Source organism: Lytechinus variegatus, chromosome 7, assembly GCF_018143015.1.
Source record: "Lytechinus variegatus isolate NC3 chromosome 7, Lvar_3.0, whole genome shotgun sequence".
NCBI classification, from domain to species: Eukaryota; Metazoa; Echinodermata; class Echinoidea; order Temnopleuroida; family Toxopneustidae; genus Lytechinus; species Lytechinus variegatus.
This window is the reverse complement of record NC_054746.1, coordinates 26,725,710-26,842,294: the sequence shown is the minus strand read 5'-3', so window position 1 is coordinate 26,842,294 and position 116,585 is coordinate 26,725,710. Positions and strand designations below refer to the sequence as shown.

At 35.9% G+C, this 116,585-nt stretch overlaps 5 protein-coding genes and 1 non-coding gene across 10 annotated transcripts; 3 read left to right on the top strand and 3 right to left on the bottom strand.

The window, feature by feature from the left end:
- The first annotated feature begins 12,346 nt into the window (after positions 1-12,346).
- Positions 12,347-27,257, top strand: LOC121418088 (slit homolog 3 protein-like). The gene is made up of 5 exons (XM_041611793.1): positions 12,347-12,600; positions 13,443-13,466; positions 13,651-14,200; positions 25,779-25,963; positions 26,606-27,257. Exons 1-5 carry the CDS (start codon positions 12,347-12,349, stop codon positions 27,255-27,257), a joined length of 1,665 nt encoding a protein of 554 aa, XP_041467727.1.
- Positions 27,258-38,282: 11,025 nt separating this feature from the next.
- Positions 38,283-40,205, top strand: LOC121418086 (phospholipase A2 inhibitor-like). The gene is made up of 2 exons (XM_041611792.1): positions 38,283-38,898; positions 39,373-40,205. Exons 1-2 carry the CDS (start codon positions 38,283-38,285, stop codon positions 40,203-40,205), a joined length of 1,449 nt encoding a protein of 482 aa, XP_041467726.1.
- An 18,281-nt stretch (positions 40,206-58,486) lies between these two features.
- Positions 58,487-58,575, bottom strand: TRNAY-GUA. Its single transcript is given in 2 exon segments — positions 58,487-58,522; positions 58,539-58,575. It is a non-coding gene; the product is annotated as a tRNA-Tyr (tRNA).
- Positions 58,576-68,495: 9,920 nt separating this feature from the next.
- LOC121418880 (thioredoxin-related transmembrane protein 1-like) lies at positions 68,496-93,955 on the bottom strand. The gene is made up of 6 exons (XM_041613070.1): positions 93,734-93,955; positions 84,702-84,863; positions 83,646-83,774; positions 81,740-81,785; positions 79,610-79,711; positions 68,496-70,977 (listed from the first exon to the last, which is right to left on the bottom strand). The coding sequence occupies exons 1-6, from the start codon at positions 93,871-93,873 to the stop codon at positions 70,750-70,752; spliced, it is 807 nt and encodes a 268-aa protein (XP_041469004.1). The 5' UTR covers positions 93,874-93,955; the 3' UTR covers positions 68,496-70,749.
- A 3,384-nt stretch (positions 93,956-97,339) lies between these two features.
- On the bottom strand, positions 97,340-107,959 carry LOC121418877 (leukocyte elastase inhibitor A-like). Of its 3 annotated transcripts, none has more exons than XM_041613066.1 (2): positions 107,857-107,959; positions 97,340-98,840 (listed from the first exon to the last, which is right to left on the bottom strand). In XM_041613066.1, the coding sequence occupies exon 2, from the start codon at positions 98,821-98,823 to the stop codon at positions 97,642-97,644; it is 1,182 nt and encodes a 393-aa protein (XP_041469000.1). In that variant the 5' UTR covers positions 98,824-98,840; positions 107,857-107,959; the 3' UTR covers positions 97,340-97,641. The 3 variants fall into 3 exon arrangements, with proteins under 3 accessions (XP_041469000.1, XP_041468999.1, XP_041468998.1); XM_041613065.1 differs by lacking the exon at positions 107,857-107,959 and adding an exon at positions 101,091-101,295; XM_041613064.1 differs by lacking the exon at positions 107,857-107,959 and adding an exon at positions 100,038-100,185.
- LOC121418878 (leukocyte elastase inhibitor-like) lies at positions 107,413-112,687 on the top strand. 3 transcript variants are annotated; one of them, XM_041613067.1, is made up of 2 exons: positions 107,413-107,717; positions 110,012-112,687. In XM_041613067.1, exons 1-2 carry the CDS (start codon positions 107,704-107,706, stop codon positions 111,207-111,209), a joined length of 1,212 nt encoding a protein of 403 aa, XP_041469001.1. In that variant the 5' UTR covers positions 107,413-107,703; the 3' UTR covers positions 111,210-112,687. The 3 variants fall into 3 exon arrangements, with proteins under 3 accessions (XP_041469001.1, XP_041469002.1, XP_041469003.1); XM_041613068.1 differs by having other exon boundaries at positions 107,416-107,713; XM_041613069.1 differs by lacking the exon at positions 107,413-107,717 and adding an exon at positions 108,071-108,176.
- The last annotated feature ends 3,898 nt before the right edge of the window (positions 112,688-116,585 follow it).

The window sequence follows — 116,585 nt, the reverse complement described above, 5'->3', positions numbered from 1 at the left end:
TCTTCATGGGAAACTGCAAACAATACTTGTGCCAGGTTCCTTTTTGATCAGGCCAGAACATAATTAGAAATATCTGCCAGCGCTCGCAGTAAATGTATTACATATACGCACCTGTTCGGGACCAAAAACATTGCTCAAAATGTTCAATTTTCAGGACAGAATACATGAAATTTCTAAACATTTCCGCTCGCAATTCGCGATCGCATTACTTGATTATATATCTATGTTTTTATTTTATAAGAACAGTAAAAAATCCAATTGCGTTCCCCGCACCTTTGAGGAGAGAATTCAGTACCCCCACTCAATTTCAGCAATCCAGTGGTCGAAAAGAGTTCAAAAAACAGGTTGATGATCTCGATTAGAACTGAGAATTCCTGTCTAAAAGTAACTGCAGACAGTTTATTGACGGCATGCAAATAATTCCACAGAAGATTTGTATTCCAATCATGCCAATTGGAAATAAACTATGCTCTATGACATAAAATCTTGTGTGAAACTTTTAGTTCTCTTCAAATATGATGAAGAATCTGCCAGCTTATATTTATTATAAATGTCCACTATTCTTGAAGATTCTAAGATTGTGTTTAAAAAGTTCATTTTCCTTCTTTCAAGAGTAGTTGAATTCTAGTTCTCCTGGAGCCGCCTATGAGTCTGATGCCATGCAGGGTTTAACGGCTTTTGGCTTTGGTACATCTTTACATTGATGGGTCAAAGACATATACTGACACTTTAACCTGCGTTTTAAATGAAAAAGCATCCTCTGGTTAAAAAGGGGGTAAGAGTAAGAAAAGGTGTATGCTTATTGAAGTAACGGCTCATACATTATGGACAGATGATGTGATAAAGGTAATTTAACTTTGGAGATAAAGAAACTAAAAAAGTAGCACTTTATGCAGACGATATGACAGTTTTTGCTCACGATGTGAAATCAGTTGATAGACTATAAAAGTGCTTTTTGCAGACTTTCTGGACTAAAGAGTAATAATAACAAAAGTAAAATACTAACTTCAAGTTCATGTTAACATGATAAGCCATAAATATTATAATATCTCCTTCGGTAAAATAGTTGGTTTTCTTTGGTTTTAGGAGTATTTTTTTACCCTTGAAAGCGAGCTAAAAAATTTTGACATTCATAAGAGCAGAAATCTCACCAATCCACTAATGCGAACGTTGGCATGGACATATAAAGAAACCTTAAAGGTTGAGTACAACCCCACAAAATTGTTGATTTGAATCGATAGAGAAAAATGAAACAAGCACAACGCTGAAAATGTCATCAAAATCGAATGTACAATAAGAAAGTTATGATATTTATAAGTTTCGCTTATTTTTCACAAAGCAGTTTTATGCACGACAACTCTGTGGTATGCAAATGAGAGAGCCGATGATGTCCCTCACTCACTATTTATCATTTTTAATTGTTTGAATAATACAATATTTCAATTTTTCAGAAATGAAAAATAAGGACCAACTGGACTTAACCATAAACTGTTAAAATAATGGCAATTCCACATGTCCAGGGAGGAATACAATTTTGTTTCACTAAAAGGAGAAAATTAGAATTTTTCATATTTCAAAATAATAGAAATAGGGAGTGGGTTACGTCATCAGTCTGCTCATCTGCATACCGAGCAGGATGTGCATATTAATCAAGTGAAACTTTGAAATGTCATAACGTTCTTATTTTGTATTCAATTTTGATGAAATTTACATCGTCATTTACTGTACGGATTTTCCTCCTTTTATTCACGTCAACTTTTTGTTGGGGTGGACTTATATTTTTGGAAAGATTCAACTATTGAAGGCGTAAATCTATTCTTTAGAACAAAGTCCTTTATCGAGCATCCATTCCTGTTCCTAAATGGATTTATGAATCATTGGATGAATTAACTTTTGATTTCTTATGGAAAAGAAAGAAATACAAGATTAATAGGAATACACTGTATTCATACTATAAGGGGGAGGGAGGATAAAAGATTCTAAATTTTCCTGTGCATGTGAAATCGAATTATTGTGAATTCAGTTTTTTTTTTAAATAAAGATGAAGATGGAATGGAAACAGTAGTCTAATCTTCTCATTAAAAATTTGGATGGAGATTTGATATGTTGTATAACTATATACCAGGTTTATTAAAAGTATCAGCTTTCCAGTTTTACATGGACTTATTTAGGAGAGTAGGTAAAATGTAAAACATACGATATAGAATCGTCCTGAAACAAGGGGCGTCAAATTTATTTTCGACCGTGGGAGGGCGGGCATCTTATTCATATTTCGCGTTAATTCTTTAGTTAGATAAACATCAGTTTCATGATGACAAAAGTTATTTAATTTTCAAAAGTTTAGATTGAGATTCGTGCTCGCAAGGATGCCCTTTTGATAGTAATTAGGGCTATATTGATTTGACAATAAAAGCAAGCTTTACAAGTTAACATTTGAAAATTTGTCTTAACCGCTCGCTCGCTATACCCCCCCCCCTTGCGGAAAGACAAACCCTAAATGTATATCTTATAGGGTTGGCTGAATATAATCACGTTGATTAAAATCGTGATTTAAATCGCGATATAAAATAAAATCACTATAATTTTTTTTAAAAAATCATTGATTTTTATTTAAATCACTCCAATTGAAACATGTATACAAATTATTGATTTTTCTTTGTGTGTAGCAGTTTACGTTTTGTATTAAAAAAAAGAAAGATTCTATTAATTTATATCATCAGAACATGAATAAATCCTTCATATCTACTCAATGCAATTGCAATCCAGTCATTAATAAAACCAGGTTAATCTTGCAAAACCACAGATGTACGTTTGAATCACTATGATTTTTTTAAACAAAAATTTACATCACTTACATTGGAACATGTAAAAAAAAAATTTTTGGCGTAACTAAAGTAAAATACTAAAGTATTATTTTTTACACACAATATTTTTTTTAAAGATGTTGGTAGTTCTTTCTTATTTTGATCATTCACATGAACTACTTTTGCCATGTCAAATGGATGATGAATATTTGTCAATAGATTTTGCATTGTTAATCTTTTTTGCATTGATAATCCGTTATCAAACATCTGATACTTTCAACAAGGAAAGAAATATCAATGCAGTTAAAGCAGTGGCGGACCGTGACCCGGAGGAGACACAACATGGGGGGGGGGGGCACAGCATTGTTCATAGACAATGCAGTGCCCCCCATGCTTTGTCTCCTCCGGTTCACGGTCCGGTACTGAGTTAAAGGACAAGTCCACCTAAAAAAGTTGATTTGGAAAAAGGGGGAAAATCAAATAAGCAAAACACTGAAAATTTCATCAAGATCGGGTGTAAAATAAGAAAGTTATGACATTTTAAAGTTTCGCTTAATTTCACGAAACAGTTATTATGTACAGCCTGGTCGGTATGCAAATTGGCAGACTAATGACGTCTGCCACTCACTATTTCTTTTGTATTTTATCATATGAAATATTCTAATTTTCTCCTCCTTGTCAAGTGAAACAAAAGTTTTATTTCTCCCTGAACATGTGGAATTACCATTATTTTTAGTTTATGGTTTAGTTAAGTTGATCCTTATTGTCAAATCTGTAAAAAATGACATATTGTAATATTCAAACAATAAAAACAAAAGAAATAGTGAGTGATGGACATCATCGATTCTCTCATTTACATATCGCTGAGTTGTGCATTTAACTGTTTTGTGAAAAATAAGCTAAAATTAAAAAGGTCATAACTTTCTTATTTTACATCCGATTTCGATGAAATTTGGAGCGTTATCTTTTTTAAAATTATCTCTATCGAATCAATTTAGCAATTTTCTAGGGTGGACTTGACCTTTAAAGTCACAATATGTAACTTCTTTTAAGTCACTGTTGGCTCATTTCATTCTCAGTTGCAGTGCAACAAATCTAAACAGAAATTTTGCATCTGCATCAATTCATGGAGAGCTTCGTAAATATTCAATTTGCTAACTGAATTTAATGCTACATATAAGCATTTCAAATAAGTAGCAATCAGTATCAGTTAGAAGCTGTGTCAGATTGAAAAAAATACTTCGTTTGTAATACACATGAAGCTTTGCTGCAGTTTTTTATCCTTTGAGAGAAAAGTATTCAATCTCAATATGTTTTTGCTTCTTCTTTATGTATCACCAGTGGCGTTCCGTGGGTCACGGCATGGGGGGGGGGGGCACCAGCAAAAATTTAGAGCCGCGCTCAGTTTCCAGGTATCCTGACCTAAGATATTTTAAAGACATGCAGTGCCAATAAACGGATATGTATCTCACTGATTAAATAATGCGAGCGCGAAGCGCGAGCTGAAAATGTTTGATATTCAGAGCTAAAGAGGAACATTATGAGCAAATTTTTGGAATTACGATACGTATACTGTTTCGCTAAACAAACAATGCGACCGCGAAGCGCGAGCTAAATGATTTGTATATATTGACCAGGGAAATTTTAAGGACTATATTTTAGAATCCATTAAGAGTATACATATCTCACCATAGTCATCTCATGCTAGTGCCACCCTTTGCTGATTTTTTTAGACTTACATCTAAACACAGTCATGAAGCACCTTTTGAAGTCATTGTTATCATGATTATCATACGCATCTTACTAATCAAATACTGCAAGCGCGAAGCGCGAGCTGAAAATTTAGAAAATCCAGACCTTAAAGAGGGGCACTCTAAGGCTTGTTTGTAGGAATTCCCTAAGACTGTACGTATTTCACTAACCAAATGATGCAAGCGCGAATCGCGAGCTGAATTTTTTGTATATATGACCCCATCATGGATATTTTAAGGACTATATTTTTTAAGGAATCCATTAAGAATATACATATCTCTCCTTGGTCATCTAATAGTGCCATCCTTTGCTGATTTTCTTAGAATTACATCTAAACACAGTCATGAAGCACTTTTTGAAGTCATTGTAATCATGATCATCATACGCATCTCACTAATCAAATACTGCAAGCACGAAGCGCAAGCTGAAAATTTAGGAAATTTGGACCAGGGGGGCGTTTCATGAAAGGACTTGTCGGACGTTTTATCCGACAAGTCCCATTTTATCCGACAGTTACCATAGGAACAGTGCCTCTAAGCCAATCAAAATCGTGGAAAGATGTCAGATCTCTGACAACTTGTCGGATGAAAATATTGATGAAACGCTCCCCTGATTAGGGGCATTCTAAGGCTTGTTTGTTAGAATTCACTCAGACCCTACGTATATCACTAACCAAGTGATGCAAGCGTGAAGCGCGACCTGAAAATTTTTTGACATTCAGAAGAGCAGAAATCTCACCAATCCACTAATGCGAACGTTGGCATGGACAGGAAATGATTTATATTAAGACCTTAAAATAAGGCAATCACTTAAGTCATGAAAAAGAAGAATATGTCACTACATAAAAACAATAATAACTCGAATTGCGGGAAATATATTTGTTGTATATTGACTTGAAAACAGGATGTTTTAGTACAACAAGATTATACATCTCGTTAGACAGTCTACGCGAGCACCAGGAACAATGAAGACACAATGTTAGTAGCAAATCATGTTCATAAAGTTATGAAAAAAATGCTTCTTATGTAATTTTATATAACATAATATAATATAACATTATAATGAACAATAATTTCTTCTTTCCCCACTACGTTTCTTTTCCCTTTTCCCTCTTTTTCTCCTTTTCCCCGATTTTTTGCCAGCCGATGGGGGGGGGGGGCACGTGCCCCCCTTATTTACGCCACTATGTATTACACATACCTTTCTGTAAATAAATTGCTGTTAAATTGCCACAAAAAAAAACAAATCACAATAACCGTACACCCTAAATGACTAAAAAATACATGATCTTCATTCCTTGGCCTGAAAATACAATTTTTTTCTTTCTTTTTGAGAATTTGAATCTCTGAGTCATGGATTTCTTCCAAATAAACTGATCCTCATTTATGTTAAGAGCTTTGAATATGTGAACACCAACTTTACTGCATTCCCTGTACCAAGACAGTTCCTCAACTGGGATTGAACCAGTCAGTAGGAGCTCTCTACATTACGTACACCCGAGTATACAGACACAGCAGACAAGTCAGCTTGACTGGATTTAATTATGAAATAGATTGTTAAAAACAATTTTAGTAGTGAATTGTATGATTTTAACATCGATGTCAGTCAGGGTTACATTTTTGATGTTTGTGCTTTGTTAAAAAATAATTGTTAAAAAAAAATTAAGAAAAACAATCTGATTTAAATCAAATAAATCCTTTTTGTTACTAAAAAAAAATTCGCCAATCCTGAAATCTTATCAAAATCAGAAATCATTTGAAAAAGGCGTTACTCAACTTAATTGATACAAAACACACTTCGACTTCACGCAGATCTTTTTACCAAATTTACCATTTTGATATATAAGTGCCCCATTTGGGCTTCCCCCCCACCTCAAACGAAAGTACGTACTACTGTACCACCCCTGCCATCCCATCCTCATAACAGCATCGGTGTTTCTACACCCCCCCCTCACCACGCATGCCCTTTCGGTTTTCCCTACTTCGTCACATATTTTTTCAGTTTTCGGATCAACGGTCGAACCTTCGGAATAAAGAACCTTATTTCATTTTCGGACCAACGAACTTTCGGAATGATGAACCTTCGGAAAATGTCTCAAATGTTCTGATTAAACAACCCTTTTTTTCGTTAACGGATTAACGAGCATCGAGGTTTTGGCAATTTACGTGATTCGGAATTGCGAGCCTTCGGAATTACGGACGGTATGCCCTAAGTACATCGTACGGAGGTCGTGGGGAAAACATGCGATATCCCCACGGAGATCGTACTTTGCACATTATGTTAGTACTGGAAAGCACACAATGTCCCATAGTGTGTGCCTCAGTGTGTTCACAGTTTGGAACACAATGGGAAATCGCCCCTACACTGTTAGTCGTAAGCATTTCAAACCACATTTTCACGATACACATTATCACCTAATTAACTATGACGTTGAACAAGCTGTAAACAGGCACGATGTTATGGTGTCCACACTGTTGAATTTGAGCATTAACAATGCAAATGGAATTTTCTCGTGGTCCATCTGTGAACACACTATGATCACACTATGTGACACTGGGCCTTTTTACACATGAATCCTGAATGATATAATAATGATGATTGTAATTCGTCCATAATATGGAAGCATGAGACCGTCAAAAACACGGATATACGTCGTGTCGTAATTCAATTACGTAGTGTAGTAATTCGAATTACTACACGACGTAAATAATTACGTAGTGTAGTAATTCGAATTACTACACGACGCAATTCCGAATTACTGCCCAACGATTTAATGTCATGACGTTAAATGAATTATTGTCGCTACATCAAATAATTAAGGTCGTGTAGTAATTCGAATTACTACACGACGTAAATAATTACGTAGTGTAGTAATTCCAATTACTACACTACCTAAAGAATTACGTCGTGTAGTAAATAATTACTACACGACGTAATTCCGAATTATTGCTCAACGATTTAACGTCATGACGTTAATGAATTAGTGTAGTGACGTTAAATCAACCAATGAGACCGTTCGTTATATGAGCGCAATGCGAAGAGCTGAGACTACAGAGTATTGTACAGGAACGTACCGGCAGGAAGTTAGTTGGATGTTCGATATTCGATATTCAAACTGTGAAGTTGGTTTGATATTTAGGTTCGATCTTCAAGCGCCTGTGAAGCTGGACCAATATTTTTTTTTGGTCTGAAATCTCAATTTTGTTTCCGTTCGCGCTTCGCGCTCGCAACAATTGTATAGTTGTATACCCATCCTGTTCATGATTACAAAAAGTGCTTAGAATGTCCAGATATCATCCCCGGATATCAAAGCTTTTCGGCTCGTGAGATATCATCTTTATGGACCAATTAATGCAAACTGCTAGTCCTTAACAAGTCCCTTTTCAAGTCAGTAGAGACTACATGTATATTTGAAATTAAATTAGCTTGCGCTCCACGCTCTGTTTAAAAAAAAATTGTGTGTCACCCTCCCCCTGGCCCAAAAATTTATTCTCCTCCTAGGTTAAAAACCCTGGTGCCGTCATTGCCACGGATCCGATCCGCATAGCACTGCCCCCCAAAAAATGTTCTACAACCGAGAACAATAGGAAATGATAAAAGGAAAAAAAGATGAAAGATACGTCATTTTATGCATACCATGTCAAAATCAAATATCAGAGTTAAAGGTGTTTTTTTTCTCGCTGGCCCGAGACTTATCATTAAGCAAATTTTTGCTGCATGCGCCATTGTTCTTATCACCCATTGAACTTCACCCTAATGCTCGGGGCACAATCATAAAATATCCTGTTCATACTATGACCCCTCCGTTCTCCCTTCTCTTTCTCTCCCGTTCCCCCTCCTTTTCTTTCCTATCTCCCCCTTTCGCTTCTCTCTCTCTCTCTCTCTCCTATTATGTATTCTCTCTTTCCTTGTTTTTTTTTTTTACTCTATCCACTGGCGGCACCAAGAGATTAGTCAGGACTGTGGTTCCCCATGCTTGAAATATTCCGTTTTGTCAATTTTAGCCCCCTATTAATGTACATGCGCCGGGTAACCGAGTCAAGTTGTACAAGTTAGGATAGGTGGTTACCCCGGAAAGGCCGTCGGGATATTCCTGGGGGCCCCTTGGAAAAAAAATGCGATAAATAGCCCTTTATTCCTTTAATTTTGTTAATTTGAGCCCCCTAAATGTGCATGCACCGGGTCAAACTAGTGTTTATATGGTTGCCCGAGTCGAGTTTTACAAGTAAGGATACGTGTTACCCCGGCTAGGCCGTCGGGGTATCCCTTGGGGCCCTTGAAAAAAATTCTTGCCCTTTTATTCACTGATGTTTGTCCCCGAAATGTCCTCGTACTTGGGCAAGCCAGTGTTGTTATGGTTGCCCGAGACGTGGTGCACCTGTTAAACCCCTTAGCTTTCAAACCCCCGGAATATTTGAATATCGAATATTGGTCCAGCTTCACAGGCGTTTGAATATCGAACCTGAATATCAAACCAACTTCAGTTTGAATATCGAATTATCGAACATCCAACTATCTTCCTGCCGGCACGTTCCTGTACAATACTCTGTAGTCTCAGCTCTTCGCATTGCGCTCATATAACGAACGGTCTCATTGGTTGATTTAACGTCACTACACTAATTCATTTAGCGTCATGACGTTAAATCGTTGAGCAGTAATTCGGAATTACGTCGTGTAGTAATTATTTACTACACGACGTAATTCTTTAGGTAGTGTAGTAATTGGAATTACTACACTACATAATTATTTACGTCGTGTAGTAATTCGAATTACTACACGACCTTAATTATTTGATGTAGCGACACTAATTCATTTAACGTCATGACATTAAATCGTTGGGCAGTAATTCGGAATTGCGTCGTGTAGTAATTCGAATTACTACACTACGTAATTATTTACGTCGTGTAGTAATTCGAATTGCTACACGACGTAGTTATTTACGTCGTGTAGTAAATTGAATTACGACACGACGTAGATCCGTGTTTTTGACGGTCTCCTGCTTCCATACTTTAAATCACCGGACCTTTCACACGGAAAAATCGTACCGTAGATTGAATGAAACTTAACTGGGATTCACTACCAGAATAGAATTTGAAATTGGGATTGTTCGTGATTAGCATTCGTGATTCTAGTTTGGTTTAACACATGCTATAAATTCGTCATTATAGCCCTATTTTACACTGGAATCATCATTCAAATTACGATTTTTTTACCGAGTGAAAAGGCGGTTACACTGTAAAAACTGACACCAATTGGTGTTAATAGAAGACCACACCCTGAAGTGTTAAAATAACACCCTAGAGATTGAACATAACACCAAAGAGTGTAAATGCAATAGGTGTAAAACTAACACCACCAATTTAACACCGGTGTAAAATAACTGGTGTGGTCCTCTATGTACACCGGTTAACACCACATTTTTTGCTGTGTAGTGGTCTTTCCAGCATGCCCATACTTGTGCGAAGTATTTTCTATATACCTATCCACTTCATTTGGTAATTCTATGAACAATGGGTTTCTTTTCCTAAGAACAAAACTGTTGAGAAAAAGTATGGGCCTTTTCACACGTAAATCCTTGTAATGATTCACTCGTGAATCATCATTGTAATCGTGTCTGTGATGAGCGTTCATGATTCTAATCATGTTCTAATTTGGTTTCACCCGTAATAAAATTTGTCATTAGCCTTATTTTTCACAGGAATCATCATTCAATTTTTTTCACCGTGTGAAAGGGCGGTAAGTCATACTCGTTTCTCAGCTTCGCGTGCCACATCTTTGGTATATCTTTTGTAAAAATTACTCAAAAGAACAAAACTGGTACAATTCCATTAAAACAAAAATTTAAAATATCGGTCTAAAGAGTAATTCAAGAATGTAATTAATTTTGAATGATTTTGTCTCTGATTAAGTAATACCTTTTTAATGGACATCCTTTTTTTTCATCTAGTTACACTCTATAAGAGCTAAATTAGCACTTCATTTTTTAGAGTGCACTTGCCTAGATTCATCTTTAAATTAATCTTTCAGGCCAGAGGCGGATCCATAATTTTCCAAGGCGGGGGGGGGGGGTGGGGGGAGGGTGAAAAGAAACACTAACAAGTCCCCAAAGGTATTGACTCCCAATTAATGGCGATTTAGTTCAGAACTAATTTGACAAGCCCCCGCCTTAATTGCGCATACAAGACATCATTTCCCTAATTAATATTTGTTATATCTCTCAAGGGGGGTGGGAGGCAAGGACCGGTTGTGCCCCTACCTGGACCCGCCACTGTTGAGGAAATTGCAATGATGTATCTGTATGTAGCTTATCTTGGCTCAATAACTTCCATTGTGCGCTTTTATAGGGTCTGAAACCTTATCCCCCTAGACTAGTAGTTCATTAAAAATTGATAAAAGCTTTATGTTCAGGCACGGCACTACAGCAAAGGCGGCCTCCACTTTGATTTTTTAATTAGTGAAAAACATATAAGAAAGAGGAAAAACAGAAGAAAATGAGAAGAAAAGGAAGAATGAGCGTTATTCTTTGATCGTGCCACTCTTGAAAACCTCTATATCTAATTGGAAATTTTCCCGGCATCAACCTATTTTATGCCTAAATCTTTTCCCATTAAATAAAATCATCCAATTTTACTGAGCTTATACCTCAGTCACATTCCCCCTACGGCGAGTCGAAAACAGCCTCTTATTTTTTTTTGTACCAGCTACGTATGTGGTTTGATTAAAAATGAATAAAACTGCTGTTTTTGACGCGCCTAACGCCCCCTCCCGATTAAGGAAAATGTGACTGAAGTATTAATTTGTTGTACAAAGTACCTTCTCCGCCATCTATTTCAACTGGTCATTCCATGGATAAGTACAGATCGCGGTATTGCAAGTCGACAACTAGGTCTGTGTTGTCGCGAGAAGAATATCTGAAGATGAAGTCCTGTACTCTTTGTTGGATGTTTCCAGGGCGCATTTTCGGGATTTTTTGTCTACTTACTTTTTCGTTTTTAATGGACCATTTTGTGGTATGTATACCCACTTGCCCTGATAAATGCACGTGCCCGGCCCGCTCGGTCATCTGCTCCAGCAGGTTGTTGACTTCAGTACCATCTTCCAATGTTTCAAGTGATATTGACAAGTTCATCTTAGATAATAATAAGATCAGCATCATTGAGGATGACATATTCTCCTCATTTTCGTATCTTCGCCGATTGAGTCTTGGCTACAATACAATTTCTAGTTTGGAACCACTAGCTTTTCAGGGACTTCACCGCCTATATGATCTCATTCTCAGGAATAATCGTATTGTTGATATATCAGCCTTACGTAATCTACCGAATCTTTTTCTCCTCGACCTCGAATCAAACTTCATACGTAATCTTGAACCAGAGGATTTTCACGACGTCGCCAATGTCAAACCATTGGTTCTTAAGTTATCTTTCAACTTCATTACAAAGTTATCTCCATTGTCACCACCTATGACTTGTCTCAAAGTCTTATCTAACTGCTTGATAAACTTCGACCTTCATGAAATTGTTCATGTAAATGAATTAAATGAGATAAATCTAAGTAATAACAAAATTACTTACCTACCTGACCTCAGTGGATTGATTTCGCTCAAAGTTCTTATCCTCTCTGGAAACCCAATTCAGGCGATATTCCCTTCTACAACCGTTCCTCAAAGTTTGTACTTAGTAGACATAAGATATGCCAATCTTTCGGCTGTCCCAGAATCATGGGTCAGCAAGAATAGCAGCATCACTCAATTGTTTCTTGACGGAAATTATTTGAAAACTACACCCAATATGGTACAGAATGAAAACGTAAATATCCAAATTCTGTCCTTGAATGCAAACCCTCTTCAAGAAGAACAGGACTCTCTTCAAATCTCAGATGCTCGTGTGAGTAACACATTCACACTGGACTTGTGTTTGATGCCTAATCTTCAAAGATTGTATCTGATCAACTATAAGATAGAAGAACTCCACATTTCTGATAATTGCATTAACGACAGTAGGATAAATGATGATCATGATAATCCACACAGTCTCAGGATTTTGTACCTCGATCAGAACTCTATTATAGATATTACGTTTCTTAGGAAACTCCCTCGTTTAGAGATTTTGTCTTTGTCTCATAACAAAGTTCAGACTGTAGATTGGGAACGCTCTGATCAACACAACAGACTTCGACATATTTCACTGTCTCATAACCAACTTCAAATTCTTGAGAATTTCACGAGACTTGATGTCCTTAGACATTTAAATGTATCTTACAACCAGATTCGGATGGTCAAGAAGGAAGCATTTCAGGGTTCGACTGATTTGATGCAGTTGGATATGCGAGGCAATTATCTGATGACTATCCCTGACTTGTCGAATTTACCTAGAATTATTTATCTTGATCTCAGTGAAAATTTCTTGGAATGTATCCGAAAACAAGATTTGAATAATCTAACCAACTTATCGTATTTTAGTGTAGCATATAATTTCATCAGCAATGTTTCGATTTCAAATTCTGAATATTTTATCAAGTTAAACTTGCAAAATAATTTTCTAACCTCTTTGAATGAAATCGGAAAACCAAAATATTTGAATATTGATGGTAATATGATTTCTAATTTTCGTTTCCGGTTTGGTGATGAACTACCGCCTATTCCAGAGGGAGAAGTTTCACGCAGCAGACCGACGAATATGAGCATTCCCTTGACAACTGAAATATTTCATTGTTCCAACAATCGCATTTTATCTTTGGAAAGAAGCTCGATTTGCTTCAATGCAAGTTATGAGCAATGTGACTTTGCATGTCATCTAAATTATGTGTACCTCGATTGGAACATGATACGATATATTTCCGCCGATGTTTTCAATCCTTGTAGAATTTTCATTTTGTCACTTGAAGGGAATCCGATTCACCAGCTACCAAGTGAGTATTTCACCAATCTGACTAATCTTTATTTATCTCACTCAAATCTATTGACTCTATCATATTCATTGACGGTAAAAAGTACATCTCTTCTAGTGTTGTCAATGAACAACATCCCGATGTTCAGGAACTTATCTGACAACATCAGCTTTGATTTATCTACGTTATCTTTTCTGTTCCTTAGTGAAAACGGTATGATCGATTTTCCTAAGATAACAGCCCCTGATCTTGATAGTCTGGATCTTAGTAAGAATGAAATCAAATTTTTAACACAAGAAGTGTTTGAAGGTATTCCAAGGATCCGCTGTATTGATTTGAGTAGCAATCACATTAAGAGTATCACTGCTGACACTTTTGTGACTAGCATTTACATCAGAGAGCTTAATTTGGAAAACAATCAGATTCATCACATCAGTGAGTCTGCGTTCATCAACCAAAGGGGTGGATTCATTCTACGACTTGGAAACAACCATCTCGTATCGATTCTACCAAGTAGTCTACCTGTTCTCTCGCGGACCGTCTACCTTGATCCAAACCCATGGAACTGTGACTGCGAATCAACATCGATTAAAAGATGGCTCTTGCTATCAGGTGTCAATCTGTATCAGTGTATGAACCCATTGTATTTGAAGAATATGAGTCTTGTGAGTCTGAATGAGACAGGTTTGTGTCACGATGAGTATGGTGACTTCAAGTCTACGGTGACCCAAACCAGTCTTAGTATGTCTAGTGGAGTAAATAGAATTCTTTGTAGCTACCGTCTAAAATCATCCTGGGCATTATTACTATCTTCATACTTGTCTCTGTCAGAATTATCATAATTGTCTATAATGAGTGTGTTTGTTACGTACTGTCAATGCAAATCGCTTTGAAAATAAAGGCTATATACATATATTTAGTACGCTTATCCTTTGAATATAAAACAAATAACTTATCATTGACAAAACGCAAATATGTTTGGTCCACTGACTATATTGACTGAGTATGCAGTTGACAATTCGCAACTTTCCACCAGACCGATGCTTAAACTCATCAAAAGATGTTTATGAACAAAACAGTAAGCATCTTCGAACAGGCAATTCGTCAGCTAATCGACATCAAATATCAATGAGTTTTTGTTCAGCGACGTACGGAGATTTCAGGTTACACGGGCCAACCCATTCACAATTTTTATATTTGATATTGCTGATTGACAAAAATGAATGGATATGATTGACAATCTAACACTGACTCTAGGGAGGATACCTACTGAACTTCCTCTTTTCCAAATTGGAAAGATAAATCACTAGTTGGAAATATTTTTTTACTAGTGGAAGAATTAAGGCCGTTTTCCTCTCTCAAGTGATGAATTTGATCCTGTTAGGTTTAGTCTTCATAAATGCCGATTTATTTTTAAAATGAGCCGGTCGAGGTACGCTTTTCTGGTCAGATATGGAATCTTATTATTATTACTAGTAGTAGTAGTAACAGTAGTAGTAATAGTAGTAGCAGCAGAAGTAATAAGTGTTAACAATACCAGCCAGCTGGTTATGATCCGCATATAAACACATCTCCTGGTTCTCCACTATATATATATATATATATATATATATATATATATATATATATACATTAATATCTTTTAGATATTCAGATCTAAAAAAGACATTACAAGCAAATTTTTATAATCATCATACGTACCTGTCTCGCTAAACAAACAATGCGAGCGCCAAGCGCGAGCTGAAATTTTCGTATTGACCCCAAACAGAGACATTTTAAGGACAATATTTTAAGGAATCCATACATATATCATCATGGTTATCTAATGCGAGTGCCAAGCGCTTGCTGATTTTGCTAGAATTACATCTAAACACACGAAACACCTTTTGTAGTAATTGTAATCCGGATTATCATACTCATCTCACTAATCAAATAGTGCGAGTGCAAAGCGCGAGCTGAAAATTTAGGAAATTTTGACCCGAATAGGATCATTCAAATGCTTGTTTGTAGGAATTCACTAGACCATGCGTATTTCACTAACCGAAAAATGCAAGCGCGAAGCGCGAGCTGAAATTTTTTTATATTCAGATTAGAAAAAGGAACATTTTAAGGACTGATTTTAAGAATTCACGAAGAACAGACATTTATCATCAATTCACGAATGCGAACGTAAGCATGGAAGGAAATGTTTTATATTAAGACCTTAAAATGGGGCAATAACTTTAAGAAGTCATGATAAAGGAGCATATGTCACTACATAAAACAATAATAACTCGAAGTGCGAGGACATTTTTGGTGTATACTGACTTGAAAACGGGAGGTTTTGTACAACAGGATTATATATCTCGTTAGACAGACAATGCAAGCACCAAGAACAATGAAGACATAGGCCCTTAGCAAATAATGTTTAATAAAGTTATGAAAAACTGTTTCTTATGTAATATAACATAACATAACTATGATGAACAATTATTGCTTCTTTCCTGCTACGTTTCTCCTTTTCCCCGTTTTTTGGGACAGCCGATGGTAGTTACGCCACTGGGTGTAGTGGGGGGGATGGGTGGTATTGCATGAACTTGGTACAATAACTCCAAAAGTTTTAATGTAAAAGTACGATGTAATGGTTTACTCTTTATGTTGTAAACGTATAGTGATTATCAAACTCTCTTTATCATATTATTTAATCATCATTATTGCTATTATTCATTTTACATGACTCTATTTGAATCAAAAGTCATTATGCCTCCTTCGCAATTTTCTTTGAAATAAACAATAAGGTGGGAGTTTATGTTTACACACACTCACATTATGTACAAGGGTATATGTATAATTATATACACTCATACACACACACACGGGCATATATTAAGATAGGGCTTTGAGAAACTTGCCAGAAACAAAGTTCTGTAATCAAACGAAAAAGGGACAGGAGAAAGAGAAAAATAGATAAATAAGTAAATAATGAGTAATGAGTAAATAATAAGTAAATAATTATTTTTTCAATAACATGTCAAAATCTACAAGATAAAATTTTCAATTTTAAAAAGTTAACATTTCCGTTCCCTGGATTCACTCGCACACAAACGCACCCGCACACACACACTCACCCATACGATGGAACGCTGTAAAAACTTGCAATAGATGGCGCCGGTAGCATGGTAGGTAGTCACACCACTGCAAACCTCTGCTTGGTATCCCCTCTTCAAATTGTTTTTACTCACTCATGCGTGAATGAGAAATAAGTAAGAAATTTTAGCTAAAAGAGGAGATTCTAAACCTTATAATGGTAGGTTATTTGTCTAATTCATTTGTTATTAAGTTATGATGAATCATCGATAAATCTCGATTTCTTTTTTGTGGGACGCACTATGTTTATAAATCGTGAAACAGATGAAAATAAGAGAATAATACATGTGATCTCTCATTAAATATATATGTATGTGTATATATATATATATATATATATATATATATATATATATGTATATATACATATATGTGTGTTGGGTGCAGAAACGGACCGTGACCCGGAGGAGACAAAGCATTGGGGGGCGCCTGTGAACAATGCTGTGCCCCCTCAATGTTTTGTCTCCTCCGGGTCACGGTCCGCCACTGGTTGTGTGTGTGTGTGAGGGTGTGTTCGATGATGTGTGTGGAGGTGCCGTGGCCGAGTGGTCTAAGGCGCCTGGCTATATACTTGGAAAGTCCGGAGTTCGATCCCTGGCCGCGGCACCTATGCCCGTGAGCAATGCATTCAATCTACAATGTAGTCGATTTGACATTTTCCGAACCTAGAAAAGTTTTTTCCGATGAAGTTTTTTTTCTTGATTCGTGTTCATATGGGGTCCTAGAACAAATTCAGCTTGGTTGCCCAAAGTTGCCGTTTGGGCAATTTTGCTAATTTGCATAAATCTAAAATGGCCGCCAGATGCCATCTTCAAAACCTAACTTTTGAACCCCTGTCCACAAAATGATGAGTAATGACTCGTTTTAGGGGTTTAGAGATGTGTAGAACCGTTTTCTGTAATCAATTTTGCAATATAAGGTCATCCTCAGGTCAAATCCAAGATGGCCGCCATATGCCATCTTGAAAAATTGACCTTTGTTCCCCTTGCCCAAAAATGACGAGTAATACCTCTATTTAGGGGTTTTGGGGTGTGCAGAATCTCTTTCTGCTTTCTATTTTGCAATATAATGTCATCTTCAGGTCAAATCCAAGATGGCCGCCATATGACGCCATCTTGTAATATCAATTGTTGAACCCTTTGCCCCAGAATCATGAATAATAACTCTATTCATGAGTCACTTGGTATGTTGATTCAATTCATGCAGTTATTTTGCACAAAGGATAATCTTCAGATCAAATCCAAGATGGCCGCCAACCGCCATCTTGAAAAATTACTGTCCGAGGCTTATAAGTGTTAGAACTAATAAAGGGATTTCAGTAAGAATACTCATTTCTTTTATTAATTCTCAAGTTCAAGGTCAAGGTGAAGTTACATCTTAGATGTCAGATTTCAACATTAATTGCTCAACTTAGAATGAATCCTCTTTAGGTATTAGGGCTATGATCCATTTCGAGTGTATTTTTATTTTTTCAAGGCCCATCCATACCTTTGTACTGAAGAGGATTTTAGGTCCTTATTTGAATTTGAAGGTGTTTTATCAATATCTTTTTCTAAATGAATGTGTCCAGTGATTGGTAGGCATCAATTCGCCTTAAAACACGATGGTGTAGCGCTAGGCCTTACATTTTCGAGAGTGACTATAGAGCTCCACTCTAGAGTGGCAGTCTCTAGAGCAAATTTTTACAGATGAAGGAGGATGGCGCTGAGACACGTTTATATAGAGATGCTGTGCGAGCCTTCCCCCTCGGACTTTTGGTCTGCCAATAAGCATTCCGATTTTTTTCTGACGTCTTGACCCCTGTACTTAGTAGCTCTCCATAGAATATGGCGACTATCATCTACACCTTCATAAGTGTGTCTATGCCGGCAAGTTTTGTCATGTTCGCAGGTGTCTTTATAACGGAGGTGTGATCTACCGATGGGGTGAGACCAATCACACAGCTCACCTTACCTTGGCGAATCCAAGAAGGGATTCGCGAAGGTTTCATGCGGCAAACATGCCCCAACCACTTGAGGTGCCTTTGACTAAGGAGCGAGAATAAGCTTTTGATGCCAGCACGTGCGCTAAAGGGCCTCTGTATTTTTCACTTTGTCCTGCCGTTTAACGTGCATGATACATCCGAGGCAGCTGACATGGAAGGTGTTTAGCCACTTTTCTTGGTCGGCGTACGTTTTCCAGGACTTACTTCCGTGCAGGAGCTTGGCCATGACTGTGACAGATTTTACAATCCTGATGCTTATATGCTTGTCCTGTGCAAGGGGGCAAGAGACATATAGTCGGTCCAAGGTAGGTGCGGAGTTCACCACAACCAGACGAGTGTGTGCTGTTGATATACATATCTGGAGGACAGTCGGTGTCTTGAGTCTATCAAGATTTTTGACTGTCTCAAACCCCTTACATGCACAGGACAGACAGTTGTTATATATGACTAGGTCTTGTACTCCCACTTCTTGAGAGGGGCGACATCGTTTCCGTAAAACATTTCACGAATGAGAACAATCCTGACCGTGGAACAGTCTTGGGGGAGCCTATCTTCTGCAGGATGCTAAAGAGTGCACTCCTGCTTACCAAGTCAATGGCTCTTGTCAGGAGGAAAAATCCAATAATAATTATAAAGGAAGTTAATAAGTTAACATTTTTTTTGAAAAAAAATACGGAGAAATCACTTTTTAATTGAAATAATACTTTAAAGTCATCTCACTGGAAAAGTATGGTTGCACAGAAATAAAAAAGGATCAAAACCCCCGAAATCATAGCCCAAACCTTGGTTAATGACGAAATCTATCAACCATCTGACCATCTTCGACATGACTTGACCTCGAACTAAAAATGGAGTGATTAAAAGAAATAAATCGTTCTCACTGCCGAAATCCCCTTACATGAACTCCAATACATAACAACAACCTTATTAGGGAGAGCACTTCTTCAAGGTTCAATAGTCTCGGAAGTAGTTTTTTTTTCTTAATATGGCGTTTAGTGGTCATGTTGGATTATTTTGACCTGGAGATGATCCTATATTGCAAAATTATTTTCAGAAATGGAATCAACATACCAAATAACTCACGAAAAGAGGGATTATTCATGATTCTGGGACAAAAACTTGAGAATTAAAAGAGGAAATGAGTATTCTTACTGAAATCCCTTTACATTAGTTCTAACACGTATCAGCCTCGGAAAGTAATTTTTCAAGATGGCGGTTGGCGGCCACCTTGGATTTGATATGAAGATTATCCTTTATGCAAAATTACAGCATGAATTGAATCAACATACCAAATGACTCACGAATAGAGTTATTATTCATGATTATGGGGCAAAGGGTTCAAAAGTTGATATTTCAAGATGGCGTCATATGGCGGTCATCTTGGATTTTACCTGAAGATAACATTATATTGCAAAATAGAAAGCAGAAAGAGATTCTGCACACCCCAAAACCCCTAAATAGAGGTATTACTCGTCATTCTGGGGCAAGGGGATCAAAAGTCAATTTTTCAAGATGGCATCTAGCTGGCAGCCATCTTGGATTTGACTTGAAGATGACCTTATATTGCAAAAATGATTACAGAAATCGGTTCTACACATCTCTAAACCCCTAAAACGAGTTATTACTCATCATTTTGTGGACAGGGGTTCAAAAGTTAGGTTTTGAAGATGGCATCTGGCGGCCATTTTTCGATTTATGCAAATTAGCAAAATTGCCCAAACGGCAACCAAGCTGAATTTGTTCTAGGACCCCATAGGAACACGAATCAAGAAAAAAACTTCATCGGAAAGAACATTCTAGGTTGGTGTATTGAGCCTATGAGACTGTCAAATCGACTAATGCTCTTTTATCCTGCTTTGAAATAAATGGAAATGCTGTATGCATTATTGGTAACTAGGTGTGCACTTGTTTAAAAAAAAGGATTTTATATATATATATATGAATATATGTATGAATATATATAATGTTTGTATATATATATATATATTGTAAAGAAATGGATGAAGAGAACAATGGTAGACGTAGCTTAAGTCAAGGTTCCCCAGAGCTATCTACCCTTTGGAAAATTGGTTATGCCGAAAAAATGTCTCTGCCGGGAATCGAACCCGGGCCCCCAGCTTTGAACGCCGGTGCCTTAACCACTAGACCACAGAGACGGGCTAGTGGCCGACCGAGATCCGATTGACCGTCAGAAAGACAGATTTTCGACACTATACCAATTACCTTTGTCGGGTGAAGGTGGCTTTTGAACAATGACAAGCCGTCATATACATGTATAGCTTCACACATTTATTTATATATATATATATGTGGGTGTGTGTGTGTGTGTGAGGGTGTGTTTGTATTTTTCCTCCTGTTAATATGTTGAAGGTTTTGCTTATGTAAGTTGCAAACCTGTTGAAACATATCGAAAAGGTATACAATGTACAACATGTCACACATGGGCCGTGCACATTGCTTGTGTAGATGTCAATAGGAATGACCACGATAATCCTTCAAATGAGTTCTCAAACTGAGAATGTCCAAAATTTTTATTTTTATACTTGCCTCAGTAATGAAACAAGTTCACAAATTCCTGAATGATAATTAAGCGACAATCATTCAGAATTTCATCACCTCTTTTCAACTAATACAGCTCTCTTGAACTTACATTAACTGACGATACCCCTGAACATGAATAATGGTTCTACCACAGAACTTGTCTGTAAGAGCATTTAGTTCAATAGGCCAATGTGTTCTGCTCACTAAAATGAACTATTTAGGCATGTCTCCCAAAGTAATAGATTGATGTAGGGATTATTTAAGATCGCAAGAGCAGTATGTTAGTTTAAATGGAGTTAAGTCTCAAATAAAACCAAGTGTGGAATTCCACAAGGATCAATAATTGGTCCGACATTGTTTGCTTTTTATGTCAATGATTTTCCCCAATTCTGTGCAACATTCTCAGGTATAGTTTTATGCAGATGACACGTGTTTATACTATAGGAATACAAATCCTGAACATGATCAACGTTCACTCAATGAAGACTTAAAAAATAAGTTTCACAGTGGCTGGCCTCTAACAAGCTTAAATTAAATGTAAGTGTGAATATATGGTAATTTGTTCCTAACAGAAATTTACAAAAAGTTGCATCCTACTATGAATATTACTTAAATTCTGCAAATCATTCCAAGTGTTTGCTCATGCAAACATCTCGGTATGATTATTGACGAAAACATTGATTGGAATTTGCACGTTCAGTCTGTTTGAAGAAAAGTGGCCTTGGATTCGAAACTTTATTTCACAACAGCAGGCAACCTTATTTTATGAATTAATGATTCAGTGTTATTTCGATCAGTGTGATAGTGTATACAGTAATTCAAGTGTAACTCTTCTAGGTAAGCTACATATGTTATAAAATAGGGCTGTAAGGTCAGTCTTGAAACTCAAGCCTCGTTCTTCCACTAACTAATCATTCATAATACTCAAGTTAGATAATGATAACAACAAAGTTTAGAAAAGGGGAGGCAATAATAATGCATAAAATACATCGATCTAATGCACCACGATATCTTTTAAACAGATTTCAAATTCAGAGAAGTAATTATAATACCAGAAAAATTTTGACATTCCAATTGTACAAAAACAAATCTATGCTAAGGAGCCTTTCGTTCACTTAAAACTAGCGCGACCCATTGAACAGGGGCGCGTCGTGGTCTAGTGGTTCTGACTCTCGTCTTTCAAACAGAGGGTGGTAGATTCGAATCATATAGACGTGGCGTGTTCTCCTTCAGCAAGAATTTATCCACACTGTGCTGCACTTAACCCAGGTGAGGTAAGTGGGTACCGGCAGGAAATGATTCCTCAAAAGCTGTGTGCTCCTGAATGGGTAGCCTAGCTTAGCCGGGTAATAATAATAGCAGGGCCCGCTGGGAGAACAGTTTGCGACACTGAAGTGGCTATACCCTGTTGAAAGTATACCGTTATTATGATCATTATTATTACATTTTTCGAACTATCCTGCAGGCTACTGAAATCTAGTGAGTGCGCGTTTTGTGTGTTGTGTGTGGATGAGGGTGTGTGTGCTTCCCCCTTTTTACTTCCATTCATTAAACCGTATCTCTATTTATCCACAAATTGTGCATTTCCCTTTTGATTTGATTTATTTGATCTGTATCGACCCAAGTATGTATGAGGATTCTAAATGTCTTTTTGTACTTTTGTTTTATGTTTTAAATATTGTTGTGTTTGTCCTCATGACTCCATACTGTCTGCTTCCATATCTGCAATTAATTCATTTCTAACTTATATATCTATTTTTTTCTGTAAAATTTCATATTTTTGTGATTTAAATGTCTATGATTTTATGACGTTTTACTTTTTTCATTCACAATCCTTTTTACTTTCTATTTTACGTTTTATGCATATTTCATGTTTTAAAGGGAAAGTTCACCCCGGCAAAAATAGTAGGAAAGGTAATAAAAAATAATGCCGAAGGTTTGAGGAAAAACTATCAAACAATAAAAGGGTAAATATAATTTTAATTATTTGATTTGCGACGTCACATACGAACAGCTTTCTTATATATTGTTTGGTGAAAAATCAATGAAATGTCACTTTCTCTGAAAAAATGAAAACGGTTTTTACTGTACCTTCAGTATATCAATAGACAGATATTTTCACACCCCTTCTTTAAAAGAAAACAAAACTCATCACGAACAATAAAAATCTTGAAATGTATGCATCTTATATCACATAACATTTAGAATTCTCATAACTTTCTTAATCTTTAATAAATTCTTCTTAAACCGACATCAATATTTTTTATTATTTTTCTCCAGGGTAAACTTCCACTTTAATTCATATTCTATGTTTAGATGCTGTTATATTAAATGACCTTTTGTTTCAATGTAATTTTGATGCACGGACCTATCGCCTATCGAGAAACACCCTTTGCAGAATAGGTCATGGCATGTTTAAATAAATAAATGAAATATATATATATATATATACATACATATACATATATACATATAAATATATATTTGTATGTATATATATATATTTGTATATTCATAATAACCATCAATATTTTTATTATTCTTTATACACATTTCTATCACAAAATATTTAATTAAAATGATTACTAAAGCTATTTTACATGAAATTTATCACACTTTCTCACACACAAACATCCACAAAATTATGGAAAACGTAATTTTCGTATACCAGTGAAGGTAAAATGGTCCCCCACGTATGAATACCCCCGTCTACGCCAGCGATGAACATCGTAACTAACATCAGAAGTACCTCATGCGGGCCTTACACAAACAATAATCAATCAACGCAAATTGATTTTCTTCTGAAAGTTATGAGGTTTTAAGATTATTTCTTACTGACAAGTGATTTATCACTGAATATCTTTTTATCCATTTACAGGCCCGGATTTGTATTTTACGTAAACGTTAAATGTGGAGATGCTAATCTTAGCTTATCTTGGCTCAACCATCTGAGATACACTGAAAATGAATTAGTGTAATAAAGAGGATAAAAAGCAAAAGAGAGAGGGGGAAAACGAAAGCTATAAGAAGCCTGTGTCATGTGTAACTCTTGAATACGCCTATAAATTCGATTGAAAATGAAATGACGTCACTTTATCTTGGTATTTCGATCATCCTCTATAAAAAAAAAAAGAAAACACACCCACAAAAAAAGCTAGCTCCTTCCCTAGTTCCCGGCCCTAGTTATATCTGATTTTTTCCACCAATTATCATCGTGCAATTTTACAGTGCTTAAGGCCATACTATACAAAATCGTAAGGATAGTACTCACTTCTCCGCGCAACTTTTCCATTCGGCCATTCAATGGGCTCTGTACTGTTACTGGACACATATATCTGCGCTGTCCAAAGAGGATTGATCTCAGGATGAAGCTTTGTACTCTTTACTGGCAATCAGGGCGCTTTAGTGATTTATTTTTACTTCTTACGTTTTCTGTTTTATCTGATCATTCAGTTGTAAGCATTGTTACTTGCCCCGATGAATGTTCATGCTCGGCCCGTTATGTAATCTGCTACAGCAGGTTGTTGACTTCAGTACCAACTGTCAATGTTTCAAGGGATATTGATAAGTTCATCTTAGATAATAATAAGATCAGTATTATTGAGGATGGCACATTCTCCTCATTTTCGTACCTTCGCCTATTGAGTCTTGGCTACAATACAATTTCTAGTTTGGAACCATTTGCCTTTAAGGGACTTCACCGTCTATATGATCTCAGTCTCAGGAACAATCGTCTTGTTGACATATCAGCCTTACGTAATCTACCGAATCTTTTCCTCCTCCACCTCGAATCAAACTTCATACGTAATCTTGAACCAGTGGATTTTCAAGACGTCGCCCATGTCAAACCATTAATGCTTGAGTTATCTTTCAATTTTATTACAAAGTTATCTCCATCGTTGCCACCTATAACTAATCTCAAAGCCACATCTAACTGCTTGATAAACTTCAACCTTCATGAAAATGTTCATGCACATGAATTAAGTGATATAAATTTAAGTAATAACAAAATTCGTTTCCTACCTGACCTCAGTGGACTGATTTCGCTTAAAAGGCTTATCCTTACGGGAAACCCAATTCAGGCGTTATTCGCTTCTACTACCGTTCCTCAAAGTTTGTACTTAGTAGACATAAGATATGCCAATCTTTCGGCTGTCCCAGAATCATGGGTAAGCAAGAAAAGCAGCATCACTGATTTGCTTCTTGACGGAAATCATATAAAGAATATCTTTTATAATGAAAGCACTATCATACGTAAACTTTCCTTGATTGAGAATTTTCGCCAAGAAGAAAAGGCGACCCCAGTGAGCCATGCATTTATATTCATTATCCATTCGCGTATTATGCCTAACCTTCAAACATTGTATCTAATCAACAATACGATCGAAGAACTTCACATTTATAATAATTGCATTAACGACAGTAGGATGAATGATGATCATGATAATCTCATGTTTTTGTACCTCGATCAGAACTTCATTAGAGATATTACGTTTCTTAGGAAACTCCCTCGTTTAGAGATTTTGTCTTTATCTCATAACAAAATTCAGACTGTAGATTGGGGACGCTCTGATCAACACAACAGACTTCGATACTTTTCACTGTCTCATAACCAACTTCAAATTCTTGAGAATTTCACGAGACTTGATGTCCTTAGACATTTGAATGTATCTTACAACCAGATTCGGATGGTCAAGAAAGAAGCATTTCAGGGTTCGACTAATTTGACGCATTTGGATATCCGAGGCAACTACCTGATGATGATCCCTGACTTGTCGAGTTTTCCTAGATTGTTTTATCTGGATCTTAGTGGAAACCTCTTGGAACGTATCAGAAAAGAAGATCTAAATAATTTGACCAACTTGTGGTATTTCAGTGTAGCCAATAATTCAATCACCAATGTTTCGATTTCAAGTTCAAAATATTTTTCAAAGTTAAACTTGCAAAACAATCTTCTAACATCATTGAATGAAATCGGAAAACCAAAATATTTGAATATCGATGGTAATATGATTTCTAACTTTCGTTTCCGATTTGGTGATGAACTACCGCGTATTTCAGAGGCAGAACTTTCACGCAGCAGACAGACGAATATGAGCATTCCCTTGACAACTGAAACATTTCATTGTTCCAACAATCGCATTTTATCGCTGGAAGGAGCCTCGATGTGCTTCAATGCAAGTTATGAGCAATGTGACTTTGCATGTCATCTAAATTATGTGTACCTCGATTGGAACATGATACGATATATTTCCGCCGATGTGTTCAATCCTTGTAGACTTATTATTTTGTCACTTGAAGGCAATCCGATTCACCAGCTACCAAGTGAGTATTTCACCAATCTGGCCAATCTTTATTTATCTCACTCAAATCTATTGACTCTATCATATTCATTGACGGTAAAAAGTACATCTCTTCTGGTGTTGTCAATGACCAACATCCCGATGTTCAGGAACCTATTTGACAACATCAGCTTTGATTTATCTACGTTATTTGTTCTGTTCCTTAGTGATAATGGTATAATCGATTTTCCTAAAATAACAGCACCTGAACTTGAAAGTCTGGATCTTAGTAAGAATGAAATCAAGTTTTTAACACAAGAAGTGTTTGAAGGTATTCCAAGGATCCGCTATATTGATTTGAGTAGCAATCACATTAAGAGTATCACTGCTGACACTTTTGTGACTAGTATTTACATCAGAGAGCTTAATTTGGAAAACAATCAGATTCATCACATCAGTGAGTCTGCGTTCATCAACCAAAGGGGTGGATTCATTCTACGACTTGGAAACAACCATCTCGTATCGATTCTACCAAGTAGTCTACCTGTTCTCTCGCGGACCGTCTACCTTGATCCCAACCCATGGAACTGTGTCTGCGAATCAACATCGATTAAAAGATGGCTCTTGCTCTCAGGTGTCAATCTGTATCAATGTATGAACCCATCATATTTGAGGAATATGAGTCTTGTGAGTCTGGATGAGACAGATTTGTGTTCCGATGAGTATGGTGACTTCAAGTCTACAGAGACCCAAACCAGTCTTAATGTGCCTAGTGGAGTAAATAGAATTCTTTATCGCTACTGTCTAAAATTTACCTGGGCACTTCATGTACTATTATCGTCGTACTTGTCTCTGGCAGAATTATCATATTGTCTATAATGAGTGTGTTTGTTATGTACTGTCAATGCAAATCGCTTTGAAAATAAAGGCTATATACATATATTTAGTACGCTTATCCTTTGAATATAAAACAAAATACTTATCATTGACAAAACGCAAATATGTTTGGTCCACTGACTATATTGACTGAGTATGCAGTTGTCAATTCGCAACTTTCCACCAGACCGATGCTTAAACTCATCAAAAGATGTTTATGAACAAAACAGTATGCATCTTCGAACAGACAATTCGTCAGCTAATCGACATCAAATATCAATGAGTTTTCGTTCAGCGACGTACGGGGATTTCAGGTTACACAGGCCAACCCATTCACAATTTTTATATTTGATATTGTTGATTGACAAAAATGAATGGATATGATTGACAATCTAACACTGACTCTAGGGAGGATACCTACTGAACTTCCTCTTTTCCAAATTGGAAATATTTTTTTACTAGTGGAAGAATTAAGGCCGTTTTCCTCTCTCAATTGATGAATTTGATCCTGTTAGGTTTAGTCTTCACAAATGCCGATTTATTTCTAAAATGAGCCGGTCGAGGTACGCTTTTCTGGTCAGATATGGAATCTTATTATTATTACTAGTAGTAGTAGTAACAGTAGTAGTAATAGTAGTAGCAGCAGAAGTAATAAGTGTTAACAATACCAGCCAGCTGGTTATGATCCGCATATAAACACATCTCCTGGTTCTCCACTATATATATATATTTTTATATATATATATATATATATATTTTTTAATATCTTTTAGATATTCAGACCTAAAAATGACATTACAAGCAAATTTTTATAATCATGATACGTACCTGTCTCGCTAAACAAGCAATGCGAGCGCCAAGCGCGAGCTGAAATTTTCGTATTGACCCCAAACAGGGACATTTTAAGGATTATATTTGAAGGAATCCATACATATATCATCATGGTCATCTAATGCGAGTGCCAAGCGCTTGCTGATTTTGCTAGAATTACATCTAAACACACGAAACACTTTTTGTAGTAATTGTAATCCTGATTATCATACTCATCTCACTAATCAAATAGTGCGAGTGCAAAGCGCGAGCTGAAAATTTAGGAAATTTGACCTGAATAGGATCATTCAAAGGCTTGTTTGTAGGAATTCACTAGACCATGCGTATTTCACTAACCGAATAATGCAAGCGCGAAGCGCGAGCTGAAATTTTTTTATATTCAGATTCGAAAAAGGAATATTTTAAGGACTGATTTTAAGAATTCACGAAGAACAGACATTTATCATCAATTCACGAATGCGAATGTAAGCATGGAAGGAAATGTTTTATATTGAGACCTTAAAATGGGGCAATAACTTTAAGAAGTCATGATAAAGGAGCATATGTCACTACATAAAACAATAATTACTCGAAGTGCGAGGAAATGTTTGGTGTATATTGACTTGAAAACGGGAGGTTTTAGTACAACAGGATTATATATCTCGTTAGACAGACAATGCAAGCACCAGGAACAATGAATACATAGGCCCTGAGAAAATAATGTTTCATAAAGTTATGAAAAACTGTTTCTTATGTAATATAACATAACATAATTATGATGAACAATTATTTCTTCTTTCCTGCTATGTTTCTCCTTTTCCCCGTTTTTTGGACAGCCGATGGTATTTACGCCACTGGGTGTAGTGGGGGGGGATGGGTGGTATTGCATGAACTTGGTACAATAACTCCAAAAGTTTTAATGTAAAGGTACGATGTAATGGTTTACTCTTTATGTTGTAAACGTATAGTGATTATCAAACTCTCTTTATCATATTATTTAATCATCATTATTGCTATTATTCATTTTACATGACTCTATTTGAATCAAAAGTCATTATGCCTCCTTCGCAATTTACTTTGAAATAAACAATAAGGTGGGAGTTTATGTTTACACACACTCACATTATGTACAAGGGCATATGTATAATTATATACACTCATACACACACACAAACACGGGTATATATTAAGATAGGGCTTTGAGAAACTTGCCAGAAACAAAGTTCTGTAATCAAACGAAAAAGGGACAGGAGAAAGAGAAAAATAGATAAATAAGTAAATAATGAGTAATGAGTAAATAATAAGTAAATAATTATGATTGTTCTTTTTTTCAATAACATGTCAAAATCTACAAGATAAAATTTTCAATTTTAAAAGTCAACATTTCCGTTCCCTGGATTCACTCGCACACAAACGCACCCGCACACACACACTCACCCATACGATGGAACGCTGTAAAAACTTGCAATAGATGGCGCCGGTAGCATGGTAGGTAGTCACACCACTGCAAACCTCTGCTTGGTATCCCCTCTTCAAATTGTTTTACTCAATCATGCGTGAATGAGAAATAGGTAAGAAATTTCAGATAAAAGAGGAGATTCTAAGCCTTACAATGGTAGGTTATTTGTCTAATTCATTTGTTATTCAGTTATGATGAATCATCGATAAATCTCGATTTCTTTTTTGTGGGACGCACTATTATGTTTATAAATCGTGAAACAGATGAAAATGAGAAAATAATACATGCGATCTCTCATTAAATATATATGTATGTATGTATATATATATATATATATATACATACATATATATGTAAATATATATATATATATGTGTGTGTGTGTAAAGTTATACATGTACAACAGCTTTTGGCAACTCTTTTTTATTTAAATATTGTAAAGAAATGGATGAAGAGAACAATGGTAGGCGTAGCTTGAATCAAGGTTCCCCAGAGCTATCTACCCTTTGGAAAAATTGGTGATGCCGAAAAATGTCTCTGCCGGGAATCGAACCCGGGCCCCCAGCTTTGAATCGAAAATCTGTCTATCTGACGGTCAATCGGATCGGGCTCGCCCTAGCTACTAACCGTCTCTGTGGTCTAGTGGTTAAGGCACCAGCGTTCAAAGCTGGGGGCCCGGGTTCGATTCCCGGCAGAGACATTTTTTCGGCATCACCAATTTTCCCAAAGGGTAGATAGCTCTGGGGAACCTTGATTTAAGCTACGCCTACCATTGTTCTCTTCATCCATTTCTTTAAAATATTTAAATAAAAAAGAGTTGCCAAAAGCTGTTGTACATGTAAAGCTTTACACATTTGTATTTCTTCTCCCATACGTGTACTGTATCAAAGCAATAGCTTCGATCCAGCTGAGGCATGGCGGCTTGTCATTGTTCAAAACTCACCTTCACCCGACAAAGGAAAATATAATTGGTATAGTGTCGAAAATCTGTCTATCTGACGGTCAATCGGATCTGGCTCGCCCTAAACACTAACCCGTCTCTGTGGTCTAGTGTTTGAGGCACTGGCGTTCAAAGCTGGGGGCCCAGGTTCGATTCCCGGCAGAGACATTTTTTCCGCATCACCAATTTTTCCAAAGGGTAGATAGCTCTGGGGAACCTTGATTTAAGCTACGCCTACCATTGTTCTCTTCATCCATTTCTTTACAATATATATATATATATATATACACACAACAAAAAAAGTAAGTCCCCCCTAAATCAAATTGCTGTAACTTTTGAACGGAATTATTTTGAGATATGATATTTCGAAGGTGGTTTTCTACACTCATTAGGCAACTCCTGGAGAAATATGAGATTGATCAGTTGAGTCATGCATGAGTAATCAAAGATTGAATTGAAAATGACCATTTTTGTAAGTCACAAGAGTCGTGTTTCAGATTGTGCAAATACAAAGTTGGACAAAAACCTGATTTTAGGTGAATTTTATGGTGTTATACTGTTTTACTATCCATCATTTAGTCACTCCACACACAAATTTGATATCGTATGTTCATGGTTGAGTGAGCACATTGTATTGCAGGGGCTGCGGAAGCGGGGGAGGTGGGGGGGGGGGGGTTCAGCTCCCCACTTTTTTCAAAAAGCATGTGCAAAAATGTAAAAATTACCAAACGATTGTGATTTCTTGCATGGTCAGCCCCCATCCCCCACTTTTGGCTCAGTCCCCCCCCCCCACTTTGAAACCCTTTCCGCGGCCCCTGTATTGTGACGTATCATCATAGGGGTTAATGGTGTTATCCTATACAACTTATTAGATCATTTTAAAATTTGAAAATGTTGGTGGCTCCCCCGATTATAGGCCCCTCCCCATTTTAAAATTCTGGATCCACCACTGATTTGCCCATAAATTCAACTGATCATGAGAAATTAAGCCGTATAAAGAGTATTCATTCCTAAGTTTTCGAATGTGCTCGCTCAACCATGAAAAATATGTTTAAAGTTCGGAAAGTGTGTGGTGATAGAAATGATGGATGATAAAAAAACATTTGAAACCGAATTCGCCCTCAATATTCACTTTATTACCCTTTAAAATGAGTCTGTGACATTGAAAATACCAATTTTCCCACTTTGATGCGTGCTCACTCAGCCATGAATGAACATATCGATTTCATTTTTGCACAGAATTCTGCCCATAGGGTGATGAACATTACTGCCAAATTACATTGCTAAAGACAGCCTTGAAAAAAAGTTCCACCATATTGAATAAGGGGTTACTTATTCTTAAACGTATGCACCCATAATGTACACAAGTCTATGAGAGAAGAAGTCAAATTTTCACAAATATGAAATGAAAGTTTGTTTCATGGACTGTTTTTGTTACTTCTGCCAAAAGTTATTTCATGAAACTTCGCACATGTCGCACACCGGGCCCCCAGCTTTGAACGCCGGTGCCTTAACCACTAGACCACAGAGACGGGTTAGTGGTTAGGGCGAGCCAGATCCGATTGACCGTCAGATAGACAGATTTTCGACACTATACCAATTATATTTTTCTTTGTCGGGTGAAGGTGAGTTTTGAACTATGACAAGCCGCCATGCCTCAGCTGGATCAAAGCTATTGCTTTGATACAGTACACGTATGGGAGAAGAAATACAAATGTGTAAAGCTTTACATGTACAACAGCTTTTGGCAACTCTTTTTTTATTTAAATATTGTAAAGAAATGGATGAAGAGAACAATGGTTGTTGTACATGTAATGAATGTTGTACATGGATGAAGAGAACAAAGCTGTTGTACATGTAAAGCTTTACACACACACACACACACACACACACATATATATATATATATATATATGTGTGTGTGTGTGTGTGTGTAAGAGTGTGTTTGTATTTTTCCTCCTGTTAATATGTTGAAGGTTTTGCTTATGTAAGTTGCAAACCTGTTGAAACATATCAAAAAGGTATACAATGTACAAAATGTCACACATGGGCCGTGCAGACTGCTTGTTTAGATGTCAATAGGAATGACCACGATAATCCTTCAAATGAGTTCTCAAACTGAGAATGTCCAAATTTATATCTTATACTTGCCTCAGTACTGAAACAAGTTCACAAATTCCTGAATGATGATTAAGCGACAATCACTCAGAATTTCATCACCTCTTTTCTCTCTTGAACTTAACTGACGATAATCCTAAACATGAATAATGGTTCTACCACAGAGCTTGTCTGTAAGAGCAGTTGGTTCAATAGACCAATGTGTTCTGCTCACTAAAATGAACTATTTAGGCATGTCTCCCAAAGAAATAGATTGATGTAGGGATTATTTAAGATCGCAAGAGCAGTATGTTAGTTTAAATGGAGTTAAGTCTCAAATAAAACCAAGTGTGGAATTCCACAAGGATCAATAATTGGTCCGACATTGTTTGCTTTTTATGTCAATGATTTTCCCCAATTCTGTGCAACATTCTCAGGTATAGTTTTATGCACATCACACGTGTTTTTACCATAGGGATGCAAATCCTGAACATGATCAACGTTCACTCAATGAAGACATAAAAAATAAGTTTCACAGTGGCTGGCCTCTAACAAGCTTAAATTAAATGTATAAGTGTGAATATATGGTAATTTGTTCCTAACAGAAATAAAAAAGAAGGTTGCATCCTACTATGAATATCACTTCAAGTCTGCAAGCGTTTACTCATTGCAAATATCTCGGTATGATTATTGACGAAAACATTGATTGGAATTTGCACGTTCAGTCTGTTTGAAGAAAAGTGGCCTTGGATTCGAAACTTTATTTCACAACAGCAGGCAACCTTATTTTATAAACACTGATAAATTAACGATTCAGTATTATTTCGATTAGCGTGATAGTGTAAACAGTAATTCACGCGTAACTCTTCTAGGTAAGCTACATATGTTATAAAATAGGGCTCTAAGGTCAGTCTTGAAACTCAAGCCTCGTTCTTCCACTATCTAATCATTCATAATACACAAGTTAGATAATGTAACAACAAAGTTTAGAAAAAGGGAGGCAATAATAATGCATGAAATACATCGATCTAATGCACCACGATATCTTTTAAACAGATTTCAAATTCAGAAAAGTAGTTATAATACTAGAAGAAACTTTGACATTCCAATTGTAAAAAAAAAACAAATCTTTGCTAAGGAGCCTTTCGTTCACTTAAAATTTGCGCGACCCATTGAACGGGCGCGTCGTGGTCTAGTAGTTCTGACTCTCGTCTTTCAAACAGAGGGTGGTGGATTCGAATCCTAGACGTGGCGTGTTTTCCTTCAGCAAGAAATTTATCCACACTGTGCTGCACTTAACCCAGTTGAGGTAAGTAAGTACCGACAGGAAATGGTTCTTTAAAAGCTGTGTGCACCTGAATGGGTAGCCTAGCTTAGCCGGGTAATAATAATAGCAGGGCCCGCTGGGAGAACAGTTTTCGAAACTGAAGTGGCTACCCTGGGGAAAATATACCGTTATTATGATCATTATTATTAGATTTTTCGAACTATCCTGCAGGCTACTGAAATCTAGCGTGTGCGCGTTTTGTGTGTTGTGTGTGGGTGAGGGTGTGTGTGCTTCCCCCTTTTTACTTCCATTCATAATCCTTTTTACTTTCTATTTTACGTTTTATGCATATTTCATATTTTAAAGGGAAAGTTCACCCTGACAAAAAAAGTAGGAAAGGTAATAAAAATAATGCCGAAGGTTTGAGGAAAACCTATCAAACAATTAAAGGGTAAATAGATTTTTAATTATTTGATTTGCTACGTCACGTACGAACAGCTTTCTTATATATTGTATGGTGAAAAATAAATGAAATGTCACTTTCTCTGAAAAAATGAAAACGGTTTTTACTGTACCTTCAGTATATCAATAGACAGATATTTTCACACCCCTTTAAAAGAAAACAAAACTCATCACGAACAATAAAAATCTTGAAACGTATGCATCTTATATCACATAACATTTAGAATTCATATAACTTTCTTAATCTTTAATGAATTCTTCTCAAACCTACATCAATATTTTTTATTTTTTTCTCCAGGGTAAACTTCCACTTTAATTCATATTCTATGTTTAGATGCTGTTATATTAAATGACCTTTTGTTTCAATGTAATATATATATATATATATATATATATATATATATATAATTAATATATAAATATAAAGAATGAAGGAGATAACGTACTCGATAAAAACAAAATATCATGGGCCAAAGCAGACGAGTTAAAGATAACAAAATAACACGATCTGCCTCATGGATTATCTCGTGTGTCTTTTAATCACTTTGCTTTCAGCAATAAACAGGGCATCCAGTAATAAACAAACTTCCTTGCACATTTTTCATGGCAGTAATCTTTTGTTTGATTAATGACAATGAGTAAAGATGATCATAAGAGAAATGTCATTTGTCGGATGTCTAGTTATCATCTTGGTCATGACAGTCCTGCTAAACATGATCTAGAATAACTAGTATTCCTTATTTTACTAAATAAACAAATAAACAGCCAAATAGCTAAAAAAATATCAATTACAATTATAGTAATAGGGGTAAAATAAAAAAAGCTCAACATTATATTTCTTATCCACGTGCAGATATGCGGACACTAAAATGATAAGCACACTCTGTTTAAAATTACCGACAATGAACACGCTGAGGGTCGAGTTAGGCTTGTTCTGTGATCTTAGACCATAAATTAATCTTATCCATGGATTGATTCAATCTGCCTTCGTGAATTAAGGCATGTCTATATATTGGATGATTCTACCTTCTTTGAAAAGCGCAAAGTACTCTGAAAAAATTAGTGAAATAGTTCACTCTTTAAGGAGTGAATATTGAGTGAAAATAACCGGATATCACTGAGGCCATCCAAAATTTGCACTTTCATTCCAAAATCATTCATTTACTAATTCGCTCCTTAGAGACTGAAAATTTTCACCTTTCCTTTGCAAAGTAGGGGTTGAGGACATGGCCAGCAGGGAAAAGGGTCAGTGTATGTGTATAGGTAATTTCTTATTAATTCGTTTGAACAGTGTTAATGTGTTATGAAAGCAATTGCTCTGAAAGGGAGTGATTAAGCGACACTTTCTTAAATCTGTAATGAAATATTTTGAACTTATCTCCTTTGCAAACACATAATTATTATAAGGAAATGTACTTGGTGAAACTCTGAATAACGATCCTTAAATGTATATGACGACGCAAGACAGTTGTTATTACTTAAAACTTGCAAGTTGTAAATGCATATAAGATGATTGACTCTGAATAAAAGTCCAATTTTGATCATGTTTGTCATTGCTGTACGTTATGATTATTACTGCTATTATTATTGATTGATTTTAACTAGCATTCATTGCTTTATTACTGTATAATTTTGCTTCTTTCCCCACAGAAACCTGGGGGGATGATTGTACACACCATCCCCCCCACCTAAAATTCTGGGGGGATGCATCCCCCCATCCCCCCGCTATCTACGCCCCTGATTTCACGGACATTTCAACTCGCTACAGTGACTCGATTGTTATTCATCGTGCTTCAACATCAGTTTCATCATCGCCACCATTGTGAATTTTCGCCAACCAACTTGGATCTTATTTGGATTATACTGGACTATCATAACTGTGAACTACAACCCTGAATTGTACATCGGATACTTCAAGAGATTGTTGTAAGATATTTTGTTTTAATTTTGTTGGCTAATATACTTGTATTTCCTGTATTAAAAGAAAGGGAAATCAAATTTCATATTATTTAATTGTTATTTGTTGCAGTATATCGTAACATTTTCACGACTGTTTCAGAAACGGATTTTTTTTTAATTCTCTTTTTTTTGTCACGTCATGGGCACTGACGAAGAGTGTGACTTTACCTTTCATTTTTGAGAGCTATGCTCCTTTTAAAATCTATGATTTCATTTCTACGGCATTTACTATACCTTTTATGATATACATATATATATATATATATGTATATATATATATATATATTTATATATTTATATATATATATATATATATATTCGTATATTCATAATCACCATCAATATTTTTTATTCTTTATACCCATTTCTATCACCAAATATTTAATTAAAATGATTAGCAAAGCTATTTTACATGTAATTTATCACACTTTCTCACACACAAACATCCACAAAATTATGGAAAACGTAATTTTCGTATGCCAGCGAAGGTAAAATGATCCCCCACGTATGAATACCCCCGTCAACGCCAGTGGTGAACATCGTAACTAACACCTGAAGTACCTCATGCGGACCTTACTCAAACAATAATCAATTAAAGCAAATTCATTTTCTTCTGAAAGTTATGAGGTTTTAAGATTATTTCTTACTGACAAGTGATTTATCACTCAATATCTTTTTATCCATTTACAGGCCCGGATATGTATTTTATGTAAATGTTAAATGTGGAGATGCTAATGTTAGCTTATCTTGGCTCAACCATCTGAGATACACTGAAAATGAATTAGTGTAATAAAGAGGAGAAAAGGCAAAAGAGAGAGGAAAATAAAAAAAGAAAGCTATAAAAAAGCCTGTGTCATGTGTAACTCTTGAATACGCCTAAAAATTCGATTGAAAAGGAAGTGACGTCACCTTATCTAGGTATTTCGATCATCCTCTATAAAAAAAAGAAAAGAAATCACACCCACAAAAACCCCAGTTAGCTCCTACCCTAGTTCCTGGCCCTAGTTATATCTGATTTTTTCCACCAATTATCATCGTGCAATTTTACAAAATCGAAGGATAGCACTCACTTCTCCGCGCAACATTTCCATTCGGTCATTCAATGTGCTCTATACTGTTACTCGGCACATATATCTGCGCTGTCGAAAGAGGAATGATCTCAGGATGAAGCCTTGTACTCTTTACTGGCAATCAGGGCGCTTTGGTGCTTTATTTTTACTTCTTACTTTTTCTGTTTTATCGGACCATTCAGTTGTAAGCATTGCTACTTGCCCCGATGAATGTTCATGCTCGGCCCGTTCTGTAATCTGCTACAGCAGGTTGTTGACTTCAGTACCAACTGCCAATGTTTCAAGGGATATTGACAAGTTCATCTTAGATAATAATAAGATCAGTATTATTGAGGATGGCACATTCTCCTCATTTTCGTATCTTCGCCGATTGAGTCTTGGCTACAATACAATTTCTAGTTTGGAACCACTTGCCTTTCAAGGACTTCGCCGTCTATATGATCTCAGTCTCAGGAATAATCGACTTGTTGACATATCAGCCATACATAATCTACCGAATCTTTTTCACCTCCACCTCGAATCAAACTTCATACGTAATCTTGGCCCAGGTGATTTTCACGACGTTGCCAATGTCAAACCACTGAGTCTTAAGTTATCTTTCAACTTTATTACAAAGTTATCTCCATTGTCACCACCTATAACTTATCTCAAAGCAACATCTAACTGCTTGATAAACTTCGACCTTCATGAAAATGTTCATGCACATGAATTAAGTAATATAAATTTAAGTAATAACAAAATTCGTTTCCTACCTGACCTCAGTGGACTGATTTCGCTTAAAATACTTATCCTTACAGGAAACCCCATTCGGGCGATATTTCCTTCTACTATCGTTCCTCAAGGTTTGCTCTTCGTAGACATAAGATATGCCAATCTTTCGGCTGTCCCAGAATCATGGGTTAGCAAGAACAGCAGCATCACTCAATTGTTTCTCGACGGAAATTATTTGAAAACTACACCCAATATGGTACAGAATGAAAACGGAAATATACAAATTCTGACCTTGAATGCAAACCCTCTTCAAGAAGAACAGGACTCTCTTCAAATCTTAGATGCTCGTGTGAGTAACACATTCACACTGGACTTGTGTATGATGCCTAATCTTCAAAGATTGTTTCTGATCAACTATAAGATCGAAGAAGTTCACATTTCTGATAATTGCATTAACGATAGTAGGATGAATGATGATCATCCACACAGTCTCAGGTTTTTGTACCTGGATCGGAACTCTATTGGAGATGTTACGTTTCTTAGGAAACTCCCTCGTTTAGAGAGATTGTCTTTGTCTCATAACAAAGTTCAGACTGTAGATTGGGGACACTCTGATCAACACAACAGACTTCAATACATTTCACTGTCTCGTAACCAACTTCAAATTCTTGAGAATTTTACGCAGCTTGATGTCCTTAGCCATATAAATGTATCTTACAACCAGATTCGGATGGTCAAGAAATACGCATTTCAGGGTTCGACTAATTTGACGCATTTGGATATCCGAGGCAACTACTTGATGATGATCCCTGACTTGTCGAGTTTTCCTAGACTGTTTTATCTGGATCTTAGTGGAAACCTCTTGGAACGTATCAGAAAAGAAGATTTGAATAATTTGACAAACTTGTGGTATTTCAGCGTGGCCAATAATTCCATCACCAATGTTTCGATTTCAAGCTCAAAATATTTTTTAAAGTTAAACTTGCAAAACAATTTTCTAACATCATTGAATGAAATCGGAGAACCACGTTATTTGAATATCGATGGTAATATGATTTCTAATTTTCGTTTCCGATTTGGTGAGGAACTACCGCATATTTCAGACGCCGAACTTTCACGCAGCATATTGACGAATATGAGCCTCCCTTTGACAACTGAAACATTTCATTGTTCCAACAATCGCATTTTATCTTTGGAAAGAACCTCGATTTGCTTCAATGCAAGTATTGAGCAATGTGACTTTACATGTTATCTAAATTATGTGTTCCTCGATTGGAATATGATACGATATATTTCCGCCGATGTGTTCAATCCTTGTAGACTTATTATTTTGTCACTTGAAGGCAATCCGATTCACCAGCTACCAAGTGAGTATTTCACCAATCTAGCTTATCTTCATTTATCCCACTCAAATCCGATGACTCTATCGTATTCATTGACGGTGAAAAGTACATCTCTTCTAGTGTTGTCAATGACCAACATCCCGATGTTTCATAAGTTCTCTGAAAATATCACCTTTGATTTACCTACGTTAGATATTCTGTTCCTTAGTGATAATGGTATAATCAATTTACCTAAAATAACAGCCCCTGACCTTGATAGTCTGGTTCTTAGTAATAATGAAATCAAGTTTCTAATACAGGAGGTGTTCCAAGGTATTCCAAGGATCCGCTATATTGATTTGAGTAGCAATCACATTAGAAGTATCCCTCCTGACACTTTTGCAAGTAGTATTTACATCGGAGAGCTTAATTTGGAAAACAATCAGATACATCACATCAGTGAGTCTGCGTTCATCAACCAAAGGGGTGGATTCATTCTACGACTTGGAAACAACCATCTCGTATCGATTCTACCAAGTAGTCTACCTGTTCTCTCGCGGACCGTCTACCTTGATCCAAATCCATGGAACTGTGACTGCGAATCAACATCGATTAAAAGATGGCTCTTGCTATCAGGTGTCAATCTGTATCAGTGTATGAACCCATTGTATTTGAGGAATATGAGTCTTGTGAGTCTGAATGAGACAGATTTGTGTCACGATGAGTATGGTGACTTCAAGTCTACAGTGACCCAAACCAGTCTTAGTATGTCTAGTGGAGTAAATAGAATTCTGTGTAGCTATTGTCTAAAATTAACATGGGCACTACTTTTATCTTCATACTTGTATCTGTGAGAATTATGAAATTGTCTATAATTCGCGTATATATATATATATATATAAATCAAAGAGTTCTGTTTTGGCGTCATAATGTAGAAACAAAGAAGACTTAATAGAAACGCCGTGAGGAGAAATAATCTTCCATGTCTCCTCACGGCGTTTCTATTAAGTCTTCTTTTGTTTATATATATATATATATATATTTATATACGTGATATTCACAATTGATTTAGTCAATTCCATGGAAATAAAATCGTAGATTTTATAAGAGCGTAGCTCTCAGATATGAAGGGTAAAGCTCATGACCAAGCGAAATAAAGCCATGTAAAAGGAAAACAACTATTATTTTTTTTCAAAGCAAAGTACTCAGCCTGCAAGCGGTAAATATGCATGGAACTTGTAATTTATGCAATATACATAGAGAGAGTTGTCAATTTGATAAGTAAAAATTTACTTCTACCTGTGGTTTGGGGCTTTAAAATTACTTGAAGCTTGTCTACTCATTCACATTATACACGTCCTTTGAAGATCTGAACTAAATAACATTGTTTCATCATATTTCCTGTACAGCTTTCAAGTTTGCGATTTTTGTTTGACGTAATTGTAACTTTAATTTATTTTTACAATGATTTTTTTTTTATAAGTTAAGTTTACCTGTCATCATTTACTAAGGTAACGATCCCGTCGGAAATAAGCAATCTAAATTTTGATTGGCTATCCTGTCAATGTAGTTTGATTATTCATATACTTAATTGTTCTCCTTATGTTCTACACTTGAATAAAATCAACAAATCAATGCTTGAGATATTTCTTTTTAAGAATTATAAACAAAGAGGGAGTGCGCTGTTTAAAAATCCTGAATGTTCAGTTTTACCTATGTCATTGTATGTTGTAGGAATATATTTACCAATTGGTACTTCCAAGTACTATATAATTAACCACGTGAATGAGAATAATTGTACAGAGTATCCATGTGGTTGGTCGAATCTTTACATTATTATACCCCCGCCAAACCATCTAAGTTTGAAGGGGCCATTAAAATCAGCGTACAGTCAGTCGGTCGGTCCATTGCAAATCTTGCGCTTCGTACTCCCTCTTTTCTTGCATGCGGTTCAAACTACTTCATCAAATTTCAACCAATTCTTATGGAATTCGGCCCCCACATTGGTTTTGAGGTAAAGATGTACGAGATACATTTTTTGTGTTAGATATTGTGTTGCCATGGAAAAATGTATTATGCGGCAAAAATTAAGGGAAAAATTGCGTTTCGAATTACTTCCTCAGTTCGTAACCCCTTTTCATGAAATTTGGAACGCACATTGGTCTTGAGGTAAAACTGTGCAATACTTATTTTTTGCATGTATACAAAATCGTGTTGCCATGGAAACCGCATAGCATAACCAAAACCGTGAAAAACTCATTGCAGATCAAAATACCTCATCAGTTAATGGCTTGTGCATGCTCATGAGAGTTGGCACCAACATTGGTCTTTGGGTAAAAACATGCAATTCCCATTTCCTAATGTTCTTGAAATCGTGTTGCCATGGTAACAGCATGTTATTGCCCCAAAACCCAGGAAAATTATTTCCCCAGTTTGTGTACCATTACTGTCGAAAGTTGACAAAAACATTAATCTTGGGTAAAGTGTCGAAAGTTGAGAAAAACATTCATCTTGGGTAAAGATCGGCATGCAATATCATTTTTCCTAGTGTGTTTGAAACGGCGCTGTCATGGTAACGGCATATAGGGCGCGGGTATCAATCCCCTTCAGTAATATTTCTAGTTTCCGCAAGATTTACGTAGCTTCCGATGGTTTGATACCTACGGAATCTACCCACTTTTCACAGAAAAAAAGTGGAACACCGTCTGGCGCGATTCAATATAGCAGCAGAGCTGACTTTGAAAACGACTATAAAATAATTATTCACAAAATACACCATTCACATAATGATACAACAGTACGTTCATTAACAATACATGATATATGACCTTGATCATGCAACCTCAGACTTGTCAGTGATACTTGATTACCCCTATTCACATTTTATAAACTATATCTATAACTTTGAAAGTTATGAAAGCAATCTAATAATTACATCCAAAATGGCCAAAGTTTAATGACCTTAAATGACCTTTGATTTTGGTCATGAAACTCACATGAGAGGTTCAGTTACACTTGATTATTCATATGTTCAAGATTTATGAAGTAGATCCATACACTTTCAGAGTTATGATGGTTATTCAATACCCCAACATGGCCAAAGTCCATATTGGCCTTGGTCATGTGACCTGAAACTCGCACAGGATGTTCCGTGATACTTGATTACCCCTATGTTCACATTTTATAAACTATATCTATAACTTTGAAAGTTATGACAGCAATCTAATAATTACCTCCAAAATGGCCACAGTTTAATGACCGCAAATGACCTTTGATTTTGGTCATAAAACTCACATGATAGGTTCAGTTACACTTGATTACTCATGTCCAAGTTTCATGAATCAGATCCATAAACTTTAAAAGTTATGATGGTAATTTAACAAATACCCCCTACTTGGCCAAAGTTCATTGAATTTAAATGACCTTTGACCTTGATCATGTGACTTGAAATTCAGGCAGGATGTTCAGTAATACTTAATTAATCTTATGTCCAAATTTTCATGAACTAGGTCCATATATTCTAAGTTATGCTATCATTTCAAATACTTAATCTTCGGTAAAGATTTGATGTTGACGCCAGGGGCGTCGATCAATTTTTCAGATTGGGGGGCAAAATCATGAACCAACGTTCCAAAGGCGCTCGATCACACAAAAGGAACAAACTCATCCACCCACACACACACCCACACACACACACACATATATATATATATATATGACTCATGAGAAAGAGACACATATCTCACCAACAAATTAATGCGAGCGCGAAGCGCGAGCTTAAATTATTTAGTATACTGACGTGAAAACAGGAAAAAGGTCCCTGTTTAGGACTGTTCGTAGTAATTACTCATGAGGAGGATAGATACATGTATCTCACTACACAGATAATGCGAGTGCCGAGCTGAAATTTCCTTATATTCTGACCTGAAAGATTGATATTCTGAGTATCTAAAAGAACAGTAGATGCGAGCGCGAAGCGCGAGCTGAAAATTTTGATATTTTGATCTGAAAAAAAAGTCAGTTTAATGGACGTTTTTGATAAAGAACAAGATATATGTCCAACAAAAGATTATTAAAAATCGAAGCGGGAGTTCTATTGAGGTTTAGAACTGTAAACGGGACATTCTATTCACCTATTTAATCATGAAATGTATGGGATTTTGCTACATAAATGATACGAGCACGTAGCTCAAGCTGAAATTTTTTATATTCCAATCTAAAAAGCGGACATTTTGAGCACAATCTTAAATAAAGAACGAGTTGGTATCTCAATCTCGCTTGCTGATTTCTGTGTAACATTACAATCTTATCTTATTTTCACACATCAGCAGAATTATTGCGGGGGGGGATAAAACGATACGTTTGCCCCCCCCCCGTATCGACGCATCTCGTTGACGCCGCCGCCGCCATCGGAAAAACGTCGCTTATAGTCTCATACCAAACACAATTATGCGGATAATATCCGCATAATTTGGTTGTAAAATCGGAGCAGGACCAGAGTTATCCGCATTATTTCGATGCTGCAATTATCCGCAAAAAAGCAGCATCGGGACCAGATTTTGGCTTTGTGAACGCATTTCCAAAGTAATGCGGATAATTGCCAAGGTGCGGTCACAAAAGGTCACCCTTTTCCAACACAACCCCATCGGAGGGAGCGTGTGCAGTTGTCATGACAATTATCTGCCTTTTTCAGGTCGCGCGCTCGTAAAAAAATAGTGTGGATTATTTTCGGAGTTTGTGAATGCAATTTTTATTGAATTATCCGCATTACCATTATACCGGATTATTTTTGGAGTTTGTGAATGCAATTTTCATTAAATTATCCGCATTACTCTTAGGCGGATAATTGGAGGATGGGTTTGTGAAAGGGGTATCACTGTGCTTCGCAGGAGAGACAAAAACTTATCATTGGTTAAGATCTGAATGTTCATACCCAAAACATGGTCAAAGTTCATTGAGCCTATTTATTTTATTTATTTATTTATTTTGCTTTATTTATTTTATACTGCAGGGTAGGCCTGTTCAGTTCTTAAAACTGCTTTACAAAGGCGCCCTGCAGTTTAAAATACATGTCAAGATAAATATAAAATATATCATCAAAAAACATTCAACGTCAAAAATACAAAAATACAAACTATTTAACATCAGAAACAATTAACATCAAAAAATTTAGAGTGGGAAGTGACAATCTAAACATACAAGTACATAGCATTGTAAATCAATGGAATATTATTTCGCTCTTCATCAATTCGTATGAAAGGCTTTGCATAATTTTTTAAAAACTAACAAGGAGGTACACGTACAGGCTTGTAAATTTGAAGGAAGTGCATTAAATAATTTGGGTCCGAAATATGCGAAAGATTTTCTTTTATATTCAGTTCTAGCTTTGGGAAGCTGAAGGGGGCATCGCAAAGAAAACCGTGTCCTGTATTTCACGGGCCGTTTACATACTAAAGGTTTTAAATAATTTGGAACTAAATTGTTCATTATTTTATATACAAAAACACAATACTGATATTTTATACGCTGATCTACTGATTGCCACTTCAGTGACTGCAACAGAGATATTTGTGATGTATTATAATCTTTTTTCAAAAGCATCCTGGCACATTTATTTTGAAGTTTTTGTATCTTATCTAAATGTATTTTTGCACTGCTTCCCCAAGATGTACTACAGTAATCAATGTAAGGTAAAATCATAGAAAAGTACAGCTTCTTCATGATATCCAAGGACAGTAAATGCTTAATCCGCCTTACACAACCTATTGCTCGAGATATTTTACAAACGATATTAGTAATATGTTCACACCAAGTCAAGCCCGGATCGAGCATGACACCTAAGTATTTAATCTTTTTTACATTTTCTAATTGTATGTTCCTGAATTTCACTGGCAAATGAGCACCCCTCAACTTTTTCTTTTGACCAAATACCATGGCTTTTGTTTTTTGCGGGTGTAAATGCATATTATTTAAGTCTAACCATTTACATATTGAATCAAAATCATCTTGCAAATACTTTTGTACCTGCTTAATTGATTCACCGTGATTAAAAATGGCGGTATCATCAGCAATAAAGAGACATTTTAGAATGTACATGCAATTTCAAATTACACATGTCATTTATAAAAATACAAAATATCAATGGACCCAATATAGATCCTTGTGGAACACCTGATTTTATCTTTAAAAATTCACTGCGACAATTGTTAATCATTACAAATTGCCTTCTGTCTGTTAAATACGATTCCATCCAGTTGTATTCATTGCCAGTAATACCATAGTACTTAAGTTTTGCAAGTATAAAATTGTGAGGAATAACATCAAAAGCTTTGCGTAGGTCCAAGAAAATACCACCAGTAACATGTTTTCGGTCCATTTTATCATACAAAAAGTCTGTAATCTCAGTTAGACAAGTGGCAGTGGAATAAGACGGTCTGAAGCCAGACTGACAATTTGCAAGTAGATCATTTACATTTAAGTACTTATACAATTGATCATGTACTGCTCTCTCTAGTATTTTGGACAGGACTGGAAGCACAGATATTGGTCTATAATTGTCAATATCAAAAGATCCTCCCTTATGTACAGGAGTAATTCTTGCTGTCTTAAAATCTTCTGGAAATAACACTAGTTTGCAAAGTTGCATTAAATAAATGGGTTAAAGGTCCAGCTATACTCTCTGCTGCCAGCTTAAGAAACTTAGGGTAAATACCATCTACTCCGACCGCTTTCGAACAATCAATATGTAATAGCTCTTTCAAAACATACTCCTTTTTGATTGCACAAAATTTAAATTCACAATCTGGAATAAAAAGAGTTTGTAAATTGTTTAATAAATCTTTCGAGAAATTATTCGAAGGGGCTTGCAACCTCGAGCCGACTTCATTAAAGGCTTTGTTTAGAACGTGAGCTATTTCATTGTTAGGTATTTGACCATCATCAATTGTTAACTTAACATCATGACTCGTGGTTTTATTTTTCTTAGGTAGAAGCTTCGATAAAATGTTCCAGTTCTTTTTTATGTCATTTCCGCAGTCCTTAAATTTGTCCTGATAATACTTCTTTTTCAAATTTTTAATCAAGTTATTAGCTCTGTTACGGGAAGACTGAAATTTATTCCACCAAAGAATTAATCTTGTTTTTCTAAATTGCTTTCGATAATAATCCCTTTCGCGTGCTAACACCAAATAATCATCATTTATCCAAGGTACCCCTCTTTGTTTTTGCCGCACTGATATCACGGGGGCATGCCAGTCACAAATGTCTAGGAGTGCGTTTTTAAAGGAGTGCCACAATTTTTCAACATCAGTCCCACAGGAATAAAACTCATGCCAATCAACTTTCCTTACATCATCTTTAAATTTCTCACTGTCAAAGTACTTGAAAGAACGACATTTAGTTATTTTGGGAGAAAGGGGTTGATGTTTCCCTTTAATTGCAGTAAAAATCACAGAGTGATCACTAAGTCCAGCTGACTGCACTCCTGATTTAATAATATTGTCAACAAGTGAATCAGAAATACATACCAAATCGATTACTGACTGGCTATGTGGTGAAATTCTAGTGGGTTCAGATATAACCTGTGTCATTTGCATTGTAGTAAGGAGACTGGAAACTTTTCTAGAAAGATTATTTACGGTTTGCATATTACAATTAAAATCACCAAGAAGGATGACATTGTTTGTAACTGTATACAATTTCTCGAGATTACTTTCAAGACTGTCAAAAAAATCTAAATGATTATCGGGTTTTCTATACAATATACCAATAAATAATGAGCTACTATTTCTACGTTGCAACTCCAACCAAATTATTTCTAAGGCAACAGATTCAAGATCCAATCTTCTTATATATGATAAATTTTCTGTTATAAAACATCCCACTCCACCTCCATGAGTACATCTATCCCTCCTCTCAAACTTATAACCTTTAACAGAAATCAAGCTATCAGAATGTTCTTTTGTTAACCATGTTTCTGACACACCTAGTAGATCATAAGGGTTATTATTCAGCAAACATTGTAAATCAGCAACTTTATTAACAATGCTTCTGACATTAAGATGAGCTAATTTAATACCTTTAATACCTTTTAGAGCAAAATCATTAGTTTCGGTTGACATATCATCATTTGCGTCGACAGAAATATTATTACAGTTATACATGACTTCAGTAGATACATCAGGATCATTCCAAAAAGGTAATACACTTTGCAGAATGCATTTCGGGCACTGCCAATTTTCAAACAGTTCGTCTGAATCATAGGTCTCTCTTGAGACCCCGCCACAAACTATATGCACCCACTGTGAACATACAGTGCATAACAAAGCCTTTTGATTTATTTTACAGATTTATTACAAATTGAACATGGGTATTTAATCATTGAAACTTATGTTGAAATTAGGTTCATATTTTACTTCCACCACTCTAAGCAATTTATATACATTTAACATTTTAATAATCAAATATATAGCAAAGCGAATATGTGCAAAATAGCAACAGCAACAATAACAATAAAATGTAAATTGACACATTTCAAAACAAGTGAAAAGTATTACGCGTAAGTTATGAATGTAATTTTATACAAATATACAATAGAATAATAACCAGGTACTAGTAAATAACCTTATTAAAAACAAATCGTACATTTAATAGTGCAATTTAAAAGCAAATGGTAAACAGGAACGCCTGTGTGCTCAAGCAGACCAAGTTTTACAGTTAAGTGAATTTGATTGAGATTGTTGTCTCATTCTTTCAATTGATCAAGTTTTCCGAGGTCCTTTACACTTGAAAGAGCAACTCTTTTCCCACTCTTATTTATCGCTGTTATCCTTCCGTCTTGAGTCCAGACTTTGTGGACTTGCGGGAGGTTTCCCTTCTTCACTTGCCAGAACAGCTGAGATCGCTTTCGTATTAGATTTTCATTGATGTAAATTGAAAGGCCTTTCAGCTTAGCCCTAGATGCATATACAGCCTCTCTTGCCCTGTAGTTGGAAAATTTGATGATGATATTCCGGGGCTTACGTGGCTCCTTCTGCTTGTTCTCAAGCGCAGCATGGCTGGAAAGGCGGTGAGAACGATCGATGTCCTCTTGTTTCACTGTAACACCCAGATTCCTCTGGCACACCTCTATGATCTTGGCATCAGTATCTTCGTTTGCAGATTCAGCAATACCACTGAAAATCAGGCAATTGCGGCGTGAATACTGCTCCGCCTCATCAGCTGCAGCTTCTAGCGACTCGACTCTGTTTTTTAGACGACCAACTTCCTCCTGAAGATTTGCATTCTCGAATAAGATGGACTCAACATGATCAGAAACTGCTGATTCAATTTCCTTCACAAGAACAGATTTTATGGAGCTGACTAGGTTCTTTGCGAACGATTCTTCTAGAAGAATAACTTGCAGAGCTTTTTTGATAGCCACCTCCAACCCTTCTTCTACGCCTGGTACCTCATACGCAGCAGACCCTTCTTCGCCTCCGTCATCACTGAATCGAGAGTTTGTTGACCTCGTCGGGGATCGGGAACGCGCACTAGATCTTTGCTCATGATGCTTGCGCGTTGGCGAGGCTTGCATAGCTCCGGCAGGCGTGGCGTCATGGTTTCGCCCCGGGCCGCTCGGGCCTTTTGTAGCAGCAACCTCGTTGTATCCCTTCGCAGCTGATTTGCTTTTCATTGTGAGTTTCTCGATCAGAAGACGTTAATTTGAAACAATAAAATCAGTATAATGAGATAGTCATACCTTGCTCCAAAGGGTCCAGCGTAGTCAGCAGTATTGGTAGACTGATGTGGATTATTCCATATAGTATGGTCCAAAGTGCAAAAGGTTACATTTTTCCAAAATATTGAGCACAACAGTCTAAATTCCTGGAGGAGCTACAAAGCGCGTCCTTTCGCGCCCGCGTCCACCATCATCGAGCCTAATTGACCTTTGACCTTGATCATGTGATCTGAAACCCGTGAAAGATGATATTATAAGTGATACTTGATTACCCTAAAGCCAATTTTAATGAACTAAGTGCTGATGACATTTCAATAACCTAACCTTGGTTAAAGGACAAGTCAACCCCAATAAAAACTTGATTGGAATAAAAAGAGTAAAATTCAACAAGCATAACACTGAAAATTCCATCAAAATCGGATGTGAAATAAGAAAGTTATGGCATTTTACAGTTTCGCTTCATTTCACAAAACAGTAACTATATGCACATCTCGGTCGGTATGCAAATGAGTAACTGATGACATCACTCACTCACTATTTCTTTTGTATTTAATTATATGTAATATGAGATATTTTTATTTTCTCGTCATTGTCATGTGAAATGAAATTTCATTCCTCACTGAACACGTGGAATTCCATTAATTTTTTTGTGCTTCAGGCAAGGAGGTCCTAATCGTCAAATTCGTAAAAATTGAAATATTGTATAATTCAAACAATAACAAACAAAAGAAATAGTTAGTTAGTGACATCAGCGACTCTCTCATTTGATTTGGATGTAACCGGCTCGTTCATGTAACTATTTTGTTAAAAAAAGCGAAACTTTGAAATGTCAAAACTTTCTTATTTTACATCCGATTTTGATGAAATTTTCGGCATTGTGCTTGTCTGATTTTTTTCTATTGATTCAAATCAACATTTTTCTGAGGTGGACTTGACCTTTAAGATTTAAATGCGGACGCCGCCGTCGTTAGAAAAGCGGCTCCTGTATAACCTCGCTCTACTATGCAGGCGAGACAGAAATGAGAAACAAAAGAAAAGTTTCACTGCAAGAAGAATTAGGGGGTTTGGCAGGAGAAAAAATAACAAGCAAAAAGAGAGAAAAAGAGGTAACGTTCACAAATCTCCGTTATTTTTAGTTTCTTTCTTTCTTTCTTCCTCCATTCCTTGATTCCTTCCTTCCTCTGTTTTCTTTGTTTTTTTGCTTATCAACCTGATTTCCAGGGGGTGGTACCGATGGTAAATGATATACGCAGCACCTCCTATTCCCAAGTCCATGGGCAGATGGGGGTGGCTTTGAATTCTGCCCCTAATTTTTTCAATAAACGGGTACTACACGTAAATATTGCCATCTGTTTAAGCTTTTTTTCTAGCAAGGTTTCAAAACCATTTCGTCGTCTATGGAGGATTAGGATGATTTTGGTAGGCCTATATAATTTGAATTCTGCCCCTAATTTTTTCAAAAAACGGGTACTACACGTAAACATTGCCATCTGCTTAAGCTTTTTTTTTCTAGCAAGGTTTCAAAACCATTTCGTCGTCTATGGAGGATTAGGATGATTTTGGTAGGCCTATGTAATTTTTGCTCAGTGTGACTTTACACAAATTATGGTCATGTGCGTATTATTTTCCATGGATCTTTGAAGTTCACAAATTTTAGAGTCTGGTAAAATGGCAGAATCGAGAGATTTTGGCCTCCATTAAAGAAATAACAACTAAGGTTTAAATTCCCTTTCATCGTCAAAATCTGTTTTAAAAACACATGGCAAATATGAAAAACCTCAAGCTTCCACTTCGGAAAGAAACTGGAATCAAGTTGAATAAAGAGAAATAATGGGACAAATCCAAGCAGTGGCGTGGCTGGATTAAGATCCTAATCCACGTGCGTGCGAGTTGTGGATATAATATTAAATTCAGCCATTTATTTTTTAAATGTTATCTTACTATAATGATTATATTTTGACAGTTCCTGTCAAAGTTTATATTTTTAATCTTTAATTATCTGCACCTGATTTTGATCAAAGTAAATCCATTGTAGGCCCATCTGCAAACGCGTTCGTCACTGTCATCACAAAATTAATTAAGATAGATTACTTTTTCTCCATGGTAATCTTGTAAGTCCTGAACTGGTATACCCTAAATGAATAGAGATTAAATAAATCCTTTATCTGCCATTCCCGTTCTTGAATATCGCAAAGGTTAATGCATTATTCGTGTTACTTAATATTCCTTTAGTAGAATAACCAACTAATCGCAGATTATTTCAAGGATAAGCATATCACATGCACCTAATCTATCAATAATTATTGACACAACAAAGGCTTTCTTTATTTCTTTCTTTCCCTCTTTCATGGTTTATGAAATGTATATATATATGAGTGTATATAGCAGATGACATTTATTACTTAGAAAAGTCAATATGAATGAAGGGCTAAAAAGATATTTTTTTTTACTTAAGTCTTTCTTTCATACTTTTACTTTATCTTCTTCGCCTTCTAACTTTTCCAAATCTCTTTTATCTCCTTTCTTCGTTCTTTCTTTCTTTGCTTTTTCTTTCTTTCTTTCTTTCCTTCATTCTTTCTTTCTTTCCGGCTTACTTTCTTTCTTTCTTTCTTTCTTCTTTTTTTACTACCAATACTACTCCTACTACTACTACTTCTCCTTCTTTTTTGTTCTTCTTCTCCTTTACCCTAAATGCAGTTGTAACTATGGATATCTGTCACAAACCTCCTTGCATAAATCATTTGATTTGATTTTTATGAAAATCCCGATGTTTAATGCATTAGTGAGCACACAATATTCGAAAATTATGCAAATGAGAAGAAAGTTCAAGGCCTTGGCCCCACTCTTTGCCGTATCGAATGGTTAATTTGGTGTGCGCGCCTTTTGGATAGTGAAGCCATGTGCGAAGTTTCATGAAATAACTGTTGGCAGAAGTAACAAACACCGTCCATGAAACAAACCCTCATTTCATATTTGTTAAAATTTTGACTTCCTCTCTCATAGACATGTGTACATTATGGATGCATTATGTTTAAGAATAAGTAACCCCTTATTCAATATGGTGAAACTTTTTCAAGGCTGTCTTTAGCAATGTCATTTGTCAGTAATGTTTATCAACCAACGGGCATAGTTCTGTGCAAAATGAAATCGATTTGTTTATTTATGGATGAGTGAGCACGCATCAAAGTGGGAAAATTGGTACAGTATTTTCAATGTCACAGACTCATTTTAAAGGGTAATAAAGTGAATAAAGTGAATCCAAGCAGTGGCGTGGCTGGATTAAATCCTAATCCACGTGCTTGCGAGTTGTGGATATAATATTAGATTCAGCCATTTCTTTTTTAAATGTCATCTTACTATAATGATTATAATTTGACAGTCCCTGTCAAAGTTTATATTTTTAATCTTTAATTATCTGCACCTGAGTTTAATCAAAGTAAATCCATTATAGGCCCATCTGCAAACTCGTTCGTCACTGTAATCACAAAATTAATTAAGATACATTCCTTTTTCTCCTTCGTAATCTTGTAAGTCCTGAACTGGTATACCCTAAATGACTAATAGAGATTAAATAAATCCTTTATCTGCCATTCCCGTTCTTGAATATCGCAAAGGTTCATGGCATTATTCGTGTTACTTAATTCAGGATGTCAAATTGTGCGGGAGCGGGGAGCACCGCTCCCAGGAAGCAACAGAAGAAATTGAGGAAATTGTGCCTTCATGAGAAAAAATAAAAATGGGAAAAAGGAGAAGAAAAAAAGAAGAGGAAGAGGAAGGAGAGGAAGAGGAAAAGAAAGAAAAGAGGAAGGCAAGAAAGGGGAAGAGGAGGAGGAGGAAAAAAGAAGAAAAGAGAAAACTTAGAAAAAAGTGCCATATTTTCATTCATTTAGTTACATCTAGACTAGCTTGCAAAACGTAGCAGAGTAATTCAGTAATACTGAGCACACTTAATCTGGATTTTTTTATACATATTTTACCTTGCACTTGCACAGTGCCAGTGAGACTTAGAAAAAAGTGCCATATTTTCATTCATTTAGTTACGTCTAGACTAGCTTGCAAAACGTAGCAGAGTAATTCAGTAATACTGAGCACACTTATTCTGGATTTTTTATACATATTTTACCTTGCACTTGCACAGTGCCAGTGAGGTGAGGACAGGTCTGAGTGAGGAAATTGAGTATAGGCGCAAAACAATGTTATTTATCTATCAATTGATACTTGAGATTCTGATATATATATCCGATATTATGTATCATGTAATAATAAGCATAAGCTAGTTTATATGACATGTACAAATGTATCATGTAAGCTAATTTGTGTTTGAAAAGCTGAGATTTATTACATGTATCATCATGAATTTCATTTTTCATATTTTGAAAAAAAGCAGTACACAATACATACGATTACAACTGTACAAAATTGCAAGGTCTATTTAAGCATAAAGCAGTACAGAATAAATACTGTAAGTTTGTATCAGTAAGAAGTCCTAACGTCCAGGCTGGAAATGTGTATTGTACCTCTAGGTCTAAACGACCCAACTCCATCATTAAACTTATAGTTTCTGATTGGGAATGGATCTTTCATCCATTTAGATGCTCAATTATATGCACTACCTGTAACAGTACAAAGCCAAAGTGAGTACTGAAAGTCTATACATAAGTTATCAAGTATTATTGGGGTGACTTTGTAACAGTACAACCATGTGAATATGTAACTCATGTTGTATCTTTCTCCACAATGCGCAAAAATGTAGACATTTCAGAATAATGTTGATTATGAAAAATCAACCACAAGTGTTTTTTTTTACCAGCTGATTGAGGAAACTTTGAGCTTCAAAACTTGCTCCTGAGGAAGAAAAAATAATTTGACGCCCTGTACTTAATATTCCTTTAGTAGAATAACCAACTAATCGCAGATTATTTCAAGGATAAGCATATCACATGCACCTAATCTATCAATAATTATTGACACAAAAAAGGCTTCCTTTATTACTTCGGGATATGATAATATGAATGAGTAAATTGCACACCATCACCTGAGACACTTATCATTAATATTGTAGTTTCTAGAAATTACCATTTAATCAAAGAAAACTTATTATTTCGGATATTTCGTCAATTAAATAGAATAAAAATCAATTTCTTTATTCTTCATTCCTTTCTTTCTTTCTTTCTTTCTTTCTTTCTTTCTTTCCCTCTTTCATGGTTTATAAAATATATGAATGCATATTATAGCAGATGACATTTATTACTTAGAAAAGTCAATATGAATGAAGGGCTAAAAAGAGATTTTTTTTACTTAAGTCTTTCTTTCATAGTTTTTACTTATTCATCTTCTTCGCCTTCTAACTGTTCTAAATCTCTTTTATCCCCTTTCTTCGTTCTTTCTTTCTTTGTTTTTTCTTTCTTTTTTCTTTCTTTCTTTCTTTCTTTCTTTCTTCTTTTTACTACTACTACTACTACTACTACTACTACTACTACTACTACTACTACTACTACTACTACTACTACTACTACTACTACTACTACTACTACTACTACTACTACTACTACTACTGTTACCACTACTACTACTACTACTACTACTACTACTACTACTACTTCTACTACTACCACTTCTCCTTTTTTTCTTGTTTTTCTTCTTCTTCTTTACCCTAAATGCAGTTTGTAACTATGTATACCTGTCACAAACCTCCTTGCATAAATCATTTGATTTTTATGAAAATCCCGATGTTTAATGCATTAGTGAGCACACAATATACGAAAATTATGCAAATGAGAAGAAAGTTCAAGGCCTTGGCCCCACTCTGTGCCGTATCGATTGGTTATTTTGGTGTGCGCGCCTTTTGGATAGTGTTACTCTGAAGCCATGTGCGAAGTTTCATGAAATAACTGTCGGCAGAAGTAACAAAAACCGTCCATGAAACAAACCCCCATTTCATATTTGTTAAAATTTTGACTTCCTCCCTCATAGACATGCGTACATTATAATGCTTTTCAGATTGCATTTCCTTAACCCCATACTATTCTTAACCCCGGACTATCCTTAACCCCATACTATCTTTTTTTTCGATTCACACTGTCTTTCTTAACCCCATACTATCTTTTTTTCGATTCGCACTGTCTTTCTTAACCCCATACTATCTGCTCAACCGTGATTAATGCCTTAACCCCGGACTATCCCTCAGCTCATGAATACTGATGATTTTACCATACAGAGCGTGATTAACGCGCAATTCGACTTCTGTGATTGGTTAATGCTTAGCCCCACTTTCCTTAGCCCTGTTTCGTTTTCACACTGCATCTCTTAACACCGCAATTGTGGTGCTAGCACCACAATAAGCCGGCTAACCCTGCATTTTTTGCAGGGCCAGATAGTACCGTACTATTTACCGTGCTAGCCCACTTTGCTAAAACGTATTGTGAAAACGAAGTGGGCTAAGCTTAACCCCGGGAAATTGGTGGGGCTAAGACCCCCCCCCCCTAATCCCCACCAATTTAGGACAAAAAGTACAGTGTGAAAAGCATATATGGATGCTATGTTTAAAAATAAGTAACCCTGTGGAGCCGTGATATGTGCAAACGCCGGGATATGTGCAAACAATGGTATATGTGCAAAATTTGGGGTCCGACCACTTGAACGAAGGTCCGCGAGGCCGAGGGTCCGCGAGACCGAGGGACCGCAAGACCGAGGGTCCGCGAGACCGAAGGCCCGCGAGACCGACTTTTTTTCCCTTCATCGGTTGCTGCGGTCGAGTGGTTTAAGACGCCTCGTTGCAGTGGCGTAACAGGTGCCTGTTAACGGGGGGGGGGGGGTGCCAAATAATTCCCGGTAACTATATAGAATCAGTGGCGTTGCTAGGATTTCATGACTCATGAGAAAGAGACACATATCTCACCAACAAATTATAATGCGAGCACGCGCCTGCTCACCACCGCCTAGCGGTGGTGCGAAACACGTACTGCGCGCACGAAACGTCTCTGTAGGGGGATGTGGTGCAGGGGGGGGGGTTCTGCTACTTACAGTATAAACTTACGATCAGAGGCGTCGATCCTGGGGGATAGGGGGGGCAAACATATCGTTTTACCCCCCCAATAATTCCGGATGTGTAAAAATAAAATAAGATTGTAATGTTAGACAGAAATCGGCAAGCGAAATTGAGATGCACAACTCGTTCTTTATTCAAAATCGTGCTCAAAATATCCATTTTTCACAGTGGAATATAAAAAATTTCAGCTCGCGTTTCGCGCTCGCATCACTTCTTTAGCAATAAACCCATACTTTTCATGATTAAATAGGTGGCAAAAAGAAGCTGCTGTAAACTGCTTATCTAAAAAAAAAGAAGAGCCAATGGAGTAAATAAGAGAGTCAAAAGGGGCCTAAGCTTTCGATCCTAGCAGAATCTTCTTCGGAGGCAAAATAACAAACATATAAGGTGGAACAACCATAATATAGACCACGGACATACAACAGCAACACTGGAACAAGGAGACAAAAGGGGCATTAGTGAGAAGAGATGACCAATCAGGTTAATGAAGGGGATGAAAGAAAAGGAGTAGGCAGACACAAAGGGAAGTTAGTGGAGTAAGGCCAAAGAAAGACCTCAAGCCAAGAGGGATTAAGATAATGAGGCAGGCAACATCAAACAGGATCTGGAACAAAACAGTGATAGAGGGTATGAGGAAGATATGAAAAACAAGAGAATTAGTGAGAGGTGGGTCAAACAGGTAACAAAGAAAGGCATAATAAGCTTGTGCATAAGAGTGGGGAAAAAAGGGAAAGAGAAGGGAACAACTGATAATGTGCAAAAGACACAAGAATGTATGATAGAGCATGAAACTAACTTAGAGAAGAAAGTAAATGATAAAATAAATCTGTAAAAGTATAAAAGTATATAAATATATTAAAAATGAAAAAATAATATAAATACAACGTAACTGATATTGTAATCCGCTAGGTGTGAGGGGAAAAGCAGAAGACTATAATATAGTAGGAAAAAAAACCCCTGTATATATGGAAGGGAAGCAAATTGCCTAAAAGGGTAAAAGCAAATAAAGAAACTGATGCTATATGAGAGAGGGGGCGTATTGAGAAGAAGAAGAAAAAACAACTAAACATAGTATCCATGAAAAAAAGCAAAATAAATAAGTGGTAAATCTAAGAGGTGAAGGGAGAGAAAATATATATATATTATAATGAATGTTATATCGCCTGAATAAGGGAGGAAAAATAGGAGCTGAGCTATTATGGTTGTTCCACCTTATATGTTTGTCATTTTGCCTCCGAAGAAGATTCTGCTAGGATCGAAAGCTTAGGCCCCTTTTGACTCTCTGATAAAATAGGTGAATAGAATGTCCCATTTTCAGGTAAGCCTAAAAAAAACGCCCCCTTCGATTTGCAATAATATTTGGTTGGATATACATCTTGTTCTTTATCAAAAAGTCCATTAAACTGTCAATTTTTTCAGATCTAAAAATCAAAATTTTCAGCTCGCGCGCTTGCGTCAATTGTTCTTTTAGTTACCCATCTTAATCATTGTTACCAAAATGCTTGGAATATCAAGCTTTCAACCGGCAACCGATGAAGGGAAAAAAAGTCGGTCTCGCGGACCTTCGGCCTCGCGGGCCTTCGGTCTCTCGGACCCTCGGTCTCGCGGACCCTCGGTCTCGCGGACCCTCGGTCTAGCGGACCCTCGGTCTAGCGCGCTGTCACCCAAAATTTCGCCGGGATTTGTGCAAACAACGGAACTTGTGCGAACGCCACGCCGGGAAATGTGCCAATCTGTCAAAATTTATCAACGGCATCTGTGCAAACGTGACGACGGGATATGTGCAAATGAACAATTTTCACGGGAAAAGTACAAACCTCCGGGATATGTGCAAATCACTGCATTTATCCATAAAAAGGCTATTTCTCATGAAATGTTTCATAAAATTACTGTTAAAAATGAGAAACATGCCTGCATAAGGGAAAAGCTACAGTGATATCGGCAATGATACGCTTTTCAGAGAGGCCGGGGGGGGGGGGGGCACCACCCTTAAATGGAAGACCCACTAGCGTTTGGAATAACATGGATGTAGAGTGTAGTCTTTAATGCTCCAGACCCGGTCATTTAATAATTTGAAGATCCTTCTGAACTAATTAGACCCTGTACTAAAACATACATAAGGAGCATAGCCATTCAAAAATAATTAAAAAAAACTGCAACACCTCACCGTCTACCAAATTAAGACCTTGTAGAAATGAATATAGAATGTAAGTCTAATGTAGTCTTTACCCTAAACCTTGTTCTATCAAAAAAAAGAATCAAATTTAATACCTCACCGTCTATTTTTTATGGAATAAGTTGTTGTTGTTTTAGCTTATACGACGCGTGTCATTCAGTAGTGAATATTTGCGCCGAAAAAACACCCCACATCCACCGAGCCGGATTCGAACCAGCGACATAAGGTTAACAGTTGTCAATCATCTACAGTCCTCCGCTCTACCAACTGAGCTATCGGTGGTTACTGGGTTTAAGGTGTAGTCTTTACTCCAGACCGGGTGATTAAACAAATTCAAAATTATTTAAGCCCCGCCATCTTGCACTACTAAGACTCTGTTATAAAGAACGTGTATATAACGTATTCTCAATTCTCCAGACCCGTTTATTCAAACAAATTTTCAAGACCCCACAGTCTCATTCCTGTGAAAAAAGAATGGATATAAAGCGTTGTCTTTTCTCCAAACCTTTGATTAAAGGTCAAGTCCACCTCAGAAAAATGCTGATTTGAATCAATAGAGAAAAATCAGACAAGCGCAATGCTGAAAATTTCATCAAAATCGGATGTAAAATAAGAAAGTTATGACATTTCAAAGTTTCGCTTATTTTCAACAAAATAGTTATATGAACGAGCCAGTTACATCCAAATGAGAGAGTCGATGATGTCACTCACTCACTCACTATTTCTTTTGTTTTTTATTGTTTGAATTATACAATATTTCAATTTTTAAGAATTTGACAATTAGGACCTCCTTGCCTGAAGCACAAAATGTTAAAATAATGGAATTCCACGTGTTTAGGGAGGAATGAAGCTTCATTTTACATGACAATGATGAGAAAATCAAAATATTTCATATTTCATATAATAAAATACAAAAGAAATAGTGAGTGAGTGATGTCATCAACTCACTCATTTGGATGTAACTGGCTCGTTCATATAACTATTTTGTTGAAAATAAGCGAAACTTTAAATGCCATATCTTTCTTATTTTACATCAGATTTTGATGAAATTTTGTTGAATTTTTCTCTTTTTATTCAAATCAATTTTTTGTTGGGGTGGACTTGTCCTTTAAAAAACCTTCAGAATTAAGATCCAAGACTAAGACTCCGTCATAAAGCAAGGGTACATATCGCAGTCTTTACTCCAGACCCGTTTTAAAAAATTATGTTATAATCTTCGAAAATAAGAACCTGTAAGAAAGCATGGATATAAGAGCACAGTCTTTACCCCAGACGCTGTTATTGATAAAAAAAATAGGAGATCTTCAATTTGACGACCCCACCGTCTCAACTCTGTGGGGGAAAAAATGGATATTGAGTGTAGCCTTTACTCCAAACCTGGTGATTAAAAAAAAATTAAATACTAATACCCCATCATCTTCCAAACTAATAGTATATAACAAAGCACGGGGTACCTATAGCATAGCCTTTACTCCATACCCATTTATTTAAAAAACTACACTGTACACACACTGTATAATTACGCTGTAGACCCATGTGCTACATTACAGGGACTTAGTATTGAAGATGACGGGATTGAAGTATCGAAGATTCTTGAATTTTTTTTTTTTCAAATGACTGGGTCTGTAGAGAATAATAACTCTACATGGCAATGGTTTAGAAGATGGTGAGGTCTAAGTTTTAAAGTTTATTTCTCTTTTTAACCACCGGGTTTTGAGTAGAGACTACGCTTAGCTAGTCCAGGTATAGCATTGATCCTGTTGTTTGGAAGAATATATGGCCAAGACTGAGTATCAAAAAGTAGACTAATAACCTTCATCTTGTAGGGTAAGGTCGCATTGGGTCTGGAAAAGGAGACTACCAGCATGGGTCGGCAGAGCAAAATTGATAGGGGGAGGGGAGGGCACAGCGAAAAAGGACACTTCCTCTTTTGAAAAGGGCACTTGAAACAAAAAACTTTTTTCAAAAAACAAAATAGCATATATACCCTAGTACTAGTAGGTTAATGAGCAAAATGATTGAGGGGGGCAAACATGGCGTATAGGGCAAAATTTCTTTAAAGCTGCGAGCGAGCAAGCAAAATTTTGAAACTTTTAATGAAAATAATAGCATTTGTGATAGATTTTGACATAGAGAACACTATCATATTTCACCACTTTTTCTTTCCTTTTCCTTTTCTTCTTTTCTATTTCTTGGTCTTGAAAACTTTTGGGGTCCATGGAACGAGGTCCATTTCTTAGGGGGCAAGTGCCCTCCCTCGGCTCAGATGCCCCTGCAAAAAAGAAAGGACTTTACTTGCAAATACATATACCTTATATTAGCAAATTGGACATTTGAACAAACCAGAGAGAAGGGGCATTTATCGGAATATTCATATGGGGCACTTGATCAAAGGTGAAAATTTACACACTACAGAAGAAGAATTTCACTCTGAAAAGGGACAACTTAACCCTATCTAGGCCGGGGTATTTTTGGAGTTCATATGGCCCTTGAGATCTCAGCCGTCGACCGCGCGATCGCACCGAAAATTGGCACGCATGTTGTCTGTGATATAATCTACAAAATTGTATAGTAATGTATCATGCAAATCGTTATTACGTAATTATGCTAATTCATGCGTAATTAGTATGCGAAATCATACTTTTTCCTCTAACTCAATAAATAAAGGTCCAAATGTTCTATTTTTTGGCATAGAAACCCTTTGTGATGTTCTTAGCAAGTGTACATGAAAAATTGTGATATTAGATCAATTTCTTATGTATTATATTGTTTTTTGCAATTTCTTATGTATTTCTTTGTTTTTGGACTTTTGTTTTTCATTGTTTTTTCAATGAAATTCGTTGGGGACTCTTCTAAAATCATAAACAGCATAAAATACATACATTTAGGCCAGCAAAACTAAAAATAATCATATATTTAAGATTTTTGGTTGAAAACACAATTTACATTGCCTTTGTACACGAAATCACGTTTTTGAGCAATTTTTGGTCTGACATGCACTTACATAACATTGCGTAACTTCGGAACCACGTACCCGGGTGACGCGAAATTGGTCTCAAAAGTTGCGCAAAACTTGAAAGTAAAATGCCAGCGAGCAGCGCGGTCAAAAAATTTTGCGCGGCGAAAATATCGCACGACTCGTTGAGGGGGGGGGGGCCTTCGAGGCCCCCCGGCCTAGATAGGGTTAAAGGTGCGAGAGTAGCATTTTAAAAGGATTTTTGTTATTTAAATATGCACTTTTAGAAGGGAATGCAATTTTTTTAGGGAATACAACTTTTAGGGAATACAATTTTTTTGTACTCCTGAGACGCCCTCGAAATGCACCTCGAGCGGGCTTGTCAGGATAACGTACTAATACAGGGCAGGAGAGGTGGTCTTGCACAATTTCCTGGGAACTTTTCTTTCCTTTCTTTCTTTTACTTTTCAAACTGACATAATTTGAACAAAGAAATTATCATATTTTTGAAAAAAAGAAAAGCATATTTATAAGGCAACAATAGTCAAAACTGACTAGTTTGCCTATTCAAAATAACAACAACAACAACAGGGATAAGAACGCGAAATAAGGAAAACGGGCAATGATAGGGCATGAAAAGAGCGGTTTTAAGGAATGGAAACTTATCTGATACGAGAATGGGCACTTATATTTATATAAAGGTAAAGGGGTACACTTAAACACATAAAACGGGTCTTTCTAAGATGAAAGGGGCAAAATTCTTGGGTTAAAAGGGAAAACTGTCTAGTGCTTCAAAAAGTGGGGGCACTGTGAACCCCCTGCCCCCCCGGATCGCAGCCCCTGCATTCATATCATATGGAACATTCGTTGTAAAATCGAGGAGGTGTATGAATTGCAACCTAAAAATATTGCATTTAGAGAGTAAAGTGCATCGCATTTGTGGGTATATAGTTCAAAATTAATGCCTCTTGTTGGTAAAGTGCGCTAGTATGACATGATTGTGTGGGAAATATTTTTATATACGTTAGTGGGTACATTGTTTTTACACATGTGGCTGATATTACCCAAGCTGGCGTCGGTACATGTTAAAAGAGATAGGAAACAATGCCTTGTTTGAATTTTCATAGATTCCTAAAAATCAATATCAAATGTCATAGTAATCAAGACATTTTGGGTTTATAATTAAATTTTAAAGAAATTCGACAACTTCTGATGAAATCTGGAAATGAAATCAACAGATCAAGTTCAATGTACGTATCAGTAGAAATCATGCTTGCCTCTCCCACCCCTTTAATTAATTGCCCCATGCAGTGTTCGAAACAGTACTAAATGTCCCTTTCAGGTGACACGACATATACTCCTGCGACAATTGGGACAATTAATATCTCAGAAGGCATAGGATTAGTGTTAGGATTGTGATAGACTTTTTGGTTCAGAATATTGTCATGATTACGATTAGGGTGTATTTAGTTTTGGAGGTTACCTTTTATGTTTCGCTTAATGTTTAGATTTTCCATCGGAGCAATTGTCGCCGGAGCAAATGTCCACTAAGCCTGGTCCCCCCCTGCCTCTCTGAAATTGCCGATGACACTAGCTGTAGCTTCTCCCCTATGCAGGCATGTTATTAGTGTAATTTTAACAGTAATAATGAAAAATTTCATGAGAAATATCCTTAATATGGATAAAAACAGTGATTTGCACATATCCCGGAGGTTTGCACTTTTCCCGTGAAAATTGTTCATTTGCACACTTCCGTCGTCACGTTTGCACAGATGCCGTTGAAATTTTTTTTGACAGATTTGCACATTTCCCGGTGAGGCGTTTGCACAAATTCCGTTGTTTGCACAAATCCCGGCGAAATTTTGCACATATACCGTTGTTTGCACATATCCCGGCGTTTGCACATATCACGGCTCCACAAACCCCTTATTCAATATGGTGAAACCTATGGAAGCTTAAAAGTGCCACCGAGATGTTGAAATAATTATCTTGGGAAGTCGATATCTTGATAGCAAAAGATCAGATGACGAGATCCTGGATCTCATCATGTCAACATCTTTTAGAAGAGATGATGAGATGACAAGATCCCGGATCTCATCATGTTGACATCTTTTAGAAGAGATGATAAGATGAAAAGATCCCAGATCTCATCATGTCAACATCTTTTAGAAGAGATGATGAGATGACAAGATCCCGGATCTCATGTCAACATCTTGTAGAAGAGATTATCAGATGACAAGATCTCGGATCTCATCATGTCAACATCTTGTAGAAGAGATGATCAGATGACATGACATGAGTTCCGGGATCTTGCCATCTCATCATCTCTTCTAAAAGATGTTGACATGATGAGATCCGGGATCTTGTCATCTCATCATCTCTTCTACAAGATGTCAACATGATGAGATCTGGGATCTTGTCATCTTATCTTTTGCTATCAAGATGTCGACTTCCCGAGATAATTATCTCAACATCTCGGTGGCACTTTTAAGCTTCCATAGAAACCTTTTTTTAAGGCTATCTCTAGCAATGTCATTTGTCAGTAATGTTTATCAACCTATTGGCAGAATTCTGTGCAAAAATGAAATCGATTTGTTTATTTATGGATGAGTGAGCACGCTTCAAAGTGGGAAAATTGGTATTTTGAATGACACAGACTCATTTTAAAGGGTAAAGTGAATATTGGGGGCAAATTTGGTTTCAAATGTGACTTTAATTGCTGTTGTTTTTATCATCCATCATTTCTATCACCACACACTTTCCGAATGTGATTATACGTCACAGGGGCCGCGGAACGGTTTTTAAAAGTGCAAGTATGTGCAAGTTTTCCGAAATAGATCCTTATACTTTTTAGGACATTAAAAAAGTTAAGATTTCAATTTTGACAACAGCGCCATCGCCCCCGTCATCGAAAGAGGAGCGCCTCTATATCCGCTTTTGCCAATTCGCAGGCAAGAGAAAAAACAAACAAACCTAAATCACTCAAGATTGTTTAAAATGTCACAGTTTTTATAAAATACATACAGATCTATCTCCCCCTATAATCCCATACGACTCCCAGCGATTTATTTCAAATGTATATAAAGATGAAATACATATACATGTAGATCTATTTTCCTCCTATAATCCTACAAGACACAGAGCATTAAGCATATGCACCTTTCCAATTTCCCTTCTGGAATTGATTTAAAACGACTTAAAATCTCATTTCTTCTTAAATTGTCAAAATTGGTTCAAGATTGATTGCTTATTTTCCTATACAAATTCATAGATAACTACTTCAAGACAGTCTTGTATTTAAACAATATCAAAAGATAATTGTTTGAAAAATGAAGATTAATTTTACTGGACTTTTTTTAAACAACCGCAAGTCGCTGTTGTGTTTCTCCTTTCTTTTTTGTGTGTTTTACTAGCATTTTGAATGAATGCTGGATTTATCAGGTTATTCGGTTTTTTCCAGACTTACAAAAGGGAAAAAGAAAAATGACTTTATCACTCGGTTTCAACAAAATCGAGTGAAAATTCTTATTTCCCAATTTATCACGAATATCGTATTACACTGTAAAAAATGAAGTGCTAATTTAGCACTTACGGTTCTCGTATAGTGACTGCGCCACGATTGTTCAATTTATAGTACAAATCTTACTAAAAAATCAGCACTCGTAGTGCAGTCACTGTAGGCACCGTAAGAATGGTAAGTGCTAAATCAGCACTTCATATTTTACAGTGTACGGTACACTATGTGTAAAGTCCTGGAAAGGACAAAAAAAGTGGAGAGAGTGGAAGTAGAGTATCTTTCGGTGTACCGGTAGTCCTTAAAAGGAGTGTAAACCAGAAGAGTGAAAAACCTTGAGAAATGGGCAGGAAGAGTGGCTTGATTAGAATGTGGGTATGACTTGGAAAGGTGGGAAAAGTGAGAGCTGAGAGGCTTGAGTAGATGAGAGAAGCTGGCTCGAGTTGGCAAGTGGAGTTGCAGAGCAAGAAAAGACCTTCTACTCAAGCCTCTCATCCTGCCCACTTCTCAAGATTTTCCACTCTTTTCTGTGTTTTTTTCCGAAAGATAATTTGAAGGACAAGTCCACCCCAACAAAAAGTTAATTCGAAAAAAAGGAGAAAAATCCAACGAGCAAAACACTGAAAATTTCATCAAAATCTGGATGTAAAATAAAGTTATTACATTGTAAAGTTTCGCTTAATTTCACAAAACAGTTATATGCACATCCTATTCGGTATGCAAATTGGCAGACTGATGACGTCACCCACTCACTATTTCTTTTGTATTTTATTATATGAAATATGAAAAATTCTAATTTCCTCTTCCTTGTCAAGTGAAAAAAAGTTTTATTTCTCCCTGAACACGTGGAATTACCATTATTTTAACAGTTTATGGTTAAGTTAAGTTGGTCCTTATTGTCAAATCTGTAAAAATTGAAATATTGTATTATTCAAACAATAAAAAACAAAAGAAATAGTGAGTGATGAACATCATCGACTCTCTCATTTGCATATCACTGAGTTGTGCATTTAACTCTTTTGTGAAAAATAAGCGAAACTTGAAAATGTCATAACTTTCTTATTTTACATCTGATTTCGATGAAATTTGCAGCGTTATGTTTAATTTTTCTCTATCGATTCAAATCAACAATTTTCTGGGGTGGACTTGACCTTTAAGGCCCCCTCACATCTAACCGATTTGCCCGAAATATGCCTTGCGATGGCTGGCGAAATGCATTTTTTGTGTAAAAAATCGCTTTCATTGAAACTGCTCCAGTTCAATAAAAAAATCCAAGAGCATAAGCGTCTTACTCTTAATTCAATGTTTATTTTCATGAAATGTGCTTCTAACAAAAAAATCCTTATAACTGACTAGACACCAAAAATACGTGAATATGGTTTCGAGTTATCATTTCCAAAACTATCATCATAACTAAATGAACTTTTTCTTTTATTGTAAAGCAAAATATATGTTCATCTGAAATGACAAGAAGACCAGACTATACCATGTAGTGTTCAATGACAAATGAAGGTTTTGAAAAGTGGATTTTCTCGCACTACATATCCTATCAATCTAGGAAATTAAACGCAATGTCCATCCTAAAAATGCTCATTCAAAATCCAAGAGTTTGTTGGAATACATACATGTAATTACATACTTAGAAAATGATCAGTTGAGTTTGAATCTCTACTTTTGGCAAGATATTCAACAAATGTTTATTTATCAATCAAAATATGAAATACATTGCTGAACATTAAAAATGTGTGTAAAATTGTGTGTGAAACCAAGGCAGGAATATCAAATTTCCGTATTCTTTTCTAGTACAGTACAAATTCTAAGTTATGGGATGAATATTTTTTTTCATTTTAATGAAACGTGTAGACAGACATCAATAATTCTCTGAACAGTAAACTAAATGAATAGTTATACCCGGGGGTATTTCTTGAAATTTGTCTGGAAATTTATGGAAATGATCTTCAAAATATGTTTCAATAAGACCCTAAAGCTTTTCTAGATGTTTTAAAACAGAGTACACATGATTTAATTTATATCTTGACAGGAAATATGCTTTCCATAACAAAAAATAATAATAATGCATTTTTTTCTTTGTAGCTGATGAAATGATTCAGACTCGTCTTCACCATGGGCAAGGATCCAGGGAGGGGGGTTTGGGGTATTCATTTGTAAAAAATTTGAATTTGTACATCAGACAGCAGCCAGTAAGATAGACTCATCTCCTCATCCCACCTCCCCCCCCCCCCCCCCATCCCAAACAGACAAAAAAAATATCACTGAATCAGCAAGGCATGGCTTCTCATCATTCACAAAGGTATGCACAATGTTGCAAACGGCTATATGAAACTCTTCTTATACCCCTTTCATAAACCCCATTAAAATGAATTAGGCGGCTAATAGCAGCATAATTTGGTCGTAAAATTGGAGGAGGACTGCTATTATCCGCATAATAGCAGCATCGGGACAAGATTTTTATACCCTTTTCATAAACCTATCCTCCAATTAGCCGCCTAAGAGTAATGCGGATAATTCAATAAAAATTGCGTTCATAAACTCCGAAAATATAAGCCGCATTATTTTTACGAGCGCCCGTCCTGAAAAAGGGGGATAATCGCCATGACTACTGGACACGCCCCCTCCGATGCGGTTGTGTTGGAAAAGGGTGACCTTGTGACCGCACCATGGCAATTATCCGCATAATTTGGAAATGCGTTCATAAACTCAAAATCTTGTCCCGATGCTGCTATTATGCGGATAATAGCAGCATCAGAGTAATGCGGATAACTCTTGTCCTCCTCCAATTTTACGACCAAATTATGCTGCTATTAGCCGCCTAATTCATTTTAATGGGGTTTATGAAAGGGGTATTGAGTTTATTACGCATTTCCAAATAATGCGGATAATTGCCATGGTGCGGTCACAAGGTCACCCTTTTCCAACACAACCGCATCGGAGGGGGCGTGTCCAGTTGTCATGGCGATTATCCGCCTTTTTCAGGACGGGCGCTCGTAAAAATAATGCGGCTTATTTTCGGAGTTTATGAACGCAATTTTTGATTCTTATCAACAGACCAAGGTGATGAAGAGTGACAAAACAGGGAAGTGCCACAAGGAGGGGCAAACTCTTTCTGATTTATCAAGTAGTGAAAAAGGCCGGGAAAAAGGAGAGAGAGAATAAAGATAAGAAAGAATAAAGAATGCAAAGAATTAAAAGAGGTCTGATTAGTCTATACCTGTTACACCTCTTATTTCATCAAGCTACCCTGGAACTGCCCCTTGGTGATGTAGTTCCATATGTTATTTTTACGTCAGAACTGAATCCTTGTTGAGTGATTTCTCCTGACATGCCACAAAATATCTCAGAATACTCTGAGTCTGTAGAGAGTGGAGCAAGACTGATTGCGTCTTATTGGGGATTCAAACTTCAATGTTGGTGTTGGAAGCGCAATTTGAATTGCCGTCTCAACTCCAAAACTGACTCAAATCACAATATAGCTCAACATCCAGTGCAGTTCATTCCACAACCAAATGATGTACTGATGTACGAACCGGCCCAATACCATCACCAAAATGTTAACACTGCTCTTGAAATCCTCCTATGAGAGGATTTGTAATAGTTTACATCCAATGCTTTTATTCCATGATTTACAGCACTTAAAAATAGCAAGTTATCATAGCTGTTCCCTTTGGAATCAATCTACCATGTACAACAATAAAGGTATCATCACAAGTACTTTGTTTCATTTCAATTTGTTCATATTTTCCTTCCAAAAAAAGGGGAAGACAATGATCATTCATTATTTCAGATACATGAACATGACTGACAAAATGCTGATAACATATTACTTAAAACTTCTACAGAGCACACCACAGTGCATGTGCATGAGAAAACATGTAAAGACAATTGTAAAATGGTATTGACAACTTGGAAACAGATATATGATCGAACACGCGGTGAGTCCAAACCAGGGAATGAAGAGATGAAAAATGTTCAAATGGGGAAAGAAGATGAAATTAAATGAGAGAAAGAGAAAAAAAGGAAAAGACAAAGAAACAAGAGGTCAGGGGGGATGCGATCATTCTTTCCTCAAATTGGATGAATTCTACAATAGAACACTGAATTTTAAAAGGTAGCTAGACTTGTTAATCATTCGCTTTTTGCAGGATTTTACCACATGTGAAGGTAGAATACTAAACACACACTCTCTGATGCAAACATATCCACCCACATCCTCATATACACATTAGTAGTTTGTCTCCTGTTCTTTCTCCATTCCAAAAGTCCTTTTTCTGGTCTCACCAAATAGCAAAATAATCCCTTTCAAATTTAGAAGCATTATACAAATTTATATACATGATTGAATTAAATTCAGAAAGAATAATGAACTAAGAATTAGAATGAAAAAATTACACTAACTAGTGCTACAATAGGAAATACACATATAAACTACACAATTCCTTTTAACAGGAATAACATTTGCATACTTACAGAACATGTAACCCATCCAAACAATCATATAAAAAAAAATTGCACATATGATGTCAATGAGGGCAATGGAAATAGGTAATATAGGTAAACTTGCTCAAGTTGACTTTTCCTAAGTCGAATATGCGTCAAAATGATTCTTTTCGATCAGATTATGCAAAACATGTGCAATAATAATACAGCAATATAATTCTTTTACGTAAAATTTTTCCCCAGTCAAACCGATTCTGCTGTCCCAAAATATTAGACTTTAATATGTATAGTTACCTGTTATGGAAGTCCCCACTGCTTATATGTACGTATAGGTGCATGATTTTTGAGAATTGCTTATGAAAGAACTTTCAATGAAATATCACAAAACGGAAGAAGCAATACTCATGAAAATTGGCAACAGCAGGGGCGGTGCCGGGGGGGGGGGGGGGGCAGCAGGAGTGACAATTAGCCTATGACTTTCACAAGTACGTGTAGTTAATGAAACAAGAAAAGAACTAGGGGGGGGGTAGAAAAAAGAGGAGGAAAGGGAAATAAAAAGGAGAAAGGAAGGTATAAAAAGACAGGTGTGAGTGAACTATAACATACCTATTATTCAATTGAAGAAAGTCTGATGTCACTTTTAGTCTTTCTATCCCCCCCCCCTCAAAATGAAATGGTGCTGCCCCTGGGCTACAACGTATTTCACTGCAATTCTGTTATTAATATCCACATGCAAACTGCATAAACATGTTCTTGCTCTTCATTTTTATCTACATGAAAATTTTAAGAACCTCTACCAATCTGGGCTTAAAACATTATAAGTATTCCATGAAGGAAAGTTAATCAAACTCTATTAACTTATTGATTAGCAAATGATTAAAGTGATTAGCCATATCAAAAAGCTATTGTGCAGAATATCATTGCAGAAGGTAACTTTAATTCACTGAACAATCAACATGAAGTTGCTATAGTTATATATAACATTACTAATATTGAGTTGATATAAAGCTTTTAAAGCACAGGAAAAAACAACCATTTAAGGCTACAAAGCAAAAAAAAAAGAGTCTACTTAGTTGAAAGAAAAGCAAAAAAAAAAATCACCGCTTCTAGGCAACAATACCTTCCAAAGTTTCATCATAAAAAAAGTTCGATGTTCTAGGGCCCTGAACACAAATCCTAGCAATTGATCAGACATATATGACTGTACATCATCTATCTTACAAATCACCTTTTATGATCACATGCTAACCTTCGTGTTACCAGGCCCTGGAAAGCGAAAAACAAAGCTATAAAAACTGTCTCAAATGGGAGAGATTTCCTTTCAAAATGGAAAAGTTTCTTTTATAGATCAAATTCTCAGTAAAAATCCATAGCTGAGATCAAATGCAAATGTCTACAAATTATTGATGGGCAATGACGCATCATCAGAGCTGTTCTTCCATTTTATGTGCCACCAGGAAACCCATTATTACAAAAATAGTTCATAAATGGATAAAAAATGACACATACATGTACCTGGGGAAAAAATGACTTATGATGTTGTTTCTGACTGTGTATTGTTCTTGTCTAATTTTCTTTTCCGGACTGTCTGATCACCACTACTCTCTTCATCCTTAACTTCATCCTTAACTTCTTCATTATCCTCTTCTTCTTTTTTCCTTTCCTCTGAAATGTCTTCGTGCTGCGATAGTGGGGCTTCTGGAGTTTCTCGCTTTGGGGGTTTCACAGGGCAAAAGAAGTCTGCTATCACCACTAGGATCTAAATATTACATAAAAAATGAGAATATTTGAATCTTTCTATATTTACTTATTTTTTATCTATTTATTTTATTTCTGGCAAAAGGAATACAAGAAATTACAAATTCAAGAAAAGCAAAAGACCCATCGACCGATGGCCAAGGATAGCCAAAAGGACACTAGTTCCAATGAAAGGTTCTCCCATCACCACTTGATAGTTTACAAACTTAAACATGAACATGAATTAAAAGACATGGATTGAAATGTCATCAAAACACATTTAGCTCTGAAACAAACACTGGAGCAATGGAAGCAATGAGGAGCATGTGAAACACATTAGACTCAAGTAAAATCTATTTACAATATAAAATACATAATTATAATTATCTTTTTAATCTGTTATTTACAATGTGAAAAAGAAAAGAAATAGAGTTGAGTGGAAAAGACAGAAATTCAAAAAATTTAGTCAACAAGATGAGTGTGTCATGTATGATACATATGAGGACAAATATCTTGCATTATACGTGTAAACCTTATAGTTGGTGTCATAACAAAAACCATAATTAGGTGGTCTCTCTTTGACAGATCACCTCTTAATTTCGTCAGAATTTTCTTATTATTAGGTGGTCTGTTAGTATCCCTAAATTAGACCCCAAAGTAACCAATCTGGAATAAAATTATTGGAAATGGTTTTTCAACTGATTTGAGTAGGTATGGGTGTCAACATTTACCAAAAAAAAGTAAGGAGGAATGCGGGTTGGGGAAAGTGCTTTTTTTCAGGGTCAAAGGTCAATGACCTTTTCATATGTACTGTATAATGGTATCTCTGAGATGGAAAGGCGCAGGTTGGTGATAATGGTGTCAAAATACACAAATTCTTACCAGAATATCAAATAAAATAAAATTAAGTACCTAGAATGCACATTCACCGATAAAATTCAAGGTCAAAGCCTTTCAAAGGTCAATGACCTTTTTTTACATTATATACCATGCTGTATAATGGTATCTATGAGATGATAAGGTACAGGCTGGCGATCATGGTGTCAAAATGTACAGATTCTTACAAGAAGATAAAATAGAATGAATTCAATTACTTAGAATGAACATTTCACCAATAAAATTCAAGGTCAACGCTTATAAAAGGTCAATGACCTGTTTACATTATATATACCATATTGTATAATGGTATCTCTGAGATGAAAAGGCGCAGGTTGTTGATAATGGTGTCAAAATGCACTGATTCTTACAAGAAGATAAATAGAATGAATTCAAGTACTTAGAATGGACATTCACAATAAAATTCAAGGTCAACGCTTATCAAAGTTCAATGACCTTTTTACATTTTATATATACCATATTGTATAATGGTATCTCTGAGATGGAAAGGCGCAGGTTGGTGATAATGGTGTCAAAATGCACTGATTCTTACCAGAAGATCAAATGAAGAAAAAAAAATAAGTATCTAGAATGTACATTCAACCATAAAATTTAAGGCCAAAGGTCAATTACCTTTTATACATTATATACCATATTATATAATGGTATCTCTGAGATAAAACACCACAGTTTGGTGATCTTGGTGCCAAAATGCAAAGATTAATATTGTACAAGTAGATTAAACAACACCAAAATCAGTATAAAGAATAAAGTTTCAACCTTGAATTCCAAGATCAAATGAAATATTATATATGTCTGTATGACATAAAAATAACAAACATTTAATCTAATTTTATTTGTGATAATGTAAATAAAGATGGCTAATTTGTTATGAAAACATGGATGTTTCATATATTCAGTCCAAAGTAATGAAGGTCATGGAGAATGTATTTAGGGGTCAGAGGTCAATGAACTCTTTCCAAAATATCAGTGGAAATTAAGTAAAAAAAAGTTGATAGGCAAATAACGCTTCTTCATATACTGTGACGCATTGCCAAAAACAATGAACAAAAATAAATGAAATCGAGTATATAATTTGAAATGATATCTATCTTATGTATCAGCATTTAATGCATCATAATATCTAAATCAAGGTGGTTGTGTCTTTTTCTCTCCAGCGATAGTCCACTCACCTCAATGCTATAATACATACTATAAAATGTTAGCTTAATCTTCTGAAAATGGAAAGGATAGGTCTAACTCTTTCCAATCAGCAGAGGGATGACGATGAAGATGAAATGAAGGCCATACTTAGAGCTGCAACTTTTGTCATAGTAAATAGCATGTATCTCAACTTCAACAAAGATGAATTCCCGTATTATTATTAATTACCTCTCATTGCGAGCTGCCAGAATCTCTTGAGATGCTATAATGCTGCAGGACAAAACTTCATATCTGCTCTCTAGCTGCCGTACGTCACCCATGATGCTATTTCTACTAGGTATCAATTTGTACAAGGATCATGTATTTGGTCCAGAACAACTGATTGTTACCATGCACAAATTAGGCATATAATAATAATATTCAAAAGGAGATAATAGCTTACAAGTAGACATCCGTCGACCTAACAAAACTCCTACAGCACCACTTCCAGTTCTTGAGGATCAAGCTGTGCAACGTATCAGTAATATAGATCCTGGTCTGATATCCCTTGACAGAACATAAGGCTTTCATTGAATTGGCCAGATCAAAGTCCTGAAAATCTCAGAAGGTTTTCTAGAGTTTGATTACTCTTTGCCGAAATTGAGAGACTGAACTTCATTTACTATGACCAAAGCTGCAGCTATAATGATTGCCTTATTATAATTCTTCATCATTGTCCCTGGCTATATGAAAATGTTCTTGGATGATGCATGCCATTAGGGTTAGGCCTATCCTTTCCATTTACAGATTAAGTTATAGTTTATAGAATTTTATTGTAGCATTTCAAGGTTTAATAGTGACATATTGCTACAGAGAAATTAGTACCTTGATTTAGATTTATAAAATGCATATCTAAATGCTGCTACTTTAGAAAACTTCACCATTTCAAATTATATCAAACATTATTTTTTTTACACTTTTGGCAATGCATTACTACAAAATATATTAAAAAGTTCTATTTGATCTCAATTTCATCTCGAACCTGTATTATGACATCATCATTGGTCAAGGAATCAACTATTAAATTTCTATTAATTTCCCAAGCAGGTCAGTCTTTTTCCCATCAGAATCACTTTATACCTACATGCCACAATCAAGTCATCGACCTATTTACTTAAATGCCCTGTCATTATTGACAAAGTTGATTGACCTATAACCCCTAAATATATTTTTCATGGCCATTATTTATCCTTATTTCAGAGTAAAATTATTAAACAAGCAAGTTTTCATTACATATAGCTATCTTTCTTTGTACTATTCACAAATAAAATGTGAATATGATGGATTAATTTCTTGGGGGGTTATCTTGCATGGATATATGAATATTTATTATCTTTTGACCTTTGACTTTGGATTTTAAAGGCGAAGGATAATTCTTTATTATTATTTTGTGCCGTTTTATCTTCTTGCGAAAATTGCTGTTTGACACCAAAATCACCTACATGCATTTTATCTCAGAGATACCATTATACGATATATAGCCTATTAAGGTCATTGACCTTTGACCTTCAACTTTATGGATGAATATGCATTCTGGGTACTTCATTTCATTTTTTGTTAAATCTTTCTGTAAGAACCTTTGCGTTTTGACACCAAGATCACTAACCCGCGCATTTTCATCTCAGAGATACCATTCTACCGTATATGGTATATAATGTAAAAAAGGTAATTGACCTTTGAAACGCTTTGACCTTGAATTTCATTGGTGAATGAGCATTGTATGCACTTGATTTTATTTTATCTTCTTGTAAGAATCTGTGCATTTTGACACCAAGATCACCAACCTGCGCCTTTTCATCTCAGAGATACCATTGTACCGTATATGGCACATAATGTAAAAAAGGTCATTGACCTTTGAAAGGCTTTGACCTTGAATTTCATTGGTAAATGAGCATTGTATGCACTTGATTTTATTTTATTTTATCTTCTTGTAAGAATCTGTGCATTTTGACACCAAGATCATCAACCTGCGCCTTTTCATCTCAGAGATACAATTGTACCGTATATGGTACATAATGTAAAAAAAAGTCATTGACCTTTGAAAGGCTTTGACCTTGAAAGTTTTTGTTTAATGTGCATTCTAGGTACTTAATCTTATTTTATTTGATATTCTGGTAAGAATTTGCGTATTTTGACACCATTATCACCAACCTGCGCCTTTCCATCTCAAAGATACCATTATGCAGTATATATGAAAAGGTCATTGACCTTTGACCTTGAAAAAAAGCACTTTCCCCAACCCGTATTCCTCCTAACTTTTTTTTGGTAAATGTTGACACCCATACCTACTCAAATCAGTCAAAAAACCATTTCCAATAATTTTATTCCAGATGGTTACTAATTACGGGATACTATGTCATGAGTATGACAGATCACCTATTATATTCGTCAGAATTTTCTTTATTTTTATTGCCAAAGCTAGTAACCACTTTATCTCAATATCGGGCATATCAATTTTCTTGATTTTCATGTCATGTATGGCAATCATTATGGACATGCGAAACGAAACTTTTCAAGGTTATCAAATCATGATGACGTCATCTAGGCGCCATTTTGTAAAATTAAATGATTGATGATATCATCGCAACTAATCATAAAAAATCATCCATATTTGCATCATATCAAGTTCAGGTGACAAGTCATCAGGACATGTTAACAGAGGTCATGCAAAGGTCACGATGCGCACGTACGCGCGCGTCAAAATTTAAAAATTTTCCAAATCAACCGTGGTCAAGTTTGGGTATGTTTCAGGCCATTTTGAGCATGTCAAGAATTTGCGCGCGCGCGCGCACAGGTATGCGTGCGCATTCTTGCTCCTACCATCGCTATGCCTCTTCGAGTCGTCATTTATTTTATGTCTGTCCATTGTCCATGATCTTCTGATTAATTTGATACCTCATTAAGCCTCTTACGACCAATAATACCGGAATGCGCGTCCATTCAAATTTGCATTGCACGCGCGTGCAAACTCGCAAAATAAGTCATAAGTGGGAAAAAATATGCCTATATAAAATTCACTGTAGCTCTTCAGGGAGTCCGTTGACCCCCAATTTTTCCTCACTCGTCGATAAAGTCAATATCTCATTTGGAAATTGCATAAATACCACAAAATTGCGTAAAAAATAAAAATTACACATTTTCGCAACATACGTCAACGTATTTATGCATATTTGACCGTATCTTCATTATTAGTGGTCTGTTTTCTCTCAAAATTTGATATGATGTAGTCGAAAAAATTCTCTACAAATAACGTGTGAATAATTTTCACTTTTGACCACAGCATCAATGTGTTGTGACCTGTTTAAGTTTTTCCAAATTTTTTCTGGGCCTATTTTTTGAGAATTTTCTTAAGAAAATATTTTATTAATCAATTTTACGGTCTTCCTATAAATTTCAAGCCAACTGGTTTTGCGGTTTTTCACGTAGGACATTTTTGTAATTTTTCCGGAACTTTTTAAGAGGTTATTTTAACATTGTAAAACATAATTTATGTATTTTCTTAGTAAACGCTGCAATATTGAAATGCTGTTGTGTTGAAAAATTTCATTCCGGACATTTTGTGGAAATTTCCGGATTTTTGTTTTATTCACTTTTCACTAAATATAACATTATAACAAATTTTCATATACCTTCTGTAAAATTAAAAATTATGCAATTTACTTAAATACATATTTTCCCGAAATTTTGCGGGAAAATTGCCTGTATTTGAATCTTTCACCTGAATTTTTTCTAGTAAAATCATCAAGAAAGAATTTTCAATTAAAAGTTAGTCATACACAATTAATAAATGGATATTGAAAATTCTTGACGGAAAATATAATGTGAAATGTAGCATTCCCCCCCCCCCAAAAAAAAAAATATTCCTTTCATCTAATACATCACTGATGAGTTTTGAAGTGAATGCTGTGAAATTGTAGCACTGTGAAATTTCTCATTAAAATAATTCAAATTTAGCAAAAGTTTTGAATAAAAATATTTAAGATATTTTAGTTTTCAAAAAGTATCATGAATTTTCACGCATTCTGTGAAATTGATACCCACTGACATTGATTGATACCCACTGACATTGTGAAAATTCTTGCTTGTAATCTTAAAAGAAAAGTTGCTTACTGAGTAAAGAATTTTTAAAAAGATTTTGTATAAAAAACATAAAACTGTCGATTAAAAATTAGCTGCTCTGAAAATGAAGGCTCCTTTCATAGCGCAATTTTGGAAAGCCAATTTCTGAGTTTTTTTATGCATTTTACGTGCTCCAAACTTCATTTCGTATTGCATTATCACCAACATATTTATAACCATCACATTTGTCATCACCACATTACAGAGTGAGTATTCAGCACCGGGATTTAGCAATGGTCAAAATTTACTCCCATGACGTCTATGATCAAGATTGTCTAATAATTTAGTTCATACATTAGCCGACACTTAATGAAATTTCATGACAGACCACCTAATTCGTCCTAATGAAGAATTGAAATCTAGTTATTATTATTATTTTTTATTTTTACGGATTTTCTTGTCGCCAAGTTATCTCAAAATAGACTTGATCAATTTCATTGAATTTCATGTCATTTATAGGATCTGTCATGGACACATCAGAATAAGCTTTTCAAGGTCATCAGGTCATGATGACGTCATCTTGGCACCATTTTGTAAAATCACATTATCAATCATATCTCCATTATCAATTATCAAAAATCAATCAAATCAACATCACATCAACTTCAGGTCAAGGGTCATCAGGTCATGTCATCAAAGGTCACCTGGAGGTCACGATCCGCGCGTACGCGTGCGTCAAAATTTCAAAATGCTCAAAATCACTTTTTGACCAAAGTAGAGTACGTTTCAGGTCATTTTAAGCATTTCAAAATTTTGCGCGTGTAATGCCTTAACGCAACGCAGAAACACTGTTTTTTTACATCTTTGCATTGATAATAAAATTCTGAATGATTTGATACCTTGATCAACCTTCTACGACCATTAATGACGAAATAAACACCCGTTAAAATTTGCAGCACGTGTGCGCGCGAGCTCTCACTATAGACCATATATGGGCAAAAACATGCTTATTGAAAATTTACTGTAGCTCTTTAAATAGTCCATTGACCCCCAATTTTTTTTTCATATATCGATAGAGTATGAGTTGTAGATTTAATTTCATGTCACCAGTGTCCCTCAATTTGATCATGACGTCATCAAAATGGCGCCTAAACTTAAAATTTCATTTTTTCAAAAATGACGTCATCAAATTTATGTAAATTTGGTTGTAACTTCTCAAATATCGATTGTTTTTCGCCCAGATTTAGATATGCAGTAGTTTAGAATGTACTCTTTCTCCTCAGTAGACATGAATTTTCGTTTTGAGAAACGCATCATTGCGTAAAACAGCAATGAAAAGAGGCATGTCATTTTTCCTCATTTTGCGTGTAATCTCTATGGGACATGACTTTTTCTCAAAACTGGATTCGACATTCCTCTATTTCGTGAGCCATATCTCCATTTTTTAGTGTCACTTTTCCCTGAGCTTTCAGTATGATGTAGCTGAGATCCTAAGCTTTCGCAAGTGTGCCCTCCATTTTTTTATCAGATGCCGGGATCATGCCCGTTTTTCACTTGCAAAACTGGAATTGTAATTCTCAAACTTGCTTACGTGTAATCTCTATGGGGAATATCATGGCTCAATAGATAACGCATTTGACTTGCTTTCTCGGGGGCGCAGGTTCGAGTCCTGGGGTAAACAAGATTTTTTTTTTCCATTTTTTTTTTCTTTTTACCACCTCATACATGATCCTTCATGATAATTGAATGGTATAAAAGTTCAAATTTCGCAAGATAAAACAGATTATAATTACTTTTTTTCATATCACATGTATTGTCATACATCAAAGAGACCCTTTTCACAGTGCTTTATCATCTCCCGTCTTTCACAAGTATCCATCCATAATGAACATTCCGTCGTCATCATGAAGATCATATTGATCTGCATGAACATGGTAATAGTGATCATGATGGCGACAATAAAGACAGACCACCTAATTCGTCCGCATGACGAATTAAATTCTAGTTATATTACTAAAAATGAGGCATCAGAAATTCATGGACTATTGTATTAAACACAGGAAAAACAAGGGTCTGTTTCATGAAAGTTGTCAGCACTAACAAGTTGTCTTTCTCTGACAGTTACCATAGTAACAGTCAGAGGCCAGTGTTTCTCATACCTTGGTCACATTTGCTCTAAGGCAGCCATTTTAACATTTTATGTACTCATCAATGATATTATGAAGCATTACTTTGAAAATGATCTAACAGCCCAATGTAAGATTTGAGCATTGTTTGGCATCATGATATAGTCTCAAGACTACAGTTGTGTATCGAGTCTTATCTCAGACTTGATTATTCTGGACACGAGTGTTACGCTCACTCTGTCTTTGGTATTATTCTCTATGTCTTGGTCTCTCTCTGACTCAACACTGAATTTTAGTGCTGCACTGTTCATTCCCTCATACAGTATAGAGAGAGAAAGAGAGAGAGGAAAAAGAAAGAGAGGTAGTGCATTTTAAAGAAAAAAGACTTACCATTCCTAGTACTAAACCAAGCATAACTGTCATCACTGCAAAAAACCCATAAGAGCTCCAAGTGGGAAAGCCATACTCTTCTGTTAGTATTGTATGGGTAACCTAGGATGAACAAACAGCAAAAATTATATCAGAGTTTGGAGAAAATAAAAAAAAACTCTAAAATGTTTGGTGCTTAGTAATTATTTTCATATCAAGGGAGAATATCCTATAAAACTACTAACAATATGCAAGATTTATATATATATATATATATATATATAATATATATATATATATATATATATATATATATATATATATGTATATATAGATATACTTATACATAGCGCTTAATACAATGTTTACTAACAGATGAAAATAAGGAAAAGAACACAACAATTTAATAAACAGAACATGTTTCGAGCTTCATGCCTGATCATCAGCTTTAAATCATAGAACAGAATCACTGGTATTTATACATTTGGGATATCATGGTAATTTCAAGAATGTAGGTATTGAAATTACCACGATATCCAAAATGTATAAATACCAATGCCTCTTTTCCATGATTTTAGACTGATGATGAGGTGTGAACCTCATAACATGTTCTATTGTATATTAAAATGTTATGTTCTTTTCTTTATTTTCATCTTTAATTTGATATTATGTTGTTCTTTTGGAAACAATGTTTACTAAGCGCTGCATGCAATTACCCGGGCTTCAGCATGGATACTCCTATCGGGTGCTCAAGCACTGAAGGGAATTCTTCCGACCGAGTACCCATTTACTACTCCTGGGTAAAGAGTGGCAAAAGCAGATAAACACCTTGCCAAATACCTTATTAGCACTGTGAAAATATGTCCGAAAAGTATAGGGTCATGCTGATAATTTTTTAGTAGTCTCTTACATTCATGATGTTATATAATACAAAGTCAAGAAATTGAAATAATTTTATGGTTCACAGCGATAGAATAATAATGTGAACAGCAAGTAAGGATGAACTAGCAAACCTAAGATTGCGAGAGGGATTGTAAGGAGTTATCAAGCTACAATTGTATTGTGGTGCAGTTCCGTTTAATGAATGAAAATTAAGTAAGAGCAAATTTAAAAATCATGCGATGTACAACAGGTAACCAGTGAAGAGAAACGAGTATAGGGATTACATGATTACTCTTACGGCACATGGTAACTATACGGGCAGCATCATGTTGTAGTTTCCTAAGGAGATCTGAGACTGTGAAAGGTTATATAGTAGAGCATTACAGAAATCAAGACAGGATGTAATGAGTGCTTGTACAATCATCTCAAGACTTAGTGAGATACTTCTGAATGAACCCTAAATTCCGTAGTTGATACTGTATAGATCAACATATACTTGAGACCTGGAGAGTGTTTCATAAAAGGACTTGTCAGACGATTTATCCGACAATTCCTGCTTTATCCGACAGTTACCATAGTAAGAGTGCCTCGATCTCGACCAATCAGAATCAGGGAAAATTTTCAGATCTGACAACTTGTAGGACATAAATGTTTATGGAACGCTCCCCTGATTTGACATAGACATATTAGAATTAAACATAACACCAAGATTTCTATGCATACATCTTTTTTATTGGGATGAATGAGATGTCTCATAATACCTCGTTCCCACTGGCCTGCGATCCTTTACGAACGCTTCAATTTAACGTTTCGTTAACTCATCAGAAATTTTTTTGAACCTTTCAAAAGTTTTCTTAGATGAATACGATTGTTACGACTGATCTGATACGATCTGACTCAATAACTACCGTTACTCCAAAACCAAGACCACCGTTTCAATCGTGCCAGCCCAAATTGTGACAGTGGGAACTACTTAATACCAAATCAAATGCATTTCAGTCATTTTCAGTTTTATGAGGGAAGGGGCACTTGAAGAAATTTGTATTACAGGACATATGGGGGAGGGGGAAGCTGTTCACACGTAAAATCACAAATCTGAACCTTTATAAACAATCCTCAACTCTGACTTTATTCAATGAATTTCAGTCAACTCTTTATCAAATATTCCTCTACGTTTTCTACTTTCAACAACACGACATGAGGGTGAACTTCCACTTTAGTATTGCTTTATTAAGATTAACACAACTTGATCTTCACTATCTGACTTACCCTTACAAGCATTGACATCTTAAAGACCCAAGATAGAATTGACATACTGCAAAACAAAAAGCAATATAGAATAATTAAATTTTCAACAAATACATTTCAAAGCTATGGAATTAGGAAAGAGTACTTTACGACTAAATCAGGTGTGACTTCAAATCATAATCAAATGCCAATGCAAATACAGGTAAAACTTGCATAAGTTAACCTCCCATTAATCATTTTTAAAAACCAGATTATGCAAAACATTTGTAATACATATTTTGTGTCCTTTTTTTAAAGGGGAATCCAACCCAAATAAAAACTTGTTTTTGTCAGGAAAAGAAATATCAGACAAGGTGATAGGTGAAAGTTTGAACAATATTGGACAAACAAAAAGAAAGTTATGAATTTTTAAAAGTTGTAAATATTGGTAATCACTATACCCATGGAGACTTCAAATTGGCGGTATGTGTGATGTCATAGTGATGTAAGGCAAGGACTACTCTTCCACGTACTCTAGTACATATTATGGCTAAAATGTAATTTTTCCCAAAAGTTTTATTTCAAATTATATTTTTCTTTCATGAGGACATAAGACAATATACTACCTGGGCTATATTTAGATTACTGCCCCAGGGGAATTGGTACTTGGGAGAAAACCACAAATCCCTGATAATAAAGTACATGGCCTATGGGGAAGTTGTCCTTGCCCCTTGTCATAATTTACCTACCCAGTTGCCAATTTGAAATCTACATGGTATTAGTGATTTCAATTTTAAAGCAGCTCTAACTTTCTTATTACTTGTCCGATTTCTTTCAAAATTTCACCATTCTGTTTAATTTATTTTTCTCCTTCCCAACACAACATTTTATGGCCAAGGCTGGATTCCCCTTTAATAATAGTTGAACTTTCTGTGGTGCCAGTGGATTTGACAACAAGTAAATACTACTTAACAATTTATCTTATTAATAAGATAAATTGTTAAGTAGTATTTACTTTTGATAACTACACAGAAGCCCATAAGTACATTTGTATGTCATGAGAGCCATGCAATCTGGTATTATAAATTTTGTATTTAGATTTTTTCCCTGCATTTTCTTTCTTTCTAGCATGGGATTTAATTCACTTTACAATTTTTTCCCTCCTTTTTTTAGATGATTTTTTTTGCAATATTCAGATTTCTGACCTGAAACTTAGCTTTTATTGTATCTACTTTTACCACAAAACATCTGTTTAACCTAACAGAATTTGGACTTAGAAAAAGTCTGGGCCCCATAACACAAAGGTTAGCGATCAATCATGAAATGAATTGGCCTATCACGATCATTGTTGCATGCGCATTTTGCACGGAAGACTGACTAGAAACTAATCAGAGTTGCTCTTTCAAATTAGTGATTAATTGCTAACCTTTGTTTTATAGGGCCCAGGAGGCCATTTCATAAAGCTGTTTCTAAGTAATAAGCGACTTTAAAAACGAATGGTGACCTTTCTTGTGGTATATGGTACACATATACATTATAATGTTCATTGTTGATTTTTAGCGCGTAAGAAAGGTTCACCAGTCATTCTTAAAATCAGCTTTATGAAACACCTACTTGGTCTAAAAGGATTGCTGCAACTTAGGCAAATAATTCACTACATGGAAGGTTGATTCTAAAATATGCAAGTTTAATTAAACACATTCCTGACAGATATTTGATGGTTTATTTGGTTTCATTTTGTATGACCAACACAAAGTAGAGATCGATCCCAGTTGAATATGTAGTCTGGTCTGTTAGGGTAAAAAATACCCTGCTTGTGGAAACGTTGGACAAAAGCATGAAATACAAAGGTCTGGAGAAAACTTCATGCTTTTGTCCACCGTGTCCACATAATTTCGCTAACAGACCAGACTAATGTCAGTAAGTAGGATAACAGTTAAATTCTTACGGAATAGAGTTTGGAGACTGCCACCCAGCTACAGGTTCAATTTCCTCATATTTTTTCTCTTCCACAAGACTAATGAGATCATCTTTGGTGCGCGGTCCAAGATATCTTCTGAAAATTCCATCTTTGGAACTGTAATACATCATTAAAATGAAAAAGAGAGTGAAATAGTCATTATGTGTTTTAATAAATAAAACTTCGATATAGGCTAAAACAAATCACTCTGTTAAATTATACTTCACTAAATCAATAATTACATTTATGCAAATCAATGTTCCACAAAACACTTTAAAATTCCACAGCTTTGTTATCATCATTTCTCCAATATTCAATCAAATCTAAACTGTAGAGAGGATATCACGGGTTTAACATGAATCTAGATATACTAGAATAACTTTTACTCGGGTTGGAATAATCTCAAGAGTAAGACATATTCTCATTGCTCCTTTTTCATTGATGCAACAGTGGATTCATCAATTTAAAACAGTGAAATCATGAATAAAACAGTGTGCATAACCATGGCAGCAGGTGTCAATTTTGCTGTGAAAAAGAGGTGCATTGGCATTGGACGTTTTTGAAGAAATACAGTAAATGAAACGTAATTAATACAGGAAATAAACCATGGGTTCAACCTATAGTTTTCAAGACCACCTTTCGAAGCTAAGCGTTTCGTTGCAGACTTTTGAATGTACCTCAATGACTTAGAATTGCATGATTTCTGTAAAGGAAAAGAGTTCCTGTAAATTTTTAATCCCCATGTTGAAAGGGGCATGAAATGAATGTATCCTATTGAACAGGAAATGAGGGAATTAATTTTGAGAAGATTTCCAGGAAACAGTATATTTTCTTCACGTAAGTATATATATTCTTAATGGGATCATATTCATAACACTGCACGAATACCCTATACATGAACAGCCTACTCTGATTTTTCTAAATTCTTTCCTTTTTGACTTGATCTATTTCTTTATAATACTCTTCCCCTCTCATTCTATCTTCTTGCTTTCCGTTTGCTCTTCGCTCCTTCACACTCCCCCCAAGAAATATAAACTTTAATACTGGAAGATTGTTGGCAAGGATGTAACTGCAAAACGTCCACTCAATCCTGGTTCCTCTGTAACATCAACCTCAGCAATGTTGGTGTTAAGTTCTTGACTCCAATCAGACAGCTCCTTCCAAACAGGCATAATGGACTTGCATGCAGGACACCATGGAGCATAACTAGAAAAAAAAAAAAGAAATTTAAGCACATTTAGATTAGAATCACCCAATCAGTTTGGACCAAGAATGTTCTTGCTCTTTTTGTAAGACAGCTTAACAAAGTCTGAGCAACAACTTTTATCAGGAATCCTAGATGTTCATTCTAACACAAATGAAAAGAAAACTGTTATTATGTACAAAACAAGGCAAAAGTGATTTTGTGTCTCACCCACTTATGAATATAACCAAAAACATTGTGATATGCGAGGGCACGCAACAGAATGGTATTGAAACTTCATTGTGAAATGACTGGGATGGAATAACATTTTGTCTTGTCATAAGAGCCTTGCACGTAACCTTTAATGTTGACTTGAAAATGACCTTTGACCTTACCATGTGACCTCCAACTGCAGCATTATATGGAGGTCTCCCAAGTCCATCTACCAGCCAAGTTTGGTTGAAAAGTGACTTACAGTTGCGGAGTTAGGTGTCATAAGAGAGTCTTGCATGTAAACTTTAATGTTGACTTGAAAATGACCTTTGACCTTACCATGTGACCTCCAACTCCAGCATAACATGCAGGTCTCCCAAGTCCATCTACCATCCAAGTTTGGTTGAAAAGCGACTTTCGGTTGCGGAGGTAGGTGTCATAAGAGAGTCTTGCATGTAAACTTTAATATTGGCCTGAAAATGACCTTTGACCTTACCATGTGACCTCTGACTGCCGCATAACATGCAGGTCTCCAAAGTCTATCTACCATCCAAGTTTAGTTCAAAAGCAACTAACGGTTGTGGACTTAGGTCACTTACAGGGGCGGATCCAGGATTTTGAAATAGGGGGGGCGCCAGCGGCGAGGGAGCGAAGCGACCGAGCGGGGGGAGGGTGTGGGAAGGGGGAAACCCCCCTCCCTCGGCAAGGACTTTTTCAAAAAATCATGTCCAAAAGTCGTATTTTGAGAGCACCTTTAGAAGAAAAATGCACACTTAAATCACTGTAACTTCATGAATAAAAGACACATACTGACTCATTTAGGAGCTAGTTTCCAGTCACATACCGTATAAGCGGTCATTCAAAACATACATTTGGCAAAGGCTCTTCACTTGCTTGCATCGTGTGATTGAAACATCAAATTTAAATGATACGAAACTGACACTTGTAATCGATAAGTTCCGAATAATCCATTCTGTTTATTGTCATCTGTGTATTTACATTGTGTGTTTCAAACGAGAATCGTTTAGTCGTATGGCAACATGCATAAAATTTGGTTCTTTTTTCCCCAAAATGCACAGTAAATTGTTACAAACTACAGAAAAAAACGACATCATCTTCTGGTAATCAACCTTTTCCCTCGTATTATTTTCAAATCATCTTCAATAATCCTGACAAATCACGTCAATCGGACGGGTGCGCGGAGGAACACATCAGGGAGGGGGAAATCTGTTTTCCACCAACCTCCTTGGTCAGATGGATTTGGGTTTACGCGCATATCATCGGCAGCGATCGGGGGGGGACGTGTTCTCCCTCAAATATTTCGGGGGTCGTCCCCCCCCCTAGATTTTTAAAACTATTTTTTTTTCGATTTTGCTGGTATTTTTTTTAAAGATATATTGTAATCAGCAAACCTATAGATTATCAAACATTAAAAATGGGGTAAGGGGGGGGGGTTAATGTCACAATTTCTACTTTTTAACAATACACAATCTCGGGACGTTTTTCCCCAGCACGAAAGTATTTTTATTCTCCCCCCACCCCCCCCCCCGTCACATAAAATCTTCGCTCCTTACGCTGACATATAGCTGCCTATACACAGCAAACGCGGAGTGGGGTCGACTGGTGATTGAGAATATACAATTTTGCTCCTTGATAATTCGTTGGAATGATTGCTTCGGCGAAACTTAGTTGGGGCGCCCTGGATAATATGCCTCTGAATCTACCAGAAAGTTTAAAAGTTAGTTTACATTAAATACAAATATGTCTGACCTATACATTTCAGTGAAAACGTACATGACTAAGGCAGAATGATAATGCTGCGCACGTGGCGCCCGATATAGGGCTTCATCTTTGAGTGAAGAATAATCTCGGGGATAGACATTATCATTCGCATCGTTGACACTTTCTCTCGCGATCTGTTACTTACAATTTACATGTATTTGCCATAAAGACGGACAAACGCATGTTACAAAAAACACAAAATTTCGGGAAAAAATGATATCCAATCCAACATCTTCACACTGGTCACTGCACTGCAACTCCCGATTACAAGTGGTGCAACTTTCCAACCAATCGCCTTGCGCGCCCTGGAATTCCGGAATTTACATATTGCAATACAGTATGACAGAGGTGCATTTGTGCGAACACAAAGGCCATGAGCGTAAGTTAAAATATAGTTTTGACTAGATCTAGCCCTTGAAATTGACTACATTGTACCAATCTAGTAAATATAACCATAAAAAAAAAAAAAAAATCTGGCGAAAATAGGGGGGGCGCGCGCCCGGGGCGCCCCCCTCTGGATCCGCCACTGACTTAGGTGTCATAAGAGAGTCTTGCACATAAACCTTAACGACTGACAGTTGTGGAGTTATGTGTCATTATGTCAAGATTATGTCATGTGTCAAGATCTGCGGTGATTTTCTTGCTAATCCAATACATTGCAAACGAACTGGCCTCCTGCGTGCCTGTGTGTGGCAGGCTGCTAGCCAGCCATGTAGGAACAGAGCAGAAATCTCACATGATAAACAGTTTTTCCACCAAAATAATAAAATCGGACAAAAATTTTAATAATTAGGTGGTCTCTCATGAATATGACAGATCACCTATTATAATCGTCAGATTTTAGTTTATTTATTTTTATTGCCAAATTTTGTTCCCACTTATCTCAAAATCGGGCTTGTCAAATTCCTTGATTTTCATGTCATGTATGGACATTATTATGGAATCGCGAAACAAAACTTTTCTAGGTTATCAAATCATGACGTCATCTAGGCGCCATTTTGTAAAATTAAATTATTGATCATATTATCGCAACTAATCATAAAAAATCATCCGTATTTGTATCATATCAAGTTCAGGTGACAGGTCATCAGGACATGTCATCGGAGGTCATGCAAAAGTCACGACGCGCACGTACGCGCGCTTCAAAATTTTGAAATTCCCCAAATCAACCGTGGTCAAGTTTGGGTACTTTTCAGACCATTTCGAGCATGTCAAGAATTTGCGCGCGCACAGGTATGCCCGTTCTTGCACCTACCATCGGTATACATCTCCGAGTCATCATTTATTTTATGTCTGTTCATTGTCCATTATCTTCTGGTTAATTTGATACCTCATTCAGCCTCTTACGACCAATAATACAGGAATGCGCGTCCATTCAAATTTGCATTACACGCGCGTGCAAACTTGCAATATAAGTCGTTAGTGGGCAAGAATATGCCTATATAAGATTCCCTGTAGCTTCTCAGGGAGTCCGTTGACCCCCAATTTTTCCTCACTTTTGGATATAGTCAATATCTCATCTGGAGATTCCGTAACTACGTCAAATTTACGTTAGAAGTGAAAATGACCTATTTTGCAACATACGTCAACGTATTTATGGATATTTGACCGTATCTTTTAAGTTTTTGCAAATTTTTTCTGGACCTAATTTTTGAAGAAAATGCTTTATTAAAGGTCAAGTCCACCTCAGAAAAATGTTGATTTGAATCAATAGAGAAAAATCAAACAAGCACAATGCTGAAGATTTCATCAAAATCGGATGTAAAATAAAGTTATGACATTTCAAATTTCGCTTATTTTTAACAAAATAGTTTTATGAACGAGCCAGTTACATCCAAATGAGAGAGTTGATGATGTCACTCACTATTTCTTTTGTTTTTTTATTGTTTGAATTATACAATATTTCAATTTTTACAAATTTGATGATTGGGACCTCCTTGCCTGAAGCACAAAATGTTAAAATAATGGAATTCCACGTGTTCAGGGAGAAATGAAACTTCATTTCACATGACAATGACAAGAAAATAAAATATTTCATATTTCAAACAATAAAAACAAAAGAAATAGTAAGTGAATGACATCATCGACTCTCTCATTTGGATGTAGCTGGCTCGTTCATGTAACTGTTTTTGTGAAATGAAGCGAAATTTTGAAATGCCATAACTTTTTTATTTTACATCCGATTTTGATGAAATTTTCAGTGTTATGCTTGTTGAATTTTTCTCTTTTTATTCAAATCAAGTTTTTGTTGGGGTGGACTTGTCCTTTAAGCAATTATACGGTCTTCCTCAAAATTTCAAGCCCACTTGCCTTGTGGTTTTTATGTAGGACATTTTTTGTAATTTTGCCGGAACTTTTTAAGGGGTAATTTTAACATTGTAAAACATCATTTATGTATTTTTTGGTAAACGCTGCAATATTGAAACACTATTGGGTTGATAAATTTCATTCCGGACATTTTGCGGAAAATCCTGGATTTTTTTCTATTTGGTTATTTTCACTAAATATAACATATACAAAATTTTCAGATACCTTCTGTGATATCAAAAATTATGCAATTTAGTTAAATACACATTTTCCCGAAATTTTGCGGGAAAATTGCCAGTATTTGAATCTTTCACCTGACTTTTTTTTAGTCAAATCATCAAGAAAGAATTTTCAAGTAAATGATAAAGTTATACACAATTAATAAATGGATATTGAAAATTGTTGACAGAAAATATAATGTAAAATGTTTAGGAATTTGCAGAAATTTGCAAACATTCCCCCCCCCCAAAAAAAAAAAATTCTACTCATTTCTTTTATCAAATACATCACTGATGAGTTTTGAAGTGAATGCTGTGAAATTGTAGCATTGTGAAGTTTCTAATTAAAAATAATTCAAATTTATCAGAAGTTTTGAATAAAGATATTTAAGATATTTTAGTTTGCAAAAAGTATCACCTATGAATTTTCAAGCATTCTGTGAAATTGATACCCAATGACATTGTGAAAATTCTTGCTTGAAATCTTAAAAGAAAAATTGCTGACAGAATAAAGAATTAAAAAAAAATATTTTGCATAAGAAACATGAAACTGTCGATCAAAAATTAGCTGCTCTGAAAATGAAGGCTCCTTTCATAGCGCATTTTTGGAAAGCCAATTTCGGTAAATCGCCCCGTCTCAAATTTTTGAGGAGTTTTTAAGGCATTTTACGTGCTCAACACTTCATTTCGTATATACCGTATTGCATTATCACCAACATATTTATAACCATCACGTTTGTCATCACCACATTAAAGAGTGAGTATTTAACAATGGTCAAAATTTACTCCCTTGATGTCTATGATCAAGATTGTCTAATGATTCATTTCATACATTAGCCGACACTTAATGAAATTTCATGACAGACCACCTAATTCGTCCTCATGACGAATTAAAAATCTAGTTATATTATGGATTCTGAGACTACTGATTTGGAGATGTAATCAGAGGAACAAGTTATTGAGTTTTCATAACTAGATCTAGTTGTTTCAGCTGCAAACTTGTACTGGGATGGGAGAGATGCCTGTGTATGATGCTGCGATGTTTCATCTAATTTTTAAGTTTGATGATGTTTCACTTTGAAATTTTATTCATTTCTAAAACATTTTAGCTCTTTAAGATTTTAAAAACATATTAAAACAAGTGGAGCGCATCTGGCAGTCTCACCTGCATCGCGCAATTCAATATAGCAGCAGTGCTGATTTTGAAAACTACTATGAAATAATTATTCACAAAAAACACCAAACGTATAATGATACAATACTACGTTCAGTGACAATAAATGACATTTGACCTTGATCATGCGACCTTACACTTGTCAGTGATACTTGATTACCCCTATATCCACATTTCATAAAGAATATCTATAAACTTTGAAAGTTATGACAGCAATCTAATTACCTCCAAAATGGCCAAAGTTCAATGACCTTAAATGACCTTTGACTTTATTCATGTGACCTGAAACTCACACAGGATGTTCAATAATACTTGATTACTCTTATGTCTAAGTTTCATAAATCAGATCCATAAACTTTTAAAGTAATGATGGTAATTCAACAAATATCCCCAACTTGGCCAAAGTTTGTTGACCTTAAATGACTTTTGACCTTGAAACTCGCACAGGATTTTCAGTGATACTTAATTACTCTTATGTCCAAGTTTCATGAATCAGATCCATAAACTTTCAAAGTTATGGTGGTAATTCAACAGATACCCCCAACTCGGCCAAAGTTCATTGACCCTAAATGACCTTTGACCTCGGCCATGTGACGTAAAACTCATGCAGGATATTAAGTAATACTTAATTAACTTTATGTCCAAGTTTCATGAACTAGATCCATATATTTTCTAAGTTATGATGACATTTCAAAAACTTAACCTTAGGTTAAGATTTTGATGTTGACTCCCCCAACATGGTCCAAGTTCATTGACCCTAAATGACTTTGACCTTGGTCATGTGACCCTCAGGCAGGATGTTCAGTAATACTTCATTAACCTTATGGCCAAATTTCATGAACTAGGTCCATACACTTTTAAGTTAAGCTGTCATTTCAAAAACTTAACCTTCGGTTAAGATTTGGTGTTGACGCCGCCGCCGTCAGAAAAGCGGCGCCTATAGTCTCACTCTGCTTCGCAGGTGAGACAAAACACAAAATATCATTATGATTCTTGTTAGATTGAATTTTTTTGTTTGCTTAAAGTCTGAACTTTTTTCCTATTACTTACTTTTCTATCCTTCTTTCTTCATCCTTCCTTCTTGCCCTGTTTTGTTCCATCTATCTTTATTTCCTATCTTTCTTTCCTGAACCTTTATCTCTGTTCATTTTTTTATTTTTCCTTCTTTCTCTTACTTTCCTTCTAGTTTTTAAATTTCTTGTTTCTATTTCCTTAATAATTTCTTTCCTGTTTACTTTTCTTTGCTTCCTTCTCCCTTCCTCTCCTTTTTCTTTTAGTTCTTTCTCTCCTATGATTTATTTTTTCAATTTCTCCTTCCTTCATTCTTTCCTCTCTCTTTCATCCTTTCTTTCATTCTTCATTTTTTCCCGTCTAATTCTTTTCCCTTATTTTTTCTTTCCCATAATTCCTCCCTTCCTGTTTTTGTTCTTTCTTTCAAAGAATGAAGGAAACATTTTTTCTTTCCTCCATTCTTTCTTCCCTCCTGCATTTTCTTACTTTTTTTTCTCTCCTTTATTTTTCCTTACACACATTTATTCATCTTCCCTTTCTTTCTTTCTTTCTGTCTATATTTACTTCAAAGAATGACAGAAACTTTTTTCTCTCTTCAATTCTTTCTTTCTTCCTTCTTTTATTCTAACTTTCTTTTAATTTTTTTCCTTTTTTTTTAATCCACTTTCCCCCTCATTCTTTATTTCTTCTTAATTCATCTCTTTTCTTCTGCGTTCACCCTCCCTTTCAATTCTTTATATTTTTGTCTCAAGTCTAACACTGTGTTGCCTCTTTGTTGATCTTATTTTATCAAGACCTGGCTCGATCGATCCCCTCATGTAGTGTGCTTTGTCACGTTTGTCGATTGTCCCATATTTCATTTTGTGAAATTTGGCTACCCTGTTTGCGACTGCTTGCAACTCATTGCGATTATGTGCAACATATATTGTGACGACTGGGCCTAGGGCTAGACCTAATTCTAGGTAAAAAACGCTCGCAAACGATTAGACCAAAAGCTTCAGTCTCTATATTTTGGTTGTTCCGCTGAACTACGTTGGCTCCACTCACCAATACATAGACTGAAGTGCTTGTAGGCCCGTACGTACAGCCAATGTATTAAGTGAACTAACGTTTTACGGGTCGCGATTTAAAACTGTCTTTAAGCGAAACTCACAGTTTCATGGTTTCCATTATCAGGGAAATATAAATAACTTAAGTAATTGCGTACCTTGGACCGGAGTTATTGAAAAAAATCCTCGGGATGATTGAGAAATCTTTCATCTAAGACATTTTCACCTGAGCTGAGGATTTTTCTCGCAAGTTGCCATCTTGAATGACATCATTATCGTTATTAATTTTTTAATGTATCGATATATCAAATGTTGTCTGCTACCTGTGATCGTAGCGGTTTTGCTTGCATATGGACATATGGAGCAGATCGTATAATATCGAAAGCCATATCAATATCACATTTGTAAATTGTTGACGCCCTCTCTGTTCGTTGGTAAATATTTTGGCTGCCATTTTGTTTTGGGGGTGATTCTGGAGACCAAGTCTTCACAAGTAAACATCGGTAAAGTACCATTTTCATACCTTTTCATCTATTTCATTGACATTTAATTATTTATTATACATTCAAGATAGAATATTTGTAGTTTATAAGTCCTTAGACTGTGAATTCGATTGAACTTTGAAGTCTGGACAGTTAATCGGCAAAAGTGATGATGTGATAACACATGCGAGCTCACACAAACTACCGTCGGTGAATGGGGATTATAGTGCAATGACAAAAATGTTAAGGAAATCCCCAGAACATTGCAGAAACGACAGTTATTTTTTTCTTTATTTTTTTTTCAAAACAAGTGCACACCTACTGTGACCTAGTTACCAATAATGCAAATACTGAAATAGCATTTCGATTTCCATCTATGAAAGCAGGATAAAAGAGCATCGTACACTAAATGCCTTGCACACGGGCATAGGACCCGCGGCCGGGGATCGAACTCCGGACTTTCCATGTATATAACCAGGCGCCTTAGAGTCGGACCACTCGGCCACGGCACCTCCACGGTTATTCCTGTCTAGCTGCTCTAGCAAACGATTTGCAGTATATTGCACGGGCAATTGTGAAAGTCTCCTTCACACTGACATGACTTTACATGGTTGGGACTGAAGTGAAATAAAATAAATCTAAGGACAAGGTACGTACAATTTGATGAGCCATTCTCCTTCCAGCGTCCTTGACCAATTCTTGTCTGTAATCTTCACAACATGTAACTTTCCTGATTCTCCAAATCGAAATATAAATATGAGGAATAATATGATCAAAACTTCGCGTTTTGGATACATTTCTCCGGTGTGGTGTGGCACTCCGATGATCGCAAAAAATAAAATATAACAGATATTAGTCTGTAGACTCAGTTCATGCTTAATTGTGTTTCGTGCTGCTGTGCATGAGTGCAATTGATAGATTGCTGACAAGCACAGTGCTACTCTCTGTCTCAATAACGACTGGTTCAAGAGTCAAACACATTTGGGCCCTTGCACTTCCTCATTGACGTACACGTGTAAATCGCTGGCAACCTGATAAAATTGATAGTAAATTCAAAACGAGGGAAGCCAGGGAATTTTTTTGTTGGATAGGTAAACCATCACTGACATATATATTTTGGGTTGGCATTGTTAAAAAGAAAAAAAAAAGGATGGAAGAGGCGGGGGGGGGGGGGGGGGCACAGCCAATAATGTAGTGCCCTGGGAACCATGCAGGGTGACCAGATTTGGACAGGCGAAATACGTACAGGACACTTCGAGATCATAAAATAACCTTCAGGGGCTGCTGTCCATATTCTCAAGTGATACAAGATTTAAACTTTGGGGCCGCTGTCCACTGATTCTCAAGTGATACAAGATTGAAATAAATGGTACTAATAGTTAATAAAATATGAACAGCTGTCATAATTGTTTAATCACTTTATTCATAACCATTAGGGGCTGATCCAGCCTTCACCAACTGAGGGGGGGGATATGGCTGAAATAGCCACATTCTCGCAGGTGCGTAGCCAGGGGGCGATGGGGGCAGTTGCCCCCCCCCAAAAAAAAAAACGAAACGAAACGTTGATCTTCTCTAGCTCTTCACTCACAATTTAATTTGCTTCCGCGCTCCGCCCGGGGAAAATACTAAAATCGCCTTTCCATTTTGTTTATCCCACACCTTTTCTTCCGACTCCGTTTTTCCCCTTCCCGGCTTTGGGAATCGTATATTCTTGTCATGAATTATACATGGGTGTAAAGAGAATGAAAAGTATTTTAAATATTGCATTGACACAAAATGTCGGCTCTTCGATCTGAAGCGGGTAAACATTACCGTCACTTCCCGACTCCCCAAATGATATTTCTTTTGCTTTTCTACAAGTAATTTTTGGCAAAGTATATCTGCTCAAAGGGGGAGGCACTAAATTCGTGCCGTGCTGTATGCAAAAGTATGTACCGGTACGAAATGAAACGTTATCGAAGAATTATTTAGAATTCCTCAATCTTTTCCTACTTTTGGGGCGCTAATAACTTTCGAAAACATTTTTGTTTTACAGCAAGTCAATTGAATTTGAGTCAATAAGTATACTAGAGACACAGGAAACGTCGTCTTCTTTTGATTTAAATTTGATGAACAGGTTTTTTTTTCCGAAGATGAAAGTCATAAATATTCATAATGGGGTCCGAAACCGAGGTGGGAAAAATAATTTCGCTCCCGGGCAGAGTCGTAAGGGATGCGGGACAAGTTTGTAAAATACGTGCTATCTTTTGAAATCCGGGAAGTCCGGTCACCCTGCTGGGAACCATCTTTTTGCAGGGGGTGCTGAAGTAAATTTGACAAGCAAAAAAAGAAGCAACAAAAAAAATCAGAACAAAATGAAGATCATTTTGGTTCCGAGAAATTTATAGAAAAAAGGGTATTTCAATACAAAATATTTATTCATCTATTTATTCATTTTCCACCGTGGGCAGGATGACCCCCTTCAGCCACAGGCTGTTCTTCTGAGGGGTCCGGTGTACACGTTTAAACAAAATACAAACATACAATATACAAATACATATATAAAAGAAAACATAAATCAATCCTATACAAAATAATTTACGACTACAAATGACAACTTATACAATTGAAAACAAACAAATATAGCTCATTTTGGTTACATTTCTCCATTTTTTAACACAACCTTTTTTTAAAATGAAATAGGGCGCAACCGCCAATAAGGTTTTCAAGCTATATAGCAAAGTAAAAAAAGAAAGCAGAGTATAGGCATACTTTAAGGAAACGGGAATGTGAACAAGTTAATATCATTGAATGAGGCATATAAGGAGACGTATAGGTCGTGTTTTAACCCCAATATACTACCCCTGGAATTCAGAGAAAATACTATGCATATCAGGGGCAGCATCACGGAACGAGCCAGGGGACATTTCCCTGGGAATTTAACATTTGCGAAGTAAAATTAAACATTTGTTCCAATCTGCACATTTTCTTCCCTGAAGTTGATTCTCTTATTTTTGGTAGGCCGGGTCTATACGGTATTTTGAATTCTTTCCCCTTCTTTTACCCCCCCCCCAATTGGGCACGTACCCCCTACAGTACAGAGTAGACATTGAGAGGCAGCATTTATCTCTCTCACACGCGAAGTGCTGTTTGAGCTTTAACCTTTCAGAAGCTCTTTGGAGATGGGGAAGTTTTCATACATCTCCAACGAAACTTTGACCATTAGAGAGTTCGGACTTCGTCAGACGATGCAGGGGGGGGGGGGGGGGTAGAAGCATGAATGCTTTTGAACTCAATGCAATTTTTAGAAGAAAAAATCTCATTGTAGGTTTGCAGTACTTTCGTCAAATCTTCATATATTTTGACCAATTCTTAGATCATAATTGATCAGATCAAAGAATCCAATTATAAGAAATTTGTTTTCCATAAACGCGCAACGATCGCAAAGCACTACGGGGAGGGGGGTTGATGACTTTCCTTACTTCCCACGCGAAGAGCGGCGGATTTTTATGATGTTGAGAAAGAAGAAAAATGCCATCAACTGCGTCTTTTTTCAGATAAACAAAAATGTATACAAGAGGAAGATGTAGAATATGAAAGATCATGCTTGTTGACAGATAAAGACAGATGTTGAAATATAATCATCGTGTGACAAAACAAAAATGATCATTTGAATTTATTATGTAATAGATGGTATATTATTCTCGCAATAAACAAGAACAACAATTCCATTAAACATCGAATATAGTACACATATTATATACACTTATCAATAAGATACATTTAAAAAATCATATCAATGTACCACAACCACTCCTACCATGTAGGGTGAGAATCTAAGTCGGACTTTTAAGGGGTGCGAATTTGTCCGAAAAAAATTACAAGCAAGAAAAAAAAGAAGAATATTCATTGCTCAATACGAGGTGAGCATTGGTGTACACCAAATACATTTCCAAATTTTTCATTCCCTTCCCTGGTCCCACCCCTGATTACCATTTATTTCTATGAAAATGACAGTTAAACAAAACTAATACAAAACACCAAGACAGAAATACAACAACAAAAAATACCTGATCGGTCGTGTCAACTTGATTGCTTGCCAGATCAGTGACGGAATGAGCCAAAAATTTCGACGGGGGAAATGCGGCTTATCGGGCAAAATTTATTAAAAGCTGCAAGCGAACGAAGCGAGCAAACAAAATTTTGAAATTTTTATTACAGACATCCAAAGTTGTGATAGATTTTTGACATAATATTTTAAAAAGTAATCATATTCCACCTTCTCTCTTTCATCCTCTTTTCGCTTCTCTTTTTTTTCTTGGTCGTGAAAAATAAGGTAAGGCAGGTGACCCCGAGCTCCCCATCTGTACGCTACTGTGTCAGATGCTTGCTATACATGTACACATGAACAAGAACTGTGTAATATTATGTACATTTTGTATTTTGTTCACCAACAAGTATTTAATATATTTTTACCAGGGCAACGTGAAAGGAACATGAAATCAGTAGGTCTATGTCTGATCCAATCAATTATGACAACATCATACAGGAGTGAGGAGACCGGAGCTACACAAACAATGGAAGACCTAAGACGGGTCCATCATTCGACCCATGAAGATGACTGACTTAGTCAACCTGTGACGAATGATAAACAGGAACGGGTGGTCTGCACGGAACAAGATTGGTTTCTTTGGCTTGGCTGGCATAGAACATCCAAGCATCACCATAACGGCTGTTGCAGCAGCTGCCTCACTCCCTTCTTCATTGACATCGACAAACGCCTTGTGGATGACTGCAGATATATACAAATCTTTATCACCTGCGATGCCTTCGAAGTTGGCCCTGTCTTTATCGAAAGCGTCAGGCATTCCCATTACTTTGAGGGTATCCGCAAGTTGGAATTCTGCCTCTAGCTTGAATTTTGGCAGCATCACGTGTACTAGTGTTGATTGAAGTCCTTTGTCCCAAGACTGGAAGGTTTTCGTAGATAGATTTGACTCAAGTTTATCTAGGCCGTCGTCTTTGTTTGGAAGAGCAATCAGTAGACTCAGGCTCTGGCCTCTGTAAGGCAACTCTAAGACAAGACAATCATTGGATTTATCTTTGGCCAAATTGAATTTTCCCATTTGAAACATAACATTCATCTGGACAATCCTTCTTTCATCTAAAACCTTGAAAGAATCCTGAGAAGTATTTCCTGGAAGAAATTTTGATTCCCATGCTCCATTGAAATAAATGGCATTTACAAGAACAAGTCTAGTGAGAGCATCAAGAACTCCCGGAGCTATCAAGTCTTTAATCTTTCCTTCAGTTTGTTTTGAAACCCAATCGTTAATAGATTTAGTGGTAGTGGGATCTGCAAAGTCATCAACTGCCTCAATGGCTGCTCCATAGTATGAAGCAGTACCTTCGAGAAACGACCGAACAAAGTTGTAGCCAGATTTTCCATATAGCTTATTGGCTGCATGAAGCTTGTAACCAGAATCTGGTTTATAAAGCAAACTGTTCAGTTCTTTAAATGTTCCATGAAGTTGCCTAAGGTCTGCCTGGTTGAAACGAAAGACATTTGCGATCTGACTGGCTGTATCACCTCTGGCTCCTAGCTGCGTCATTGCCAGAGCTGTGGATATGCTGAGGGGAGAGAAGAACAAGTTTCTACCACCCCGTTCATCTCGAAGAGTTTGATAGAGGTAGATGGCGAATGCATTGTTTGCCCCGGAAAGCTGCAAAAGCTGTTCAGATGCAGGTGGCTTTCTGAAATACTCCATCTGTCTGATTTTAAGACCTGATAATAAAAAAAAGAAAAAATATCGGTAATCAACTTTTAGAATACTGCGCCGTGATTTGGATATTCAAAGTTGAAGAATAGAATTACTTCTACATTGATATTCTAAAGATTCAATACTGATCGATGCAGCCTATATGTTCGCTAAATTTCACTTCTTGGAGGCATGGTAGGCGAGGCTTACTGTCACAGATGTTAATCACCAACTAAAAACTTGTTATACCAAGTTTACAGCTATGTCATTACCAGTTTTATCAATTACTAGCAGCAATTACCCGTGGCAGCACAGGGGGTAGGAGTCATTTTTCTTTATCAAAGTGTGTGTGGGGGGGATGACAATCTTGTATGTACAGCTAGACTGCCTATTCACACTGAAAGCCAAGCAGTTTATTGATGAAATATATTTAGACAACTGATTCATAGCAGACTTCTCTTTCAATATAGATAGGAGGTTCAATTAAGTTCAGCATCTTGGGTTGAGCTGGAGGAAGAACTTCAATAATCATTACAGAGTGAAATCCAAATCTAACTATAAAATGGAAAAATATATTAGAACACGGTGTATTCAGTAAGCAGTCAAGAGGCAATTATTGTGATATAGAAATGTTATGATTGCATGTATTGGGTCAGAAATAAATATGTAAGTACATTGCACATGTACCTTACAATGTACTTTAGACTGCGGTTGTTTGTACTTTTAAAATTAAAGGTTGCTCAATCATATATAAGTATGGCAGGATGTCGAAAAGAAGTGAGAGTGAGAGAAAAGGGGGGGGGGTGATAAAATGAGTGAGACAGTCTGTAAAATCATTTTACCAATGCTTGTTTATTACGATCACACTACATTAGTATTTTGTTAATCACATAGAAATAAAGTTCAACATATGAATTGGCGAACTGTTATAGTTCATTTATATTTGTAAATGAATTTTAGAGACATTAATTTTGTTGAATGTGTGTAGCAAAGAAAGAAAATGCCAGTGTTACCAATGTTCCGAAGAAAATATGATCAAAGTTGCCCTAAAATAAAAGGGTTGAAAGCAAATCTATTAAGAAATTTTTAATTTTGGGTTTTGGAACTTAGCACCGAGTTGATTATCATACTCAACCAAACAACTTCATCACATGTTGGAATTTAGATTTACTGCGGCATCAATCATTCAATATAAATATTATGTCTTACGTCAAAATACTAACCATGCACTGAACTGTGTGCAACAGAGCACTGGCACAGCTTGGCTTTGGAGCATTGAGTGGCAGGTAGCTGAATCTGTTTAAATACAGGATTAAATATAAAGGATGTTTTAATGAAACTGGGTAGGTAGGTCATTGGATTGACCTAATTATCAAGAAAAGGTAACCTTCTCAAAGGCATCATGAAGGTTTTATCTCCCGATTTCACTGATGTTGACATAGATTCTAGGCCTACAAATAATATTCTCACTTCATTCTCACCTGATCAGCAAGCAGGTGACAGTGAAGTGAGAATATTGTTAGTATGTCAAAGAAATCGGGAGATAAAACCTTTGTGATGAAGTTTTGCAACATGTACCGTCGCAAGAAATACACATCGCTTGTGAGTTGTGTCACGCGTTTGCAATTAAATTATATTATGGATTTTTGGATTACTGCTGCTGCATAGAGAGAGTACAAGTGCAAGTGGCGCGTGTAGCGGTATCCTCAGCGGGGCCTAGTAGGTAAGCACTATATAGGTACCAATCCTGCAGACGCAAGCTGAAACCCTAATATCCTAATCCTAACCATAACCCTAATCCTCATCCTGATCCTATGAATATTTAAGAATATTTATGCGCTTGCGTCTGCAGGATTGGTACCTATTTAGTGCTTACCGGCCTGGTATTGGATATAACCACACGCGTGTGGCCACATGTATGTGGCTGTATACACTGCCTATAACATAAAAACTTTCTTACCACTTATGACCAGCATTTGATAGTAGCCTAGGCCTAGGGCTAGGCTATTGATTTCTAGATCTTGAGCCTTTTAAGTAACAAATTTATCATACGTTAGTGAGACAGAATGGGGCTTCACTGCAGAATCATTCACAATAAAAGAAATAAATAGGTTTGTCAGAAAGTCGTACTCATCGGTACTGTAACCACTGAGGACATCGGCCGATTACGGTATGTTGTTTACGTTTCAATAGCGCGCATACATGCATATATATGCATCATTAGGTTTATATAACTCTATGATATGCATGCAACCAGCGCATGAGTAAGTACGTACCGTATACCGTACCATACCCGGTCGGCATGATGGCATGCATGCTTTGTATTTCGCTGACCCGAGAGAGGTGAAAGGGACTGGGAACTTCGAAGCTATACTCAGGGCTGCGAAAAGGAATGCCAAAAAGTTACGAATTGTAAAAAAAACTTTAAATAATGCAACCAAAATACCACAAACGATCCCCTTCATGACAATCTGTGAACAATTTAACCACGTTAAGAAAAAATCCCAGCTCCATTGAGTGGAAAACCAAGGAGAAAAGCTGCGTCAAACAAACGGAAGGACACACAAGATTAGCCAAATTATAGTAAGGAATAAATACATTATGAAAAAATGGTTCCGCAGAGTGTTTGCAACTAAGGCCACCATATCTCATCTGACCCATTTTAATGCTTATTTGGAAGAAAAGGGTTCATTATCAGGGATGTTTATTGTTGAAAAACAACCCCTTTTTTGCACAATGATAATTCTTTATAAATCCTTAACATTGTTTAATGACAGGAGCCATTGTGAATCACCTTCATTATAGCATACGAATTATATTCCATGATTGTTGTTATTTTTTGTTTTTGTTGAAAGTCAGCTATTTATCATGTTTATGTGAATGGTAATTATATTCATCTAAAGTTTACAGAATTCAAAATCTAACAAATTATCCTGCATGCACAGCGACCTGAATTTTCTTTTAGTATCATACCTAAAAATGGAACACTGGGTTACACTGTATTAGCTTTTTGTAATCATGAAAAATCCGTCTCACACTATTCGATTGCGATCAGAATTTCATATAATTAATTGTGATTAAATTTTATATGCATATTCCAAGTAATAAAATATTACGGATCAGAGTTCAGAATAGTAGTAGGACTTCTGAAATTGAAATTCAGTCCATTTAGAGCCTCCCTGAATTAATAAAAATAAATTCAATTCCAAATCGTAATGACGCATCATCGGCTGCGACTTGAAACCGATTTGGACTTTGCTCCGACCATAGGGCTTGCCGCAAAGTAAAATATGATTTTAGTTTTCCTAACATATTCCAAACTTTAAATAAAATGATTTTACTTCTTGTAAATTTCATATTTAACGCAAAATGCGATTTCTTGAAAAATTTTGTCGTGAGACGGGCTTAAGCGAGTGTAAATTTCAAGCTGAATTTTTTTTTATATGCCAATCTCAAAACTAAACATTTTTAGTTCAATTTATTTGGAAAAAAGAACGGGGCCGTGTGTGTATATCTCAATAAACAAATTAATGTGAGTGTGATTGAGCAAGTGTTAAAAAATTGTGATATCTGAACCGAAAGGGAATGGTTACAAGTGTTTAAAACACGTAATAAAAAAAGGATTTGGTGGTTCTTCTACTGCCCCCCCCCCCCCGCTTATTAGCGTAAGCTGGACCAGCCCCTGATTTTTTTTTCTAATCCGACAACTGGTAATGTCCCTTTTTATATCAATTTTCAGATCCCGATTCGCGCTCGCATTAATAATTTAGTTAGATACGTATCATGTTCACCATAAAAATTCAGCTCGCGCTTCGCGCTCGCATAATTCATTTAGGCCTTGTGCAATAGCTCATTGTGTATCTTGTGAATAAAAATACAACTTTCTTAAACTTTGGTCTATACGACTACCCCCAAAATAAATTTATCTTGGTGCCCCTACAAAACTTCAAGCCCTACCCCTAGTGTCCCCTGCTGAATAAATCCAAGCTACGTCACTGATGAGGAGATTGAGTCGATCGCCTTTGGGAATATTTCCAAGAGGTTATTAATGATATTCCTGAAGGATATTCTAAAACGACGAGTAAAGAAATTACATCTCCCGGCCTCCCGCTCACCTATACTCCTAGTAAGGCTTCATCTGATGAGAAATTAAATGAAATCAAACCCCTCAAATGCTTATAATTCTATGATTTACGGTCGTTAAGTAAACAGACTTTATTCGTTGTAAGAAGTGGCATTACTTTTATTATGTTTTTCATGAACACATCAATAAAAATGTGGTCTTCAATTGATTTTTTTATCATGTGATATGAAATAAATAATTCAACATGCATATATAAGGCACTAATTTTGCTTTCCTGGCCAAGGGGGGCGGGTGCAATTTCTCTAAAAGTACACAAGGGCGCCAAAATCGGGTCGGGTCCCGCGGAGTGCAAATATATATATATATACTGTATATATTATGATTATGTAATATCTGTAATGTTATCTAATATTCATTTTTCATTTCATTTCATTTATTGGTTTCTGCAACATTTTTTCATGAACGTATTAACAAAGAAAATACAATAATAATATATATATAACTGACAAGCAAAACATACAAAAAAAATTGCATTTTCTATTAAAACATCGATTATTAGAAGGTTGCAGGGGTTGCCACTATAAGCTAAGCTTGACTGCGTGGCAACCCCAGAAAACGATGATAATTATTCTTACTACATAATGGTGCAGGTGCATAATGACGGGGGAGGGGGGGGGGCGCTTGGTCCTCATAATGTATGCTTTATTTGTATTCTTATAGTTGTTGTTTTTCTGTTTTTTAAATTATGTGTTTCATAAGATATAGAGAAATACCCTATTAACTTTGTGAATATTTATTCAATAATAGTGATTTAATACCTTTTTTGAAAGGAGAAATGAATCTTAACTGTTTCAGCGAACTTGGCAATGTATTCCATATGTCAGGCCCATGATGTCTAAGTGTTTTATGTGCTAATAGTGTTCTAGGATTTTCTAAGTGAATATTCTGACAAGTCCGTGTTGGATATGAATGTAAGTTGTTATTATATGAAAAGAAATCGGTAAATACAGAAGGAAGCAGTTTGTAATTATATTTGTACATAAAAATAGCTATTTGTATGATACTTATATCATATATCTTATACGTTTTTAGACGGTAAAAAAAAGGATCAGTGTGTGAAAGATATGTTGATTTTATGCAGATTCTAACAGCTTTCTTTTGTAATAAAAGTAAATGTTCAAGGTTGGTTTTACTACAGTTTCCCCAAATAAGGTTACAATAATTAATATATGGTAGTATCAATGCATTGTATATCATTTAAAGGGAGTGCTCTGGCAAAAAATACTTCAGTTGTATAATATTCCAATTCCTTTAGCCATTGATGAGGATATATTGCTTACGTGTTGGTTCCATGATAAATGTTGTCTATTGTAATGCTAAGAAATTTCACAGATTCTTTTTTATCTATTGGCTCATTGTCAATTAGAATGTCTTGGGGAAATTCGTCATTCCTATGAGTGGCTTGAAAATGAACAAAATGAGTTTTACTTATGTTTAAGGATAACTTGTTACATTTAAACCACGACGAAACATTTTTTAGTTCTAAATTCATTGTATTAATCAATTCATCTAAATTTCTGTGAAACAATAAAATGTTGGAGTCGTCGGCATATAAAATAAACGAAAGAATTTGGGAAGAATTTACTATTTCATTGATATGTATTAAAAACAGAAGTGGCCCCAAAATCGAACCTTGTGGCACTCCACAATTAAGAAAGGACAACGGAGATTTAATATCATTAATAGAGACGAATTGTTGTCGATTTGAAAGATAACTTTTAATCCATGACCAGGCAACTCCACGTATTCCGTAATTATATAATTTATGTAATAAAATCTTATGATCAATGGTGTCGAAGGCTTTGCTTAGATCCATAAATAAAGCGATTATATGACTTCTTTTTGAAAGGGAGTCAACAACATTATCAAGTAATTTAGTGATTGCAAAATCGGTTGAGAATTTTTTTTCTAAATCCGAATTGGGTCGGAATAAGAATTTTATTTAATGACAAAAAAGAATCCAATCGTTTGTACACAATTTTTTTCCAATATTTTTGACAAACATGGTAAAAGTGATATAGGACGATAATTAGTAACTTTAGTCGGGTCATCTTTTTTGTAAACTGGGACTACTTTTTCTATTTTTAATAAATTGGGACAGCAGCCAGTAGAGAGAGATAGATTAAAGATATGATCTAATGGAAAGACGATGCTATATATTACATGTTTTAAAAGTTTTGTGCTGATTCCATCATATCCTTTAGATTTTTTAGATGCTAAGGCTTCAACGATCTTAATTATTTCATGTTGATCTGTTGGAATGAAACACATTGTATTTGAGATGGGCTCGGAGAGATACTCAGTAAATTTTTTACCATCACTTTGTATTTTTGAAGCCAGGTCAGGACCAATGCCCGTGAAAAAAATATTAAACTCTTGAGCAATTTCAAAAGGTTCAGTAAAGAATTTATTTTCAACTTCAAGTTTTTCAATTTTATCATGGGGTTTAATTTTGATTATTGATTTGTTTATGACATTCCAAGTTGAATTCAAATTCCCTTCTGCGTTTTTTATTTCTTTTGAATAATATATTTTTTTCGAAGATCGAATTACGCTGGTGAGTGTATTGCGATACTTTTTATACTTGATAAAATTATGTTCAGATCTATCAGAAATGAATGATTTATAAAGTTTATTACGTTTTTTGATAGACTGTAAAATTCCTCGAGTAATCCATGGATTTCTGATCTCATTTTTACGCTTCTTGCTTTGAACAAGTGGTATATTTTTATCATAGTAATAAGTGAATTTATCTAGGAACAATTTATAAGCAACATTTGCATCATTTTCTTCCAAAATGTCATTCAAATTCTCATTGGTTAAATCTTCAATCAAAGCTGAAATAGTGTTTATATTTTCTTTCCTATATGTTTTCCTAATATTTTCTTTATCAACATTAACTTCATATTCTGAAGAAAAAAAATATTGGCAAATGATCCGTAATATCATAAGTAAAAACTCCACTATTGTTATCATTGCTAAAAGAATTTGTAAATATATTATCGATCAATGTTGCTGACGTGGACGTCATTCTAGTAGGTATGTTGATACAAGGATGAAAAGCATATGAGGAAAGTATATTGAGAAATATGTTTGCACTATTATAGCTATTATGATTCCTTACTTTATTAATGTTATTATAAGATGGTTTGTTATACAAAATGTCTGATAAATCAATATTAAAGTCGCCCATTATATAGATTTGTTTATTTTCGCGGGATATCTTTTCAAGTTCTTTATCAAAATTATCGATAAAATTGCCGATGTTGTTATTAGGCGGTCTGTATAATGTTCCTACTATTATATTTTTACCAAATTTGTTTTCTACTTCAATAAAGAGAGCTTCTATGTCATTAATGTAAATGTCTGATCTTACTTTGTGTTTTAGTTTTGAGTTGATATACATTGCCACACCTCCTCCTCTGCCTCTTCTCCTATCAACATGTACCATGCGATAATTAGGTATATTGTATATGTCCGGGGAATGTGAACTCAGCCAAGTTTCAGAAACACCAATAATTGAAAATGAAAACGTGTTTAGGGAATTTAAAAAAGCTTCTACGGAATCAAAATTTCTGTTAAAACTTCTTGAATTAAAATGTACAAGACTGAGATTATTGACGTTGTTATCATTTGATTCAAAAGCTGATATAAATTCTTGGGAGGTATAATAAGCGCAATTTCGAATTTCATTCCTGTTATTTATTTGGTCTATTTCATCTAAATTAGAGTTCATTTAAAAAGGTAGGTGACACCTGTAAGGACCAAGCATGAGGGAATGTGCCGGGGGGGGGTGTAGAGTGCATACAGTCATGTTTGAACAATGCTAACATTGTAGGGAACATAACAGTTACAATGTGGTCTCAAAAATGTTTTTTTGTGTGTGTGTGTGGGACTTCGGGTATCTAAATCGTATCCACACAAAAATATACAAATTATATACATGTTTGAAAGTATTACATCATTAATGTCCTTTCATGCTTAAACATTCAACAAAATAAATTGAGCATGATACAAGTAATAATGGATGAATTAAATATATCAAGTACACCTAAATTATCAAGGATCAAAACAAATCCAGCACTGAGGGGCCGCAAACAGCGACCAACCAAACAATGAATCCGTTTCCAATCCAAATTTTCTAACTTACCTCTGCATAGTCATGGTTTACAATACAGCAGTCATTATTATAATATAGTTCATATCAAGTTACCATTAATGCTTAGCATTTACATTTATTTGAATGCAGGATATCGTTAGTCGATAGGAATACACACACACACACACACACATGCTCCTCCGCCTCCCAAATAGGTGATTAACCATAGACACTATTTCTAGAACCCAACAATTCGGCTGCGATTGTCTCTGACATTTAGATTCTGAGAGATGGAAATGGAAAATGATTAGGACACGCCTCGAATCCCCCTCCCCCTCCCCCTAATAAAGGCTATTAAAATGACCCCGCCCCTCACATCTACCGCGGATCGAACTCCACTACTGGAGCAACACGGGTAGAGCAATCAACCGGGCTTCACTCCCACTCTTAATCTGCTCAGTTTAGCCGGCAGTTTAGACATGGAGCTATTCTAGCTAAATGGTTTAAAGGTCATGTTTGTGCTTTTGGACTTCCTTCATCGAGATACTGTTACGGCAGACGCTCCATGATCACACAATCGGTCACAACAAGCTAATTACGAGCCTACTTCCTTGTACATACCGCAGCAAGCGTCATTTATTCTTGAATGAAAAAGGGTCAGTAAGTAACATATTGACTTGTATCAATTTGAAATGCTTATTGTATCACTCAGGTAACTCTCAGAATTTATCTTATGTTACATACACGTACGTACACAAGCTCGAATAGCTCCGACATGTACTATGAAAGGTAGACTTACCATATATGCGTTGTGTAGAAAAGGAGTATAAAACGCCTTCTGAAACTCGTAATCATTCGCGCGTGTGCCAATAAAACACGAAACGACGAAATGAAAAGCGAGGTTTATAATAGCAGATAGGTAAACATGTACAAAGTACATTATTCAAAGTAAACACCATAACAAGGGCACAGAGAGCTGGTCGTGTATTCTTGGCATGAACACGTACCATACTAGCTCTTGTGTAAAACCTGCCGGTGTAAAAAAGGATATAAATTCTTCTCTTCTCTCTGTCAAAGAATAGCAGGGGCCTTCTTTACCATTGCTTTACTGCTCGTCAGGTAGGCCTATGTCATTATGAAGGTTGCGCTTTCTTATGAACGTTGTAGGAACTTCATTTTCATATTATAATATGCTTTAATATACCAGAAATGATAGATTGGAAATAGATAGATTGGTCACGAAAAGTAAAAAAAAAATACGTGAAGGAATAAACAAAGCACTAAAAGTTTGTTCTGCACACTCAATGTATGGTGAAGGAGCATCATTGTAAAAAAATTGCATTGTTTTTGTTCAAGCAAAATTTTACAATTATATGAATTTCTTCGGGTAAAAACCGTGCTCATGACGTTAATTTACCATAAGTAAAAGATGCAGGTTGTCTGGCAACTTGTCTTGAATGTCAGAGGGCATCGCAGTTAGGGAATCGTTATAAAATAATACTACTTTGATAATAATGATAAAAGTAGTAATGATCCGGTATTCAGGTGAGCACAATGGGCCTAAATGTACAGGATAATTATAGGCCTATGCGTTTAAAGGTCAAGTCCACCTCAGAAAAATGTTGATAGAGAAAAATCAGACAAGCACAATGCTGAAAATTTCATAAAAAACGGATGTAAAATAAGAAAGTTATGACATTTCAAAGTTTCGCTTATTTTCAACAAAATAGTTATATGAACGAGCCAGTGACATCCAAATGAGAGAGTCGATGATGTCACTCACTCACTATTTCTTTTGTTTTTTATTGTTTGAATTATACAATATTTCAATTTTTACGAATTTGACGATTGGGACCTCCTTGCCTGAAGCACAAAATGTTAAAATAATGGAATTCCACGTGTTCAGGTAGGAATGAAACTTCATTTTACATGACAATGATGAGAAAATAAAAATATTTCATATTTCATATAATAAAATACAAAAGAAATAGTGAGTGAGTGATGTCATCAACTCTCTCATTTGGATGTAACTGGCTCGTTCATATAACTATTTTGTTGAAAATAAGCGAAACTTTAAAATGCCATAACTTTCTTATTTTACATCCGATTTTGATGAAATTTTCAGTGTTATGCTTGTTGAATTTTTCTCTTTTTATTCAAATCAAGTTTTTTTTAGGGTGGACTTGTCCTTTAAAGATTCTTAGAAACTTAGTTACCGCGTTCAATCAGTCTTGCCTGCGTTTGAAAATGAAATGACTGGATAGAAATATTTGAGACATAAAAACTACTGATGTAATATGTCCTAAATGTATATATATATATATATATCAGAGACAAAACAAAAAGTAACAAGAGTGATAATGCATTTAGTTCCGACAAAACTTTAAGTTCCAAGTATTATCCAAAATAACCTCGCGTCTTCGTAAGGGATACGAAACTCACAGCGACAAGATATTAGAAATAATCGATGCATTCATGATTATGGTAGTGATCGCTGGTAAAAAAAGCATCATCATTATGATAATACGTGAGGAAATTGTTATAGCATAATCAGTTGATAATGACACAACCACAATCATGAATATGCATCATAATAATCATACGCGTAACTCAGAAAGGAAGAGGCTGCAGGACGTAGCAATTTTTTCAACACCTTTTATTTCCGGCCAAGCTTTTCCTATATATGAACGACCATATTTTCGTTTTTATTATCATCATTATTTTCAGGTTTCATGTAGTCACTTGAAGGAGCTTTCGAATTGGACGTTTTGGAAATGACCTAACAATTATACAGTCATCTTGTAGCATGGATACGTATATGCCTATTGCCCGGCCTATTGCCTACTAAATAATTAGTTACTGTCACAGTGGTGATTAATCCTCGCGTCGATCATTCGTATTTTTTTTTTATTGATACAAACATTCATTTTAATTTTTCTCTTTATTGTCTACAGATATCTGAGGTACATAATGGCACTCTCTCAGCAACGAGATATATCTGGACGAATGGCCCAACTTTCTAGTGCCAACACGGGATTCGCCCTTCATATCTATCAAACTCTTCAAGATGAGCGGAGTGGTAGAAACTTGTTCTTCTCTCCCCTCAGCATATCCACAGCCCTTGCAATGACGCAGCTAGGAGCCAGAGGTGATACAGCGACTCAGATCGCGGACGTCTTTCGTTTCAACCAGGTAGACCAACTGCAACTCCATGGAACTTTCAAAGAGCTGAACAACTTGCTGTACCAGAAACAATCTGGTTACAAACTTCATGCAGCCAACAAGCTGTATGGTAAATCAGGCTTCAACTTCGTTCAGTCATTTCTGGAAGGAACTGCTTCATATTACGGAGCAGCCATAGAAGCTGTGAAAAACTTTGCAGATCCGACTGCTGCTAAATCGATCAATGATTGGGTGTCACAGCAAACTGCTGGTAAGATCACAAACCTTATTGCCCCTGGTATCTTGAATGATCTTACACGCCTTGTCCTCGTAAATGCCATATATTTTAAGGGGAACTGGGCATCAAAATTTCGTGCCGAAAATACGACACAAGATGTATTCAAGGTTCTAGATGAACGAAGTAAAGTTCCTGTGAGTCTTATGATTCAAAAGGGTAAATTTTCCCTTGCTGTTGACAAAGCAAATGACTGTCTTGTTCTTGAAATGCCCTATCAAGGCAACGATCTCAGTCTGCTGATCGTCCTTCCAAACAAAGACCATGGCCTTGGGAATCTTGAGTCGAAACTCTCTGCAGACATCCTGAAATCCTGGGACTTAGGACTCAAATCAAGACAGGTGAACATTCTTTTACCAAAGTTCAAACTAGAAGCAGAATTCCAACTGAAGGAAGTTTTGAAACAAATGGGAATTGCAGATGCTTTTGATGAGAATAGGGCCAACTTCGAAGGAATTTCAGGTGATAGAGAATTGTGCATCTCTGCAGTCATCCACAAGGCGTTTGTCGATGTCAATGAAGAAGGGAGTGAGGCAGCTGCTGCAACAGCCGTTGTGATGATGAAAAGATGTGCTATTCCACGAGAACCAGAGAAGCCAATATTGTTTCGAGCAGACCATCCATTTCTATTCATGATTCGTCACCGCTCCACTAAATCTGTTCTTTTCATGGGAAGGATGATGGATCCCTCTTAAAACTTTTCTACCTGATTTTCGCTATCTACCGTTCGAACCGATAAATTTGCGAAACCAAAATGGTAAATGCGAATTATATTCTTAGAATGCATTTCGACTGGAGTATTGTTCATTTATTATTTTGCATTAGTTAGCGATGAAATGAAAGTTGACATCAGATATCGTTGCCTTTTTTCTAGATATTCATACGTAGTTGACCCAAAAAATTCTGATGAACAAGGCTCCAGACACCAGATCGGATAATGTAGTGCGGTGATAAATTTGAACAGTAAATTAATTCCTAATCGGAACATATCCTTAAAGGGAAAGTTCGCCCTGACAAAAAAAAATCATTGTAAAATCAGCAGGAAAAAATGATTTAAGAATGTTGATGAAGGTTTTAGGAAAATCCGTCAAAGATTTAAAAAATATCAGAAGTTTAATTTTGGGTTTTGTGACGTCATATGCGAACAGCTCTCTAATTATCGTGAATTAAACAAATATCAATTAAAATGTAATTTTCTTTAAAAAGTTCGAAATGATTTTAATCGTGTACCTCCAGTTTCTGAAAAACATAATCATGTCACACTCGCTCCTATACGAGATCATGAATTCACCATAAACCATTAAAAAAGGAAATTCGTGCACTCAGCTGCTCGTATATGACGTCACAAATCATATATTTAAAATTTCTAGTAACTTCCTTGTCTTTGATGGATTTCACCAATATTTCTTATTTCATTTTTTTTTATTTAACAAACTTTTAGTCAGGGTGAACTTCCCCTATAAGACTACAGAGTCGAGAACTCGATAAGCATATTATATGGATTTTAAAGCGTCTCTCAAAACACGATTCAAGCTATTTATTGATTATTAGCCCCAAAGCCCCCACCCTCGACATTTTCCGCGACCTTTCCGCTGTGCGAAATTTTTCGACCGCGCCGCTCTTTTTATTTTGAAGTCTTGCGCATTTTTTGAGACCAGATTTCCGATACGAGGGTATGCAGTTTTAAAATTAGGATTTTGTGTACATAGTCAACGAAAATGGAATTTTCTTATCTTATTCACAAAGATCAGCTGAAATTGATTGATTCTAGCATAATTGTCATTCAAAAAGGCTCCGCAATAAAGTAAACACCACAAAGAACAAGGTCGAAAAACAAGAAAATACTAAAGAAATTCATAAAACGATAAAATACGTAAGAAATTCATTTTCAAACCAGGATTCTTTCATTTTTAATTGCTAGCAATGGTATGAAGATTATTTACACCAAAAATAGGATTCTAAGAACTGTTTTACAGTGAATTACAGCAAAAAAAATGTATGATTTACACATAGGGCCTAAATTAGCATGATTATTTCACGTAAAAAAATCTAATAATTTGGGGGGAAATAACCATAGAGCCTTGTAGATTACACCCCACACTATCATTTTGCCAATCTTCACGGCGTTCGCGTGATCGACAAGCGAGATCTCTCCGGTCATAAAAAGTCCGGTCTGGTTAGGGTTAAAATATTTATCAAATTTTATGTGCTTCAATGGTCTTTGGATTTTTCTAACATAATAAATTGATTACGAGAATTCTATTACTTCCAGCTTATATGGACCTGGGTGATATATGTATATGTATATGAAAGAATTAAACCGTAAGAATGTCATCTTTTTTAAGCCAAAATATTTCGAATATAAATAAGATCATGTGACAGTAGTTAGAAACATTTCATTTTATACTATAAGTTGTTGGGCTAAACCATTATCTATGGAATTGAAACAATCCAAACAGGCTGTGAATAGAAACGCGCCCATATATCAAGTAATGCCAGAGTATATCTAGAGAGTATTCACAGCCGGACTAGACTAGTGTCGTATTTTAAATTTTGTCTCTAAATGATTATACAGTGGTGATAATAATAATAATAATGTGCGTTTATATAGCGCAAAACTATTTACATATTCCATTGCGCTGCAAATACTCCCCTGATATTGTACACACTACTGGAATAAATAGCTTTTTAATTTTAGTTTAACATTATGTACAGTTGTTGAATTCCTAATGTCAAAGGGAAGGATTTTTTCTCTAGTTGTGTGGCAGATATAACATACAGAACTGAAAATCGAAAGTGGGGCAGGAGAAAAGGGCATGATCTTTTGTTATATCTCCCAGTGATTATTATCTTGTTTTATATATAATACTGGACTGTTACAGTTTGATATATATGCATTTCACTTACCAATTTTAGTTTACCTAGTCGTAAGGGTGCTCGAGAAGAAAGATAATTTAGGACTTGTGTCTGAATTACTAACATGCCTTAAAGATTTGTATGTATTAACCACGTTTACGTTTTTGTTGTTTAATCAGATAAATGTCAATGTATTCCGTACGTTGACTCGCAATGAATAATACACTATCGATGTGTTTGAGTCATTATTCTTGCCAATCCAATTTGTGATAGATTTTGACATAATATTCCGAAAAAATACATGCCACCCTTTCTCTTTCCTTTTCCTTTTTTTTCTTGGTCATGAAAAGTTTAGAGGGGGAGGGGGCCGGGGGGGGGGGGTGTTACGGCACATTTTCATTGGTAAATTACCAAAATATGCAGTTTCCAAAAATGTGCCGTATTACTATGCTAAGGCACATTTTGGTAACTGCACATTTTGCAAAAATAGATTGGCTACCAAGGTGTCGATAGTGCATTTATGCCTGACAGGATTTTTTGTTACCAAAATGTGCAGTAAAAAACGTGATGCACATTTTGGTAGCAGCTTAAACACCATGACGATTATAATGGAGTATAAAATACTGATAATGGTATTGAGTTAGAGACATAGTCAGTGGAAGTATTTGTCCGAGTGTGCATAGGCGGATCCAGGGGGAAGGGGACGGGCCCGGGCCCCCCCCCCCCCCTATTGGCGGAGCAAAAAGAAAGAAAAAAGGGGAAAGAAAGAAAAGAAAAAGAAGGGAAAAGAGAGGAAAAAAAAGAAGGGGAAACGTAAGAGGAGGAAGACGAGTGAATAAAATAAGATGGGGGAAGACTTGGAAAATAATTTTAAAAATCTTTCATGTTGGGATGTAAAATTTTCGCTCGCGCTTCGCGCTCGCATTGCCTTTTAGCTCAATATTGAGCTTAGAATATCAAATTTTGAAGTCAATATACACAAACATATTTCAGCTCGGAAATTGAACTTTCATTATTTTGTTTGATACAAATTGAATTTAAATAAGTGCTCTGTAAAAAATTATGTTTTACTGTGGTCTGAATATTAACAATTTCTGCTTGCGCTGCACGCTCGCAATATTTGTTTGTCAGGTACCTATTATTTTCGTGTATTCCATAAAGTTATCAAAATATCCCTTTTCAGGTCTGATTGCCAAAACGTATCAGCTAGCGCTGCACGTTCGCATTTTCATGTTTTATTGGTGAGTTATGTATATCTCAATATCAATTCTAAAACAAACAACTTAAAATCCCCATTTGATGACAGTTTATCAAAAATTTCTGCTCGCATTGATTTTTGAATGATATTAACTCATGCATCATATTCATAATTACAAATTGCTTTAAATGTCCAGTTTTCAGGTATAGTTTCGCGCTCTCATGCTTTGGAAGCGAAATAGGAAGATAGTCACCATTTTCATATTATGACATAATGTCTTTATAGAATGTCCCGGTCCTATGTCAAAACTCAAAGTAATAATATTGAAACATATCAGCTCTTTTTTTAACTGTGATCCATATCCACCTCACAATTTTCCCACAAAGTGCTTGAAATACAGAGCTTAAATTGACCCTTTTTTAGATCAGAATATCATATATTTCTTAGCTCGCGCTTTGCGCTCGCTTTACTGATTTTCATGATAAGAAAGATATTTAAAATACCAAATTCTAGGTCACGGTCGAAATCTAAAACATGCGAGTGCACATTCTTCAGATGCGCAGCTGGTTCTCTATTTAAATCATTATCCAGTTTCAGATCACAATATCAATAATTGTCTGCTGGCGATTTGCTCTCGCATTATTTTTTTCTGCTCGCGCTTCACGCTCGCATCAATTGTTTATTTATATACTTATCCTTTTCATGATTACAAAAAAAGCTTAGAATTTCCATTCTTCAGTTAGAAATGTCACAAATTTTCAGCTCGCGCTTCGCGCTCGCATTATTTATGTACGTTGATTTCCAATTACTCATCCTTTTCATGATTTAAAAAATATGAATAGAGTGTTCCACTTTTGGGTTTAAATCTCGAAGTTTTCAGCTCGCGCTTCGCGCTCGCATCAGTTAACATATGTAACGTTTTCATGGCCTAAAAGCAGCCGTTAACAGATACTTTTTTTATCAGATCAAAACGTATATCAAAAATAAGTTATAAAAAAATTCTGCTCGCTCTTTGCGCTCGCATTATTAATGTAGGATGATTTTCAATTACTCATTCTTTTCATGATTAAAAAATATGAATAGAGAGTCTCATTTTCAGGTTTAAATCTCGAATTTGTCTGCTCGCACTTCGTGCTCGCATCAATTAATTAGATATATACTTATCCTTTTTCATTCTTCAGGTAAAAATGTCCAAATTTCTGCTCGCTCTTTGCGCTCGCATTATTAATATAAGATGGTTTCCAATTACTCATCCTTTTCATGATTAAAAAAATATGAAAAGAGAGTCTCAATTTTAGGTTTAAATCTCGATTTTTTTTGCTCGCACTTCGTGCTCGCATCAATTAATTAGATATATACTTATCCTTTTTCATTCTTCAGGTAGAAATATCAAAGTTTCAGCTCGCTCTTTGCGCTCGCATTATTTGATAGTTGAAATATGTAACATCTTTATGGCTAACAAGCTGCCGTTAACAGATCCTTTTCTATAAGATCAAAACATATATTAAAAATTTTCTGCTCGCGCTTCGCGCTCGCACTTGAAATAAGGCTTATGATATTATATGAATATATATAAACTTAGTGACTAAGTGACTATTAGGACTACCCCTTTAAAGAAACAAACAAAAATTAACTTTGGCCGATCGGGGAAAATGTGGCTGAAAAAAATTCCGGGCCCCCCCCCCCCCCTATTGGCGAAGGCTGGATCCGCCCCTGCGAGTGTGTGTGTGGGTGTGATTTGCCGCTACTTCCAATGCCATTTCGGTGTCTTAATGTAGTTTGGTCCAATATATTTTCGTTCTATAGTCGTTTCGTCCGATAGCCAGTTAGTCTAAGAGCCACTAATTCGTCCAAGAATCATTTTATCAAATAACCACTTCGTCTAATAGGCACTTCGTGCAAACCGCTTCAGCAATTTCGTAAAATAGCCACTTTCTCGAAGAGCCGTTTCGTCTAAATGACACTTCGTCTAATAGACACTTCTTCCAATAGCCAGTTCGTCGACCTAAAATTCGTT

Excerpts from the sequence above, each read along its gene's own strand:
- LOC121418088 (XM_041611793.1), top strand. The coding sequence starts at position 12,347 with ATGGTACAGAATGAAAACGTAAATATCCAAATTCTGTCCTTGAATGCA. Across the intron at positions 14,201-25,778 it reads GTCTTAGTATGTCTAGTGGA|ATTCGGATGGTCAAGAAAGA; the intron begins GTAAATAGAATT and ends TCTTACAACCAG. Across the intron at positions 25,964-26,605 it reads AATAATTTGACCAACTTGTG|TGATAATGGTATAATCGATT; the intron begins GTATTTCAGTGT and ends TCTGTTCCTTAG.
- LOC121418880 (XM_041613070.1), bottom strand. The coding sequence starts at position 93,873 with ATGTATCCAAAACGCGAAGTTTTGATCATATTATTCCTCATATTTATA. Across the intron at positions 79,712-81,739 it reads AGATGTCAATGCTTGTAAGG|GTTACCCATACAATACTAAC; the intron begins GTAAGTCAGATA and ends TGTTCATCCTAG. Across the intron at positions 70,978-79,609 it reads TTGGTTTAGTACTAGGAATG|ATCCTAGTGGTGATAGCAGA; the intron begins GTAAGTCTTTTT and ends TGTAATATTTAG.
- LOC121418877 (XM_041613064.1), bottom strand. The coding sequence starts at position 100,170 with ATGACCTACCTACCCAGTTTCATTAAAACATCCTTTATATTTAATCCT. Across the intron at positions 98,841-100,037 it reads TGCACACAGTTCAGTGCATG|GTCTTAAAATCAGACAGATG; the intron begins GTTAGTATTTTG and ends TTTTATTATCAG.
- LOC121418086 (XM_041611792.1), top strand. The coding sequence starts at position 38,283 with ATGGTACAGAATGAAAACGGAAATATACAAATTCTGACCTTGAATGCA. Across the intron at positions 38,899-39,372 it reads TAGTGGAAACCTCTTGGAAC|GCAATCCGATTCACCAGCTA; the intron begins GTATCAGAAAAG and ends TGTCACTTGAAG.